This window comes from Marmota flaviventris, chromosome 3 (genome assembly GCF_047511675.1).
Source record: "Marmota flaviventris isolate mMarFla1 chromosome 3, mMarFla1.hap1, whole genome shotgun sequence".
In the NCBI taxonomy this organism is placed as follows: domain Eukaryota; kingdom Metazoa; phylum Chordata; class Mammalia; order Rodentia; family Sciuridae; genus Marmota; species Marmota flaviventris.
Genome location: NC_092500.1, coordinates 73600115 through 73744293, shown reverse-complemented (window position 1 = coordinate 73744293; position 144179 = coordinate 73600115). Strand labels below are relative to the sequence as shown.

The window sequence follows — 144179 nt, the reverse complement described above, 5'->3', positions numbered from 1 at the left end:
TAGAGTAACAGTGAGCCGGACACTAATATTATCATGACATAGAGGGGGAGTGGGTGATATAATGGATGTCTCACCCTATATCTGCACTGTATCAACTACAGGCTTTTTCCTCCTGTCAATAGGTTGGAAAATTGGGATTTTTGCATCTTATGTACTTTCCCTCTACTGGAAGTCTCAATTCTGGCAAATTGCAGCCTTTATGAAAACCCCTAGGCTCTCTTTATCTCCTGATAGTTTCAATGTCTTCCACAAAAGTCCAACTCAGGATATAGCCCAGTTCTACAGGAAACATCTTCAACGTCACAAGGGTCACCTGATTTATTGGCTCTGGAGCTGATGTGTCAGAGTGCCCATACTATTTTCTCACAGTACATATATTTCTCAACAAGGGCCTTTTCACTAATCTGAAATCAAGAGGAAAAACCTGCTGTGTTTGCATATCACTACCAATGCCATGGCAGGGTTTAAGCAAGACAATATTACTGAATCTTGCATTAGGAAGATCATTCTGATTACATTTTAGAGAATGGCTTGGAAAGGAATTTGTGGGTGTGGAAATAGGATCAAGACAATCTAAACTTATTTTGGTTTCCAGAACTTAAGTCATCTCCCTAACCTGAGGCACTGTAGTCAGTCCTTCTTAAAAAACTACCACGTTTCTTGCCTGGCTGACTTTTCCTATATATTTTGATAGATGTTACTTCCTCCAAGAAAGCATTCCCTCTGCCACCTTGAGTTGACTTCTCTGTACTGTTTAGCATCCTGTTTACCAATTATCAAAGAGCATCTTATATTTAATTGCTTATTTACCTGCATCCCAACAGTGGCACTACTGACATGTTGGACTAGATGATCCTTTGCTATGGAAGACTGACCTGAGACAGGAAGTTTAGTAGCACTTCTGGCCTTGGCCCACTAGGTGCTGGTAACACCCACCCTCTTCCCCAACCCACTCCCCAGTTGTGTTTGTGATAGTCAATTATGACTCTAAACACTGTTAAGTGTCCACTGGGGATCAAAACTGTCTCCAGATAAGACCCACTAATCTAAAATAATGTACAGGCTTTCCTCTATACCTATGGGTTCTACATCCATAGATTCAACCAACCATGGATTAAGAAGAGTTTAAAAAGAAAGTTGCATCTATATTGAACATGTAGATTTTTTTAAATGTAAATTTAGCATTTACATTGTATTAGGTATTATAAATATTGTATAGATGATTTAAAGAATATGGGAGAATGTGTGTAAATTATATGCAAATTCGCCATTTTATATAAGGATGTTGAGACGGATTTTTTGGGGAGGGAGTCACAGATCCGATGTGCCTCATATACCAAGTGACAACTATTCCATCATTTACCTAATCATTTCCCTATCATTGAGCACATAGGTAGTCCCAGTGTTGATTGTAAACCGACTTCATGAGCTTCTTCTGAAACAAAAAGACTTTCATTAGGATTTTTAAAATTGACCTATTGTGGCTTAATTTTAATCTTTCACCATTAATGAGAGTAGACATTAGAGAATTTTATTTAATGCTTTTATAAAGAAATTGGCAAGAGTTCAAACCCTTTTCCAAATTTACCAAAAAAACAAGGAAAGAAAAAAGCATTTCTCAGTTAAAATTAATTCAATAAATTTTAGCATCTATCATGTACAATTACAGTACTGACAGAGATACCACAGTGAAAACAGATAGTGCCTTCAGAATTTACATTCTAGATACACACCATCCAACATGGTAGCCACTGGCTACAAGTGACTATTGAACACTTTAAATAGGCAAGTTCAAATTGAAATGTACTATACATGAAAAATGCTCATGAAATATACATGAAAAATGCTATATGAAGTATAGTACGAGAAATGTGAAATATCTGACATTTTTATATTGATTACATGTCCAGATAATATTTGGGATATATTGCATTAAATAAAACATGTTATTGGAATTAATTTCAAGTATGTATATTTCTGCAGGAGAGCACTATTCTAAAACCTCTTTTAATCAGCTATATCAACCAGTTAATACACATAGAAACTAAAGAACAATAGGCCAGGCACAGTCAAATCTCGTGGTGAATTTTTGTTCATTTTCACAAATTACTTCCTTTAACTTAATATTCTTTACATATTCAAGATATTCCTTAAAAAATAAAAAGGGAAGAGAAACTTGAAGTAACAGAGATGTCAATCTCACAAAATACAAATATTTCTATTTATATGTACCAAATAATCTGTAGAAATAAATTTCACTTTTAATTAAAAAAATTTATCAGTTTAACACTTACTTGAATGCTTGAGGTATACAATTTTATTCCCAAATTAATGTTCCTTAAATCACATTTAACTGGAAAATGGGAAAACTACTACTTCCCCTATCAAGTTGAAACTGATTGCCTATATACTTTTGTACTTCACTAGTTTGTGTACTATCTCTCCTAAGGATACCACTCTGAAATAATATGTAACTCTAAAGAATGAGGTGGATCTAATGTAATGACAAGGAAATATCTCATATATCATGTGAAAAGAGGCAACGTATAGAAGAGTACATAAGGTAGGAGCCACTTTTAGAACCATGTGTATGTGTGACACAAAAGACCCGGAAGAGGGCTGGGGATGTAGCTCAGTAGTAGAATGAATGCTTTGCCTATTTAAGGCCCTGGTTTTAATCCCCAGCACCACCAAAAAAATAAAAACTGAGAGGATGCACACCAAATGTTTTTAGTTGTAGACGAACAGGAAGGTTTTTTGTTTCTTTACTTCATATACTTTTAAATTTATTATTTCAATGAGGACATTTCATAATTTACAAATTTAATTTAAAACATATTGCTAATATTAATAAACTCCTCATCACCAGCTTAAAGGGATTTTTAAATTATTATCAGAAGCCATCATCACCTTCAACAATCTTCCCAAACCTTTTATACTACGATTGTGACCCTCCCCCACGAAAAACTACGATATAATAAAATATGCAAAATTGAAAAAATGTTAGATAATAATATTACTGGCTTTTAAAAACGAAATTAGTCCCTGATACAAAAAGGGCACTCTTCTCTAGATGTGAAATTTGATCCCCTCCGAAATTACAGCAAATGCTTTAGTTAGTAAAATAAGGGATGGCCTGTTGCCCACCCAATAGCTATCGCCCAAACTCTCTGTCCTTCTACCCCAACAACTCCAGATCTCTGATGTTGCTCTCCTTCCGCAGAGTAGCCATTCTTCAAGAGGAACCCATTTTTAAGTCTAGTGGCAAATCTTCATGGTCTGAACCAATCAGAAGAACTTGATTCCCTTTGCAAAGCAATTGTTAGATAGGTATTGCTGTAACTACAAGGGAAAGTGAAACCTTCTTCATAAAAATGAATTTTATTTCAGCCTCTGGTTGTTATCTGCCACTTAGAATTTCTACTGTCACTTTGGAGCCAGGAGGGAAGACCAAGATCACAGGGTGAGAATGGCAATGGGGACAAGGAAGGCATCAAGGTCTTTGATAAATTAGGCAACTGAGGAACTGCTCTCCACCTGGACTCCTAGTGACCCAGCATCCCCACTTAAAGACCATACAATTGTTCTCTGTTTTGATGCTGGGCACTGACTACCTAAACGTTTTTTTTCTCTCCAATATTGGGGATTGAACCAGGGCCACGTACATGCCAGGGAGGCACTTTACCACTGAGCTACATCCTCAGCCCCCCTAAAATTGTTTTTGACTATTTATTAGAATAATTCAGACATCATTCAAAAAAATTAAACATTTTATTGAGTACATGTTTATTTAGTAACAGCAACAGTTTCTCAATAAAAAGATATGCCGAATTCCTTCAAAACTGAATAAAACAACTTTTCATTATTCTCAAGTTAGAACCAAATGTATAATTCTATACTCTCCTTTAATAACTCCCAAAATACACAAAATACTTGGAGGAAGATATTCACATTTCTCTCAAAACAAAGTAGGTTAAGGTAAAAAGCAGTTACAGGGCAATAATCTCTACATATTGCAGTATACCATGATGCCTTCCTGCCACTTTAGAACTGTTACTCAAAATATTAAGACATCTTCAACCTTTTTCAGTTTTTTATTTCAGGAACTGGTGCAGTTTCTGAATGTCTTCTTCTCAAATCTGTTATAGCACCCTCAAAAACCACTGGTCCAACTCTCAAATACTGGTGACAATGCATGTGGACACAAGTCAGTTCTGAATAATTTTGAGTGGATGGCATATTCTTTAAAAATACTACAAGCCCTGGATTATTTTTGCACAACAAAAGTAACATTCCAATATTCCCTGAAGAGATTTTATATGACTATTGAAAACAGCTACAGTCCATCATAGTCAAAATCAATTTATTTTTTAACAGAATATTCACTGTTGCATTCTCTTCACCAGTTTTTAAAAGGGGTTGCTATGATGTATTTTATGGGTGTATATGCTCACATATTCTAATTGTACATAAAACTAAATCTAATCAAAGGTTGCACATCAGTTCTTAAGTTTGATATTAAGATGTCTGAGCACAGACCCTCCAACTAGTGTTCACAGTATTAGAGAGATAAGAGAAAATCTTTGCAAAAGCTCTCTTTTGTTTGAAAACTAAGTTTATAGAAAATTCTAAAGAAATATTCCCCTAGACATTTGGAATTATTAGAGATGAGGTGATAAAACAATTTTTTCAAAGTCAGACACTGATTTGCAGATCAAATTGATTACAGATTTTAAACTGCCCAGGCTAATATGCTATTCTTTATGCTATCCTATTATTTTTCATAATCCTGTAATTGCTAGATTTTGAATAACATCCTATTCACTCATAGCTTTTTCTTTTAGATTCTTATGCCACCTTTTAGACTTGTCTTAAGTTTATATAACTTAGTTTTAAAAAATCTAGCTTTATGTTCAATGAATTAAGAAACAACAAACATCAGAATTGTTTAGCCATACTTTAATAAGCAAAAAAGGGTTGCTTTGGCAATGTATAAAAGGATAACTATTATAGTACAAATCATTAATCTACTTTTATTAAATATTAAAATGCAGTAAGGCAATGATTACATCAAGATACTTGAAATTGCATTTCATAAATGGATAACTGGCCCCACACCTGACATATTGCACCCCTACTTTTATTTCCTATTTACTCTAAGGAATCAAAAATGTTACTTTATAAAAACAGATCAGTGGTCTTTCTAGAAACATTATAACTATGGTATTTATTACTTAAATTATAAGTGTCTAAAAAAGAAGACAGCAACGACTAGGGATGCAGCTCAGTGTTACAGTGCTTGCCTAGCAGGCATAAGGACCTAGGTTCAATCCCCGGTACCAACGAAAAAAAAAAATTCCTCTTAAGGTTTTCCTCTTTAATTAGTGTTTCTACCATCTCCTGTTCTCTTGAATGCAGCCATAATAGTTCAACTGAAAACCTCTCTACTGAGGAATAAAACAATGTGATCTACTGTTGAAGCTACCATTCAAGATGAGGCAATGATTCCCAAACTCAGCTCCTGTCAGTATCATCTGGGAAAACTACTATGGTAGATTCCTGGCCCTCCAGACCTGATAAAGCAGTCCCTCCACCCCAGCCTCCCCTGGTGAATGTGGTTAGTCTTACATAATCCAAATTTAGTATTACAAAATCCAAAGGGCAAAGTCAAAATGGAAGATATTGTTTCCATAGGTCCCAGATCGTACACTGGGATCCAGTAAAAAAAGAAAAAAGGTTGAATCATTAGTACTGAAAAATCAGTGAGCATCTATCTGCAGGGTCAACAAACCGAGGCCCTGAGCCTCCTGCCATGTAACCAGCATCTTTCCTGACCTGCAGGACTAAGGCAGACAGTGACCTGGGGTGGGGGTGGGGGCACAACTCCAAAAGAAAAGGCTTCCACACCATTCCTCTCCATCTCTACTTCTCAATTTTCCCATTTCATTCCATGCTTCCTTTACTCTGCCTTTTGTCCTTCTCTTATTCCCTTCTCTTTCCTCTCCCTTTCTCACTTCCTCTCTTTTCCTTCTTTTCTGATTACTCATTTACATCTTTCTTCTCTACTTTCTCTTCCTGAAAAACTCTTCCTTACATAATATAAGCAAATTCTTATTGGAGATATATGCCAGAAAACATTTGGCCTGAGGATAGGACCACCAGGGCCAAACAGAACCTAGAGCTAACACTGGTGTGGTGTAACAGACCAGGCAGGATGTGTTCAAATCCATTCTTTCTTCGAAGTCTCACCTTCTCTTGTGAGGCTCGAAGGGCACACTACTGGCTCCACCTAAAAACCTAAGGCTTAGTGAAGTCTAAACAGCATACCTGAGGCCTCTGACCATGAAGAGAATCCAGATCTTGTTCTCAGCCTGGTCTTCCTGTCACTCTACACTGCCATCTGATTGAAAGCAATGCAGCAATGCGTAGGCAGTAATAACATTGCAGGCTCAAAATGTCCCCAAATCACTTGGTTACTGTATGCATGATGAACTCTTCTTCATGAGGAAAAAATAATTTTCTTAAAATATAAATCACAAAATATATTTCTAAAGGTTTCCCAAGTTCATTTAAGATGACTATTTTATACAAATGAAGTTCGACTACCTTTTAATCTTTCCACTTTGGTGATACTGTAGCCCAGAGATAATTCTGAGGTCAAAACTGTGTGTTTTTTAACACACAGCCTCAAAGAATATGTAGTATAATTTATGTCAACTGCATAGATATACTATGTTTTCTGAAAGACTTCTTATACTGAAAAACATATTATGTTCTCCAAGTTATCCATCTGTAATTTAACCTTATTAGATCTGAGCACTTCATTTCTTAAGAATTCTCAAGGAAAAAATTACCTTAAAGATAAAATTCAGAAAATTCACTTTAAAACTGTTATAGACGTTCTGTGATACCATTGACTTTAGGTTTAAAAAAAAAAGACAGTTTTCACCATAACCCAATTTATGGTAAAATCCTCAATTAGGTCAGGTCTGAATAGACCAGAGGAAGAACCTTCCAGCTGGTCCACAATGTAGGCCACAGGACAGTATAAATAAGCCACAATACAAAGGAGACCACAGCACACAATCCAGTTGGATTAAACCATGACCACACTCTACACACAGCCATCCTCACACTGGAGCCCATAGGGCTGAGAGAATCCATTCAATGAGAAAAATCAAATCTTAATGAACTTACTAATATAGACTCATATCTTGTCAATAACCCCATAGTTTTTTCTTATTTCAAAATCACAATTATAATTGATCTACTAGGCCAGGAATTGTGGCACTCTAACTTCAACCTTAAGGCTGGCAAATAATTTCCAGTGGTTCCCAGACTAGTCAACATCGAAATCACCTGAGGTGCCTGTTAAAAACAGAATAATCATGTAACTTGTCTTTGTACCCTGATTCTAACAAACCAACTAAACAATGCCATACTGGAGATATCAGGGAAATCTGCTTAAGGACTGGATATCAGATGAGGCCAGAGGACTTCTGCTACTTTTATTAGGTACAAGACTCTGGAGTTGCCAAAACATTCACAGTGATGTCTGGGATTTTAAGATACTTCAGCAGAGTGGGGGAAAAAAGAAATAAATTAAACAACTCAAATATTGCCCAGTATTAGATTGGAATGGTGAGTACCATTGAACTATGTGCTCCCTACTTTTTTGTAATTTTTAAATCTCTTCTATAATATTTTTTTTAACAGACATCATCCTAGAGAGTATATCAGTCTCTAAAGGGTAAAGCTCAGGATATCTAGTTTTAACAAGCTGCCCAAAGAGTCTTATATAGCTAAGCAATGGTCTCATTTGTAGACACTTAGAAAGGGTCTTATACACATCAGCCAAAATTTGCAATTTTAGGATTCTCATTTTCTTAGCAAGCTCAATTTCAACACAGTTCAGGTATTCCACCAAGGCATTCTGCCAAGGAAGTGGGCTCCTGCTCTCTCAACCCATCTGTTCTAAGAGTACTGGGCTGCTTATCCAGTTCTCTTATATTTTTATTTGTTTATTGGGGGGGGGGGTGAGAATCAATTAATAATCTGCCTTTTTAAACCTTCCTCTCTCAATCTGTACCTGACTGGACTACACAAGATAGCAGACAACAAAGTACTGACTACTTCTTTCTACAAAGTCCTGATCTACATAAAGGACACTGTGTAGGCCAAACAGCATGATTTTTCCTTCATGAGTTCCCTTCTCTATTTAAGCATTAAAATATAAAGAGAGAAAAAGAAGATAGCACATAGCGCTTGGTAAAATGAGATATGTGCCCAAGCATGGTATGTACTAACATTCAGAATCTATAATTAACTACATAGCAGTCAAGAACACCAAGAGTAATATTTTTCTCAACTTCAAGGCTTGCTTTGAAAAATTAACTGTCCTGGCCAGGTGTGATGGTGCAAACCTATAATCCAAGGAACTTGGGAGGCTGAGGCAGAAGGATCACAAAGTCAAAGCCAGCCTCAGCAATTTAGCAAGCCCCTGAGCAACTCAGCAAGATACTGTCTCAAAATAAACTAAAAAGGGCTGGGGTTGTAGCTCAATGGTGAAGTGCCTGTGGGTTCAATCCCTGATACAAAAAAAAAAGTGTGTGATGTTCAACAAGGCAAGATTAACCCAATAAAAATTATTTTTTCTGTAGTTAGATGTAACATTATTCTAATCCAAATCATCCACCAAGTTGTCTAATTTACTTAAGTAAGGCTCTATACATTTGCTTTTCAAAAATACCTTGCAAAGCCATTTTGAGGTAGAAGAAGTTTAAATGAACCACTTTTTCTACTCCATTGTAACTAAACTTACTGATCCAGGAAGTATATAGCTTACATATTTTGGCCCATTGCAGTTTCCACCATCAGATTAGCATTACTATTAAGGTTATCACTTTATTATCAACATAATTTTTTGCTTCCAGAATGCCCAGTAAAGCTGAAAATTTTCACTTAAAGTGATTTAAAAAAACAAAACAAAAAACTTCCCCAAATACCTTAGAACCCAGTTTTGGCAAGACAGTTTAATAATACATACAAAACAAAAACACTTTATTTCCCCCTTTCACGCACACACACCACACACACATGCACACACACACACACACACAGAATAATGCCTCAGAGTTTTCACTATTTTTCTTCTTTCTTATACAGCTCAATTTTTCGTGCAGCTTAGTTATAGTCTAAAAATAATTTTCAACACGATTGTCACAAAAATATTGTAGATCGGAGATGAAATGTATAAAGTACATAGATTGTCAATGGTTACATTGGTTACATCACATTTCTTGAGAAACAGAACCTTTTCTGTCCCTGTAAACAATTTTTTTTCTCACATGTTTAAAGTGAGGTTAGTGCTGACATAAAATTATTGCTATACTCACAGCTTGAGTGTCCACCCTGTGTATGAGGTACGTTTTCCATCCATACACCCCTACCATTCTTACTCACTTGAGAGTAGGAGCCAGCGGAACTGTGCAGGCTACACTATAATATTTTCATCAACACTGGAATGACAGCAAGTAATGTTATGAAACATCAGAGATCAAAAAGTCTATCATTGGAGCCCAAAATTTTAACTTATTCTTCATTACATGAGTACACTGCTCATTTAACTTCTTCAGGAAAAAAATTACTCTGGAAATGAGTAATTCCTTCCTAAACATTTCATTCAAGACTATTCCTTCACACTTATCTTCTGCCACTTTGTTGTTTGCATCCATTTAACTTAGCAGTCACCAAGAATCACCTTTCCTTTGGTGGTCTGTCATAACGATCTCGTATGCTTTTCATTAGTTGCTTGATGAATATTTTGTAAATTTTTCCACAGTATGTATGCACTGTCTTTTGCAGTTCCAGTTCTAAAGGTTTTAATAAGGAACGGATGTTGTTATCTTCAAAAGAACACTAGAGGGGGAAAAAAAGAAGAAAAAAAGCAATGATACATATAAAAACTTAATTATTTTCCAAACAACTTCGTCAATCAGTTTAATATTAATAACTTCCATTTAATATCTCACAGAAAGTATATGTTCAACAAATATTTCCAATGAATTATACTGAACTACTAGAGAAGACAGACAATGATGGCAAACCCCTGGGGGAATGAGGAAAAGCTTTTCAGAGAAGGGTAACAGAAACAGCATCCCAAGCCAAGGGAAGAACATGTCCAAAGGCAGAGAAGACCCAGAGATACTGATATAAGATGAGCAATGCTCTGAAGATACCTGGTAAAAACTATTTAAGCTGGACTCACTTAAAAAAGGCATCCCTTTTTAAAAGGATTTGGGAAGTATTTAGGAAGGAATACTCATTTCCAGAGTAATTTTTTTCCTGAAGAAGTTAAATGAGCAGTGTACTCATGTAATGAAAAATAAGTTAAAATTTTGGGCTCCCAGCATCCCACCCCATTCCACCTTCCAAAAATCTCTCTGGTAACAGTCTTGAGGCTAAATTAGAAAGGAAAGATGGGATGCATGAAAATGAGGAATGCAATATGATGACATAGTTTAGCATTTCCCAAAGAGCCCTATCTGCACAAAAAGATCCCCACAATAACTACATTTGAGAATTGCTAAATGTTATGCAGTTTTCATAGGGATTCATACTCTCACATAAAAAAGTCCAAAAAGTAAACAATAAATACATCATTAAAAAAAATCTATAAACAGGGTTGAAGTTGTAGCTCAGTGGCAAAGCACTTGGCTAGCATGTGTGAGGTACTGGGTTCGATCCTTAGCACCACATAAAAATAAATAAAGGCATTTGTCCACCTACAACTAAAAAAAAAAAATTAAATACATTAACATCCTGATGAATATATTTGGGAACAGTATGGTAGTAGTTAAGAGAAAATAATTTGTAATCATAGGATTTTCATTAGGTGTATTTTTTAACTCAGTATTTTCTATTAGGCATATTTTCAATTAGAAAAACGGATGGGTCTTGAAAATAAAACAGTTTACATTAAAATTTGAATACAGTGAAAAATGCAAACTCACAAAGTAAATTCAGAACCTGAAATCTGAGAGATCCACATGACCTAAGATTACACCTGAGTTTCACTAGTACATTGAGGGAGGGAGAAGAAACGAAAGCCCCAACCTAAGCACAGCGAGTCAGTCTGTGGGAAGCCATGGGATTCAGCAGTGAAGAGATGCCAAGAGATCCTACACCTCAGCACCGCTTGAGCAACAAGACTGTGAACATAAACTGCATGAGAGCATAACTTTTAGGTTGATTAATTTTAAAAATTAATCACATATACTGAAGATAAATATCTAAAATTGTTTTGAACATACACACACACAAAAAAAAAAAAGGAAGAGGAAAAGCTTAGCTAGGAACAATGTAATGAAAATAGTAACAGCACAAAAAGTGGTTGCTACATGCCAGATACCAATCTAAAAGTTTCATATGTATTAATAAATATAAACCTCATAACAACTTTACAAAATAGATAACAATATCCCCATTTCACAATAAAGCAACCAAGGCAAGGAGTAAGAATTTTCCTAGTTACAATCCTAGTAAGAGGTGAAGCCAGGATTCTGCCCCAGTAGCCCAACTCCAAGGTCCAAGCACTGAACCACAATACTGCAATGCTTTTCCAAATAAGCCAACAAAACAATGCTTTAAGTCTTCAAAACTATTATCAAAGGATGAACCTCAATGAACAATGGGAAACTGAGAAAAGTGCTGTGCTATATATAGATATGCCTAAATGTGTCTGGTGTTGAAGGCGACATTGTCCAGTGACATCCCAACATGTACAAAACACACACCTGAATGACTGTGTGACAGGCAAGTAATTATGGGAAAACCAAACTGTGATTTTTTTTTTAACTATTCTGTAACAGTAAAATGAAACATTTAAGAATTAGGGGAAGACTGCTGATTCCTAGGATTACATAGTACTTGAGATTTGGTTAAGTCGTTTTCATGGGATTTAAATCTGAATGTTTGGTTAAATATTTTTATTCCCTCACCAGTAGAAAAAAAAATTTCTGATAAATATTTTCTGAAATAAAATACAAAGTTGCATAAATTAGAACTCCTTCAGCCCACCGTGTGACACAGCAATTTGACCTTTAATGAAGGATATAAATTATCAAACTTGTATACAGCCTAAAGACACTGCATTCTATGTGTCCCAGTCCCAAGCCACATTTGTGTGCCTTACTTGGATGGCAGGCCCTTTCCACACTGCAAACTATGCCTGACTCATCCTTCCCTCTACTTCTGAACCTAGTACTCATCATCCTTGGGCTCAGGTCAAATGCCAGCTCCTCTGGAAGCCTCACCCCATGCAGTTAATCATTCCCTCCTTTCATTGGCATAGTACCCAAATTTCTAGAAGTACACAAATTTCTAGAAGATCATGAAGATAGATAGATAGATAGATGAAAAGCAGAAAATAAATCATGAGACAATGATGATCATGATTAAGCAATATGAGGCATTTTTACAGAATAAAACATTCATGAAAAGTATGGCAAACTGGCAGTTCAATCCAAAAACCTTGAGTGTCAACCCTATACAAGGAGGTACTGTGCAAAACTCCTTTTCAGACATAATTATGCTAATATAAGTGGTGTGTAAAGTAAATCAAAGTTAACACAGAAACACCAAGGAAATATAACTCTGAATGAAATACATGAAGCAGAAAATACCTCATAGAGTCATAAAATGTTTTGTTCCCATTTTGAATTTGTAATTTTTAAATAATTTTTATTCACTCAACAAACTAATATTTAACAAATATGTATGGACTACAAAAACTGATTTGCTGGCATACATAGCTATGCATTTGCATTTTAAACTTGGTTCATATCCTTTATAATTCATACTATTCACTGCATTCCAAGGCTATGACTAAGCTTCTGTCTGAAACTTGCATAAATACCCTTGTCTGTATGCAATTCTTTAAAAAATTACACTTCTTACTGAATTATAGATAAGGGAAGATAAGAGCGCCATAAAAGACTGATTAACTTCATTAAGTTGAAAAATGGATAAATACAAACTGTAGTTAACACAGACCCAAAGCAAATGCAAAAAATCATTCATTTACTATTCGAAATCATTTAAAAAATAAAATCTATTTTTTAAAAATCAAAAGTAATTAATCAACTTAAAACTATTACTCATATTTTTAAGGATAAATATTTATAAACCAAAGGAAAACACCCAAACAAAACTGAAGAGATTTAACTTACTAATAATAGATTGTTTTTAAATGCTCAAGACAAAAGAATTGTGTTTTTACAGGAATGAATTTCTTTTCTATTCTGTACAAAAATCTCAAACCCCTATTAATGTTTTTATTCATTTTTATTATCTTCTGACAATCTGTCATACAACATTATTAAAATACAACATTAGTTTCTGAAGGTATAGAAGGCCTGTTAAATTAAAGTGAAAATCAACACTACACTTCATAATTCTTTAGCAAGTATAGTCATATCATGATAAGTGATTATTTAGCAACTTTATCTGTCAAGTCTATAGGACAAGAAACTTAGCAAATAGTACCTGAAAATTGTGGCCTTCAATGCTGTTGGCACCTTGTCCACCACCAGGTTTGATTTCCAGCAGAAAGCTCTATTCCATTCCCCATCGTGGTGGACTACCATGCCAACATGGCACAGCACTCCTCGTCCATTTGCTGCCTATCCACTGACTACCTTCACTACCAGGCAAACTGCACAGCTCCATCCTGTCCTCCCCAGGACCCTTCCACAGCCTCTGAAGCTTGTTCTCAGTGCAGACTGGCCCACTCACCTGGCAAACTCATACTCATTCCTCAGGACCCAATTCAAATAACTCCTCTTCAATGAGGCCTCCCCAGGCCCTTCAGGACAAAACTGCTAAGCTTTCTTTTTCTAGTACAGTCTCTGTTACAATGGATCATAGTTAGTGTTTTTATTCTTATTGCTACCTGTGAGGCTATATGAGACAAGAGGTTTTCAGTCACAAGCAAATGAGAGCCTTGTAAATAGGGGTCATAATCTCTTCTAACGCTGACACTTAAACAAAACCAGCACTCTTATTATTTATTAATGTTTTGTCTTCACACCTAAGACTAAGTACAGTCTGGCAGAGCAGGCAGTACATCTGCATGAGAGCTCAGTGGTCACACATACTCCCTATCTAATAGTGAATGAGCTGACGTGGAGAGCTCCTTGTTGCAGCATAAATCCAAAGCTGTCTCAATCTGCCCAAGCCTTGTCTTTAGCATATTCACAGAGACCTGGTTCATTTTCATTCATTTTAAGTATTTTCTATTTTCCCCTGTGATTTCTTCTTTGATCCATTTGTATTTAAGAATGTGTTGTCTGGATCTGGGGATGTAGTGCCGCAGTCTGGCTGGGCACAAATCACGAGCCACTGAAGCAGGAACAAACTTTATTTTTAAAACGCAGAAAAACACTTCACACAGCTCCCGGGGAAATCCTCCCGAACACGCCAGGAGGCTTGTCCAGGAACCCCCAGCCGGAACTATATCTCCCGGAAATCCCTCCTCCTGCACTTCCCCAACCAATGGGAACTCTCGGGGAATCCCCGGAAATCCCCACGAGAACTCCAAAATAGTGCGAGAACTCAAAAGTTGCGGCAGAGGCGGACAGGCAGAGGCGCCTGTCAATCAATACTCAGCCGTGGCTCTCAGCAATGTAGCTCAGTGGTAAAGCACTTGCCTAGCACATACAAGGGACTCAATCCCTGGCACTACCAAATTAAAAAAAAAAAATTAATTTCACCTAGATATTTGTATTCATCTAAAAGTACACGTAGTATAATATTCTTCTCAATCCACTTTAATTACCCAAAAGGAGACCATAAAAACAAGAAAAACACACAGAAGAACAGATATCTGGGATAAGGGAAGAAGAAGGCATTATAGTTTTTTTTTCCCCAAGTCATTATAAAGCACGTGCTTAAAATAAACTTTATTACAAAAGCAACAAAAAAGATAAAGTAAACAAATAAACAAAGTATGAACATACTTCAGAATAAACAAAATATGTTAAAAATGTATAATATGAAAATTACAAAACATTCCTAAAAGATCAATGGAAAGACAGCCTGCTGTTCTTGGTTAAGATGTCTCAACAACACCGTCTCAGTCTGTTTTCTGTTCCTATAATAAAATATTTGAGATTGGGTTAATTTATAAAGAAAAGAGGTTTATTCCTCTCACTATTCTGGAAATCCAAGAAAATAGTGCAAACATCTGCTACACTTCTATTGAGGGTCTCAGGGAGGAAAGTGGAAGAGTAAACAGGCACATGCAGAAAGTCAGGGGAGCCAGGCTTGCTTTCTAACAACCAGCCCTCTCAAAAAATAACCTCATCTCAGCCAGGTGAGAACTGTAATTCCAGAGACACAGGAGTCTGAGACAGGAGCATTGCAAGTGTGATGCCAGCCTTGGCAATTTAGTAAGATGTCTCAATAATAATAACAATAATAGTGGCTGGGGATATAGCCCGTGATAGAGCACATCTGTGTTCAATGCCCAGTACGTCAAAAGAAAACTATCTCACACACAAGGGCACTGTTAATCCCTCACGAGAGTGAAGCACTTATGACTTCATTACTTTCAAAGGCCCTACTTCCTCTCAATACCATTACACTGAAAATTACATTTCAATAAGAGTTTTGACAGGGATGAACCACATCCAACACACAGCAACCAACAAATTCAATGTTCCCCGAGTAAATGTATAAAGCTAATATATTCCCAATAAAATTATCCTCAAGCTTTCTTATCAAGTGAAACAAGTTGATACTTGTGGGAAAATAAATATATAGTGGCTAGGAAAACACTGAAAAGGACAGGCTATGAAGAAAGGATAGCCCTACCAGATTTTAAAACATAATAATAACTAAAACAGTATGACACACAAATGGATAGACCAAAGCAACAAAACAGAAAATACAGAAACCACAAAGAGAATTGCAGTATATGATAAAGTCAGTATCTCAACTCTTTGCTTTGATAATAAATAAACTTTTTAAATAAATGGTATTGAGACAACAAGGAAGCCATTTGGAAAAGGATCAAATGGTATCCATTCCTCATCCAAAACAAAAGAGTAAAGGTAATAAATGAAATAGTGCATGGGAAATTCTCCTATAACTGGTTCTATCTCCCAAGTGTAGGTAGGAAAAGACTGATAAACTTGATTACATAAAAATTTTTAAACAAACTCTGAAGGGCATGAAATGTCATCAGCAAAGTCAAATTGGGAGAAAATATTCACAGTAATATATCACAGATAAAGGCTAACACCCACAATATACAAAGAACTTTTAACAATTAAAGGGAGGATCAAAACTCCCTTATGAAAATAGCTGTATAATTCTGTACATATGCTAAAAATCACTGAATTATACACTTGAAATAAGCGAACTCCATACTTTAATAAAATTATTTTTCAAAAACCTATAGAAGAATAGGTGAAAGACAAGAAAATTCATTCCCAAAAATATTAAAGTGGTTCTTAAATATATAAAAAGATATTCAACTTCACTTGTAATAAGACCAGTGCAAATTAAAACTCCACCAAGATTCAGTTTCTGAACTGACACATTTTTTAAATCTTGATAATACATTCTATTAATAAGGATGTGGGCATGAACTGTTGGCAGGAATGCCAACAATCCTTACAGAGGGGAAACAGGCAGTATCTTCACTATAATAATCTCACTCCAGGAATTTACCTTGAAGATTCACCTCCCAAATACACATACACACACAGCAAGGCCACTGCACACTGCTACATTATTTATAATCCAAAACACTAGCATCTACCAAATGTCCTAACAAAGAGATTGGTACAGATATTTCCAAAATATTTTAAGTAAGGGGAAAAATAAAACCCAAAGAACAAATGAATACATATACTACCCTTTATGTAAGAAAAGAAAAATTATGAAATTATAAAACAAAATTATAAAATTATAAAACAAGCATTCACACATCTTCCCTTCTTACAAATAGAAACCTAGGCACACAAGCCAGAAAACGACACAGGAAACTGTGGGGGAAGAGGGTTGGTGGGTAAGGGACAAGGAAAGAAGTGTTACATCTGAGTAAACCCTTACGTGGCTTTCACTTTTTGAAGTGTATTAATATTCCATATATCAAAAATATTGTATCAATAAGAGTAGAAAATAAAAGCTAAAACTAAAAACTTTCTGAAAAGAAAAAATGGACCCAAATTTCCTTCAAATAAATAAAATAATTACATTGAAAGGGAAGGACAAAGAACTACTTCAGGTAACTTCTGAACACAGTATTGAGTGTTTACCCTTGTTCAGGGGCAGGGGAGGAGGAAAAAGGGCTGGAAACAAATCCAGAACACTTCAGTAGTTTGGTTTTGCGGGGTGGGGAAGTGAAGGTAATGGCAGAATGAAACATTTCTGAAATCACTTTAAATATATTATGGGGTTAAGCAAATAAGGAAGTGTATTAATGTTAGAAGTAAGGATTCTAGGGGCTGGGTTTGTGGCTCAGCGGTACAGCGCTTACAAAGCATGTGTGAGGCCCTGGGTTCGATCCTCAGCACCACATAAAAATAAATTAATTAACTAAATAAAGATATTGTGACCATCTACAACTAAAAAAAAAGGAAGCCAGGATTCTAATGGTAGAGTTAAAAGGGTATAAAATATAGGGTAGAAGAAGGCAAGAAAGAGCTTGAAGGAACGGGCTAGAAGTGGAGAATCAATGAGAACACCTGACTACATGTCTGAGCTCACATCTCCTACTGTCACTGAAAGGGCTTCAAAGCAAAGACACTCTTGTAGCAATAAATAAGCCTAATATCCAGAGCCACAAAAGGGCACAAGAGCACCTTTGTTGGATGACTAATTTCAGAGATAGGGCAAGGAAAGTATTAGATAAACCTAGAGTATTTTGTTGAGACAGAAAATAAAAAGGTACTCAAAAAACTATTGGGACATGTCAAAATGGCACAATAAGTAGCCAAAAAATGCTCTCCAGGACAAAATCTGAAACAGCTTCAGCACCAACACAGAAGGGAAGAATATTATAAATCACTGGGGGAAGGGGAATAAGTACCAAAGATTCATACCAATTACATATAAATGAATAATAGGGCAAAAAGGGAGGGCTAGGCTCTTCCTTACAGAAGAAGGCTGAACCCAAATGATATGTGGAAGGAGTACTAGAACTGGACAATCATCAATATGCAATTGCCAGAGTAAAGACTGATCTCAGCAAGAACCAACAATGAATGCTAAATCTAGTAGGGAATCTAGGAGGGGGAAGTTGTGATAAGAAGCAGAACATCTGCATGATTTTTAAGACTGTCCCTACAAACTTCTTGCAAGAGGAAAAATTATTATATTGGAGAAATTAACAACATTTTGATAGAGTAATCAACATCAACAAGGGGCAGACAAAGGTGACTGCACCTGCAACACAATGTCACATGGTGCTTTGTTCAGGAGTGCACATCCTGAACCTAATCAGAGGGAGCGTCAGATAAGCAAAATAAAGAAAATTCTAATTTAAAAAAAGAGTGGTGGTAGTGGCAGTGAAAGGGCGCTATTCTCCAAAAAAGCCAATATCTTAAAGGACAGTGAGAAACTGTTCCTTGATCAACAGAGAGTACATATATAAAGACACATGAAATACCAGAATCAAATTTTCAGAGTTTAATATTGGTATTATGGTTAATAAAAGAACTTATTCTTAGTAAAACACACAGGTTTTTAGGGGTGAGAGGCTAACAGGCAAATGGTTCAGAAAAACACAATGTATAGGGGGAAAAAACAATGACAAAGCAAATAAGGCAAAAATGTTAATAAGTGATGAACCTAAATAAGGGATTTATGAAAATTCTTTGCATTTTTTTTTTGTCAACTCTCCATAGTAAGTTTGTATGTTTTTCCAAATGGGGAAGAAAAAAAACTTACATTTCTCAGTGCTTCATAAACAGCTCTAAATGCTGGCTGCTTATCATCATGGTAAACACCTCTGTTCCCGTGAAGAATAAAGATTCCTTCATCTTCTGCTTCTTGGCAATTGCTTCCATATATACAATGATCTGGTCGATAATTCCATTGACACGGAAAAACAAAAAGGCTTTCTAATATTTAAAACAAACAAACAAAAATGAAACAAATACTAATTCTACAGAATCAACATTTTGCAAAACATTTAGTTTAAAAATATAACCCTTACAAAATAAGACTTAAAATAGTATAAAATACAGTTGGCATTTAAATCTCTCCAACTAAATCATATTCAAGAAAAGTTTTACTCTGTCTCAAATATAAGTAACAACCAATAATAAGTCAATATCAATATTCTGTGATTTTTTTTTACAAATGCAAAGAACAAAAGAAATTTAAATGATTACCTGGATTATGAAAAAACATAATATTCAGTAGATCTTGATCACCCCACGTGATGTTTAATTTGTATTTTTTAAGCAATGGCATAAGTATATCTCCCCATTTTAGGTGTACAGTTGTCATATCATTCTGTTGATAAAACATTAAAGAGTCTCAGAATTCCAATTTTAAATGGCATCTTGATAGTTCCTGATTCTTCCTTTAGCAACCATTACATAGACACAAGGAGAAATGCAAACTCCTTCTGCTACAAAACCAAGTGATATTTATAACCCTAATTGTGAGAAGAGCTGTCCAGTAGGAGAGTGGAAGATAGCAAAAGATATCTGAAGTTACATGTAGGAGTAATAAGACTAATAAAATCCAGGAAAGAAAAAATAGTAATAGTTTAATTATAACTTAATCACTACTTTTTTTTTTTTCTTTTGTGATGCTGGTGATCAAACCCAGGACCTCATGCATGCTAGGCAAGTGTAATATCACTGAGCTACATCACCAGTCCTACATCTCAATTTTAAGAGGAGGACCATGAAAAGGTGAAAGTTTTCAACTTAATAAGAAAAAAATTTTAATGACTATAAATACTAATATACATGTACACTTGTTTCAAATACATTTTTTAAAAGGTCCACTGAATATACAACAAAGTTTATAGTGTCACTTCTCACAAAGGCATGAAACTTGAGAGAGAGAGCAGAGTAGGCACTTGTCCTTTGCATGCATTGAATTATTTGAATGTTTATAAGAATAATTTTGCTTTGTAAATTCTAAAACCAGAAAAATCTAGTTCTAATTTCAGCAAATCTATGACCAAAATGAATACTGCATTAAGACCAATGAGCTTCATTTTAAAATTGTGTATGCTTTTGGAAATAGATTCATTATCATTGTCGGCCTACCCATAAATATAAAATTTACAAGTGTCTATTCATATTATGCTCCAATAATGCTAGAAACTGGGAACTCATTAGTTTCCCAGGATTCATTAATCCACACCCTTTAGCAAGATGCTCATTGGTATTACTCTGCTCACATGGCTGTCTACATCAACACAAATACTCCATCACATACATCTTTCAAATACATAAAAATAGTTTGCCCTTTTCATACCAAATATTCTCTTTTCCAATAATTCATTTATGTTTTCATTTCTAAAACATTCATCTGACTGTTCTTTGCCAGTTACTAGCCACTGAGGTGCTATTCTATGCACTGTGCTAAATATTCTGAATACAAAGCTGTACAAGAGATGCACCTGCCCTCAGTAGGTAAAGAAGACAAAAACACTTTACAAAGTAATATGTAGCCAGACAGGAACAGGGTACAGTAAACGTACAAGGAATGTGTTCCTAAGGGCCTAGTTCACATTATTTGTTTTTTCTCTAATTTTTTTAAAAAATAATAATTCTAATTTTTTTAAAAAAGAGAGGAAAGAAATACTCCAGTAAGGATTCAAAACTACAAATATTATAACCCAAAATACAAAGTAATAGCTAATTAATGTGATATCATTATCTATCAAGTATTAAGAGATACAAAGAACAAAAAGAATTTTTACTATTTAAATTTTTGCAGGGGCAAGGGATACAGGGGATTGAACCCAGGAGCACTTTACCATTGAGCTATATCCTCTTAAAAAAAAATTTATTTTGAGATAGGGTCTCACTAAGTTGCTTAGTGCCTCGCTGAGTTGCTGAGTCTGGCCTTAAACTTATAATCCTCCTGCCTCAGCCTCCTGACTAAATTACACTTTTTAATATATGTAACTATCTGTGGGAGGTGAGAGAAATGTTGGTCAAAGGTGCAAACTTCCAGTTATAAGATAAGTAAATTCTGGAAATCTAAAGTACAGTATGGTGACTAGAGTTAATAATACTAACACAGATACCTGCAATTTAAGAAGAGAAAGTTTAAGTGTCCTTTCACTCCAGACACACAAATGGTAACTCTGAGTGGTAACAAATGCATTAATTTGACTGCGGTAGTCAGTACATTGTTTATACATATATTAAATCATCATGTTATACATCTTAAATATATAATATACAACTGGCTATTGAGTTATAAAACTAGTCATTGTTTCCTATTCTTATAGTTTATTACTGCTAATAACTTTTGTCAATTCAACATTTTTTAATAAAATGTTTTTGAAAAACCTTTAAAAAATAAAAATATGTTACAATATCAGGTTGGAACTAACCAGCCATGAAGAGTGAGAACTTGGTGATAACAAAGCAAATAAATACTCTAAAATAAAATCTTTATCCTAAAGGGGTAATCTTGTGCCTTTCCATGTGATAAGAATTATGGGATGACATCCACATATCTGTTTGTAACAATATGGGAAGTAATTGGAAATAATTCAGTTGTATGGCTAAAAATATAAAACTTTAGATGGGAAAATAAATTTAAAATCCATAAAATGTATGGAATCATCTCAGGAATCATAAATACAACAATATTTGAAAATGAAGCAAATCTGAACATGGTTTCACAGGCCAATAATAGGTCATCTGTAACATACAGCAGTAGGTCTGAAGTAAACTGGACCTACTGAACTAGTGTGCAATCAATTCTCTCACCTTTTTTTTTAAGTCATTAATGCACAGAAGAAAAGAAAGTTTGAAAGTTTAGAGATTATTTCAACTCCATTTCTACATTTCTAACTAGCTACAACATACCACAAACAAAAGGAAAAGTGAAATGGGAGAAACAATTGAGGTATTTAAGAACAGCATCTAATTAAGAAGCAAGAAAAAATAGTAATGGACTTAAAATTATATAGCTATATTTTAATTTTTTAAATCAAATAATATTATAATAAACTATCTCTAGTTCTTTGCAACACTAAATTTCTCAAAATTCTATAAATTTCAAATGCAGGTACTGAGCAGTACATTATTTCTTAGCAGATAATCTTACAGCACCATCTTCTGGTATAATATTACCAAGCATAGTCTAACAATCACAAAATCAAAATCATGTTATAATGCCAGTTTTACTTAGTAACACATCATGGACCATGAAATTTAAAAATTCAAAATACAGTAACAAACTGGATACCTAAAGATGTTTGTTCTGTGTTAAGAAAGAGCAGAAGTCACCTAGCACTAGTCTCGTTAATGCATTCAATTCTGGGAGAAAAAAACTGAGATGGAATCAAGATTTTCTAAAGGTTCAGAAACTGGAAGGCTAAGAGAATGAGGCTTACTAGAGTAATAGGATGTAAGGGCAATCGGTACTATCAAGACTTCCCAGACTGGCCGGGTACAGTGGCACAATCCCAGTGACTCAGAGAACTGAGACAGGAGGATCACACGTTTGAGGTCAGCCTGGGCAACTTAGAAAACCTCTGTCTCAAAATGAAAAATAAAAAGGACTGGGGATGTAGCTCAGTGGCAGAGTGCCCCTGGGTTCAATCCATAGTACTGGGTGAGGTGGAAAGAAGCTAGTTCTAAGACTGAAACGCTGACACGCGGTGGTGATTGCTACAAGCCATACAGCCGCCCATACCAAAGGAAAGAAGGAAAAACTCTAAATGAAGCAAAGATTTAAATCCAGCACGTACAAGGGATAAATAAATTCAACAATGTAAATTCTATCCACCAGAAATCAGAAAAATATGAGATAGGGCTGGGGTTATAGCTCAGTGGAAGAACACCTGCCTAGCATTCATGAGGCCCTGGGTTCAACAACGACAAATGAAAGAAGGAAAGGAGGGGTGGAAGGGAAGAAGGGAAGAGAGAAAACCATATAACAAATAAGCCCATATAGATAGCCATGTAAACATATACAGAGACTCACAAGACGTAATATCCCTTAATGTTTAATTTAGTCCTAATTAGTTAGAAAGGAATAAATGGTGGGTATTTGCTCAGAAGGTACTGTTTTTAGCTAACATTTAAAATCTGCTCCCTCAGACTGGGGAGGCAGCTCAATGGCAGGGCATCTGCAGAACATGGCCAGGCTCCCGATTCAACCCCAAGCACAGCAAAAAAGAAAACAAAGAAGAAAAGAAAACCTGCTTACTATGTGCCATGCTCTGTACTAAACATTTTTAATTAATTTCTTTTAAACTAACTCAGATAAGTCCATTTACTATCTCTGCTTTTCGCTGAGAGAACTGACGTTCAAAAGCTAACTAACTGGCCAGTGGTTAAGAAGTACCCTGGTGGCAAAGCTATACAGAAAGCCAATTTGACTTCAGAGTCCACAAACTACAATGACTTACAACTTACTGTACTCAAACTAACCTGCCTAAACTTTACTCAGAACATAGTGATGATTCAGAGTACATCATCAGTGAAATTAAATAATCTGACTCTTCTACTGATCCCACAATTTGATGAGAAACACACACGGATGTTTTTAACTTTCAATATAGCAGCATAATACAACATTTATATATGTCAGCCACCGTTTTCACTCATTTAATCCTCACAAAAAGCCCTAGGACACTGGTACTGTCATGCCACCATTCCACTTCACAGAGAGAAAACTTAAGCCTGGAGATATAATCAAAATGTAACCAAAATAACTGAATAACAAAAAAAGGTGCCAGGCCAACAGCTGTAGTCTACATCCTTAACCACGACCCTGTGTTGCCCTAAAAAACATCACACTTCAGGTTCCAGTGTCCTGCAGGGAGAGCCAGGGTGATGGCGCCCACTGTCTAGCACCCTGCCCCTGCTCTTCACCATCTAGTTCCACCCAGTCCATTAAAGAGCACACTGTGGCCACTTTTTTCTTCAATAATTCTATGTAAATAGAAAAATTCTGAATAGTCTGGATTTTAATAAAAGGAAACTAAACTATAAAGCAAATAATTTCAAAAGAAAACCAGAAAAATATCAGCCAAGCACCCGCCTCAGCGATTCACCTTGAAGTACTTCCTTCTCATCCGCGTCATGTTCATCAGCATTACTCCAGAGTTCACTCCGGTCTTCCCATAGTATGGATGCCTGGCAAAGCGATTGTACCATCCAATTCGAGGCTCCTCATGTTCTGGGGCCATTGCAGCAATTTGTGTGGAATTGAATTTCTTTAGTAAAGACCAAATATCATCAACTGGTCGTAAAAAAAGGATATCAGTGTCGACATACAGTAGCGAATCAACTTCTTTCAGGATTAACTGTAAGGAGAGATATTTGAAACATTAACTATGTATTGATTTAATTTAAAAACATAAGAGGATTTAATTATAGAAAATATACCAAAGAGATAAGCTAACTAACATTAATTTTTTAAGTAATTTTTCCTAAATCTGTCATTTTTGAAAACAACATAAAGAAGATACTATGCTAACTTTCATATCAACTTTCAAGAAGCTAAGCAAACAAACCAAAGCCAAAAATTCAAAATTAACAATTGGGAAGATAAAAGCATTATCCTCAAAAGATCAGAAAAGGCATGTTTTTCACAATGAAAAAAATAACATTAACATATGGTAGATTCTTATTTCAAATCTAAATTTCCAATCATGAAAAAGTAAACCAATACAAATTAAGATCTTCTGAATTTGTCCCCCTCAGCCTATGACATCAACCCCTACATCACTTGGTATCAACTAGTAAGAGTCATAAAACCAAACTGGAAGCCAGCCTTCCAGTTCCAGAGTCGATGGTCTTATTTCCATGCTTACTATCTCCTGATAAGTAAAAGAAAATGTGCACTTAGGAAGGGTGAAGAATTGTCTTAGAAGAAAAAAAAAATTGGCCATGCTGCACTTTTTGAGAGATACTGTGTCTCCTACATGTACCTTCCACAGAGATGTTCAAGGATAATTCCCCAAGCTGTATGTGCAGTCTGCAACCTAAAGTTAATACTGTCAATGTACATCACTGGCATCAGACCTGGCTCCATTAACATCTGACCTCTATTCCTTCTTAGAGAGAAAACCATTCAAAGCAACTGAATGAGTTACACTTATAAGAAACATTATTTTGACAAGAATTACTAAAAATTTATTTATTTTTGTGTGGAACGGGGATGGAATCTAGGACCTCACATATCCTAGGCACTCTACCACTAAGCTACATCCTAGACCCCAAAATTTTCATTTTTAACATCATTTTTATTATAGTTTTGACTTACTCTATATAAATTTTTTTCTAAATATCACATGCACATGTGTATTTGTTTAATTATATTTATATATTAACTCCTCATAAATAATCAGTGTAAAAGTAAGTTTTAAAACAACAACATTGTGGCAGAAAAAACTTACTGGCAAGAATAACCTCTGGGAAGCACATGGTTTAAAGAGTTTTTTCCACTCCGCTGCATTCTCACTTGGAAAGGTAATGGGGTATAAAGTGTAATTAAATGTTTGTAGAAATGACCAACTGTCAAGCTGAAAAATAAAAAATAATATTTTCTTTAAAAAGAAACCAGTTTAGATTTGTTTTACTTTCAATTTGCTCCATAATATCATAAACCAATAGTTTAAAACAAAAGAGCTAAAAATTAAGATCATGTACATCTTATGTTATACATTGAAAAGAAAGAACTCTTCCGTCATTGTCCTTGTTTTTATTCAAAGCCTAAAAGTCATAGTAATATGCCAGAAAGACTTCACCCTTCAGATCCAAGACACAATCAATTTATGAGGGTATGAACCAAAAATATTAGAAAGTTGAAAGAGCTTTGCAAGCTTTCATGTCCCTTAACTTTACATAAGTACATACTCTGAATCCCTAAACAAAATAAGGTCAGAAAAATTAGGTACTAATCTTATTAGCAAAATATGTATAATAAAAATGTTTACACTCAAAGTCAGACTAACATAAAACTAGTTTGTCCATTTATATATAGTTTCAATGTGCATGAGAATTCTTGACAAAAAAATATTCTGATAATTATACATCCAATGACAGTTCTTTAAAAATTATAAAAAGAAAAATATACCTAAAAATCTATAATGAACATACTCCTTGAACTGTTTCAAACTCAGGTAAGCACTTACTATTACTTTTGCTTTAACAGAATTGTTTTTGATTAGTTTTTTGGGTTTTATTTTGATTTGCTCTTGCCCAGGCTGGCCTCAAACTCCTAAGCTCAAAGGATCTTTCTGCCTCTGCCCCCTGAGTAGCTGGGACCACAGGCACATCCACCAGTCTATCAGGCCTGGCTTTCAAATTGTTGATTCAAAGTACCCAAAGAGCAGCCAGAGACAATGAGGAGGAGGGGATGGCACGGCAGGAGACTAACTAGTTTCTATAGCAGGTTGTTTTAGAAAACAATCCATATAAAGATGATCTTTCTGAGTTATAATTGTGTTTAAGGAATTTTAAAAATTAATATATTCCAACATAGTTTATGTTAATACCTGCATCAATACTCTGCTTTGGTGTCTCTGTTGATTATTTTAAAAGACCAACCTTTTTATTTTGCCTCCCAACTTAGAGACCCTTTCAATACAAATTTCAAAATAAAATCTTTTGCATAAAAATGCAAAAAGAAAATGCAAAATGCAAAAAGAAAACTTCTAACATTACAATATTTAGTTATTTTTTGATACGAAAAGCATGTCCCATCAAATAGTTGATATTCTTTCATCAAAAGCAAAACCAAACATTTTTAGGATTGCTTATTATAATCAAAGAAAATCTAAATTTCAAAACGTGGTATAGAGGCTACATCTAAAGTGAAAGAATTAATGATTTATTTTTAAAATTACCTTTTCAAGTGTTTCCACAATGAGTAGCAGTAACTTATACAACAAGATTTATTTTTATTTTTTAAAAACAATAAAACAATCCAAAGAGATCAAGATCACTAAAGTATGTAACAAAAATGTAGATGCCAGAAATATTTTCAAGTTAAGTAAATTTCTACACCTCTTGGAATCAAAGATTTAGACAGAAAAGTAAAAGACTTGAAATCACAAGTGGTATTTTTCCCTTGACATGCAAAATGAACTAAAAAAATAGACCAAGCATCAAAATCCAAATAAGGTTGAAAGTATAATTTAGTGGGTGTGGGGCTGGAGAATGAGAGAGAATTAATAGTCTTTAGCATATCACCATATCACAAATAAGTTCTCTTAAGAGAATATCATGCAAAGCGAAATAAGCCAATCCCCCAAAAAAACAAAGGCAAAATGTTTTCTCTGATAAATGGATGCTGATCCACAGTGTGTGTGGTTGGAGGGTGGGGTAGGGAAGAATGAAGGAACTCTGGATTGTGCAGAGGGGGAGTGAGGAGCTGTAGAAATGGGAAGGACAATAGAAAGAGACAGACATTATTACCCTATATACAGGTAGAGCCAGAGGAATGAGAAGTTGTGCTTCGTTTGTGTACAATGTGTCAAAATGCATTCTACTGTCATGTATCACTAATTAAAACAAATTTAAAAATGTTTTTTAAACACAAAAAATAAAAATGTTCTCCCTGTATCTGATCTCCAATCCTTTCTTTAAAAAATATTTTTTAGTTGTATATGGACACAATACCTTTATTTGATTTATTTATTTTTTTGTGGTGCTGAGAATTGAACCTAATAATGCTCTACCACTAAGCCACAAACCCAGACCCTGATCTCCAATTCTTGCACAGTAATTCTTGTTCTTGTTAAGGTTACAAAGCTGCCCTGATTAAAAAGTACATTATCTACCCTAATAGTTAGGCATGGCCATATTGACTAAATTCAGACAAAGAGAATACTGGATTGGCAGAAATGTCACAGCTCTGCCTAAAAGTATCCTTAAAGATAGGGAAGGGATTGCCCTTCTCCACTCATTCCTCTCTCCTCATTTAGAAAGACTACAGGTGTGACAGCTAGAACTTGAGTACACATCTTGGATCATGAGGTTGAAGCCTCATACTGAAAATGACTCAGCCAAAATCAGGAAAAAACAGAGCCCCTACTACAGAGGCTACTTTTATATGTGAGAGTAATAAACTTGTATCTCGTTAATCAAAATATCCTGGAACCGTAGTAGGTAAATTAAAATCTTCATGCGTGGCAAAGGACTTTAAGTTGCCTACTCCTGTTCACAGACAAACCTTCCTCTGGACTCCTAGGGGAGATAACTACAAGGAATACTCTCCAGTCTAGGAGGACAGAGTTACAGAAAAAATATTTTTGCACAATGAAGGAATAAAACAAAACTAGTATACTGTATATTAATATTCAACTCTATGACCTTGACTAAGGCTCAAATACTTACTCTGTCTTTAAAGCTATCATGTAGTTGGTCCTCAGCAAAAATATGGAACTGAAGAGGTTTGATGCTGAAAATGATAGCTGACTTCAGCATCGTCAGAGTTTCTTCCAGTCTTTCACCACAGGCAACTACAGCAAGATGCATTTTCTCAGGAGGCTCTATTTTCAGACTGTACCTAAGAAGAAAGAAAAACATATTTTCCAACAGTGTTAGCACATTTACAGGAATATGGTGTTTTTTAACCATGTTCAAAAACAGAAGTTCAAAACTTCTATTTAAAAAGGCAAAATAAATAAATAAATTACAATGCAGAATCAATCAATCATATATTTCTGTACTTTCTCTACCGATGTTGCTCACTAGGAATCACTGAACACAAAAAATTAATCCTTTCTCACTTCTCCCAAAAATACATGACAGCATCACTGTCACTGCCATGTAGGATATAAGTTAATTCATTACTCATTCTGGATACCTTAGGGCCTGAGGGCTTAATTCTCTCAAGGAGCCTGTGGAAGAAAAAAAAAAAAAAAACCTTAAAACATTCTTATTTCATCTAAACCCTTCCCACACCAACTTCCACTAAACAGCAGATCCCTGTGAAGCAAATCAGCCATAATTTCATCCATAAATATTTTGGTATTACATCTAGCCTTAAACCATGGCCAATAACAAGAAATTTCCTTTACATACTATTTTTAAATGTCACACATTCGGTCCCATTGACCAAATATTCAGCAAGACGCAAACATTTCTAAGAAGACCTAAAACATACCAGCACTAATGTGTCTTTGTGGAAGGAGAGATGTCCTGAGTACATCATGGCCAACATTGCCACAACCCCTTCCAACACAGAGTAGCACAGACTCCTGGTTTAAGGGGCCCAAAACCTCCTTGACTCTGCTGTGCCACTGCTCTCACTCCGCTGGTGTGGGTATGGCTGGGTCTTGCTTAGTGCCCTCCATCCATTCCCACCAACAGTGTTAAAAACAAGTGGGACCCCTTCCCTTCCTTTGTCTGTACCCTCTGTCCCTTCCCCTCTTTCTGTTGAGCCCACCAGTTCCTAACATGGAACCTGTATTTATGACAGGGGACATGAACCCAGTTCTCTCAAAGAAGTAGAAGCCAAAGAGAAAATTGAAGATAAGGAAATCAAAACACAATAATTGTACAGAACTCTGCCACCTCATCTTCCTTAGTAACTGCCTCCAACTCTGGTGGTAAAACATCATGATCTGAGAATCTTCATTACTATATCAGATTGCTTAACTGGCCATAACAAGATCTAACCCGCAAATCAAAAACTAAGAAAAGATTTTAGACATAAACTATAATGGTCCTATGTTGTGCACAAAATTCTCCACATATGGAAATAAGTCTAGTAAACCTTCCTCCAGAGGAAAAACTCCCCGCTAACTCAGTCCCAGGGACGACTCCTTCCAGGCCTTTTAGCAAGAGCTGTTTTGGTCACACTGCCAGCACTCTTTCTACCAATCTCTGCAGGGATACTGTCAACCACATTACATTTTTTTCTTTCTTTAGGTGTTCCTTTTCAGTAAAAGCAATCAATGATAGCACAGACTCCAACACTTACATTGACAAAACAAAACATATTTTTAAAATGTCTTTACCCACACCCCAAGAAGAGGAAACTCAATTGTAACTCGAAGAAATATAAAATAAACCATACACAGTGGCACACACATGCAATCCAGCGACTTTGGATGAGGCAAGAGAATTTCAAGTTGGAGGCCAGACTCAGCAACTTAGCAAGACCCTATCTCAAAATAAAAAATAAAAAGAGATGGGGAGTACTCAGAGGTAGGGCACCCCTGGGCTCAACCCCCAGGGGGTTGGAAAAAAGCAATCTAAGCTTCTACACTAAGGAAGCGATAACTAAAATTTATCTTAACAGTCATGGGAAGCAGCCATTCATTCTGGAAGAATGGTCTACCAACCATTCTACCAACAGAACGGTCAACTCTATTTAAGAATAGTCTAATTTTAACCATTGTATGAATTAATATCCTTATGGGTTTAAAGAAATGTTATCCAAAAAAATTTAAAAATCAAACCTATTTTTCTATTTAATTTGAAGAAATTCTTTGGATAACTCAAAGATAATACCAGGGGTTCCCATGGTTAAATGTGGCATAACCTGAGCACCAAAAGTGTTACAGTAATGAGCAACATATCAGATGTAAAAAATGAAGCCATGACTCCAAATAATATTAGATAAAGGAGCGAGGGGAGGGAACCTTCTGTTTTAAAGATGAATACTAGCTGGGTACGGTGGCACCTGCCTGTAATCCCAGTGGCTGGGAAGGCAGAGGCAGGAGGATCACAAGTTCAAAGCCAGCCTCAGCAACAGCAAGGTGTTAAGCAACTCAGTGAGACCCTGTCTCTAAAAGAAATACAAAATAGGGCTAGGCATATGGCTCAGTGGTCAAGTGCTCCTATGTTCAACCCAGTACAAAAAAATAAAAAAAGATAAACACCAAACGATAAAAGCAGAAAGAATGACATAATTATATAATCACTATCTTGCAATCATTTTTTTTTAAATACCTTCATTCTATTTATTCATTTGTATGTGGTGCTGAGGATTGAACCCAGGGTCTCACACGTGCTAGGCAAGCACTGTACCGCTGAGCTAAGCCACAAGCAACAAGGTATTTTCTCACTTATTACAAAGAGGATAAAGATACTGCTACAGTATAGAAACGGGAGAATATAACTGCAACCATGTGATCAGATCTAGCCAATAAATGTTAAGCTCATGACATCAGCTGTCTTCTGACAGTATGATCAAAGAAGACTATCTCCTATGCAGTAAACTGGTCCCCAATCCTAAATCTAACCATGAGGAGACAGGCAAATACAAATTAAGGGCCATTCTGCAAAACACAACAAAAATGTCATATCACAAAAGACACCATTACCACTACCACACCCCCCAAAAGGCCAGAGAATAGTTCTAGGATAAAGAATACCAAGTAGATCTAATAGCCGAGTGCAATGCATGATCCTTGACAGGGTACTAAATGGGAAGGAAAACCTATAAAGGCAATTAGCCGGGCGTGGTGGCGCATGCCTGTAATCCTAGCAGCTCGGGAGGCAGAGGCAGGAGGATCGTGAGTTCAAAGCCAGCCTCAGCAAAAGCAAAGCACTAGGCAACTCAGTGAGATCCTGTCTCTAAATAAAATACAAAATAGGGCTGGGCATGTGGCTCAGTGGTCAAGTGCCCCTGAGTTCAATCCCTGATACCCACCCCCCAAAAAAAAAGAGAAAAGAAAAAAGAAATATATGTTCTATCAGTATTAAATAATGTGAAGTGACAATGTTATTATGGTTATATTGGAAAATGCCCCTGTTCTTAGAAGATAAATGTTAACTACATGTATTTAGGGGTAGGCCATATGGCTACAGTTCCCTCAACTGGTCTAGCCAAAGAAAACGTCAAAATGTGACTAAGAAATGAACAACTAAGTAAGGATGCATGATGTATTCACTACACTATTCTTGAAACCTTGTGGACTTAAGACTTCTCAGAGCAAAAAGTAGGAGAGGGGGAGCACACAAAAAAGTTAGTACTTAAAGAATGTTTTGAATGACAAATTCTAATACAAATACTGTTAACAGATTTCAAACCCTTAGAAATTGCCTTCTAAGTTTATGAAAATTTCTACTAGCGGAATTATAACAACTTTTCTTCTCAATTTTTATTCAGGCAGCATGGATGGCTTCCAGTGTTTTCTTGTAGCCTATTAAGTTAGTATGCTCTCTATAAATAAATGATGTATAATATTTAGAATAGGAAATAGCATTAAAATGAAGTATATAAAGTCAAATAACAAAATAAAATTTCTAATAACAATCTCCCCAAACTAAAAAATACCTGCATGTATCTTTAAATACTTGTGATTGAACAAATGGAAAACCATATTTTCAACAGCAGAATGAATCGGACATAACTTTCCTATGTGTACATACGAATACATGACCATTGTAACTTCACATCATGAATAACCACAAGAATGGGAAGTTATACTTCATGTATGTATGATATGTCAAAATACATTCTACTATCATGTACAAAAAAGAGCAATTTTTTAAAAAAAAATTATAACATAGAAAAAAAGAAAAGAAAACTAGATTTTGAAACACTAACAATAATATCCTTAAGGTCTAACTTTTAAAAAAAAATTCCTATTAAAAAAAGACTTGTAAATTGAGCTGCTATAAACATTGATGTGGCTGCATCACTATAGTATGCTGATTTTAAGTCCTTTGGGTATAAACCAACAAGTGGGATAGCTGGGTCAAAAGATGGTTCCATTCCCAGTTTTCCGAGGAATCTCCATACTGCTTTCCATAGTGATTGCACCATTTGTAGTCCCACTGGCAATGTATGAGGGTACTTTTTTCACCACATCCTCACCAACTAGGAAAGAATAGCATTACCTTAGATTAGGATTAGGTAGAGGGAAGTGATGGGAGAGGAGGGGAAGGGATATGGGGGGAGGAAAGATAGTAGAATGAAACAGACATTATTACTGTATGCATACATATGTCATGTATAACTAATTAAAACAATTTTTTTTTTTTTTTTTTTAAAAAGGACTTCTGAGGCTGGGGTTCTGGCTCAATGATAGCTTGCCTAGCATGTGTGAGGCACGGGATCTGAGTCTCAGCACCACATATAAATAAATAAAGGTCCATCAACAACTAATATTAAAAAAAAAAAAAAGGATTATAGCTAGGGATATAGCTCAGGAACTGTGGCTAGGGATGGTAGCGTGCTTGCCTAAGCATGCATGAGGTCCTAGGTTCAATTCCCAGCACCACAAAAAGGGAGAAAAACGTTGGGTGGTGGTGGGGGGGTGGGGTTCTTTTGAATTATCATACAAGGTAAACTAAGGAGTTGAATATAAATCACTTTTGAAACAAAATACTTACCAAAATTCTTCGTGATTTTTATACATAAATCATGAAAAGAAAATCTTAAAATCTAACATGCAATATAAATAAGCATTAACTTCTAAAATAAAATCTTAAATAGTGGTTTAAAATATCCCACCTTTGACCACAGACTCCATGAATCCCAAAATCAATTCCCATAATACTCAAGAAAGATTAAATAGTGTAAAGAAAATATTTGTTATCAATGGCTAAAACAGAATGATATTGTTCTAAGAGTTCATTAAAAACTCAGTAATACAGACAATATATATAACAAAATATTTTTAAAAGCTAAACAAGTATGGAAATACCATCAAGCAATAATGAACTAAATCCAAATAATAAGCTAACACTTTATTCTAATAAGTGGCAAAATTATGACATCCAATAATGTAAAGGTTATGATGATGACCCCAGTACACACATAATGCTGGTGCTGACTTGTATCCATGAAATTTTTTATAACATACTTAGTGTGTTCTCATTCATTCTTTTTAACAAATTTTTTAACTCTTATGTTTTATATTTCCTAGTTAGATTTTTTACCTTTTCATTACAACAGACTCTTATCAGTTTCAATATATTAGTTTTTTTATGACTTGAACTTTTTTTAAAAAAATAGTTCTTTTAAAATATTTAATCTTGGTGGATGTTGTAGCACATACATGTAATCCCAGTGACTCAGAAGGCTTAGGCAAGAGGATCACAGGTTTGAGGTCAGCCTCAGCAACTTAGCAAAATCATAAACAACTTAGTGAGACCCTGTCTCAAAAAATTAAAAGGACTGGGAATGTAGCTCAGTGGTTACGCAACTCTGGGTTTAATTCCCAATACCATTTTTTTTAAATTTAAATTAAATTTTTAAAAAGCATGGGAATTGCTTAAGTAGAAAACACCCAGGACTACTAAGGAGGTTTACTATACAAACACTTGAACCAGTCTCAAAGTGTTGGGGAAACTGTCCCATAGCAACGATCCTCTTGATCATGGTATTCACTGGTCACCCAATACCTTTCTAGGCATAGGGTTTCAACACCACGTGCTATCACTCGGCCAAAGGCAGAAGTGGATAAAGATTCATAATTACAATAGATAAAGTGTAAGAGCTCAGGAGATGTGGAAAAGGGAAGTACAGTCAGCAGTGAAGGAAGATGACACAGTGTGGCACCAAGTGATGAGCAGGACAGCACAACAGCTAGGGAGCAGAAGGGCAGACGTAGCCAGAAGCAGTGGCATTAAAGCAGACACACAAGAAGAACCAATGAGTGCTTATGTATGGACAAAACCAGTCACAAACCATAATTTAAAACACAGAAAAGGAAGATCTGAGAAGCTAGGCCACGAATTCAAGTTTGAAAATGAGTCTCTGAGACATCCGAACCTGCAAAGTAAAAATTACCAACATGCAGCTAGAAATACTGGTCCCTGAGAGGAACTTGAAGTGGAGACATCAGTTGTCTATGTTCATGAATAGCTAGATAGGAAGTTTATTCTTTTTTCTTTCTTTCTTTTTTTTTTTTTTTTGGTTTCTAGAGAATGAACCCTGGGGTACTCTACCACTGAGCCACATCCCCAGTCCTTTTTATGTTTTATTTTGAGATAGGGTCTCACAAAGTTGCCTGAGCTAGTCTCAAACTTTTGATCCTCCTGCATCAGCCTCCTGAGTAGCAGGGATTACGTGCATGCACAACCATACCCAGTTTTGCTATTGTTGTTTGTTTTTTTTAAATAAAGAAAGCCAGTAGGTGGGTACTCTTATAAGATAAGTTTCCTGGCGATGGGCAAAATAAATTGGCAAAGGCTTGAAGTTTAGCAAAGATGGGAGGAAAGGAATGCTAATCAAAAGGTACAACGTTCCAGTCAGAGAGGATTAAAAAGTTTCAAGATTAATTGCACTGCAAAGTGACCACAGCTACTAGTAATTTATTATTTCAAAATTGCTAAAAGATTTTACATGTTCTCACTATAAAAATAATGATAAATGTGAGGTGACAGATGTTGATTAGCTTGATATAATCATTCCACACTCTATGCACAGATCAGAACATCACATTGTACCCTTTAAATGGAAATAATCATTGTTAGTTTAAATAAAAGCTTAATTTTTTTTAAAGAGAGAGAGAGAGAGAATTTCTTAATATTTATTTTTTAGTTTTTGGCAGACACAACATCTTTGTTTGTATGTGATGCTAAGGATCGAACCCGGGCCGCACGCAAGCCAGGACAGTGCGCTACCACTTGAGCCACATCCCCAGCCCAAAAGCTTAAAAATTTTAAATGCAACTCTTCCTACCTCAAAATCTTTACCTCCCCCATCCTTGAACCAGGCTAATTTTCTGTTCATCAACTGGTCTCCCACTATAGAAAACCTTCCCTGATGTCTTGTGACTCATCACAGCTATAAATTATCTCCCTCTAATGTAATTTCAGGCTCACTACTGTATACACTAGAATGAAATCTCCAAAAGGATGGACCCACATTAACCTTACTCAGGAGCAGTCATTAGTACCAACAACAGAGTCTGATAAACAGAATAAGTAGAATTGAAGTTTAAATTAATAATAAAAATACAATAGCCAGGCATGGTGGTGCATGCCTATAATTCCAGGGGTTTGGGAGGCTGAGATAGAAGGATCTCAAGCTCAAAGCCAGCCTTAGCAATGTAGTGAGGCCCTAAGCAACTGGTTGAGACCCTGTCTCTAAATAAAATACAAAAAAGGGCTGAGGATGTGGTTCAGTGGCTAAATGCCCTTAAGTTCAATCCCCAATACTACTACTACTACTACTACTACTACTACTACTACTAATAATAATAATAATAATAATAGATGACTCTCAAAAGAAATTTACTCTCTGGAAGGGCATTTTCACTAGCCCTACTACTATCTCAGGGAAATAGTCTGAAAGCTACTGCCTTATCCCATTCCTATTCCTATCAACACTTGTTTCTCTCATTGAAGATTAGAACAGGAATGGATCCAAGAGGTCAGCCAATCCAGTACCTTCTTTATACAAAAGTTAACAAAGCCAAATTCTGCAATAATTTCAAAGGGCAATAAACGATGTCATATTATTTACTCCTTCAGTAAATTTGTCTTTATCATCACATTCCCCTATATTCAATCTCTCTGCTAAAAATTAATATAATCCTTCCCAATCGTCCCATCCACCCATGTTTTTTCAATACACCAGCTTTAAATTAGGTAACTGCAATATATATGTGCATACCATGTGTATGTGTGTATATATATATCTAGACACACACACCGGTTTATCACCTGTTATCTAAGTTTAGATCATAAATTCTCCTAAAAATAATGGTTTACCTTAATAACATCTAAAAATATTTAGACTATTTCTATACAGAATGTACTAAAAGTTAGTGATAACCATAAATAAGAAAAAGGAATAGAAAATCCAATCAGAAATGAATTATTTACTTGTATAATATTAAGTTACAGGAAAAGAAACACTTTCATGTTCTATTACAGTGTGAGGTTTTAGTATTTACTATCTAATCTTACCTACACTGATCTATCAATTAAATATTAAGTGCCTACCTAAAAGCCGCTTCCCAAAAGCAGTTCATTCCACAAACATCAGAGGGCAGCATCCAATAGGGATTCCAGTAACACAGAGAGAAATCTTTACACCTAACAGAGCAAGACAGAAATAAGAGTCCTATGTGAGTATTTCAATTGGTAACTAACAAGGAATTTACTGAGTAACACGATAACTTACTGTTCTATTTTACAATAACAACAACAACAAAAAAAACCTGCAAATCTAAGTTGCTATGTGAACTTGAAGATTTATTTTTTTTCTAGAAAATTGATTTCTCCCTTATTTAGGGTCCTATTATTTATTTATTTATTTGGTACTGAGAATTTAAATCAGGGGTGCTTTACCACTAAGCTACATCGTTTTAATTTTTTTTCTTTTTTTTAATTTTGAGGCAGGCTCTTACTAAGTTGCTTAGGGCCTCACTAATTTGCTGAGGCTGGCCTCAAATTTGTAATCTTCCTGCCTCTGCCTCCTGAGTCATAGGTGTGTACCACTGTGCCTGGCAAGTTACCACTATTTTAAATAAAACTTTATAACCTTTAGTTTAGATTATACTACAAAATGGAAAACAGTTTCCTAATCAGGAACTCTCTTCATATATTAAAATTCTCCCCTCAGATGACACAGACAATATCTAATTTTTTCTTCATGGACTATGCATACAAACCTAGAACAAAATCCATTTCATCCAAAAAATTTTTGCTTATCATGAATTCAAATTAAAATGTCCCAAATTTCTGGTAGAAAGGGAAAAAACGATCTTTAAACACTTTTAAATGAACCCTCAACTCTAGCTACTTGCATGGTGTTTTAAACTAAAAAATAAGAAATCATGCTAATATTCACAGCTCAGTTTCATTTTTACATTATTTCGGTTTCACTATATCACACAGCTAAAATGGAGGATCAAGTATGGTCCTCCTTCGTAAGATTATAGGGTAGAGCTTTAAAAAAGCCCCATGTTACAAAAAGTATGTTCTTCACCATTATTTGTTTTCAAAACAATCATCTAAAATTCACTACAATAGAGGTCTGGGTACTGAGAATGTGTGTATGAAGTCAGGGTGAAACACTCAAGTAGGCTACTTCCAAACTCATTACCATGTAGCTTTGCTTTCTCTCACTATTCAATTATAAATTACTGTTCTTGTATCAAAAGGTCTATAAAATTTCAGGTTTGCCAATACCTTTAATCACTTTTCTCGAGAACTGTCAAGGGGTTCTCAGCCCTGAAGGTGTAATAAACACTCACAGAGCCCCACACAGACCAGTGAAATAAAAATCTCTGAAAACAGGGTCTGACAATGGTGGTTTTTAAAATGCCAAGAAATTCTGTATTTCATAAAGAACTACAAATTTGGAATTTTAAAATCAATAGAAAAAAGTTAAACTGTAATTTGTTTTCCTTTGAAAGACACCATTTTCTAGGAAACAAAAAGTCATATTTTTAAAAGGTTGATCAGTCAGGAAAACAAAATGTGAACATATCAGTAAAACTTACCACTTGATTAGAAAACCTGTTTGTGTGCCCTCCTGGGCATGGTCTTATATGTTTAAAACCTCACGTACCAGGGAGTCAAGCTCAGCAGCACCTTAACAACTAACACAGTTCTTTCACATTCAAGTGCTTTCACATCTATTTATGCATCAAACAAACCTGTTAAGTTAGATAATTATCTCCACCTTTCAGATACAGACATCATCATGTTGTTATTTCAACAAATGTACAATTTATTTACAATGAACAACATGCAACTTGGTTCTATGAAAAAAAAAAACAATTGTAACTAAACATTATTCCATCCTGTTTCCAAATCTACCTGAACCTAAGGTTACCTGTTAGAAATGGAGACACAGGATCCTACTCCTAGTTAACCAAGAATCTCCAGATGAATGGCCTGATAAGCTGAATTTTTAACTAATACCCCAGATAAGTCTTAAGGTCAGACCTGAATGAGCAACACTGTTCATCATGGGATATCTAGAGTCAAGTTGGAATTTTTAATCAAAAGTATTGATACTTGGGCCTGAGGCTGTGGCTCAGTGGTAGCGTACTTGCCTGGCATGTGTGAGGCACTGAGTTCGATTCTCAGCACTGTGTATAAATAAATAAAACAAAGGTCTATCAACAACTAAAAAAGAAAATTTTTTTTTTTTAAAGTATTTATACTGAGGGGGCTGAGGTTGTGGCTTGGTGGTAGAGTGCTCACCTAGCACACGTGAGGCCCTGGGTTCGATCCTCAGCACCACATAAAAGAATAAGTAAACAAAATAAAAGTATTGTATCCATCTACAACTAAAATATTAGGGGAAAAAAAGGTATTGATACTAGTTTACCTAGTATGCAAGAGGCCCCAGGTGTGATGCCTAGCATCACATCCTGGCTCCTCAAAGGTATTGATACAACTTTTATCATTCTGTTTATTTACTAGAACTTACATAGATCTTTAAAATTTAAAATTTGTGTATTTATAAATGCTTCGATCAATACATGTTCATTAAGCACAATTTTTAAAAATGTAAAAGCCTAATAAATCACCCACCACTGTTAACATTTTGACATCTTTGCTATCAATATTTTAAAAATTTCTGCCCACAAATATTTGTCTAGGAAAAGTTCTCAGGCATGTTGCCAACATGGAGAAGCTGCTGAAATTACTCAAGTTTCATTAGAATCAAGAAACATGCCTGTGAGCTGGAAAGCACACCCCAAACCTGTCATAAGGTTGCACCCACCAGGGAGCTTCTAACTCAGGGGATCCTTTGCAGTTTTACAATTAAACTACACTGTAAGGCAGAGTTTTTAAAAAGTTGATTCAAGAGCCTGGAATGTTAGAGCATGCCTGTCATCCCAGCTACTCCAGAGGCCAAGGGAGGAGGGTCACAAGTTCCAGGCCAGCCTGAGCAACTTAGCCAGACCCTTTCTCAAAATAAAATAAAAAGGCTGAAGATGGAGCTCACTGATAGAGCACCCCTGGGTTCAAACCCCAGTACATAAAAAACAAACAAAAAAATGATACAAAATGGAGAAGACATAAACTAGAGAATAAAATTCAATAAGACCAATGTGTTAGACAACTTAATGATGAGTTTAATTTCCTGAAGCTTTGAGCCACACCAAGACCCCTGGACGTTTGCTACCATCAAACTTTAGGAGCCAAGTATGGTGGATTAAGGGTGGTCACAAACTCGCTGACACTTAGATCAAGAGTTAGGTTCTATCTCCCCTCACCCACAACAGAGACTAACTGCACTAGCAAACAGAGACGGGACAGGACAGAGTGTCAATTCCTACGCCCTTGCCTAAAGAACATGGCAACATCCATTGCCTATTTCCTGGTACACACTTGTCTCCATGTTTTAAGAAGTCTAAGGCACGTGGAGAAGTCATTTGAGAGGATGGAGGTCAACAGCCCCAGCTGGGCTCTCAGCCAAAAGCCAGCAGCAACTGCCAGCCATGTGAAAGGGCCACTTGCTGCATCATTCTCATCTACCAACCTACTAGGTCCATCCCAATCAAACATAAGCATCACAGTCGTCCTCTCAACGCCAAGCTCCGCTTTCCTCCATACAATCACACAACAAATAAAAATCTACGGCATGACCACATACACAGGCAAAACAATGGAAACACAATCGTGAGTAAAATGGGCATGGGTCATTGCGTTCAGTAGAGAATAAGAGTCATCTTGGATGTTGCCTTGTGGGAGACCTAAGCCAATACCCAATTCTTCAACTCCAGGACTTGTACTTCCTATTACCTTCAGTTAAAAATAACATATCCTAGCCTTTGTCAACACCTGAAACTGCAATCCTAAACTCCAATATCTCATTTCAGACTAGTCTCTACTCTAATTCTCCATATTCCATTAGAGACTCACACTTCCACTCACATGCCTCCTAAGTATAAGCTCCTTCTTGTCCTTATTTCTGTCCCTACTCAGACTAGACCATATAGCTCATCTGTTCACTTTCCTATAGCTACAACTTCTACCTCACTCTTTAACCATACCTTTCCACTAAAATCCCAAATTGAAACCAATCCATTCATTCACTTTCTCAGGTGACTACCGAACAACTAATGAATGACTATGCTGATTAGTGGAACTATAAACTCACTGTCTCCTTGGATTGCCCCTCAGGTTACTATCAACTCCATATGCATTCCACTCTACTGGCCATCTTCTCAGAGGAGTCTGTAAAGACCTCCTTGCCCTTTTTTCTCCTTAATCAATATCCACATGTACAATCATTCATCCTCCACTCTTATCTATTATACAAACATGTTCATCACCACATGACCCGCCTGTCTCTAAAAGGGAGAAGTAAATACCTTTGCCTCATTCTTTGACTTTGACCTTTTTCCAGGGACTTGCTCTGGTCAATGTAATGTGAACAGACAAGATATCACAGCATTAGAGCAGAAGCTTCAAATCAGATTGTGAAATTCAACCCAGCAAATCACTCTTCCCCTGCCATTAAACTAGGAATACTCAATAGACTGCTTCCTCAGTCTGGGTCCTAGGATAAGATGATACATAATGCAGGGTCATAGCCATGAACATGTAAACAGCTACAATAAATAAATGTTGTTAGAAACTGATGAGATGTTTAGAGTTTTTACAAAGCAAAAAATAATAATATGTCATAATTCCCTTTTAAATTACACAACTCGGGCTGGGGTTGTGGCTCAGTGGTAGAGCACTTGCCTCACATGTATGAGGCACTGGGTTGGATTCTCAGCACCGCATATAAATAAATGAATAAACTAAAGGTCCATCAACAACTACAAAAAAATATTTTTTAAAAATTATACAACTCAGTGGTTTTATTATATTCACAGAGTTGTGTAGCCATGATCCATCAGTTCTACTCCTTCGGTGGATGCTCAAAAGAACTAAAAACATTTTACGTTCACAGAAAAATTACACATGAATGTTTAGAACACCATTATTCATAAGAGTCAAAAAGTACAAAACCACTCAAATGTCCATTAACTAATGAATAAACAAAAGGTGGTAGGTCCAGTCAATAAAATATTATTTGCCCATAAAAAGGAATGAATTGATACATGCTACAGTAGTTGAACCTTGAAAACACTAAGAGGGCTGGGGTTGTGGCTTAGTGCTAGAGCACTTGCCTAGCACACATGAAGCAATGGGTTCAATCCTCAGTACCACATAAAAATAAATAAAATAAAATAAAGGTATAAAAGAAAACACTTAGAGGCTAAACTCAAAAGGCCACATTTTGTGTGATTCAATTATGTGAAATGCCCCAGACAAACATATGAAGACAGAAAGCAGATTTGCAATTGCCTAGGGCTGAGGACTTGAGAAGTGGAATGAGGAGTTAACTGCTAATGAATACAGGGTTTCTTTGGGGGATGAGGATCAACTCCACACAGGAGACAAATTTGCACAGAAATAGTCAAGTTTTAGTAAAATTTCTTGACCATAATTACATAGCAGGAAAAAAAAAAAACAGAATGAAGAAAAAATTTTCTTTTCTTTAATGGAATATAAAAACATATGCACTTGTCAAGTATAGCGGTACAGGCCTGTAATCCCAGCTACTGGGGAAGATGAGGCAGGAGGATCACAAGCTCCAGGACAGCTTCAGCAAGTAGCAAAACCCTGTCTCAAAAAATAAAATAAGGATGCAGTGGTGCACACCTGTAATCCCAGTGACTCAGGAGGCTGAGGCAAAAAGATCACAAGTTCAAAGCCAACCTCAGTAACTGAGCAAGGCCTAAGTAACTTAGTGAGACACTGTCTCAAAACATAAAAAAGAGCTGGGATGTGGCTCAGTGGTTAAATGCCCCTGGGTTCAACCCCCAGTATCAAAAAATTAAAATTAAATTAAATAGGCTGGGGATGTAACTCAGTGATAAAACAAGGTAAATTTTCAACATAAGGGGAAAAAACAAGAAAATATGCAGTAAAATACCCAGGCTGCTCACCATTGAAGAAAAAAAAATCATAAAACACTAAGCTACTGGGGCTGGAGATATAGCTCAGTTGGTAGAGTGCTTGCCTAGCATGCACAGGCCCTCACTTCAATCCCCAGCACCAAAACAAACAAACAAACAAACACTGCTGACAAGAAGTGGAATCATTTGCTTAGTTTCTTAACTCCCAAATATCCATTCTCACACTCATGAAAAAATGGTTTTGAAGATTGAGACACAGTAGAAACTGAAAAAGAATTCACTATGTACCAGTAACTTGTTACAAGCAATAAAGTTAGGAAAAGCAACCAATCTGAACACAGTGGTTGTACTTGCAGGGTGGTGGTGGAGGTAGTAGTAGTAATAGTAGTAGTAGTAGTAGTAATAATAATAATAATAATAATAATGTTTTAAAATAGTAGAAAAGTAAAGGTAGTTATCCAGGTTTTGGTTATTAAGGCTTATAACTGCTCAAAATGGAATACTAGATGTTCAACATTCAAAGTGGTAACTCCACTAAATAATATTAATGGGAGCTGATTGGTGGTGCATGCCTATAAACCCAGGAGGCTGAGACAGAAGATTCACAAATTTGAGGCCAGCCTCAGTAACTTGGTGAGAAAGTGTCTCAAAATAAAAAATAAAAAGAGCTAGCAATGTAGCCACTGGCAGAGCACCCCTGGGTTCAATATCCAGTAAAACACACACACTCACACACACAGATATGAATGGATAAATAAAAGGTGATATAAACCCAGGAATGGTGGTGCACATCTGTAATTCCAAAAAGTCAGAAAGTTAAGGCAGGAGGATCATAAGCTCAAGGCCAGACTCAGCAACTTAGCAAGGCCCTTAACAACTTGGCAAGACCCTGTCTCAGAATAAAGAATAAAAAATAAAAAAAGGGTTGGGGATGCGGCTCAGTGGTTAAGCACCCCTGTATTCAATCCCCAATACCAAAAATAGATAGATAGATAGATAAAGTAAGTAAGGTATACGTACACAATGAAGTTTTACCCAGCCATAAAAAAAGAATGAAATTATATCACTTGCTGGAATAGCTGGTACTGGAAAACATCATGCTAAGTGAAGTAAGTCAGACTCAGAAAATCAAGTGTTGAATGTTTTCTCTCATCTGAGGAAGCTAGAGGAAAAAAAGGAATCTCATGAAAATAGAAGGGAGACCAGTAGAAGAGAGGAAAGAGATCCAGGGCAGAGGAAGGAGAGAAAGGGCAATGCTAGGGAATGAAAATTAAGCTATGTACATGTAAATGAATCCCATTTTATGTATAATTATAATGCATCAATTTAAAAAATAGATTAGAGGAAGAGGATCAAAGGGAAGAAAAGGAAAGGAGAGGTATTAAGGAATAAAATCCACCAAATTATGTTATATACACATATAAACATCACAAAGAACCCCATTTTATGTATAATTTAAATGTGCCAATTGAAAAACAGAGGGATACCTGTAGAACAGAGGAAGAGGACCAGGAGGAGTGAGGAAGAGACATACAGAAAATGAGACTAATCAAATTATGTGTGTATATGAATAAGTCACAATGAATCCCACTATGTATAATAATAATGCACCAATAAAAACCATAAAAATGCAAAAGTAAATAATCAGGGTCTTGAATCAGGATGTGGAGCTCAGTGGTAGAGTGATTACCTAGGATGCTCAAGGCTCTGGGTTCAAGGATCAGCCCACAAAATAATAAAAAAAGAGTCAAAATATCTTAGGAGTTTGCCTGACCTTAATGAAATCATGGGTAAAAATGTGACAATTCAGCTTTTCTATGTTGTTCCTCTGCCCACAGGACTGTTTTGCATGCAAATGTAGAGAAACATTCTTTACCATTTTATTTTATTTTTTTCCTGGTACTGAGGATTGAACCCTTTAGCACTGAGCTTTATTTCCAGCCCTTTTTGGTTTGTTTTTGTTGTCGTTTTGTTTTGAGACAGAGTCTCCCTAAATTGCTGAGGTTGGTCTCCAACTTGCAGTCACTGTCCCCAGCACTTTCACCAAATTTGTGTGAAGATTTATATACATTTAATTTTAAGTTATACTTAAACTTCATTTAAAACAAGAAGTAAAGTCCCACATGGTGGCGAATGCCTGTAATCCCAGCTACTTGGGAGGTTAAAGCAGGATGATCACAAATTCGAAGACAACCTTCAAAACTTAGAGGGGCCCAAAGCAACTTAGGGAGAACCCTGTCTCAAAATTTAAAATAAAGGGTCTGGGATTGTAGCTCAGTGGTAGAGCACTTACTTCGCATGTGTGAGGCCCTGGGTTTGATCCTCAGCACTACATAAAATTAATAATTAAAGGTATTGTTTCCATCTACAACTAAAAATATTTTTTAAAAAATTAAAATAAAAAGGGTTGAAGATGTGGCTCAAGGGTACAGTGCCCCTGGGTTCAATCCTTAGTACACACACACACACAAAAAAAAAAAAAAAAAGGAAGAGAGAAGTAATGCTACAAGAGGACCTATAAAGTACAGCATTTCACAGGCTTAGGTTGTGGCTCAATTCTCAGCACCACGTAAAAATAAAGGTATTGCATACATCTACAACTAAAAAAAAAAAAAAAAAATGTTAAAAAAAAGTACAGCATTTCAGCTGACTCAACTTTCACACATCAAACTTAGCTTTATTAAATATTTATTAAAACTAAGCCTCTTTCTAAATTTTTTTTTTTTTTTTTTTTTTTGGTACCAGGGATTGAACTCAGGGGCTCCCAACCACTGAGCTACATCCCCCAGCCCTACTTCCTATTTTATTTAGAGACAGAGTCTCACTGAGTTGCTCAGGGCCTTTGGTTTGCTGAGGCTGGCTTTGAACTTGTTATCCTCCTGCCTCAGCCTCTGGAGCCGCTGGGATTGTAGGCATGAGCCACCACGCCCAGCTTTTCTAAATTTCTAATCAAGTAATTTTGTTAAAATTAGCTGGACAAGCAGATTCATAAAAATCCGTCACAAATATTTGAGACAAAGTAATAAAAGTGAATGTTACTCTATCAAACTGAAATGCTAGTATTATACTTTGAAGTTTTTTTAATGTTTGATTAATGTTTTGCATCCTGCCTGGCACTGTATGTAGCACATGCCTCTAATTCCAGCGACTCCCAGAGACTTGTGAGGCTGAGACAAGAGAATCAAAAATTTGAGGCCAGGGTCCGGGGTTGTGGCTCCGTAGAAGAGCGCTTGCCTGGCACTGGGTTCGATTCTCAACCACATATAAACAAATAAATAAATAAAGGTCCACCAATAACTAATAAAAATATTTTTAAAAAAATTCGAGGCCGACGTGGGTAATTTAGCAAGACCCTGTTTTTTAAAAATACAAAGAGCTAGAGATGTGCGTCAGTGATAGAGCACCCGGGGTTCAATCGCAGTTCAAATTAAAAGAAAAAAAAAAAAGAAAAATTGCAGCCTTACAATTCTATCCACTATTTCATAATTTAAAGTCCTCATAATAAGGTAATAGTTCAGAAATAGTTTAGCTTCCCTCTATCATTTTTCATAAGCTGATTCAAATATTCAGCCATTAACCCGATTTTGGTAAACCTGGCTCTGGAAGTAGTTCTGCTTATGAATACGAAGTCCTGAATCCTATGAACTTCTCTGACTCATCAAATCATAGAGTAAAAATGTTGATAATCCATTTTTTTCAATGCTACTCCTCTGCCTAAACATCCCCCTTTCATCCCGGAAATGACCAACACCTCTCAGAAGATGTTCCACAAGAGCTTAAAAGTTGACCTACACTCCCTCCTCCTAATCCTACACCTTGCCATATAAAAGCTTTTACCTTCCGGTCACTGCCAGAGAAGTGTGGGTGCCCATCTATCAAGGAGTGCGAAACGCTCAGATTTTAAGTATTAATATGCTGCTAAAAAAAATCTATTTTCAATTTAAATCTCATGTCTCTGGCAGTGATTTGTGCAAATCTGCCAGAGTCGCTGCTTCACAAACATGGATTTTCAAGAGAGGTTTCTTCATTCCATCCCACAAGTATCTTGAGCCTGCTAAGTATCGCTTATTTTTAACTTTCTGTTAAGTTTAAGAATAAACCGAGTGTTTAAAAAAATTCATAACGTGCACACATGACATCTCCAGATTTAACTAATCGTCTCTATTAATGAAAACTCCATGCATTAACACACGAAAATTAGACAATCCTTTTGGAGGGGAGGAGGTACTGAGTAGGGCGCCAGTCTGTTTAAATATCTCAACTTCAACTCCATGGAAACAAGAGGGAATTCCCACTAGTAAAACAGCAAATAATAAGTGAAAGCACCATTTATTTTCAACAAATCTTTTTTAAAGTTGCAGATTAAATTCGATTTCTAATTTTTGTCTTATAAAGCACATAAAGACTGGGTCAAAAGGCAAACAGCGTGGGGTTCTCGGAGGTGGGAGCAGCGCCGGGCTCACCCCCGGCTGGAGGGGAAGGAGGGAAAAGAGTGAAGGGGGTGCGAGACCGCGGCAAAGAAGCGGGAGGCGGAGACCGACCCTCAAGCAGCTCGGGCCAGGCCGCGCCCGGAGCCCCCGAGCCCGCCGCCCAGTCGCGGCCCCAAGACCCGAGGTGACCCGTACCTGTCCGACCGGCCGGGACGCGCCGCGGGGCCCGCGCTGCCCGCCCCTCTCCCGACACCCCGTCCGCCGTCCGCGAGCCAGGAAGCCGCTGCGGCCTGCGGCTTCCAGCCACCGCCGCCCGCTCCTTCCTCCAGGGACACTGCGAGCTGGCTGAAGGCGTAGAGCAGCGAGCAGAAGCCGCAGGCCAGACACAGCACCACGACGCGCAGGTAGCGCCGCATCGCCCCGGTCCCAGTCCCGCGCCGCGGCCGCCTCCGTCGTCGCCGCCACCGCCGCCGCGCCCGCCCGGGCGAACTGGAGCGGAGGGAGCAGCAGCGCGCAGCCGCGGGTGCAACAAGTTCCTCCTCCACCACCGCCCCGAGCCCGCCCCCCTTTCTTTCTCCCCCTACCTCCCCGCCCACCACCTAAGAGAGCGCTGCCGCGGCGCCCCAGCCAGCCGACAGCCGCCCGGAAGCCGGGACGCCTCCTCCGCTGCCGCGCGCCCGGCCCTGCCCCGCCCCGCGGCCCCGGAGCGGCGCGACGCGCCAGCGCGATGAGTGCCGGAGACTGGCGCACGGGTGCCCGGGACGCGGGACGCGGCGGCGGGGTGTGGGCTGTCTCTGAGCCCCTGGCAGGGAGTGCGGAAGCTCTGAACAGCGCCGGAGAGAAGTGTAGAGAAAGTAACAGCGCTCTAGAGGCAGTTGACCTAAATTCAAATTCTGGTTCTAACACGGTAATTTGTAACGTTGAGCAACCTAAAATTCTCTGAGCATGTTTCTTCGCCTCTCAAATGGAGATACTGTCACCATCATAGGGTGATTGTAAAGATGGAATTGTTTAACTCGTTAAAAACATTTAGAAGTCTAATGTTTAGAGGGCGCTTAACTAAGCCCTTTCATGTGCTGTCCTCCTTAGCAGGTCATCCTTGGCCTCTAGGTTTCTATAGGGTCTGTAGAAGCCATTTCACTCAAGTACCTTTCTGCCTCCTAAAGTTCATAATGCGATATACCTATCTTGCCTCCAAACGGGCTGTAATTTTACCTGACATCCTTTTGGCTTTACTTACAACTCACCATTTGCATATCCAAAACAAAATTAGTGTTCTCCCCAAAAAGCTTCTCCTTCCTTTTGCGTTTCTTCTCTCTCTTCTTCAGCTGTTTCCACCCAGTTCATTCTTTGATTTGACCGTTTATAAGCATCTTTACGCGCCCAGCAATGTGTGAGTACCTTGAGGTATAATGAAGCCTAGTGGTTATGTGAGTGGGAAGGTGTATACTTCGGAAATGAATGAAACATTAGACACGTTGGGATACAGACTTATAAGGGTGTGAGCACACATCCAAAGGTGTAATCAGACCTGAAAACGTAGTCAAAAACAGACTTCTTCAAAGCAAAGTTAGCTCTGGAGTTTGGGGGGGAGAGGTGAGGCAAGTAATTCTAGACTAAGGGGTCAATGAAACATGCTCTTGTGTTTAGGGAACTGAAACCTATGATACCACCAGCTAAGTGAAAACAAGAGAATAAGATGAGTGATAAGACAGAGGCCCGATATTTGAGTGCCTTGCTTAGTTTACCAAGGAGTTTGAACTTAATCTACCAAACAATGGTGAATCACTGAAGAGTTTTAAAAGTAAAATAGTAACGTTTGCATTTTAGGGAGCAGATTCTGGATGCAGTGGAAGCTGGAACAAAGATTTAAGAGATTGGAGAAGGCAGCTCCAGGGCCAAAAAGGGAAGTTTAAATAGGCGTGGGCGCAAGTACACACACACATACACACACACACACACACACACACTCCAAGGAGAAAAATCATGCTGTTAAATTGTTCAGATTACATCTGGGGCACTGAAAAGTTTGACTATGAAATACAGGGTGGAGAAACTCAATACTACATAGAAGTAGCTATGAATTTCTACACCAAAAAGTTCTCATCCTGTGATTATGGGAAAGTCACTAAACAAATTTAAGATTCAGTTTCTTCCCCAATAAAGATTCAATTTCTTCCTTACCTGGCAAAAAATGAAAATTAGCATGCTACCACGATGTATAAAGAGAATAAAACGATACACTTGTTCATTCAATAAACATTTATTGAATATTTTCTTCATGCCAGACAAGGGGCTCAGATGCACAGTATTCAGAAATAAAGGAGTGTACTTCCCTCAGAGGGGAGACAGGTTGGTTAAAACAATAATAATAAATCTTTCCACTATACCTTACAATTCTTAGAGAAATGAAGATAAACTTAATGAAGTACAGAGAATAGTAATAAAAGCATTGATAAGAATGAAAAATTTATGGAGTTGAGGATATACCAAGAAATTAGAGTAAGAGTACTCAAAGAATGTTTAAAAGATGCAAACTGCAATTGTTCTCTATTCCAGTAAAGAAACTACCTTATAATCAAAAATTAAGAATAACTTTTGTACTCCCATGCACCCAGATTAAAATACTGAAATGGCACAAAGGAAGGCCAGGAAGTTTTAATTTCTGCAACAATTTGTGGAAAGAGCATATCCAAAAGAATAATCATTCATTTACTTCACATCAAAGTTCTGGACCGTATCATCCTTTAGGTTCCCTTTAATCCTGTAATTATAAAAGAAATTTTGAGGAAAGGGTACATAGGGCATTCTATCTAGAAATGATCTATCTATCTAGAAATGATCTATTACCCACATATTAGTTCATCTGGTTTTCTTGTAGTGTAAGGAGTGAGGTGCAGGCTGGTGTCCCAAATTCTGATCATTTCCAGAAGTCACAAATTGTATGTCTGTATTCATAAAATTAATTTTAAGTATTGTGTGTATGTATTCCTAAGTCTATTTTTCATCTTTAAAACCAGTCTGTTGCTGGACTCAGTGGTACACACCGGTAATCCCACTTACTCAAGAGGCTAAGGCAGGAGGATTGAAGGTTCAAGATCAGCCTTGGTAACTAAGATCTGTTTCAAAATAAAAAGGGCTAGGGATATAGCTCAGTGGTACAGTGCCCCTGAGTTCAATACTCAATTACCACCACCACCACCCCCCAAAAAAGAATTAAGATCATCTCTTAATTCTCTAATCACAGGCTGGCTAGATCTAAATTTTTTATCCTTGTCGATCTTCCTTCATCCTACCAAAAAGAGAAGATTTAAGTGAAGGAAATGGAATTTAATAGTAGCAATATTTGTTGTTCAAATTAGGAAACAGATCTCCATGGTCTAGAAAATTCTATAATTCAGGATTAAACCAAATCCCAAAAATCTTAAATTTAAAACATTAACCTTGAATTTTTTATAGCTATTATATATTAGATATATAATGGGCATTCAGTTAAGGGTGGGGGTTCTTTTTTTAAAATGTCTTCTCTAAATAACTAGACATTTGGGGTCCTGCTCAGCATTTTCTCATTTCTACCTTTGAATTGACTCTTAAAAATATAATAAAATAAAAAAGACATCCTATGGGAAAACCGTTGAATTCTGTACCGAGAGTAAAACTCAAAAGACTTTTTAATATAACTTCTGCTTTTGTAAATGTCTGCATCATCTAATTTAGTCCTATAACATACCCAGGAAAAGATGTTATTTTTTTAGGAAACAATCTCAAATTCAGAGAGGTTCCTTAACCACATGGTTAATAATGAAGATCCATAATTTGAAATTTTTGAAGATCCAAGATGCATGTTGTTTTTCCATTTTACTATGTCATTTCACGATGAAGAAATAATCGCTACATCAAATTATGCCAATTAGAAGTGGAAACAGAAAGAGGATGTTATACGAAAATCTCATTGACTAGTCTTAAAGACTAAAAGGAACTTTACAATCAGAAATATGTGTCACATTAGCTAGGAGAGGTGACTCATGCCTGTAATCCCGGAAACTCTGGAGGCTGAGGCAGAAGGATTAAAAGTTCAAAGTCAGCCTCAGCAACTTAGTGAGACCCTGTCTCAAAATAAAATAAAAAGGACTGGGGATGTTTCTCAGTGGTTAAGCACCCCTAGGTTCAATCCCCATTCCAAAAGAAAAGAAATATGCATCATGTTAGTTGCTGAGCACAAAGAATCAGAAACTCAGACTAAAATCAAAATTTACTCTCACCTGTAGTTGGCTTATATTTCTCCATTTTCCATAGTCCAACTCCTATAGACCTTGTTGGACTGGAGGAAAAGTTGGAAAATAATGCTGTTAGTTCAAACAAAAAGTATTTCATTTTAAAAGTTTATTCAGACCAGTAAACCTGGGGAAAGAGTGGTGTCAGGGGTTGGATGAAAGGGTAAAGGAATTCTCTTCATTCTCAAAACACTGAGCTGCAAGATTAGAGAGGTGACAGAAATCAAAGGAAAGGGGACACCTTATGCTCCTGACCTGAGAAAGTAGCTGGCTTTTTCAGCTTGGGAAAGGGGGTGGGAGGGAAGCCAGGTGGAAAAGGGAACAATGAATAACCTATGGACCTTTATTTCTTCCTGATTCAATCTTCAGGAATCTTCCATTTCCATTTATACAACAGATCATAATAATCCTCCTCTGCTGGGTTGAGGATTAAACCCAGGGCCTTGCACATGCTATGCAAATGCTCTACCTCTGAACTACATCCCAGCCCTATAATCTATTATTACTTTTCCCAAGATTTTTTTTTTTTAATTAAAATACCCAGTCGGGCACTGTGGTACACACCTGTGATCCCAACTACTAGGAATTACAAGCATCAAAAATTCAAGGCCATTTTGGGCAATTTAACAAGCCCCTGTCTCAAAAAATAAAAAGGAATGGGGATGTAGCTCAGTGGATAGAGCACTTGCCTAGTACACCTAAGGCCCAGTTCAATCCCCATACCACCAAAAGTAAAAAATAAACACCAAAGTGCAAATCCTACAAAACCTGTCACCAATCAAGGTTCATAATTACAATGTTAAGGACCAGTTAACCAAGTTTTTCTGACCAGATTCCTCAAAATTGAAGGCTCAAAATAATAAAGAATTGTGATTCATCCTTCCAAAAGTCCAGTGCTTAGCCAAAAACTGAATTCAGAATTCTTGTTATCACCTCATATTCTTTTCTATAAATTACATCACTAGGTGTTCCTGTTATATTTGGCTTATTTATAAATTTCTATATTTTAATAAAGTAAAAAAATGATTTTCTGCCTCTAATTAAAAGTGTTCCCTTAAACTTTCATCTTATTCGTGCTAAAAACTTAATAACTTTTTTATGTTCTATTAAAGACCAAAATTACCTTTCAAGTCTGAGGTTAAGTCATTCTGTTCTGTTCTTTTGGGAACTCAGCTGACTTCCTTTTTTGGCAGGGATGGGTGTTCCAGGGATTGAACTCAGGGGCACTCAACCACTGAGCCACATTCCGGGCCCTATTTTGTATTTTATTTAGAGATAGGATCTCACTGAGTTGCTGAGGCTGGCTTTGAACAGGATCCTCCCGTCTCAGCCTCCCAAGCGACTGGGATTACAGGCGTGCACCACCACACCCGGCTCTACTTCCTTTTTTAAAGGTACGTTCATCACAATTTTGTTTTGTCCTTTAAGACTTGTCATCTCCCAAGCTAGTTTCACAGTTTTCCAATTATTCACATTCTTACTTCAAAACTAAACACAGGACAATTTCACTGTTACTATTAATTACTATGAACTAAAAGAGGATAATGAAAACCTACATGAACCTAACGAAAGCCAGCCTCAGTAACTTTGTGAGACCCCAGCAATTTAATCAAGACCCTCTCAAAATAAAATTAAAAAAATAAATAAGTAAAGAAAGAAAGGGTTGAGAATGTAGCTCAGTGGCCCCTGGGAGTCAATCCTCAATACCAAAGGAAAAAACAAAAAATAATTAGTATTGTTTCCCATTCCTCAAGAATTCCAGTTGGGGAGGCATCTCTTTTCACTGGATCCTTATCCCTAAGATTCCCTTGGGGCTTATCATCATACCCTGAAACAAAGTAATTTTTAAAAATCACTACTACTCAGCCTTAAACAAGAGAGTTTAAATAGTTTATCAAAACAGAAGGAAAAAAAAGAATCTGGGAAAAAATAGAAGATCAAAAATAAGAAGTTACAGAGAGGCAGGCCCTGGGTCCTACATAAATTATTCAAATTAAGTCCAATTTTAATCTGAAATTTCTCACAACTACAGAAAAAACTGAAGACAATCAACTGGTGATCTGCATTGTCTGGAAGGAAAGAGCAAATTGGTTTCTTAGGTGAGGTAAGGTTTTTCCTGAAATGAGTCTGAATAAAATTCCTCATTTGGGGGGCTGGGGATATAGCTCAGTTGGTAGAGTGCTGGCCCCACATGCACAAGGCCCTCGGTTTGATCTCCAGCACCACACACAAAAAAATTAAAAAAAAAAAAATAGAATTCCTCATTTGGACAAAGCAATGTTTCTTGAACATCTTCACAAAAAGGAATTTAACTGTCTCAATAAAAAAGAGGAAAATGATGAGTTATCTCAAATTACATAGCTTAAAATCTTAAGCTTTTGAAAATTCCAGCTGGAGTAATAAAATAGTGACTCACTAAAACTAATGGCTATATCCAGTAACTATCAGCTGTAAACATCAAAGAAGTCCTAATATTTTCAATGTGGACTTGCAGTGGATACTTAGGCTTGGGTGAATTTTCTGGAAACAAAGAGGTGGCAAGCTCCTCTATTTCTGTATCTTATACATATTTTTATTGTTGCAGTAGTATCACTGTAATTAGATTTCTAAGATGAGTTCCACATCTGTCCTTTTGGTAACTAACCCCTAAGGACAATGCCTAGCACCGAAAATATACTCCTTAAATGTTCACTGAGTTAAATAATACTTATGTAAAGAAACCCTAAATCAGGAAAATACTTAAAGTATTACAACAGTAAATGACACCCTACTACTCCCACTAAAGGGAAACAAAAAGATTCAGAGTGTGAAACATCCCAGAGTGATGGCTCCAGAGTTCTGATTTTTCCACTGAAGTATGTGGTCCTTTCATAGTATTTTATATTATCCAGAACTGGTCCCAGAAATATCTGGACTGACTAAACACAAAGCCTAACTAATACATTAAAAACATACTTAACTGATCTGGGCTATTGGGGATGTCCATTTAAGAAGCTATGTAAGTCAGTGAAAACTTTTTTCTACGACAGCTTCTTGAAGAGAACTGGTTTTGATGAAAATCATTCTGAAGTATCACACACATTGCTGTAAACATTCTACAAAATACAACGGAAACATTGACATGAAGATGAATCTTCATGTCCTCAAATATTGATATGCTGTAAGTTATTTGTTCTCTCTCCCTTCTCAGTGATTCTCCTGTTACCTAAAGAGCATCCTTCTGCTCACTGCCACTGTTTCTGCTTTATTTTCCCCTTTCTCTTCCTTCCGTTTCTTCCACTCCTATCCTTTCGTGCCCTTGATATCAGTGAGGGTTATTCTTCATCACCTGTTCAGTAGTCAAAGAAGACATGATTTTCCTTCTGCTTTCAAAAATGATAAGTCACATCCTGTGTTCTATAACCTTCATTGTCTTTTGATTCTGCTCAAATATTTTTGTCACTGATGACTTTTCTGCACTTCTATTTTTCTGCATGAGTTGTTCCAGCCAACTGAAGGTAACTGGGAGTGAAATGGAAGTGGTGAGTGCTAAGAAATCAAGCCCTTATTTTACTGTTATCTTCTCTTTACACATTCTTCTCTTTTCAATTAATTTTCAAAGTACAGTACAGAAATGTCTATGAATGGCTTACTATATGGCCTAATTCCAACATGAGGTCCTTCAGAGACTCCAGAAAATAGATAATTGCAGATGAACAAAGTAAATTAAGGGCCCCAATGGAAACTTAAAACTTCTAGACCATTTACCATTAATGCATACGCCAAAACCACATTCTTTTAGGCAACAAAGATATGTATCTAAAAGAAAGTTAACATATATGCTATTGACTTATACTGAGGGTTGCCACCCCTCTTTTAAAGTTTTAACCTTGTATATTATTATCACTATAATTTTAGGAAAACATTTAATAAAAAATTAAACTTTTAAGTTATTAAGTCCACTATTTCTGTTACATAATACAAAAGGTTTTAAGATTATATATTCTTGTGTGCCTCAAAGTACACCTTCACTCTTTCTTACATGAAAGCAAGGTAAAAACACCAAAAATTTTTTGTTACTGCCTTTTGTTATTTGTTTTGTTGTGCTGGGATTAAACCTAGAGTCTTGCAAATCATAGATAAGTGCTCTGCTACTGAGCTACATTCCCACCCAGCTCCAAATTCTTTTTGTATAGAATTTGGTTAAAAAAAAACCCCACATTGTAAATTCATTAAACAGAGCTAAAAATAGATCCTAAAGCCCAGGCTCTGAAATCTTTTTGCATATTTTAACATTAGGTACAAGTGTTTAAGGAATCTGCATGTTTTCCTGGTGTGGAAATATAGCTGAGGTAGAGTGAAATGAAGGCAGGTATAGATGATTGTGATTAATGAAAGGAAAACAAAAGTTCAAACTAGGTATCTTAATTCATTTCTCCATAGTGTATACCATCAGGTTCTTTAATTATGGAAAGATGGTCTCTTTCTGGAAACAAACATCTGAGGTTACATTGAAAATTTAGTGTCACCTATAGAACACTATTCCCTTAGGTCATCCAAGAGGGCACAGGAAGAATTTTTGTTACAAAAAACATTTTTGTGTTTTTGTAATGGGATTTTACCTACAATGATAGTAAAGGCTCACACTTACTAAGCAACCAAAACATGTCAGGTAATTGTTAAGAATCATACATGGATTGACATTTGACCTCTTAACAAACCTGAGTTAAATATGATCATATATCCCCCTCTTTTATAGATGGGAGATGAGCTTCAGTAGTTTACTCAATAAAACTAACTTATGTTCTTCAACAGGGATTCAGATACCAAACATCAATTAGCACTCAAGCTCCATGCCACAGTGTCTTCACATTTATGTCCTACTCAGGTAAAATCCCATCTTCTGTCAAATTTTTCTTTCTTGCAGTTTACTTAAAATATATCCTGAAAGTATTTAATAAGATGCAGTGCTTTAAAAGCATAATTTTGACTTAAAAACTAGAATATTTGCCCTATGTTTTTAATTTTTACTATCCCCAAAATGAATACATAAAACATCTGAACTATAAAAAACAGGATAAGACAAAAAATCTTGTTTTAAAAGAACATAACCACTTAGTTGGTATTCCATTCAAAGTATCTTATAATAAAAGCACAAATTGTTTCATTTGACAACACTGAAGAATGAGGTATATGAATGTTTTAATCACAGACTTTTACTGTATGCAATTAGCTGTATTTCACAACTAGCATCTTACAAAAGACAGTACCATTGTGCCTGGATAAAGTACTGCAATTAAACAGAAAATTACATTACCACAAGAAACCACCAAATATCACAACTGTCAGGGTCTACATTTTTTTTCTTCATATGTTATCATGTTTTTAATGTGATATTTTGTACCGAAGTTATGTTTTTAAGTTGATTTACACATCAAAAGTCTCCTGTAAGTGGATGTATACTAAGCAAATGGTTAGAGAAAGCAGGAGACCCTAGGAGAATTTAAGTATATGTGGTTTCTAAGTTGGATTTCAAAATACAACATAAAACACTTTATTAGTTGTAAACAAAATGCAAAATCTGTAGTCATAAAAATATTTTATTGGTAATTGTACATAATAATGAGTGGGGCTGTAAATACTTTTTAAATTTCAGGATATTGATAAATGCATAAATTGGCAGTTGTATCTGAAAATAGGGTAATATGATTTTCATAAGAACTGTCATATTTAATAAGAAGCCAATTAAACTGATATAAGATTAGTTATTTCCCAGTTCTGTGCAACAGTTCCAATTTCTGTGTTAATTAGATTCATATATCTATAACCCTGAATAAGTTTGGGACAAGAAAACAGTGATAAAACTATCATTAAGTTAAAGCTTTTCCAAAATTGCAACTTTTAAAATATGGAAAGTTTCTTTTCTGTTTTTGCCCAATGAATTTTAATGTTTTATATAGTTATTTGAATTTTAATGTTTTATATTATACAGAAAATACCAGTGTTCAATGACAATATCACCAAACCTGAATTATAAAGCTAAATAATCAATGTTTTATTCTTTACTAGTCTGCTAGTAAACATTACAATAAATGAATGTTTTGAAAAATAAGCAAACAAACAAAAATGGATAAAACCAGAAGCATAATTCAGAAACAATAATTTAGTAAAAGGTGTCAAAAACATTGGCAAAGGTTCATAACAAATTCTTTATTTAATAACAACTTTCCTATTTAACCACACCAAGTACCAGCAGGTGTATTTAAGAGGATAACCATTAAGAAAATCCTGTTGCAGCAATAGTTGATTAAGTTGATCTTTGACTTGTATACATATAACTATTTGTTTCACAATTCTCAAATATTACATATTTAGGCAGCTTGCACTATGTTATAAAAAATTGAAACTTGTTACATGCCAATAGTAGAGAATTCAAGAATCATGTGTTAGAATTCACTAAACTAAAAGTGAAAATAGACTTACCAATAACACTGCATAATAATTCAACCACATTTTCATGGCACATAACCGCAGAGACCAAAATGTTAGGTCAGGAAATGTTTGGTAGGCATAGATTACGGTAAAATCTAACAAATTCTGACAAAATTTTAATTTTATGTAAAACTCAAATTATGGATTGTGCACAAATGTGTTTGTCATGAAAATGTGGTATTTCTTGGCATAATCTGTGTATCTGCATGGTAGGACAGAAGTGACTAAGATAAGAAATTGGAGAAAATAAATTTTAATGAGATTCTCCATTCAATGATGAGGCTTCTCCTCTGGGTGAAGATGACCTGGACATTCCCCTCTCTGTGTTATCAGAGCTAGAGCCACTCTGACTATGTTGATCTGCAGAAGCAGCACTAGATGCAGGCGGTGACTTTGTTTTCTCCTTAAAGTCTGTAATAATGACTGTTAGATCTCCAACGGTAACTTCCAAATGCTGAGCACTACTCCGATCCACATTTTTCAATCTTGGCCTAAACATAAAAAATGATGAATTTTTAAACTAGCTTGTCCCTCTACCAAATTTCTGAACACACACTAAATAGTAAACTAGGCAAACGTAACCAAATGAATACATCTATGTTTAAAGCGATTTATGTGAAACCAGCCACAAAAATATCACTAAATGCTTCAAATAATTAACATTAATTGAACCAATCATTCGTGAATCTTCAACATGACAAAAAATTACAAGCCTGGATTTAGTGGTCTCTTAATTATGCTTTAAATTTATACTATATTAAGATAGACGTTTTAAAATCAAGGAAAATAGCTGTATCACAGAGGAAATTGATGAAAGATAAGGCTGAGCTATATGCGGGGCTGTTATTCCACTGGTACCAGACCCATAACCATTTTGATTGGTCAAAGCCCATGCAAAGGAATTACCATTCTCCTGCTTTTCAAATAGTTCTTTTTATGAAGAAAAAAAAAGAACAGACAGAAATATCTATTAAAAGTCTTGTAAAATGAAAACCATCCTCATACTTAAGCTTATATTTGTGACCTCTGGGTTTGATTTCACTTTTTGTATATATCAATGTTAAAAAAGAATATAAATATAGATAATTTTATTACTTCAACAATGCCATAAAACACTCTTCAAATTTACCTGGTTTTCTTATGACTGTTCTTTTTGCTAGTTGTTTCCTTTTCACTTTTTTCTTTTTCTACTTTATCTTTTTTCTCTTTCTTTGACTGTGTAGGGGGCACAAACTGCTGAGTAACCTGCTGTGCAACCAACTGGGAGACAGGTCGAGGTTTCCTGTGTGCATGTTAAAAAGAAAGGTTTTGGCATTATAACTTAAGAATATATATATAGTTTTATGAAAGAGTATCCCATGTTATGAGAATTTCTAGTATAAAATCCTCATATGTAAAATAAAATTACTGTGCTGTTCAACAAAAATAGAAACAAACTATAATAATGGTTAAAATTCATAGTCTAAGATATATGGTCAAAATATTAAAATATAACTGTACACAAAGCAACATGAGACATCATTTAAATGTACATCATTAAATGTTCATAGGGAGGCATACATATAAATAAACATGAATTTTTAAAAAGTTAAACTTTAAGGTTTTCACTGAACTAATATTTTATTTTATTGGTACTAGGGATTGTACAAAGCAACCACTCTACCACTATATCACACCCTCAACCCCTGAAATAATATTTTAACTTATCCCTCCTCCTCAGAGAACGAAATATCTAACTATCCAAGACAATGACTATTTGTTCTTTCCTTTTAAAACCTTTAATTTGTTCACTTAATATTTTGAGTTCAAAATTTCTCATTTCTTATTACTCAAATCCTTAAAACTCCTATGACCTTGGTCACAATCTCATTATGCATTTTTTGACCTTAAAGATCTACTCAGTCTTTTGAGATTTAACTACTTACTCATTTAAACTTACTCATTTAACTACTTACTCATTAAAAAGAATATTGAGAAACTACTGCAGGACTTACACAGAAGTATTTTAAATGTCTCATGGATTCACCCTTTGGTGCAAGATAAGCTATCACCACATTGGCCCAGGATCACAGGTATAGAACTTGGGCCCCTGAGGCCCTTAAGAGAGAAAGAAAGGCAAGGAGTGGGAGAGAGCAGAGGGGGAAGAAGTATGGACAACAAATAAAATCATATTTCAACATTTAGTCTACGAAAAATAGTAACTTCATTGATTAGAAAATCCTTATCCTATTGCAGGTAGTATAGTTTTAAAAAAATTTTTTTGTTGTTGTTGTTCTTCTACAGCAAGACAAAACAAAATACTGAGAAAATACTGCAAAATCTAACATTCAAAGCTAAAAGGAAATAGGAAACAAGATGTAAAACAGATTTCAGGAGACCAATCATGAACTTTGTTTAGAACCTATACAATATGAAGTACTGGAAGGACATCCAGGACAGATGTCTAGTGCATAATTTAAAAAATAGGATTGACAGAAATCAGGGTTAGAGAGCTAGATCTAGAGATCTAAAGATCAAAATAAAAGTGTTATTGAATGTATGGTTAAGTAATGGTTGACTTGTAAGGAAATGAGCTTAAAAAAGAAAAGGATTAAGGTAGTGATGCTCAAATTCAAGGTATATCAAAATCTCCTAGAAGGCTTGTTCAATTTGCAGAGCCCTATAAGCAGAGTTTGATTCAACAGGCGTTGGGATGGAGCTAAAGGATTTGTATTTTTAACTAATTTCTAAGTTAAGCTGATGTCTCTGGTCCAGGGACCATATTAAAAAAAGTTTAAAGAATCTGTGCTATATTATATTTGGTGAATACTGAAGAGTAGTCTGAAAGCAGAGAGCAACAGAAAAATGAAGGGGGAAAGAAAAAAAAAGGACTGAATAAATAGGAAAATATTCAATAATGAAAAGCTAAGGAGCATGATTTACCCTTAAATGATAGAAAGTTTTAGACTTAAATTTTACAAAGTGTCATCAATCTGAAGATATTGTAGGGAAACTTCCAGGAAGCTTCCAGGTAAAAATTCAAAATAAAAATTTAAAGTAACACCTAAAATAAGGAAGCAACAAAGAAGTTAAGTCAGGCGGAAAAAGCAAATGTTGACTACTTAGATGTGCCTTCCTCACTTCTCAACCTACAAATATTCCTTAAGCAAAACATCACAAAATCCATGTTATCATCTAACATTATGTGGGTGAATACTATAGTCTGAATTTTTATGTCCCTTACCCCCAATTCTTATGTTAAAACCTAATCTTTAATGTGACAGAATCAGGAAGTGGGGAGGTAACTGTAATTAGGTCATAAGACCAGAGCCCTCCTGCATGGGATCACCACCCTTATGAAAGAGGCCCCAGAGAGCAGCTCTGTCCCATGCACCACGTGAAAACACCATCATATGAAACAGAAAGTGAGTCTATTGAACACTGAATCTGCCAATACCTTGCTTAATCTTGCTCCTTTCAGCTTCCAAAACTGAGAAGTATATTTTTGTTGTTCATAATCTACCCAGTCTTTGTTATTTTGTTATGGTAACCCAAAAAGACAAAGACAGTGGGATCAAGGGCAAAACAAAAAGAAATAATTCTTAAATGTTGATAGGTGGTAAATAGAAAATTAAGTAAGGAACAAATGGGGCGTAAGAAAGAATTTGTAATGTTAACTTTACCATTTCTTCTGGGCTATAAGCACCACAAGGAAAGGGAAGTATCTGCTTTATGCAACATTGTATAATTACTACCTACTTGATACAGTATTGAAAAAAATACTAAATATCCAACCCTTATTTGTTAATGAATGAATGGATGATAATGATCAGATCAGGGTATTGGCATATCTGTCACCTCAGAGGTATCTCATTCAGAAAAGGGGTACTGCCTCAAAGTTTACTTATTGGTCAGGATTAACCACTCACTCTACAGAAGAAAAAGAGCAATAAGAATTTAATTTCTTTTTTAGTTGTACTGGAATATGGCTAGAGAAAGAAAGCTTAAAGATATGGCAAGGTTGAAAAAAAGAGTTGTTTAAGCTAGTGCCTAATGAACAGTCACTTAAAATTGAGTCACTCTAAAATATACAATGCAACTCAGTAGTTACCATTTTGTCTCACAACTTATTGTGGATTTTTGAGTTTTCATAATATTATGAATGCCAACTTCACCTATTGCACTTTGTACTGTCATTCCTTCTATCTCAAAAATTAAAGCAAAATGAATTTATAAAAATTTCAGAGTAAATAAAACTGCAAACATTAAAATAAATTTATATTCTTTTGAACCTAGAATAGAAATTGAATTAAAGTTATTTATGTTATAATTAATAAACTGTACAAAGTTTATTTACACCTACTTTATTACTGCTGCCTTTAAGTAAAACTCAAATAGTTTTCTAACCTCAGTACCTAACATTAAGATTTTTCAGGAATTTAACTATATTATGCTGTAATTAGGTACAGAATATTTTATAACATAATCACTCCCTCCCCATCCCTCCTCCATCAATAGTTTCTAACTGGTACCCCTCTGTTGTGACAGTATTCCTCAACATCTCCCTCCCATTTTCACGTAAGCAGGGATAACCCTAATTTCCAGATTCAGAAATCTTACAATACATTGCCACCAGGTCTTTTTCACACATTTCTATGTTCAGAATCGTCCTAGAGTCATTTTTCCTTTTAAAAAATGTCTTATCAATCTGAAATTAAAAGTATATTAGCAAAACTAAAACATAAATATTAAAAAAAAAAGTCATGGAGCTGGGGATGTGGCTCAAGTGGTAGCGCACTCGCCTAGCATGCGTGAGGCACTGGGTTCGATTTTCAGCACTATGTAAAAATAAGATATTGTGTCCACCTAAAACTAAAAAATAAATATTTTTTAAAAAGTATATTAGTAAAACATAATTTACTTCATAAAACCATAAAGCTGAGTTAAATAATTTATGTTAAGTTCTTCTAAAGTATTTTAATTCTTCTAAAGTATTACACTCTTGGTGTAACTTATGAATAGAATACTCATTAAATGTACATTCTTGGGCTGGGGTTGTAACTCAGTGGTAGAATGCTTGCCTAGCATATGTGAGACACTGGGTTTGATTCTCAGCCCCATATAAAAACAAATAAATAAAATAAAGGTATTTTGTCTATCTACAACTAAAAAAAAAAAACAGTACATTCTTCTAGGTGGCAAAAACCAACATGGAAAGAACACATAGCGGAACTTGTCAGGGGAGAGACTAGAACAAAGAGACAAGCCAGAAGACTACCACATCAAACTAGAAATGACATAATAGCTATAAGGATCTACACTATGGTATAGTCAGAATGGAATGGAAACAGTGAACCTCATGACAGTTCAGAAGAATAATTTCTGTTATGTACCTGGATACAGAAGGCTAAAGAACACACACACACACACACACACACACACACACACACCTGCCATTAAAGTGAAGGAAATAAGGGAATCTGAGAGAGTAGTACAGCAAGCCAAGAACAGTTCTCTGAGACTCACCAACTTGTTAGATATGCTGAACTTTGAAATTTTGTAACATGAAAGAAAAGCTGGAAGCATGAGAATAGTGATGTGATAAGTAATCATGTAATCTCTGTACTAGTATTGTTTGTTGTTTATTTTATTAATTTTTAATCATCAACAAATTTTCTAGGGCTAGGGTTATAGTTCAGTGGTACAGTGCTTGTCTAGCATGTGTGAGGCACTGAGTTTAATCCCTAGCACCACATAAAAAATAAATAAAGCTCCATCAACAACTAAAAAAAATTAAAAAAAAAATTCTATAGTGGTCCTTTTTGACTTTAGAAAATGTTATTTTTTCTGTTCCTGAATAATATTTTTTGTTGTTCTTTTATCTTAGACTTACTTAAATGTGTATACAATTCCATTCTTTTATTCTTTAATGATGAGAATTAATGTATACTTAAAGATTAAAATTTACACCTCATTTCTAGGCCTGGCTCAGTTTTGGGAGAAAAGAAGCAAAAATTGTGTTTCCATGTGTGTGTGTAGTTTAAGTATTGAAATGTCTGCTGTTTTCTTAGGGCTGAATGAACTTTAAAAATGTTTCACTGAGGATAGTAGGAACATAAGTTTATGGTCTTTTTACAAATTCAGAGTAACATAATGTTCAGTGATAAGGAGTTGATGTACAATAAAAAGATCATCTATCTACATAGTAAATAAGTGCTATTTAGCCGTAGCTCAGCTGTATGCCATCATCATCCACTTACTAAACTATGTGAGGATTAAGCTGTAATTTGTGAAATATGGTATTTACAAATTTAAGCATCCTTATGCGTCTTTCATATATATCCCAGAAAGACTGCATAAAGTTTGTCATGTCTATTGACATCTATATGTGTGTGTGTCTGTGTGTGTGTGTGTGTGTGTGTTTTAAACAGTAACTGGGAGCTGGGGCTGTAGCTCAGTGGTAGAGTGCTTGCCTTGCACTTTGAGGCAGTGGGTTTGATCCTCAGTAAACAGATAAAAGATACTGTATCCATCTACAACTAAAAAATATTTTTTTAAAAAAGTAACATTTTTTTTCTTAAAAAAGACAGTACTGGGCTGGGGATGTGGCTCAAGCGGTAGCGCGCTCGCCTGGCATGCGTGCGGCCCGGGTTCGATCCTCAGCACCACATACAAACAAAGATGTTGTGTCCGCTGAAAACTAAAAAAATAAATATTAAAATTCTCTCTCTCTCTCTCTCTCTCTCTCTCTATTTTTTTAAAAGACAGTACTACTCATAGGTCAGAAAGAAGTAATCTGTTTAATGAAACTAAAATATATGGCAAATTGAAGTAATATACTAAATCTCAATGGGTAAAGAAGGCTGAATTAAACCCAAATCTGTTGTGAATCTGGTAATACATTGCTAACAAAAGCCCAAAATTCTAACCAAGGAAAGATTTCTTTTCTTCCACGTTTTTTAATTGGTGCATTGTAGTTGTACATAATGATAGGGTTTGTTGTTACATATTCATACTTGCACACAACATAATAATATAATTTGGCTGCTATCACTCCCCAACACTTCCCCCTCCCTCCACACTTCCCATCTCTTGAACCCTCTACTTCTCTCCTTTTGATTTTCATGAGATTCCTCTCCCACCACTTTTCTTCTCCTTTTCCTCTTTAGCTTCTGCATATGAGAGAAAACACAGGACCCTTGACTTTCTGAATATGACTTATTTTTTTAACATAAATCATCCCTACTTCCATCCATTTTCCTACAAATGGCATAATTTCAGTTTTCTTTATGACTGAATAACTCTATATTGTGTGTGTGTATGCATGTGTATATATCACACACCACATTTTCTTTATTCATCTATTGATGGACACCTAGACTGGTTCCATAGTTTGGCTATTGTGAATTGTGCTGCTATAAACATGGATATGCAAGTATCACTGTAGTATGATGACTTTAATTCCCATAATCAAGATAAGATTTTATAAGAAGCCACCTGTTTGACAAATGTATTGCACACTCACAGTACCAGGCACAGGTAAGGTGCTGAAGATTAACCATGGACAAGACAAAACATAATCCCTGCCCTCCTGAAATTTACTTAGCATATGGAATTTACTTATCACAAACATAAAAAAAATAATAAAATGAACCACACAAAAGAAAACCATTAAAAAAAAAAAAAACTGTGCTGTGATTAGAAAACCAGAGGACTTACAAAAAACAGCCATAAAAAAAACTTTTGCCCTTTAACCACACTATGGAACTTGGAAATCTAATATTTTATCATGTTATGAAATTTACAGAATAAAGGAACAATAAATCATGTCTTTAAATTTTTAATTTAATTTTAAGATTTTAAAATACAGTAAACCCAATTTGTAATATTATAATAACTTGGCTTAGGAGGTACACCACTGTACTTTAGTATCTGCATGAGATAGGTTATAGGACCTCATCACCCTTCATGGCTATCAAAATCCAAGTCCCTTACATAAAGTGACATGATATTTGCATATAACCTAAGTACATCCTCTTATATTTTTTTTGGCAGGGTGTGGGGGGAATTCCATGGACTGAACCCATAGTCTCATGGAAACACCTGAGCTATATCCTGATCATCTTTTTTATTTTATTTCAAGACAGGGTAGGGTCTCCCTAAATTGCCAAAGCTGGCCTCCAACTTGCAATTTCCTGCCTCAGCCTCTTAGCAGGCTTTGTAAGTACATACCACTATGCCCAGCAATATCCTCCTATATTCTTTATTTATTTTTACTGAGGATTGAATCCAAGGGCACTTTACCACCAAGCTATATTCCCAATCTAATTTTTAGATAGGATCTCACTAAATTGCCCTGGCTGGCCTCCAACTTGAGATCCTTCTGCCTCAGCCAGGGATTACAGGTGTCCACTACTAGCCCTGGCCTCTCATATACTCAAACATCTCTAGGTTGCTTATACCTAATAAAATGTAAATGTTATGTAAACAGTCGTTATATTGTAATGTTTAAAAAATAATAACATGAAAATAAAAAAATTGTACATAGTACAGAGGCAATTTTTTCCCCCTGACAATCAATCCATTTGGATTCATGGGTGCAGAAGGGGGATTACTTAAACCTGAAGTGACTAAAGGTTTTCTTTCTTTTTCAAATGATGTTAGGAATTGAATCCAGGGTCTCATGCATACCATCCACAGGTTCTACCACTGAACTACACCCCCAGCCCTAAAACTTTTTTGTGTTTGTTTTTTGAATTTTCTCAAATGTGAACTAACTCCTCATCAGCTGTTAAGTTTACTCCTAGGAACATATCTTGTAAATGTGGATTCCTGGTTTCTGGTTGATTGGTTGTTTTTGTTGTGTGGGGTTTTTTGTTTTTGTTGTTTTGGTACCAGGGATTGAACCCAAGTGCACTTAACTACTGAGCCACATCGCCATCCCTTTTTAGTGTTTTGTTTTGTTTTGTTTTTGAGACAGATTCTCAGCAGGTTTGCTTACAACCTCACTAAATTGCTGAGGCTGGCTTTGAACCTAAACCCTCTTGCCTTAGCCTCCTTAGCCATTGAGATTAAAGGCATGCACCACTGTACGACCCCTTCCTGATTTCAAATACATTTGAAATAGATTTTAACTTATCTTTACTTCCACTTCCTCTTCCTGCACTTCCATCAGCAAACATTCTACTTTGGAAAATCGTGACTGCTCATAATTTTGAAAAGAGGATAGCTGAAATTTTCTTTGCTCCAAAATCACCACTTTCATTTTTAGATGAGGTATAATATCTACTGTCAGTTCTTATGAACTGTCTCAAGTAAACTTTTGTGCCAAATATATAAAATGAAAAAATATCAGTTCTTAAAGAAAAACAGGATGGTCCAAGTTCTTATTTCAAAATATTACATGATAAAATACTTTCTATTCCTGCAACATGGCCTGTTCCCAGCATTGGAGCTACCCACACCTTTCCCTTCACACTCCTCAAGCAGCCTGCTGGGCAAATAAACGTATACACATATTTCTTTAAAACGAACAAACAAAAACCAAAAAGAACAGGGCCTGGGATGTAGCTTACTGATAAAAGTATTTCCCTAGTGTGCATGAGGCCTTGGGTTCAAACCCCAGCTTCCCCAAAACAAAACTTTCTGTTGAATTACTATTTATGAGAAAATATATTATTTATATATATATATATAAATATATTATTTATATATATTTATATATATATATAAATATATATTCCTCAGAAGTATTTCTTCATTTATCAGCTCTTGAGTTTGAGAAAAGCTGACCTACATTGTCATTTGAAGACTCATAATCTGAGATTTCCCTTATATGGTTAATTTTGACATTATAATCTTGGGTGTTAACCTCAATCTCTTTGTATTCATCTCCTAATTTATTTAATAACTGTGAAATAGCTTATTTTGTTGATTTTCTTCTCTTTGTCATTATAAACTGTTAATGAAAAAAATGTGAATTCTCAAATGTGTTCATAGAAAATTAAAGGATAATAGAAACAAAGACTACCAAAACAGTATCTCTAGACTTCTTTGCTATTTTCTTAAAAGATGATAACAATAGCTATGAGCTATTTCACAACTGCATCAACCTTTTATTCTACCATTTTTCTGTTTTTGTACTAGTTTGGTCTTTTTAAAAAAATATAGTTGGGAATAACTGATAGGTAAAGATGAAAGAAATAATTTCTAGGATGATGAAATAGCAAACTAATCCATGACAGAGAAAAAAATAAAATTACTAAAATCCTATTTACTATACATATTAGCCACTAAAAGTCCCAAAAGATCCACATAGTAATTATAAAAAAATAAGCAAATTTTCTTTTCATCCTTTGAAGACTTCAAGGAAAGAATAAAACATAAAAACCAATCCTTATAAACAGAACTTCTCAAAATGAACTCAAGAGCTAAAACTGGGCCCGGTTTAACAACAACAACAAAAAAAATCATTTGTGCATCTATAAACTAGAAACAATACACATTCTCTAAAACTATTCTTTAAATGCCACCATATTAGAATAACTATTTTTGGTTCTCTATTTTGTTTTCTTTTTTGCAGTACTGGGAAATAAACCCAGAGCCCTGCACACTGAGCTACATTCCCAGTCCTTTTTATTTGGAGGCAGGCAATAAAAAGTAAGCAATAATTTAGTTTTATCCAAAATAGTCTAATATTTTAGAGTAGGTAAATGTGTTACTTACATACTTAATTTTTAAAATAAAATCAACTGATTTCTTATAATTCTGACAACCAATAAGCAAAAGAGCCAGGACTAGGTATATTATTCCTGTCCATTTCTAGTTACAAAAATCTCATATCTGGCTATGCACGGTGGCACAAACCTGTAAACCTAGCCCATGTGGGAGGCTGAGGTAGGAAGATCACAAGTTCAAGACCAACCCTGGCAACTTAGAAGACTCTATCTCAAAATAAAACTTTTTTTTAAAAAAGGGGCTATGGATGTAGCTCACTGGTAGAGTACTTGCCTAGAATGCCCAGGGCCCTGGGTTCAATCCCCTGTACCAGAAAAATGAACATAAATCTCATATTTGATGGAAATCCAGTCATTTTCTATATACTAGTATCAAATCAGTTCTGCTCAACAATAGGAACAGTCCTCACAGCATTGCAAATGTTCATTATGCTGATTCCCAGGTCCCATTCCAGTCTGAAGGAACCTGACTCTCAGGCATAGAACCCAAAAACCTGTATTTATCAGCAAATTCTATGATTCTTTTAAATAAACAAATGTTTTAAAACAAGCATTCAGGCTCCTTAACAAACCAGCCTCTAACTGTATTGTCAACGTTAATGTTCTCTGTGGTTTTTGCTACTCCAAGGCACGATGCTCTTTCTGTGTTTTAGCTGTATAGTGCTGAGGAAGTCCTTATAAATATAGTAGTCCTTCCTGATACTTGGGGAATATGTTCCAATACCCCAGGGGATGCCTAATACTGTAGACAGTACTAAACCTTGTATATCTATGATAAAGTCTAACTTATAAATCAGGCACAGTGAGAGATTAACAATAAAACAGAATAATTAGAATAATGTACAATAGAATAACCAGAACAGATTACAATAAAATTTATGTGACTATAGTCTCCCCCTCTTTTCCAAAATATCTTATGAGATTGAAATAATTTCAGACCATTGTTGACCATGGGTAACCTAAACTACAGAAAGTAGAATCATGAATAAGGTTGGGACTACTATAGTTAAAACAACTATATCTTTTTATTTCACTTTGACTCTTAGGAAGCATTTCAATTAAAGTAAATTAGAAGTCTGGGGGAAAAAATAGAGACAATTTTCTTAAAAGTTGTAAGTTGCTATAAGTTTGGTATAAAGTTATCAATACCACTTATAGTCTTTGTCATAATAAATAACAACAGGCATACAAAATTATGAATTATCATGATTTGGAATATTTTAAATTCATCTATTATAATATATATGGCCACTAAACCATGACGACAGCAGGAACCATCAACAGATGGACTAAACCCTTCTCAAATGTGCTTTGACTAAGGCATGTGTATGCTACAGGGGTGAATTAATTTATATGCCACATGATTTTGTGAGCCATGTGGGTTCCAATTTAAAAAAAAAAATCTAGCACAGTGCTAAGATATTCTTAACTAATGACATAGTTCAGAGACTGAAAAACAGAACCCAGAAATAGCAGAAATATTATTCTGAGGTTTGCACAGTAATAAACTAATCAGGCATATACCCAAGAGAAATTAAAACATATGTTCACCTAAACACTTACACACAAAGGTTCACAGCAATATTATCCGTAATTGCTAATAAGTGGAAGTAATCAAATGTCCATTAACTTGTGAATAGATAAATCAATTATGGCATATATTCATAAAATAGAATATTATTTAGTCACTAAAAGGAATGGAGAATTAGCAGATGCTACAACACGAATAAATCTTGAAAATATGTTAATTGAAATAAGCCAGTCACAAAAGACCAGATATTGTATGATTCCATTTATATGAAATGTCCAAAACAGGTAAATCCAAGAAATAGTGAGTAGGATCTGTAGTAGCCCAGGACTAATGGGTTGGGGAATAGAAGGGATCTGCTGGTGGATACGGAGTTTCTTTTTGGGCCAACAAAAATATTCTAAAATTAGATTGTGGTGATCTAAAATTAGATTGTAGATGTACAACTGTATGAACCAACTAAAAACCAATGAATGGCATACTTCAAATGGATTTTACAGTATGTGAATTGTATCTCAATAAGCTGTTTTTAAAACTGCATTTGGAGCCCCTTAAACTAAAGAGAGACAGGGCTTTAGTGCCAACCAGCCTACAAAGGGTTAACAAGCATCGTTGGATGCACAATAGCCAAGTTAATCAATCAAATGTCTTGGATTTCTTGCTTCCCTTCCCCTCAGACACCATCCTAACTTGGCCTCAGTGTCTTCCTTTCCTAGACTTTCTGAAGTACATCTTTAGATGGCTAGTATGCTCTATTTGTTTCATTTTTATGTGGTGCTAGGGATCAAACCCAGTGCCTCACACATGCTAGGCAAATGTTCTGCCACTGAGCTGCAGCCCCAACCTGAGGTGTATCTTTTTTGATAGATCAGATTCTGAGATTTTTGTGATAGAAAATCAAAAGAAAATGAAGTTAAAAGAAAAGCTGAAAGAAGTTTTGCTTTGTTGTAGGGTTGGAGAGGATTTGAAGAGTGTGAGAGCAAAACTATGGTATGAGGGCAGATGTGGAAGACAATTATTAAAAATATTTTACCCATGGGCTGGAAGTGTAGCTCGGTGGTAGACTGCTTGCCTAGCAAGCATTAGTCCCCCTTAATTTGATCCCAAGTACCAGACAAACAAAAACTTATTTTGCCAGGGTTGTCTTTTTTCAACAAGCTTGAAAAAGTATTTGCTACTTTCCTTTTTTTTTTTTTAATTTTAAGTGAATTAATCTGCAAAATATATTAATTAGCTTAAGTGGGCTTCCCGCTATAAATGTTAAAATTTGGTACACAGAACACATTTATATAACATGCTATTTTGATTTATTTTTATTTGTTTGTACTGGAGATTGAACCCAGGGGGTTGCTGTACCACTGGGCTACAACCCTAGCCTTTCTTAAAGTTTATTTTGAGACAGGGTCTAAGTTGCTGAGGCTTTCTCTAACTAGTGATTCTCTTGCCTCAGTCTCCTGAGTTGCTAGAATGACAGGCATGTGCCATCATACCTGGCTGTTGTGTTTTTAATTTTTTTAGTTGTAGATGGATACAATACTTTTATTTATTTTTTTAATGTGGTACTGAGGATGAAACCCAGTGCCTTACACATGCTAGGCAAGTGCTCTACCACTGAGCTACACCCCCTACCCCCCCTTTTTTTTTAATGGTAAAAATATTTAGAAAAGAAATGTGCATTTGCAGGACCCTTGTACAATCTCTGCAGAATCACAGTCTTGCATACTCCTGTACTTTGTATTTGTCTTTTATGGTTGTTTTCTCTTTCCCTACCATCTGGGATCTAATCTCTAAAGATTATATATTACCTACTTTTGTACCCCAGCACCTAATACAGCACATCTTACATGAATTAGATGCTCAAGAAACATCTCTTGATATTGATGATCATAATAAACATCAGTTAAATATAATGTGTAAATACAGCTGTTAATAATGTGAACACTTACTTAAGTGCCAACTTTCAGAGATCCATTCTTGAAAAAACTGTTTATTCCACCTTGTTTTTAAGTCACTACTTCTTCATGAAAATGGAATGATTTAAGGAACATCTTTAATTTTTCATAAAAATTGATTACTAAAAAGCCATAAGTCATTTCTCCACCTACAAATATCGAAATTATTTCTGTTAATATTAACACTATTGACTTTCATAAAAAAATCAAACAAATATATAGTAGCAATATTTAAACTATTATTTTTGCAGCAGAATTATGCTAACAAAATTTTATAAGAATTCTCGATATATAAAACTTATAAAAAAAAAAAAACCTTACACATGAAGTTGAGGTATCGATCTCTGAGTCCCCACTTACTTGGTACCTATCCTACATCTCTCAGTAATCTCAGGGGTGATTTTGTGGAATACAATTCGAAAACTGCTGATCCAAGGTAACCACACTGTAGCAATTAAACTTATCCCTCAGGTTCAATACAGTTCTCCTTCTTGTCAATTGCCTAAGTGTACTGACAGAATGCAAGGAAGAATCTCTTTTGCTATTTCAAGAACCTATGCTGGAATACTCACAAGAGTTTTTATTCCAATTTATATTGTAATTTTTAACTCCTATTTATATTGTAATTTTTAACTCCAAACACTTTTATAGAAGACCAGAACACAATTTTCCATAAATTCCTGGGAAATTACGTGGTAGTAAAGAAGACTCCATTCTTTGGCACTGGAATAGTCCTTGGTGAGCACACACAAAACAGATTACTTATATCAGGTTTTTAAAAATATATATTTATTTTTTAGTTGGACACAATATCTTTATTTTACATTTACATGGTGCTGAGGCTCGAACCCAGGGCCTCACGCATGCTAGGCGAATACTCTACCACTGAGCCACAACCCCAGCCCCTTAGATCGGTTTTATAAAAGCTAAGTTAGTGTTAAGCAATTAACTCTGAAAACTCTCTAACATCCTTAAACAGCATTACTTAACTTGAATAAAGAAAGACAATCTTCAGAACTATAAATAGGACACTCTCAATTTTCCTTTCTCTTAGCCAAATAAACATCAAGTCCTTTCAAAGTTTCTTTCCTATTTTGGAACAGTTCCTCCTTATCATTGCCACTAATACCACCCTATCCTAACCTCAAAGCAGCCTCTATACTGCCTACCTTAATCTTTACCTATTCTCCCCTTCAATCCAAGATTATTTTTCCTTGCCTCAGTATATTTAAAAATGTTTATTAAACACTCATTATATTCTATTCACTGTTATAAGTATTAGGGACAGAAAGTAGACAAAATTTACTATTATTGTGTTCCATTTTACCAAGGGTAAACTTAATGTTTCACAGATAAAAGAGAAGCTATGCAACTAAAATACTTCATCCTATCTATATTCCTAAGTAAACCATCCCTCTCTGCCCACTGGATACCTTGTCCAGGACAACTACATCAGCAGCATAGATGAAAAATAATTATGTGAGTGAAAGAAGCCGGACAAAAAAGAAAGCATATTGTATGAATCTAAGTAAAATCACAGAACATGCAAACTAATGTATATGACAAAGGAGATCAGTGGTTGTCTAGTGATGGGGATGAAAGTCAAGGTAAGCAAGGGACAGGGGTAGGAACTGAAAAGCAGCATAAAGAAACTTCTGGGGATGAAAAATAATTTCATTATCTTGATTGTTGTGATGGTTTCATAGGTGTCTTTACATGTCAAAACGTATCAAAAATGCATGCTTTAATTGTGCAGTTATTTGTTATGTCAATTATACATAAATTAAAATGGTCTAAAAACATGTTTAACCTAACTGCTAATCAAATTAAAACAGGAAATACTGGGTCTCACTTGAATAATCTGAAGGGATATGGAACCAGGCTCAAATTTTATTATAGTTCCCAAACTGATTCTAATGTGCATCCAAGGTTGGGAAACTGAACTATACACTGATACTCCAAAATTTTTGTCACCAATCCTAATATCTTGTACTTGTGTCACAAGTCCAGTTGGATGTCAGGAGCACCTCAAAATAATATGTACCTGGTTAAAAAATTATACTCATAGTTGCTCCCTTTGTACACCTTTCATTCTTTGACATCTTCCTATCTTAGTAAACAGCACTTTTTTCCAGTTGTTCAGACCAAACTCTTAGAAGTAGTATTCATCCCCTTCTCTCTCAGACCCACATGTAACTCACCAGCAAATCCTTTCCACCCTTCCTTCAAAATATATCCAGAAACTAATAATCTATTACCACTTCCACTGATAATCACCCTTATTATTCTTCAAAACTAATGTTCTTCTATTGTTCTACAACAGACTATTCTACAAAGCAGCCACTGTAATCCTTCCAAATGTAAATCAGACTAAATCGTTCTTCTGTTTAAAATATCCAATAGTGTATTATCCAGGTTTATCCAGAGAAACAGAACCAACAAAGTATATATCATTATAAGAAACTTTATTAGATGGACTCATACAATTGAGAAGCTTCAAAGTCCTACAATGGCTGCATATAAGCTGGAGAAACAGGGAAATCAGTAACTACTCAGTTCAAGAAGTTAAAAGCCACCAAACAAGAAAGATAACAATGATTCAGCCCCTATCAAAGTCTGAGAGAGCTCCCTGTGCAAGTTCTAATTCAAAGGCTAAAGAACTTGGTCTAATTTCCATGGGAGACAGCAAGAGAAAAACACATCCTCTCAGAGACAGAAAACAACTGAGAGCTAGCTTCTCCTTTTTTTTTTTTTTTTTTTACTCCATGTGGATGATGCTGCCCACATGCAGAGCAGAGCTTCCCTACTGGGTTATGCCAATCTTCTCGGCAAATAGCAGACAAACCCAGAAGTCTGCTTTACCATTCTCTCTTTACTATTCTCTAGGCAACCCTTAATGCAGTCAACTTGATAACCAAGATTAACCATCACAAATGCACTCTTCCTCTCCACCAAACCACCACCCCCATTCCTTGTACTCTGGCAACCAGAGTACACAACAATAAGAAAATCCAAAATTCTTACTCTAGTCCATGAGTCCCTAACATGACTTAAACTCTGTCCCCACCTGATCTATACTTTCCCCTCTGGAACTCTGTTCCAGTGTCTTTACTCTGGCTGCCATAATAAAATACCATAGACTGGATGGATAAACTAAAAGAAATTTATTTCCTCACAGTTCTGGAGGCTGGGAAGTCCAAGATCAAAATCCAGAGGGTTTAGTTTTTGATGAGAGTGGCTTGCAGAACACCTGTTTTCACATGGCCTTTCCTCAGTGCACGCATGGGAGAAAGACTTGTCTCTTTTCTTCTTTTTTGTAAGCCTACAATTCTATGGGAGTGGGATCTCACTCTTCACACATTTACCATTGCCTCTTAAAAGCCCTATCTTCTAAGCTGGGCACAATGGTGCCTGCCCATAACCCCAGTGACTCAAAGGCAGAGGCAGGAGCATATCAAGTTCAAGGCTAGACTTAGCAAATTTGTAAGACCCTGGCTCAAAATTAAAAACTAGGACTGAGGATATGGCTCCATGGTAAAGTGTCCCTGGATTCAATTCCCAGTACCAAAGGCAGGGGGCTATCGCCAAACATAGTTACATTGCACACTGGGCGCTAGGGTTTCAACATGTGAAGTCTGGAGATACAACTTAATCCACAGAGTCCAGCTTCACTGGCTATCTATCTCTTCCAAGAGTGCTTCACCCGCTGTCCCTTGGGCCTACTCATTCCCTCATTTCTTCCAGATCTCTATTCAAATGCCAATTGCCAGAGAAGCTCCCTAACCTGACATAAAACAGTAGAAGAATAGCCTGGTGTAGGTATTTTTCAAAGCTCTTCAGTTGCTCCTATTGTGCAGTCAATGGTCTACCAAATAAGATCAAATGGTACCTGAACTGTCAATTTTCTCCATATCAGACCCCAAGATCTGGATCTGTCAGGTGAAGCAAAGCACTTCATTTGGCTTTGTGCTATCTTAACATTCAGATTCCTTTTTATCTATTTTATAATCCTCAATCCCCTCTTTGAAAATGTATTGCATATGTGGAAAAATACACACACACAACTTTTAGAAAAGTTAAGAGCACCCAAATTTTATGATGAAATATAGCTTACTCCCATTATTCCCTCCCACTGGGGATCAAACCCAGGGCCTCAATGGGTTACATCCCCAGCCTATCATACCCCTGCTTTTAAACTACTTATACTTTTTTATCTCCCACAAGTACTATGCACATACTGGACAGTGAATGAAGAAATGCTGAATGAAGAACTCTTGCTCACAGAATTACCTGCCTTTTCAATTCAATTAACTATTTATCCTCTGTTGCTTTGTGAACTCCCCTATTGACTGGGTCAGATAGCAAAGAACTGAATGAACCCTACCACCAAGAGATCAATGAGGAAATGAGTTCCTCAGTCCATTTGCCAACGAAGAACTGAGGCCTGACAACAGTCACCTGAATAAGCCTGTAAGAAATTCCCCCTCCCTGGGTCCCTGAGATAACTGCAGTCCCAGTCACAACACTGATTGCAGCCTATGAGAAACCTGAATCGAGGACCTAGTTAAGCTAGCTAAGACCTAGCTAATCAGAGGATCTAGACTCCTGATCCACAGAAACCAAGACAATAAATGGCTGTTGTTTTAAGCAGCTAAGTTTTGGGATAATTTGTTATGCAGCAGTAGATAACTCATACATGCACTGAGGATGGCTTCTTTTATACACCTAGTTCTGGTCAACTGGATCTTTATATGTTACACAGAAGTTATAGGACTCACATAATTTACATTGTACTATAACAAATCATCCATCAGATTAGAGTACTTGTAGTGTAGGACAAGTTATGTTTTGGTTGAAGTTATTAAAGTAAATATCTGATTTGCCCATTACTGTATTACTTCTAATACAGCTGTTCCAGTATGTGTTTTACTCCTTTATAATGTCCACCTTTTTTTCTGTGCTCATTCCTGTACAGAGTTTACTTTGTACTATCACTCCTTAGTACTTGCACTATTCCTTTTCCTCTACTACTTTGCATGGTTAAGTAAGATATTAGTTCTCATAGTTATCAGCAGGCAGTAGCACTGCTCCTTTCATTCTAACTCTCCACTGTTTTCTATCAGACAGACCTGTTTCTTCTTGTATAATAATCAGATCTAGGGGCTGGGAATGTAGCTCAGTAGTAAAGCACTCACCTAGCAAACACAAGGTCCTGGGTTCAATCCCCATCACCTCAAATAAATAAATAAATAAATAAGATCTATAGCTCTTTAATAACTGCTCCTGGAAGAGCTTAGTGCAACACTCTCAAAGCATGATCTGTACACCACTCACTAGTGGGCTCTGTCAGTGTACCAAGTGTTCCACAGGCAACCTGGTATAATAACAAATTTTAAAAGTAATTATGATTTTTCATGGAGCTTTGCTATTGTACAATGTGTAATCTAAAGTCATAAAAATTATTTTAAATCATAAAAGGTGGAGTGACAATCCTCAGTACTAAAAAATAAAAGGAGTGAAAAGAATTCCACAAATGCAGAAAGTAAAACAATGATGTAAAATTCTGAAGAGAGCATCAATGCAATCTGGAATGTTAATGAGTACAACTGGTATCAATGAATCTGCAAGATAATGTTTATGCACAAGTTAACTGGTAAAGTATAAATGGGAGGATATTGATAAGTATCTGAAATGGGAAGTATATTGATACCATCTTTCAGCCTCAATCCCAAATAGTGACATGAAGCATCAAAGCTTCTGAATAACTTTTAAAAATAAGCATCTCTCTGAAAAAACAAGTTTTAAAAAACAAGAGCAAAACAGTTTTTTCTGTATAGAAATGATGATTTCTGTCATCAAAAACAAATGAAAATTACAAAGACATCATTGAAAGAGAAGTTTTTATAAAAAAAAATCACAAAGTTAGTAACACATTTGATGAGAAAGCAGAAGACACAAAATTCTTTTAATATGATGTGGCTGGGCATTATATATTGTCAGTATCATAAAATGTGGAGAAGTTAAAACTATTGCATGTGCACACTAGCAGATCATTTGTTTTAAATGCCACAAATGTGGAAAAATGGCCAACAGCTCATTAGATAGGCAATCTATTTAAAAGGAAAATCAATAACTTTTTGTTGGATTTATCACTGACATAAGGTATTTCCAGTAGAGTAAAACTATAACAGACCAAATTTAATATCAACTGGATTAAGTGGGCTAGTATCAATATTAATAAAATACTATCTATGGAGATAAAAAGTTATTGGCAATCAAAAATACACCTCCAAGTTTTGACTCAATGGAGTAAGAAAGATCACAGTGGGTTTTTTTTTCCCTACACAAAGAAACTATTACTGAATATTCAATTTCCCACCTTAGTATAAACTAGTTTTTGCAGGAAAATGTATTCATGTGTCAGGACATTGATAACATCTGAAATGATTGCTTCTACAATTTCTAGAGCCTTGCTCAAGTGGTATTCATATCTGAACAATATTTGGAATCTTGAACAGCATCAATATGGGCATAATACAATAATTTTACATTTTTCTTTCTTTTTAAGTGCTGGGGATCTAACTCAGGGCCTCATGCATGCTAGGAAAGTGCTCTACCACTCAGCTACACTTCCAGCCCTTAACTTTTTTAAAGCAGTAAATTATTAGGGTTGATTACCACTTAGTGACTTTCCTGCCAAGAATAAGTAAGAAGCTGATTAACACAACATTTGCCACTGCCTCAAACTTCCAGTACTTTAATGGGACAAAGTTCATCAAAAGTCCAAGAGTATAAGAAACAGCCTTCAGTAAGAAATTATCCTACATTTCCAGGGCAAGTCCAATCTGAATATACAGAATTATCTAGCAAGCCAGTACTTGCTACCAACTCAGCAATCTATAATCTTAAATTAGCATATAAGGTAGTAGAATTTAAGACAAAAAATAAATATATTAATGGAGAACCTGATAAAGTTCAAACTCATGAGTCCTATACAGAACCCAGTAAACAATATTCTTTTCACAGATATGGTTTATTATGAATAATAACTTCTTTATTTTTATTACTGTTGATGTGATAATTTTTTAAATTTATCTAGTTTCTGTTACAAGGATACTAAATGATTGAGATATAATGGCATATTATTTAAGAGTCTGATTCCAAAGTAAGAATCACTAGATTCTAATCATACTCTAATATTCCCTTAAAATCTCATTTCTTGGGCTGGGGGTGTAGCCCAATGGTAGAGCATTTGCCTAGCAGTCTCAAGACTCAGGGTTCAATCCCCATTACTGCAAAAACAAAACCCAAAAGAGTCTCATTTATAAGACAGTCATTATGAGGAGTAAAAACTACACACTGTATAAATGCCTCAATACATTTTCTTATGCATACCTGTTACTAAATATCAATAAATAAGAAACAATTATTTGTTTTTATTTCTTAAGGTTATCAATTGAGTGTATGAAAATATGAAGGTAAATATGTGTAGATGTTACTAAAACCTGACTTAAGAATGCATCTTGTAAGAGTTTAGTAAGTCAAATTTTGTCATTTGCAAACAAAATGGCAATGCTACACTAACGTCACAATCTGAGAAAAAATAAAAGCTATTTGTTTTCTCCATCTTACTTGTGCTTCCCAATTTCAGAGTAAGGGTTAGACAAATGCTATTTGTATTTGTCACCTGATTACCAGGATACTATAGAAATGAGAGTGAGTCTTCTGATACTAGATCATAAAAGTCACGTTAATGTTGCTCATTCTTGGGTCACTAACTCTGTAGGAAGCCAGCTGCTGTCACAAGGACACTTGAGCAGCCCTCTGGAGAAGTACACATGGCAAGGAACTAATAAGGCCTCCTGTCAACAACAGCCAGAGTGAACATACCATTTTGGAAGCAGATGTTCCAGTTGAGTCAAACCTTCAAATGACTGTAGCTTTAGCTGACATCTTAATAATAACCTCAGAAGAAATCCAGAGCCAGAACTACCCAGCTAAGCTGGATACATTAAGGGGCCTGGAACCTGGATTCAATGCTGAAGGACTCGGGGAGTTATCATAAGTTTAATCCATATAGGGATTTTAAGAAATATTTTATTTTTACATATATTTCTAATATTCTATAATGAAAAGTTTTAAAAATTCAGTCCATTTTCAATACTCATGGCTTATAATGCAAGGACATTGGGCACAGATGTGAACAACAACTGTTAGGTGCCTGAGAACACAATGATACCACAATAGCAGAAATGTTCGATTTGGGTATTTGGCCTTGTGTATGCATCTGTGAGTTCACATGTGTGTGTGTACACATACACAGACACAGATGTGACTTACAATAGATTACATCCAGACAGACCTGTCATTAAGTTAAAAAAAAATTAAGTCAAACCATCATAAAATGGAAACTACCTGTATAAACGTATCTATATGTAACGTAATGTTTAAATATGATATTAGATATATTATTATAAAATATATATGTTTTGCAGCAGTTTTAAAATCTTTAGAGATCCTTATGTTTCTTAGGTTAATATTAATATATGATGGCCTTTCATAAGTACCAACTGATGGTGTACGCTACTGATAGGGAAGATAAATACATGCCAAGTATGAGATGGAAATTACCCTACTGTAGAACATTTAAATAATTCATATAAAATAATCAATCTCAAGACTTAAATAATAGTAATGTATGTACTACTACAGTTTTTGCTTTCTAAATAATAAAAGTAGCTACCTTTAATTTTGGTATGTATTACTACAGTTTTTGCTTTCTAAATAATAAAAGCAGCTACCTTTAATTTTGAGAGGGTTAAATTTAAACCTTTCTTGTTTTAAAGATATGAAGTCTTTCTATGTTGACTAGGCTAACTCCAAATTGTGAGGATTCAAGTGACCCTCCTGCCTCAGCCTCCTGTGTAGCTGGGATTATAGGCATGCATCACCATAGCTGGCTTGATTATACTATATATTTAATTTTTCACAGTTAAGAATCATAAGAAATCAACAAATAGGTATCTTTTGGCTAAGAAAAGATTTAATTCAGCCTTCTCTGAAATTCCAGATCAATAGTTATATACTAAGTTTATAACAAAGTAGTATACTTCTTAGAATAAAAACAATATTCTAAATGAAAATAAACATTTATGTTTGCTATAACAGGTGTAGCTCTAATTAGTTACACTATACCACAAACTAATAAGTCACCAACTTGGGTTGTACAGAAGTGAACTAAATTAATTTAGGGGGCTAGGGTTGTGGCTCAGTGGCAGAGTGCTTGCCTAGCACCTGTGAGGCACTGGTTCAATCTTTAGCACCACATAAAAATAAATAAAGGTATTGTGCCCATCCACAACTAAAAAAAAAACTTCTTTAAAAAAATTTTTTTGAATGAATGAGTCATAATGAAACATTTCAAAATAACTGAAAAGGAGGAGTTAGGGCTTAAATATCAGATATAAACAAAATGCATTAAAATTAGTTTATCTAAAGTCAAAGTAGAGAAAAAGAATAGAAAGGAGATTTTGTTGATGAACAGAGTCCTAATAGAGGAATGACACATGACATTATCTGTTAGAGTTCAACATCTCTCTCCAAAGATAGTAAGGAACTGTTCCAGGATTAGGTTCCCTAAATGATATAAAAGAGAAATTTAGGACAAACTTCATAATCTTACACAGGATACCTGTTAATATTTACTATGTACTAATACATGGAAGTTGTAACCAGAAATTTTACTAGACAAGGCCACAAATAAATATAATATGCTAAATAAGAATGCTACTCAGTTAATACAGACCAACATTGTCTACAATGTTAACTCAAATTTTTTGAAATAATATTTGCTTTCTATTGAAGCTTTGTTAACATAATATTAACTAAATTATTTCAGTTATCAACTGTATCAGCTCACTAATACACAGTTTCAGTGCAAATAAAGAATAGTACCATATTAACATTCAAAGTTAAATGTAAATAAACTAAGCATGTAAGATCTGAGCACTTTATTGTAGATTAATTATGCATACATGCAATGTGTTTTCTTTTTTCGTTGTCTTTTTTGTTTGTTTCTCTTTAGGGATTGACCCACGTGCACTCTACCACTGAGCTACATCCCTAGTTCTCTTTACTTTTTATTTAGAGACAGGGTCTCTCTAAGTTGCCCAGGCTGGCCTCGAACTTGTGATCCTCCTGCCTCAGGACTCCCCCTACACCACACCCTACTGCCAAGTTGCGTGATTGCAGGCTTGTGTCACCACACTTGGCCATACAATGTGTTTTCTAATGTCAATTAAAAATTTAAGTAGCACCAGGCATGGTAGCACACACCTATAATACCAGCTACTTGAGAACCTGATGCAGGAGGATCTCAAGTTCGAGGCCAGCCTGAGAAACTTAATGAAACTCTGTCTCAAAAAATAAAAAGGGCTGGATATATGTAGCTCACTGGTAGAATGCCCCTGGATCCAATCCCTAGTACCATTATGATGGTAACAACAACAACAACAAAAAGTTATTATTGTTATTATTAAACATAGCAAGACTTCAATTATGAGTAATGAAAAAAGAAGTATTGATAAAATGGATTCCCATAAGCCAAAGTATAAACTGTTAAAAACCAAACCTTTATTTTTTGTTCCTAGAAGGTGTTACAGGCTTTACTGCATTAGTAAACACTATAATACACAAGAGCTACTAATTTTGAAGGGTGTCTTTGTGTACAAAGGATCATACTAAGCTCTTTAGCTTCACATTTCATGTGAGCTCTTTAGCTCACATTAATTTTAAATTCCATTTTATGTGATGAAGAAACTAAGGCCAAAATGTTCAAGAAACTTGCCATGATCATGTTCCAAGTCTTGTTCAACCCCAGATCTGACAAATTCTAAAGTCCATCCTACATGTCACAATGCTGTGCTGTCCTGATGACTAAGAACCATCATTTGGAACCTCTCTCTAGAGTCACATTAAGATGTTTGGGGCCATCTGGCCTTATCTAAAATGGCAGTTCCAGAAGGCTGTGTCACTCTACCCGTGATTCTTTTGCCTCCTAGCCTGCCGTCTGATACTACTTTTCTGTATGTTTGCTTTTCGCAACCTTCATCATCCCATTCACAACACCAAACCCAAATTGCTTTTAACTTAATATCTATCATAACAGAAAAGAACTTTAAAGTTGCCAAGAAAAAGATCTTATCAAACTGGCGATTGTGTTTATAAAACAGTTCTTTCACACTAATATTACAGACTATGGCACAGAAAACAAAATTACTAAAAAGAACAGAGTTGTAATTTTTAGAGTTGCATGGTACACTTCAGAACCTAGCAGGGGAAAGATGGATGGAGAGGAAGAGGTGATTACAGAACTCTGAGGATTGCAAATAAAGGGTACTATCACATTAATATTCAAAATTAAATGTAAATGAACCAAGCATGTAAGATCTGTGCACTTTATTGTAGATTAACTGTGCAATTACACGCAAAGTGTTTTCTTTCTTCATCGTCTTTTTTTCCTTTTTTTCTCCTAGCACTAGGGATTGATCAGGGGCACTCTACTACTGAGCTACATCCCCAGCCCTTTTTTTTTTTTTTTTAAATACAATGCCGTTATTTTATGTATTTATATTTTTTTAATATTCATTTTTATTTTTTTTTAGTTTTCAGCGGACACAACATCTTTTGTTTTGTATGTGGTGCTGAGGATCAAACCCAGGCCGCACGCATGCCAGGCGAGCGCGCTACGGCTTGAGCCACATCCCCAGCCCACATCCACAGCCCTCTTAATTTTTTATTTTGAGACAGAGTCTCACTAGGTTGCCCAAGTTGACCTTGAATTTGTGATCCTTCTGCCTTAGACCCCTGACTCCACCCTGGGATTACAGTAGTGCACCATTGCATCCTGCTTCATAATCCTAAATTCATTTTGTGCTTTTTACTTTGATTCAAAAGAAAAATGTGAGTCTTCTTACTTCCTTGATTAATCAAAGAATAAGCTCTGCCGCAGTCTGGCTGGGCACAAAATCACGAGCCACCACACACCTTGTAGATTCAAACAGCAACTCTTTATTCTCGAACTGTCACCGGCACTTTACACACACGTTCTGGGCAAAATCCACACACTCCACCGGGCTCTGAATCCCAAATACTCTCTGAATCCCAGGAGAACTCAAGAAACTCAAGGAGCGGGTGTGCCTGAGGCAGCAGGATACGCCCTATTCCCAGCAGGGTACACCTTAAACCTGGAACCGCCCTAAACCCAAAGAGAGGGGTACTCCCTAATCCCAGCAGGATACACCCTAAACCTGGATCCGCCCTGGTCCTTGAGCAAGGTCACCTTACATGCAATGTCACTGCAAATGACCTGGGTCATGCCATGCGTCATACCTACTTGGCAATGGCTCTCAGCAAAGCTCTGTTTTATTCAACCACTTTTTCTCTTTTCTAACTCATTACTTGCTATCTTCATTAATTCTTGCTATCTTTATTAATTGCTTTTTTTACCTTATGTTTATTTTGTTGTTCTTTTATTAAATTCTTTAGCTGAATATTTAACTTATTTTCATTGTTTTACTAATGAAATAATTAGGAAAATTTCATTCATGACCTACATTATTTATATATTTTATGTATTTAATTTTTATTGTAATTACTTTCTAACAAGACTGCAACTGTCAGTTTATAATATCTTCAGAACTTTGATGTAAGCTTTTTTTTTTTTTTTTTTTTTTTTGAGACAGGGTCTCTCTGAGTTAATTAGGCCTTCACTAAGTTGCTGAGGTTGGCTTTGAGTTATATGAGTTTCTTTTTTTTTTTAAGGAGAATATTTTCACCTCAAGAAACTGAGGTTTTTGTTTTAAGGTTTGGAAAGACTTTATGGTTTACTTTCCAGCTCTTGCTTTTGCTATTAATGTAAAATTTCTTTGTAGAATATGTGGTAAATAATATACCTACTTATAAAGATTTTTTTTTCAAGCAGAGAATGGTAACATGCACCTGTAATCCCAGGTACTCAGGAGTCTGAGGCAGGAGTATTGCAAATTTAAGACATGCCTAGGCAATTAGTAAGACCGTGTCTCAAAATTAAAGAAAAAAAAGGGAGGGGGGGGTACTATAGATCAGTGGTAGAGTGCTTCCCTAACATGTGCAAGGCCTTCTCCATCCCACCCCAACAGCATGACAGATTCTAAAAGGAATAGGAGCTGCAGTGGATAAGGTGAAGGAAGATTCTATGTGACATATTGTAGAAACTGAAAATAAGGCTGGAGAATATTGAATGAGGGGCAATAACTAACTGAGAGGTAGGTGGGCCAGAGGTAAAACTTTATGGGTCATGTTAAAGAACCTGGATTTTAATCTAGATACAACAGGTACCCTGAAATACTTTTAAAGAGGAAAGTGACTTCCATTATATTTCTATTTTTAAAATGTTGTGTAGAGAATAAACTGAAGGATGACACATATAAAACGGGGAATGGGAGAGTAATACACTATTAGAGTAGTTCAGATGAGAAATGATGGTTGCTTGGAGTAGGTGACAAATAATAAATGGGCTGAAGCCAATAGATCCAATGATTTTAATCAAAGTGTTACTATTCAGTCTAGCTCTTCTAAAACTCAATTGTTAAGTTATGAAGTTTACTTGTAGTTCTAAAGTTATTTTTACATACAGTACAATTTTTATATAATAAAGACATCTGTTCATTTCCATAAATTTATTTATTCAGTAAATATTTACTAAGTATATAATTATTGACAAATAATGATCTGGGAATGGGTATATAGCAAAAAACAAACAAACAAAAAACCCTAGCCCTATAAAGCTCACAAGTTATGAAACAAAACAAAGCTAAGCCTTCTTATATATCGGATTATGTCCTACAATAATATTCTAAATCAGTAATATAAAAAATTTTTGGTGTTATGTAGTCATTAATTCACTTAATAAATATTTACTAAATGTCATCTATGTTCCAGGCCCCATGCTACAGGTATAGAGAAATATCCCTTTATGGAAGCATACGTGTTAGTAAAATAAATAAATAAAGGTAAATGCACACACATATTAGGTAGTAGCAGAAGAAAAATAAGGAAGGAAATGAGAATCAAGTGTTACACAGAAATGTTATTTTTCTATAAGGAAACAAACAAAGACCTTCTGAAAAGATTACACTTTAGCAGAATCTTGAATGAAGTGAGGTAATAATTCATGCAGGAACCTGGATGTGAAACAGTGCAGGGAAGCAAGACCAATCTAAAAGCCCTGAGGCAAGAGGCCTGCATATTCAAGCTACACTAAGATGACAAACTGAACTGCAGTGAGAGAAAAAAATGGTAAAAATAGTTTAAAGAAGGAGTCAAGAATGAATTTTATAAGGATTTCCTATCAGACAATGGAAATAATTTGGAATTTTATTCCAGTTAGGATGGGAAATTAACTAGAATGGAAAGGTTTTGAACAGAAGAATAATATGATCTGATGAACATAAAGGGATGCTGTACTTTGTCAAATGCTTTTTCTGCGTTTATTGAGATGATCATATGGTTCTTATTTTTAAGTCTATTGATGTGGTGAATAACATTTATTGATTTCTGTATATTGAACCATCCTTGCATCCCAGGGATGAATCCTACTTGATCATGGTGCACAATTTTTTTGATGTGCCTTTGTATCCGATTCGCCAGAATTTTATTGAGGATTTTTGCATCTAGGTTCATCAGAGATATTGGTCTGTAGTTTTCTTTCTTTGAGGTGTCTTTGTCTGGTTTCGGAATCAGGGTGATGTTGGCCTCATAGAATGAATTTGGCAGAGCTCCTTCTTTTTCTATTTCCTGAAATAACTTGAAAAGTATTGGTATTAATTCTTCCTTAAAGGTTTTGTAAAACTCCGCTGTATACCCATCCGGTCCTGGGCTTTTCTTGGTTGGAAGTCTTTTGATTGCTTCTTCTATTTCATCTATTGTTATTGGTCTGTTTAAGTTGTGAGTATCCTCCTGACTCAGTCTGGGCAAATCATATGACTTAAGGAATTTATCGATGTCTTCACTATCTTCTATTTTATTGGAATAAAGGTTTTCAAAATAATTTCTAATTGTCTTCTGTATTTCTGTAGCGTCTGTTGTGATATTGCCTTTTTCATCCTGTATGTTAGTAATCTGAGTTCTCTCTCTTCTTCTCTTCGTTAGCATGGCTAAGGGTCTGTCGATCTTATTTATTTTTTCAAAGAACCAACTTTTAGTTTTGTTAATTTATTCAATGGTTTCTTTTGTTTCAATTTCGTTGATTTCCGCTCTGATTTTAATTATTTCTTGCCTTCTGCTACATTTGCTGTTGTTTTGCTCTTCCTTTTCTAGGGCTTTGAGATGAAGTGTGAGCTCATTTATTTGTTGGTTTTTCCTTTTTTTGAGGAATGACCTCCAAGCGATGAATTTCCCTCTTAAAACTGCTTTCATAAAATGACAAAATCATAGAATTTGCAGGGAAATGGATGGCACTAGAGCAGATTATGCTTAGTGAAGCTAGCCAATCCCTAAAAAACAAATACCAAATGTCTTCTTTGATATAATGAGAGCAACTAAGAACAGAGCAGGGAGGAAGAGCAGGAAGAAAAGATTAACATTAGATACATGAGGTGGGATGGAAAGGGAGAGAAAAGGGAAATTGCATGGTAATGGAAGGAGACCCTCATTGTTATACAAAATTACATATAAGAGGTTGTGAGGGGAATGGGAAAATAAACAAGGAGAGAAATGAATTACAGTGGATGGGGTAGAGAGAGAAGTTGGGAGGGGAGGGAGGGGGGATAGTAGAGGATAGGAAAGGTAGCAGAATACAACAGTTACTAATAGGGCATTATGTAAAAATGTGGATGTGTAACTGATGTGATTCTGCAATCTGTATTTGGGGTAAAATTGGGAGTTCATAACCAACTTGAATCTAATGTATGAAATATGATATGTCAATAGCTTTATAATGTTTTGAACAACCAATAAAAAAAATAAAAAATAAAAAATAAATTAAACAAAAAAAAATAATAAAATAAAGTCACTAAAATTAAGCGCAAGTAATAAAGATATAAAGAAAATGGAAAAATATAGAATTATCATTGTTGTATGCCAGTATGTGATACTTATTAAATTATCTATATATAACAACAAAAAAAAATATGATCTGATGAAAGTTAAAAATTACCTGGCACTGGGCTATGGTTATGGCTGGTACATGTGAGGCACTGGGTTCGATCCTCAGCACCACGTAAAAATAAATAAACAAAGATATTCTGTCCATGTAAAACAACAAAAAAAAATGTTAAAAAAAATTACCTGGCACCTATTTTGAGATAAGATAATCCAGAGAGATGAGGGTAACAGCAGAAACTATCACCAATTTATTGCAATAATCAGGAAAGAGATGATAGTAGTTTATATTAGGATGATAAAGTAGAGGGTTGATGAAGTATATTTTTAGATGTACAGCATACAGGATTTGCAGATGAATGAGAAATACAAGGTTAAATAAGAGGATCAAGAAAGGAAAACTTAAAGGTGGGAGTTCATAACCCACTTGAATCAAAGTGTGGAATATGATATGTCAAGAAATTTGTAATGTTTTGAACAACCCACAATAAAAAATTAAAAAAAAAAAAAAGAAAGGAAAACTGGGAGAGGAATCTATGTTCCATTTTACATGTTAGATTTAACACCTAGAAGACATACAAGTGGAGTTGCCTAAATAACTGCCTAGTAGTTCCCATATGAAAAAAATGGGGTTCATTTCTTGAACATATCTCATTGAAAACACTTTTTTTCAGTCACACATTAAATATGCACACAAGACAGGCACAGTGGCACACGCCTGTAATCACAGTGGCTTGGGAGGCTGAAACAATAGGATCCCAAGTTCAAAGCCAGGCTCAGCAATGGCAAGATACTAAGTAACTCAGTGAGAGCCCCTGACTCTAAATAAAATACAAAATAGGGCTGGCGATGTGGCTCAGTGGGCGAGTGCCCCTGAATTCAATCCCCAGTACCAAAAGAAAAAGAAAATAGAAACACATATACACTGAGTAACGAGATCTTCAAAATAACAATATTAGTTAAAATAATATGACAGATAATTTTAACACAAGACACATAGTTTCAATCTTCAATTTAGTGTGAAAAAATAGAAAAATTCACAAGTGATTAAAATACATGCACTAAATTCTATTATGTGAGAAGTCTAAATTAGATTAAGAAATTTAGGTAAATATAAAAACTTGACTAGATGTTAAGAGTGTTCAAGAAATGAGGAAGAATAATCAGTAAAGTAATAGAGATTCAACTCATGAATGAATATAATCAAATAAATTATTTTAGCTAGCTCTCTACTATTAAATAAATCAAATTTTAACACCTTAAAATGAAATCGTGGCTTTAAATACAACTTTAATTTAAAGAAACATTCATAAAACAATGCCGAATGCTAAAATGAAAAATTTCCAAAAAGTATTTCTAAACTTGAAAAAAGTAAATAGGACACTGAAATAGGCCAAAAAAATCTGTTAGGGATATATCCCAAAAGCTGAAACTTAAAAGAATGAATATGAGTTGGAAGGGTGAAATGAATATTCCATACAATAGAAACCACATAAACAAATACTCAGAATTAGGAATTATTAAAAGACTTAGAGAAATGAATCATCCATTCAAAAATATTTACTATGTACTCATTTTATTAAAGGATTTGGGAATCAAAAATGAAGACAATGTCATCTGTCTTTAAAATGTCTACAAAACAGTGTGAAGGGGCTAGGGCTGTGGCTCAATGGCAGCACACTTGCCTGGCAAGTGTGAGGCACTGGATTCAATTCTCAGCACTGCACACAAATAAATAAAGATCTATCAACAACTAAAAAATACATTTAAAAAAAAAAAAAAAAAAAACAGTGTGTGGGGCTGGGATTGTGGCTCAGCAGTAGAGCGTCCGCCTAGCACATGGGTTCAATCCTCAGCACCACATAAAAATAAATAAATAAAATAAAGGTACTATGTTCAACTACAACCAAAAAATAAATATTTAAAAAAAAAAACAGTGTGAAGTATGGATTATCAAAGAAGTCATGATGTGTTAAAGAGAGTTAAATCCAGACAGCTACAGAAATATACAGGATAGTTACCTAGACAGATCCCCTAGAGAAGGCTTTCTGAAAGACGTTGACAACTAAACTGAGACATGAAATTAATAGGAATTAACTAAACTGGGAGGAAGGAATAGGTCAGGGTTGGGGTTGAGAGACAGAAAATGGGAGAAAAGGTAAAACAGAGATTAAAGCATGTGCAAAGGCCAGAAAGAACAGACCATGGGGGGTGGGGAAATGGGGTGGGTAATTTGGCAGGGTATATCTTTTTAGGAGTGCATGGCAAGAGTGAAGACTAAAAAAATAAATAGAAACCACACAACGAAAGGATATGTAATACACTTTAAAGAGTGTGGGCTTTATCCTAAGAATGTCTCCTAGGCTGTACGAAAAGTCTCATAACACAAAAAAATAAATTTAGGGGTTATTAATGATGGTGGAATGTGATGATCATTATTATCCAAAGTACAGGTATGAAGACACAAATTGGTGTGAATATACTGTGTATACAACCAAGAGATATGAAAAATTGTGCTTTAAATGTTTAAAAGAATTGTATCACACACACACACACACACACAACTTTTAAAAAAGGAAGTTTAAAGTAGCAAGGAACCAGATTATCTAGAACAAGGGTTGTAAGAAGAACTATCTTCAGAGACTAGATTAGTAATAAACATTAAGTTAAGGGAAGCAAGCATAAGAAAAAAACAGGAAATTATGAGAAAGGTAGAAACCAAGCCATAACTAAGTTTGGGCAAATTATTGCAGCGAACAAATGTAACTTAGTGTGCTAATCTTAAGAAGATGGAAATCTCTTGATGTTTTTGTAGGTCTCAAGAGAAATCTCTTTATGTTTTTATTTGTCTTTATTTTTGTCTTTGTTTTTCAGTACTGCGATTGAACCCAGGACCTCACGCACTCTACCACTGAGTCACATCCCAGGTATTCTTGATTTTTTCAATAATGGCAAATACATTTCTTCAAAACATGGCACAAGTCAACAATGATTGAGAGGACCAAACAAACAAGACTATAAGCCAAACTGGTACCACCAGATCTTGTAGAACCTCTGACAGAGTGGGAAAGGAGAAGATTTAAACAGAGATGGATGCTCCTGAAGATTTAAACAGGGATGACAAGTAACCAAAGCCTGACAAGTCACAGTGACCATTTTGTTCACTTCTGAGAAAGTAACTCACATTTAACTGATCTCAGCAAATGTTTAGTAATGAAGTAAAAACTGGAATTTTCTGAAAATTAGTGTCATGACAGTAGATAAGAAAACTAATTTGCTCTTCTACAGGTTTTTAGTTTTGCTCACTCTCAGCTGCTAGCAAGCACATGCTGTCCAGCAATCTGTCTATGCTACCTAGTGTCCTTTCTTTGGCCATATAACTAGCTGCAACTCACCAATGACCACTATAAGCAACTATCAGCTGTCATTTGGCTAGGGCAATGAAATTAAATAAAATGAATGCTCACAGTGAACAGGCAAAGAAAATTCTTTGATTGACTTCAACTCCAAGCCAGAAACTCTTAATTCCATACCCTACATTTTAAGGTTATTACTAATGCTAAAATTGCTATCTTATTGGGGATTACCAACAGACAAATGCTGCACTGACTGTGGTTGGCAATGCTTGACAACAATATTGGATATGCCTGGACAGCAGGATTCAGAAGGAATAATAGGGTAATATCTGAGATTCTGCTAGAATGGAGGTGGAGTGACAAGGAGGCAGGCTGAAAGACTGGAAACTCAGAACAGGTATAGAAATTAAGCAATAATTAAGATAACAAAACAGGTGGCCCAACAAACTTCAAAATCTAAACATTTATATATCCAGAGTGCAACTAATCTCACAGGAGTAGCCAAGTGTGGTAGCATATTCCTGTACTCCCAATTACAGGGGAGACTGAGGAAGGAGAATCACTTGAGAGCCTAAAAGTTTGAGGCCAACCTAGATAAAATAGGGAGACCCCACCACAAAAAAAAAAAAAGAGAGAGAGAGAGAAAAATCTCACACAGTCTATAGAAATTCTTCACTTAAGAGACAGGGATAAACAGTATTAGAGGTTAAAAATTAATTTACTGAGAATAATACTCTTAAATGCCCTTTACCTTAAGAAAGATGAAACCAATAAGCTATCAAAATGTTAAGGCATATGTGTTATACCATAGGGCTCTATTTCACAATATACTAACTTTCAAATAATATTTACCAGGGACAAAAGTAGAGAAAAATGAGTTGCTCTGAAAAGCATTTAGTAACTAGGGAAAGAAAACCCTATCCCTATAAAGCAAGTGTTGAATCTCATTTTTTAAAAAAGAAATCATCATGAAAGGAATCCTTCTGATTTGGAGGAATGACTTTAAACCAAGAGAGATTTGTTATCCTGCTCCATTAGTGAATAATAATATACAATAATCCTACATTCTCTAGCTAATGGAGGTTTGAGTCAAGATATTCTGATAAAAAGTAGAAGCCAATATTCCAAAAGCTTATAAACTTCACATAAAGAAATTAAGTAGACTAGATATCACAGACCACCTGATAGCACTTAAATGTGCTATCAAGTACAGAAACAGCACAATTTCAGATTACCAATGATCAACAGTAGAGCTGGTATCCATGAACAGGTGAAGCAATAAAAAAAAAAAAAGATATATAAAGCATCTTAAATGAGAAGTTAATAGGCAAAAATAAAACCACATTTCTTTTTCAGACACTCTTAAATCTGTGTTGTATAATACAGAAACCAAGTGGGTACCGAACACTTAAAACATGCCTGATCAATATCAGATGTGCTTTAGATGTAAAATACATCCCAGATTCAAAGATTCAGTATGAAATAAATATTGTAATATCTCACTAATAACTGAAAGAACATTTTAGATACTTTGAGCTAAACAAATATAATACTAAAGATAATTTCACCTGAAATCAGTATGAAGGTTCCTCAAAGAGTAGGCATGGAATCACCATATGACCCAGCTATACCACTCCTTGGTACTTGCCCTAAAGAATTAAAGTCATCTCTACAATGATACATACATATCCTATTTTCAGCAGTACAATTCACCACAGCCAAACTATGGAACCAGTCTAGGTATCCATGAACAGATGAATGGATAAAGAAAATGTGGTGTTTTATTCAGTCATGAAGAAAAAAGAAATTGTTGTTTGCAGGAAAATGGATGGAACTACAGACCAAATGTTAACTGAAATTGTTAGACTTAGCTAGTGAAGGTTCCTATGTTTTCTCTCATATGCAAAAGCTAGAGAAGAAAAAGGAAAAGAGAGATGGGGGCAGAACTCAGAAAATCAAAGGGCCATCAGCAGAGAAAAGGGACCAAGGGGTGGGAGCCAGGAAAACAGGGGCAAAGTGCTAGGAAGTGATATTGGCAAATTATATTGCATGTACAAATATGTAAAACAAATTACATCATTATGTACAACTATGTATGAATAAAAAAATGCAGGGAAATAAGGTAATTTCACCTTTCCACTTTACCTTTTTAAATTACATACATGGCTCCCCCACCAAAGTTTTTTGCAGTACTGGGGATTGAACTCAGGGCCTCACACATGCTAGGCAAGCAAGCACTGTACTACTGAGCTACAACTCTAGTTGCAGTTTGCATTATATTTGTATTGGACAGTGCCACTCTAACTTAGCCATGACTAATGTAAAGTCTTAAATGCATATGGCTATTTTAATACTTTTACTGAATTTAATATTGTTTGTTTCTTTAGTTAATATTAAGTTCCTCTTGAGTACATCTTGGATAAGTTGATTTTAAGGTGAAAACATCTTATCAGGCTGTCAAAAAAGAGAACAATCAAAATTTCTGGACAGAGACTTAAGCCAGCAGCGTTGTTCCAACCAAAAGGTAACCACACTCCCTTCATATCATCTCTGGTAAAAGGGTTACACAGTAACAAAAAAGCACCATATACACATGAACAGGAGTTGACCAACTTCACATCCATCCAGCATAATAACATGCTTTATTTTAGGTTCTTCTCCATTATAATTCAATTTTTTACAAGCACTGTTCACTATAATTTGTACAAATTTGTCCCTTCTTGACAACGTTCAGATACTTAAAATTGCCTTTTGGGGAGGATCTCACATACGCTAATTCCAACCCAATTTACCATCAAAGAAAATACAACTCTCTCCCTAAGATGAAATGAAATAACAGCACCACTATTTATGAGATACCATGACAGATTTTAAAAGGATTTCTATTACTACAAACAAACTAGTATCATCTGGAAACAGTCCATGGTCCATCTGGAAACTTGAAAGAATGTGGTTTTAGGATATTAAGAATTTCAGAAATAAAATACAGAACATAAGCAGTTTTATAAGACAACACTGACTAAAAGAGAATACAATAACACTGAGAACAAAAATTGTACTATCATGAGATTTTAAGAGTACTAGTTTTAAAAAATGTACTGGACTTAGTAAAATGAAATTAAAATGAACGTTTGATATTCAAAATTTCCTACAGATTAAAATATTACTCAAGTCAGAGTTCTTTCCCACAAAACAATTCAAGTTTTCATATAGTGTTCTCATTCAAATTACCTTAGTCTTGGAAACCAGTGGAAGCAAATGGAACCCACAGAAGATACACCAAATAGTTTAAGGAAAATGTTGGTTAAGGTGCTAGTTAATTTGAGAGTAAAGTATAAAAGCTAAAAGTAAATAAAGTATGAAAGTTATTCATTCAAGCATCCAGAAGTCCACTAACCACAAGGAATTACACTAAATTTTAGAGATAAAATGATGAACAAGCTATACACTACAGAGATTATTCTTTGGTAGTTTTGTAAAAGAACAGGAAGTGCCATCAATATTATTAATATCATTATATTATTGTTATTTAAATTATATATTATATATTTTGTACATATTATATTTTATATAATCATTTAATTTTATAATATTTAATGTAATTAAATATTATTAAAATTATATTGCCATCAATATTTCAGTGGCTGTTTCTCATGCCTCAAGTCAAGGTATTTCCTCTTATATTTGTATTTGGAGGGAAAAGGCAGTGATAAGAGATACAGGGAAGAAGAAGGAAAGAGATATGCACATAACAACTGAATTAAATCATTTTCCTTCTCTCTTTCCCTGTAACTCTCTGAACTCCTTAAAGAGAGGATGAAACCTATTCATCTCCCTTTCCCTAGCACCTACCATTTATCTGCTGCTCATTCTCAGAACCAGGCTAGTCTATAAGCTATTGTGTCAGAGCCATTGCTTTTTTATTATTTTTTTTTCAACTACAGACTAACATCGAAAATAAGGGGCTGGGACTGGGGCTCAGTGGTGGAGTGCTTGCCTAGCACGTGTGAGGCACTAGGTTCTATCCTCAGCACCACACACTCAAAATAAATAAAATAAAGTTATTATTTTTAAAAAAAATAAGAAGAATAAAACATAAGGGCCGGGGTTGTAGCACAGTGGTAGAGCACTTACCTAGCACATGTGAGGCACTAGATTCGATCCTCAGCACCACATAAAAATAAAGTTATTGTGTCCATAATACAACTAAAAACATATTTTTTTTAAAAAGCTATAACACATATTCTTTAAGGAAAAACACAGAGCCCACAATTTTATTTCAACTACTATCACCAGATTCCCCTCACCTCCAAAACCCATCCAGAAGCAACCAATATCATGAGTGTGTTGTAAATGACATCACACGGTGCAATTTAACTTTTCCTTACATTTTTAAGACGGCCCCTCCATATTCACACACACAAAAAGGTAACATGGCGCGGTGAACTCTAAAATCAGGCAACTGAAGTTCAGATCTGAACTCTCACTTGTGGACGGCCTCTGGGTTCAATCACCAGTACCATACAGAAAAAAAATTGGAGGGGTGAAACCTTCAAGAGGGGGCCAAGAGGAAGTAATTAGGTCACCAAGGCTATCACCTCAGAAGGAATTAATGCTAGTCTCACAGCGTGAGTGTGTTCTCTCAAGAACAAGTTATTTAAGAAAAAAAAGAGATCCTTCTTCATTCTCTGGCTGCTAATCATAAAATCGTATCCGCACATGCCCTGCCATTGTGATGTCATCCACCATGAGACCACAAGTAGAGCAGATGGGTACACTAAGTCATAGAAATTCAACCTCCAAAACTATGAGCTAAATAAAGCTCTTATCTTTATAAAGTACATAGCTTCAGGTATTTTATTACAGCAACAGAGAAGACTAGTACAGTTATTTATCTTTACATGCTTTAGTAGTTCCATATTTAAAAAGGAAATGATAATAGCACCTATTTCTCAGTTTTCATGTGGATTAAAAATATTGATGTACATAAAGTACTTAAAACAACAGTGGCATAGAAAGTGTAATTTGTTTATTAAAATAATCATTAATGATAATGATCTAAAAAGGTCTAGGCAATTCTTCACGACACAATTATTCTATATATTATTTTTAAATGTCCTTCTACTGAGAAACATTTACATTTTGTCTTCCAAATGAATACTCATATACAAATTTCCTAGAGAAAATATGCAAGTTTCAGTAGACTAATACCTTAACTAGCTGTTAATTGCAGGACACTGGGGTATACACATTTTCAACTACACAAAACCCCATTCTGAGCTTTGCAATTCTATACATGAAAACAAACAGTTCATGTTTTCAACTACATTTCCTTATAAATGAGAGTATGCATCTTTTCAGTTCATTAGCCATTCCAATTTCCAGTTACCTTTGCTACAAAGTGCATTTATATCATTGCTCATTTTATTTCTATCTCTGTCATGTTCTTTCAATTTTTAGACCTGGATGAAAATCCACTGGCTGTTATAGATATTGTACACAGCTGCTCCTAGTCGTGCCAATTATCTTTTAGTTCTTCTTTTTTGAAAGAGTAAAATTGTTTATCCTTGATGGCTCATTCCTCTTGACTTGTTAAAAACTTCCATATTCTAAAATTGCATCTTTCTCTACACTTTTCTCTTTTCAAAAAATAATTTTTCAGCCAGGCACAGTGGCACAAACATGTAAACCCAACTACTTGGGAGTCAGAGGCAGGGAATCACAAGTTCAAAGTCAGCCTCAGCAACTTAGTGAGACCCTGACTCAAAATAAGAAATAAAAAGGGCTGGGAGTGTAGCTCAGTGGTAGAGCAGCCCTGGGTTCAACCCTCTCTCTCACACACACACACACACACACAATAAAATTTAAAAAAATAGGGTATCACATTGATTAGTTCAACTGGAATTTATTTTTGCATACAATTTGATATGGTGCTGAAAGTCAGCCCAGGGCCTCACCCACGCTAGGCAAGCACTCTACCATTGAGCCACATCCTCAGCCCTTGCATGTGACTTGAAGGAGAGATGTAGTTTTCTCTCCATATATAAAATCAATTCAACATCTACTTTTTCTTTTCATACTAATAAATGCTACTTCTGGCATTCACCAGAGACTCACTGCTGAACTTTCTGTTGTGTTACATTTATCTATCTTTTCCTGTATAAATACTATATTATTTCAAATCCCACAGTTTTTTTAAAAATTAGGATATAACTTACATATAGTAAAATACAAAAACACTAAACATACAGCTTGATTTTTAAGCACAAATAGCACTATGTGTTTCACCCCAAACCAAGTACTAACATTTCTCACACTCCAGAAGGCTCTCTCATGACCCTTTCTAATCAGTACCATGTTTCCAAGATAACCATGCTTCCTCTCTTTTCAACATAGATTAGTCTTGTTTTTTAACTTCTTGCAAATAAATCACCAATATGTAATATTTTATCTCAATTCTTCCACACAAAATTAAGTTTAGAAGAAAATTATGTTGATGTAGTAGTATTCTTTTTTATTGCTATGCAGTATGTAACAGCCCATTCTAAATACCATAATTTTACAATCAGTCTTAATATCAAACACAAGTTACTTCTCATTCTTTTTCTTCTTCCAGAACTACCTTATTTATTTATTTATTCATGAGGGTCTGAATCCAGGGGCACTTTACCACTGAGCTACATCCTCAACTCTTTTTATGTTTTATTTTGAGACAGGGTTGTTAAATTGCTGAGGCTGACCTCAAACTTGTAATCCTCCTGCCTCAGCCTCCCAAGTAGCTGGGATTACAGTCCTGCACCACATTGCCTGGCTCTGCACTATTCTTATGCCCTTACTTTTGCACATGAAGGCCATTTTCCACAAATAATCCCATCAGGATTATTATTTAAAACTACATATAATAGAAGTAACTTTGGTAATATTTTCTATTAAATAAATTTTAAACAAACTTCCCATCCACAAACAGCATATTTTGCCTTTTATTCGAACCAGATTTTATGTCCTTCAATAAAATTTGGGGTATTTCATATAATTCCCTATAAAGAATATCTTTTTTATTTTCTAAATGGCTGCTGCCAATATGAATGTTAACCCTGTATACAGGAACACTGAATTATCTTATTATTACAGTGTGTTCCTTTCTCTTACATTTTCTAGGGAAATGTTCTAATTTCTCTTCCTTTCCAATCTTTTTTTGGGTTTTATTGTTTGTATTTTTTTATTTTTGCTCATCTTACTGACACACTGACAGAGATATATTTGTCTTCCTCTTGACATTATCAAGAATGTGTATAAGGTTTCACTATAGAGCACGATGGTTACTGTTTGAGAAAGTTTAAAAGGCAAACTTTACTGGAAGAAAAAAGTTCACTTGTCTTTTAGGGTTTAAGAAGGTGATCTATTGCTGGGTGCAGTGGCATACAAGTGCAATCTCAGCAATTCTGGAGACTTAGGCAGGAAGACTACAAGTTCGAGACTAGCCTCCACAATTTAGTGAGATCCTCAGCAATTTATCGAAGGTTTGTCTCAAGATTTAAAAAATAAAAAGGGGTTGGGGATGTAACCCAGTGATAAAGTGCCCCTGGGCTCAATCTCCAGTGTCAAAAATACATAAATAATTTATCTATTTTTTAACATGAATGGATACACAGTTTCTATCATATACTTTTATGAAATCCATCTAGATTTTTCCCAGTGTTACAAATTATATAAACACAATTTTAAATACTGAACCATCCTTATGTTCTTAACTCATTTAAAATTTTCATATCTGTGTCCATAAATAAGATTGACTGCAAAATATTTTCCCTTGTATATTCTTTCCAGTCTAGGTTTCAAGGTTAAATTTTTCTTATTAACAGTTGGGCTGAGTGATCCATACTGGGGTAGGGAGGGGGAGAATGGGTGGAATAGACAAACTGTAGATAGGGCAGAGGGGTGGGAGGGAAAGGGAGTGAGCAGGGGGTTGCAATGATGGTGGAATGTGATGGACATCATTATCCAAAGTACATGTATGAAGACATGAATTGGTGTGAATATACTTTATATACAACCAGAGATATAAAACATTGTGCTCTGTATGTGTAATATGAATTGCAATGCATTCTGCTGTCATTGTTTTAAAAGTCAATAAAATAAATAAAGTCAAGTTGGGGCTGGGCACAATGGAACATGCCTATAATCCCAGCAGCTCAGGAGGCTGAGACAGGGGGATCATAAGTTCAAAGTTGGCCTCAGGAACAGCAAGGCACTAAGCAACTCAGTGAGACCCTGTTTCTAAATAAAATACAAAATAGAGCTTGGGATGTGGCTCAGTGGTTGAGTGCCCCTGAGTTCAATCCCTGGTACCCAAAACAAACAAACAAAAAAGAGTCAAGGTAGGGCTGGGGTTGTGGCTCAGTGCTAGAGCACATGTTAGGCACTGGGTTTGATCTTCAGCACCACATAAAAATGAATAAATAAAATAAAGGTATTGTGGGGGGGGGGGAGACTCAAGGTGGCACACACCTGTAATCCCAGCAGCTCAGCAGAATGATGCAGGAGGATCTCAAATGCAAAACTTCCAGCAACTCAGTAAGGCCCTAAGTAACTTAACAAGACTCTGTATCAAAAAATAAAAACAGCTGGGCGTGTGGCGCAGTAGTTAAGGACCTCTGAGTTCAATTTCTGGTACCGAAAAAAAAGTCAAGGTTGCTTTCCCTCTTTTAGTTCTCTAGTCAATTTGTATAGAATTGGGGTGTGTTCCCCAAAGCATATCTGTAATCATGATTACAAATATGACTACTAATACTATTTCTTTGGATTCTACTTCACACAAACTAGGATGTCAATAGTCAAAAAGATAGATAATAGCCAGGCACAGTGGCACACACCTTAGTTCCAGCTGCTTAGGAGGCTGAGGCAGGAGGACTGCAAGTTAAAAGCCAACCTCATCAACTCAGTGAAGTCCTAAGCAACTTAGCAACACTTTGTCTCAAGGGGGAAAAAAAAAAAAAACAGAAAAAGTGCTGGGGATGTGATTCAGTGGCTAAGTGCCCCTGGGTTCAATGCTTGGTACTTAAAAAATAAAAAGTTTTGGTGAAGGTATGGAAAAACCAGAACCCTTATACATTATTGGTAGGAAAGTAAAATGATGTAGTTACTCTGGAAAACAATCTGACAATTCCACAAAAGGTTAAAGAGTTGCCATAGGAGCCAGCAAATCCACTCCTAGGTATATACTCAAAGGGAATTAAAACATATATCTTCACAAAAACTTGTACCTAGAAGTTGAGGATATGGCTCAATGATAGAGTGCTTCTCTGTGTTTGATCCCTAGCATCATCCAAAAACAAACAAACAAACTTATACTATATTCCTAATAGGACTATTCACAATAGCCAAAAGTGAAAAACAATCCAAATGGATAAACAAAATATAATATTATCTGTACACAATATAATAATATTATTTGTCTTTAAAAGAGAATGAAATGCACTAATATGTGCTGCAAAATGGATGAATCTTATATACATTATGCTAGGTGAAAGAAACCAATCACAAAAGGCCCAAGATTGTATGATTCAACTTTAAGAACCGTCCAGATAAGATGAATTTATAGAAGACAGAAAGTAGATTAGTAGATGCTTAAGGATAGAAGGTTTAGGGAAATGAAGAATTTCTAAAACTGAATGGTAACCATGGCACAAGTCTGTAAAAAAGAAAGAAGGAAAGAAAGTCAGCCAGTCAGAAATGTGGTGCTTGCCGGTAATCTCACAAGTTCAATGCCAGCCTGGGCAACTTAGTGAGACCCTGTCTCAAGATTAAAAAAAAAAAAGTAAAAAACAGAACCCACTGAATTGTACTTTCTTTTTTATTTTTTGTAGTACTGAGGATGGAATCCCAGGTTGTTTTGGCAGTGAGCTATATCCCAGGATTTTTTGTTTGTTTGTTTTATGATCATCCTGTCTCAGGCTCCTGAATTGCTGGGATTACAGGCATATGCTATCATACCTGGCTGACTGGGAAAATTGTAAGGTGTATGAATTGTATTTATTTATTTACTTACTTAGTGGCATGAAGATCAAACCTAGAACCTTCCATGTGCCAGGCAAGCACTATAGCACTGAGTTATACCCCCAGCCCTATTATTAAAAACAAACAAACAAACAAAAAACTATTCTTAACTTGAGGAGGTTTACTACAACTTCAATTGCCTAAATGGTGCCAGGCACAGTGGTGCATGCCTGTAATCCCAGCAACTCAGAAGACAGAGGCAGGACGATCGCTAGTTCAAAGCCAGCCTCAGCAATTTAGGGAGGCCCTAAAGCAACTTAGCAAGACCCTGCCTCAAAATAAATAAAATGAAAAAAGGCTGGGGATGTGGCTCAATGGTTAAGGACTGTTGGGTTCAATCCCAGTACCAAAAAAAAAAAAAAAAAAAAAATTTATCCTCATTTTAAAATTTATATGCATATAAATTTAATGGTGATTTCTTATTTTTAAAATCATTATTATATTTGTAATAATACTTTTTAAATTTTACTACTTATTATTATAGCTTTTCTTGATGAACAGTTCCAGAATCAACTGAAAAGAACCAGATCTGATTTGCTTTAATCATAATACTGCTTTTATGTCTAATAATTTTCTACTTCACCAAATTCTATTTTTAGTTCCTTTCTTCCTTCCTTCTTTGGTTTTACTGTGCTCTTTTTTAGTGTTTTTGTTTTCTTTTTTTTCAGTTGAATATTTTCAAAATAGTTTCAATCTTTTAATATAATCAAAGCAATATATTTTTCTAACATCCCTCAAATTTTGATACAATGCTTTTGTTGTAACTCTATTCTAATTATTTTATAATTAATTTCCTTTTGTTGTTGTTATTGTTATTTTAGGAGACAATGTCTAGCTCTAGCAATCCTCCTGTCTTAGCCTCCCAAGTAACTAAGACTGCATGAGTGTTCCAACATGCCCAGCTCTACATTTTTTAATTCTTGAAAATTCTTAATCATTTTTTTCTTTAATATTGCTTCTCCACTATTGTATTCTCTCTTCTAAATCTCCACTTAGACATATGTTGGAGCTTCTCAACCTGTCCTCTAACATATCTTAGTTTTTCTTTCTTGTTTTTCATCTCTTATATCCTGTGCTGTTCTGGAAGAATTCTAACTTCCATTTTCAAACTACTAACTTCCCCCTTTAGCTGTGTCTATTTGCTCATTTATGGAGTTATTTTAAAATCATATTCTTTATTTTCAAGATTTCAATTCTTTACATATCAACTTATAATTACTATTTTTTAAATAATTGTTCTTATTTAAATATAATTCAATATGACCTCAATTTAAAAAGGTAATAATATTTTCTAGTACTGAGGATTGAATCTAGGGGCCTTTCATCACTGAACTCCATATCCAATCCTCTTTACTTTTCATTTTAAACAGGTTGCCCTTAAACTTGGCCCTCCTACCTTAGTCCCCTGTATAGCTGAGATTACAGGCATGTGCCAAGCAGTCTGGCTAAAATAGACATATTTTAAGTTAAGAAACTTTTAGGCAAAAGTTTCCATTTAAAATTTATCCATTTTGAAGCTCATTTTTAATGACAAAAGGGAAAAAAAAACTTCTTATAGTTCTCTTGGCTGTTATTCTGCCAAATGTCATCCCACTGTGCCTACTTGGAGCAAGGCATGGAAAGAATAGGTTCTATTATTTCCATTTAGAATTAGAGGAGCTGAAGCACAATAAAGTTCTCTTTAAGGTACTTTCTCCTCAATTTTTTTTTAATATCAAAGTCACAGAAATGTTCACAGTAAAATGAATACCTTATACCTTTCACCAGGGTTCAAATTTGTTAATATTTACCACATTGGCTTTATCTTTCCTTTTATCTCTAAATATACATATACACACCAAATCCAAATATTCATATACCTTTTTTTCTGAACCCATTAAGATACACCACATTCAAATATTTTAGTATTTATCTTCAAAGAATAAGGACACTGTCAGTACAACCATTATGTTATTACAACACCATACAAACTATGAGCTTTAATAGAATATTACACAGATTTGCAATAGCAGATTCAAAGCTAGTATTTAAGTCATTTGACTAAATGTTTTTTATCTAGGCTTGCCTAATGATTGGACCTGAACTGATTCTCTGGTGATTATTTCCATGAGACAATCCACCAAAGAACATTTTCTTCTCTCCATGACCTTCAAAATAAATTTCATTTACTCCTTCACTTGACAGGTATTCTTAAAAAACAAATATTTCTGCAAATCAAGCAATAATCTTCTAGGATATTAAACCTCAAATATCAAGTAATCTGAATTTCCAGATTGTTTTCACTATTTTATTTTATTCAATTTATTTATTTAGGTATAGGAATTGAACCCAGGGCACTTTACCACTAAGCTTACATTACATCCGCAGCCCTCTTTATGTTTTGAGATAGGCCCTCACTAATTTTGCTGAAGTTGTCACTAAACTGCCCAGGCTGGCCTTCATGTTGTGATCTCCCTGCCTCAGTCTCCTAAGAAGCTGGGATTACAGATGAGTACCACCACACCCACCTTCTAGGCTGTCTTCTTACACTGTGTAGCAGCTTAAAGTGAAGCCAGTATAATTAACACTCTCAAAACTAGACACTCCTTTTTATATGCCACAGAAATCCAACCAATGAGAATTTCACTATACAAGCTTTTCAAGGGAAAAATGTTTTTCAAAAAATATAGTATACATAGTATTGACAAGGGAAAAGAATGTTTCATACATGAAAAACTAAGTATATTCATCAATCTACACGGAAAACTAATTGTTCAATGAGTATTATTTCATCTTAATCACTGATGTTAGGAAATGAAGAAAATTAAAAACTATAAAACCCTTTCAAGGAACACACAAAATAGTAATATAACCTAACGTTAATAGTTAAGAGATAAACTGTGTCATACAGATAAGTATAACCAAAGACATGTTTAAGATCAAGTTACAATCAAATACTAACAAGATTATTTACAATACTAACAAGATCATTTACTATATGCTGCTAGGAACTGTACTAGGAACATTCCATAGATTAACTTAATGCCACAGAAACCCTTCTTTTTCACTGGGAAAACACAGCTAGCGAGAAAGAATTGATATAGGAGTAAGGGCATGCCTTAACTTTAAAAGTACAGAAAAGAAGAATGGGGAGAAGGTCATTTCAAGAAAATGGGAAAGAACCAATCAAAGCATAAATATGACAACTATCCCAAGTAATATCAAAACATGAGTTTCAAGTTGAAGAAATGGCTAAGTAGAATGGAATTGAATTATGAGAGGCCTCAGTTACTATAAATGAAAGTTTATAAAACAGCTGGAGCAGGACACCCTACACGCTTCATGTGCTAAAAATGCTTTTAGAAGAATTATTTGATACTACTACTAAATGAGAAAGAAACCAAAAGAAAAGAATTAGCTAATGCTAACATTTATATACCAACTCAAAAAACTGTCACCTGAAGAATCACAGAACTCAAACTGAACCAATTCTACTACACTTCAAATCAATAAGCACTTTTGTCAGGAACAAGGAAGTGGTAGATATATTTGAAAAACAATTTATATCTTCAATGAAGTTTAAAGGTATACTGAAAATTATGTCATTAAAACTGCTAGTCAGCCAGATGTGGAAGCACATGCCTGTAATCTCAGCTACTTGAGAGGCTCAGGGAGAAGGATCTTAAATTCAAGGCCAGTCTCAGCAACTTAGTGAGAACCTGTCTCAAAATGAAATTTTTAAAAGAACTGAGTGTATAACTCAGAGGTAGAATCCCATTGGGTTCAATTCCCTAGTACCACCAAAAATAAAAAACCACCACCAACAACAAAACCCTGCTAGTTAGTAGTTAGACTTGGGATGCAGTTCAGTAGCAGAATGTGTGCTCAGCATGCACAAAACCTGGGTTCAATATGCAACACTGAAAAGAGAAGACATGCCCATCAATTAATATAAAACTACTTTTACTGTTCAGTACTACTGTACAAAAATAATTTGACTAAATTTGGTATGTGCATTAAATTTATAATACCAGTATTTACTTTAATAAAAGTAACATGAAAAATAAATAAATTTATACAAGAATTTAATAGGGGCTGGGGATGTAGCTCAGTGTTAGAGTATTTGCCTAGCATGCACAAGGCCCTGGGTTTGATACCCAGCACTGAAAAAAGAAAGAATATCTCTACACTGCTTTAGAACTACACTATTCACCAAAGCTAATGAACATACATTTTTTAGAAACAATTACTATGTAAATAATACCCATCATACTTTTTATTCATATGTCCATTAATAGTTCAGAATATACTCCATACAATAGTTTTCACAATCCACATCAGACATAAAAAAAAAAAAAAAACTATCTCAAACAAGTTCCTTTCTATTAAACAAATTCCTCCTAAAGAGAAGAAATTTGAGAAGAAAAATTTCTCAAGTTTGTAAAAACTAGATTACTTACCAGTAACTTGAGTTATCCTATTGGGTCTTTTCCCTCACAGATCCACCTCTCCTGCCCTTCTGTCCAGCATGAGAATCTTCCTGATGGGCATCCACTGGAACTGAGGGGGCATGCAGTACAGATGTATATGTAAGAAAGTTGGGGGTAGGGGATTTGGAAGATGCTAGATACATGCGTCAGTGCACTTGCTTACCTTCCTGAAATTGGAAATTTCAACGGTTCCTTGGTCCTCGAAGCATTCACAATAACTTCAAAGAATGTGGATCTGTGGAGATTACCCAATAGGAGAACTCCAGTTACTGGTAAGTGATCCAGGTTTTTCTTCTCTATCAGAATAAGAAGATTATTTAATTTTATTTGAGATAATTAATACATATAGAACTACAGGAGAAAAAGATAAAAATTCATTGGGTTATTATATATGAACACACAAAAGTAAACATAGAAACAATTTGCAAACCAGAGCATCAACAGAAACTTCTAGCATTATCAGAAACACAAAGCAAAGATTTGCAGTTTCATTTTTGAATGTTCACTGTAAAGACAGTTATGTTTTAACATACAAAAATATTAGCTATCAAACTATTCCATTTCACTGAAATGCCACCATTATTTTTTAATATTAACATAAGAATAACCCTCTTCCTCCTCCTCCTCCTGATCAAAATCTACCATTTTTTAGCTCTTGTCATTAACATTTACTTAATTGTTATATAGAAGCTACCAAAATGAACTAACAATCTTTTTAGACTACAGATTAAAAGTATTAGTACAATTCCCATTTATCACTAAGTTTTTAACCATCTGTCACCTATCAAGAAACCAACTATTAAAGCATATAAAGTTATTTATCAGTACGTCAGCTGATGATAAATAACCATTGAGCCACATCTCTGGCCCTTGTTTTTTCTTTATTTTGAGACAGGGTCTTACTAAGTTTGTAGGACCTCACTAAGTTGCTGAGGCTGGCCTTGAACTTGAGATCCTCCTGCCTCAGCCTCCCAAACTGCTGGAATTACAAGCATGTGCCACCGCACTCAAGAAAAATATCCTAAAGGAAAAAAAAAACCTTCCTCAACAGAATTTTATTTTCTCTTCAAACTTACATGAAGATATGCTATTGCCTTTAACTCAGTGTATATTAATCACATTATTTTAAAGATGTCATTGCCACAGTAGGTACTAGATGCAGATACATGTTTTAATAATCCTTTATCATTATCCAGCTAGACAGTTATCCCCTATCTTTGAGAAACTTGTAGTTTCATGATTCTTCTTTCTATGAAAACAAATTAAAGAAAATGTCTAGCTTTTCCTTTAAGAGTAATGGAACAAAATAGGAGCTGGGTTGTGGCTCAGTAGTAGAGTGCTTGCTTAGCATGTGTGAGGCACTGGGTTAGATTCTCAGCACCACATACAAATAAATAAATAAAATAAAGGCCTATCAACATCTAAAAAAATTTTAAAAAGAGTAAGGGGATAAAATGGTCTATAAAGTCATCATTCTTCAAAACATAATTCTAAGGAAATTTTTACATTTTAATCTTGTTATGAGGTAATATTTGTTCTTTAAAATGGTTGACACACACTTGTCAAGATTATTGTTACATTCCTATTTAATTTAAGATACAAACATCTCTGGGTAAAAGTGTATTCATATTTCTATAAATCTGGGTTGAAGAGTATTATAATAAAAACCATTAGTTTTTAAATGATTCATTCATTCCAAAAGGGGTACTACACTGCTATGCTTTGGATGTGGTCTGAGTATATATGAACTAAGGGTTCATGTGCTGGAAGGTTGGTCCTTAGTATGGAGCTGTTGAAAAGTAATGGGACATTTAAGGGATGGAGCCAAGTGGAAAGGTATTAGGTCATGGGGGAGGTGCCCTCTGAGGGGATTAACTGCAAGAGCAAGTTGTTATAAAAAGAGCAAAAACAATCAACAACGTGAAGATAGAACCTACAAAATGGGAGAAAATCTTTACCACATGCACCTCAGATGGAGCACTTATCTCCAGAACATATAAAGAACTCAAAAAACTTAACACCAAAAAAAAACCCAAATAACCCAATCAATAAATGGGCTAAAGAACTAAACAGACACTTCACAGAATAAATACAATCGATCAACAAACATGAAAAGATGTTCATTATCTCTAGCAATTAGAGAAAGGCAAATCAGAACTATCTGAGATTTCATCTCATTCTAGTCAGAATGGTGATTATCAAGAATACAAGCAATAATAAGTGTTGGCAAGGATGTGTGGGAAAAGGTACACTCAAACACTGCTGATAGGACTGCAAACTGGTACAGCCACTATGGAAAGCAGTATGGAGATTACTCAGAAACCTTGGAATGGAACCACCATTTGACCCAGCTATCGCACTCTTCAGTTTATACCCAAAGACTTTAAACTCAGCATACCACAGTGACAAAGCCACATCACTGTTTACAGCAGCTCAATTCACGAGAGCTAAACTACTGAGCCAATTTCGGTGTCTTTCAACAGATGAATGGATAAAGAAAATGTGGTATATATACACAATGGAATATTACTCAGCCTTAAAGAAGAATGAAATTATGGCATTTGCAGGTAAATTGATGGAGCTGGAGAATATCATACTAAGCAAAATAAGTCAATCCCAAAAAACCTAAGACCAAATGTTTTCTCTGATAAGTGGATACTCATCCATAATGGGGGGGGGGGGGTAGGGAAGAATGATGGAACTTTGGATTGTGCAGAAGGGAGTGAGGGGAGGGGCTGTGGGGATGGGAAAGATGGTAGAATGAGAGGGACATTACTACCCTATATACATGTATGATTACATTACCAGTGTAACTCTGCACCATGTACAGCCAGATGAAGAAGTTGTGCTCCATTTGTGTACAATGTGTCAAAATACATTCTGTAGTCATATATAATTAATTAGAACAAATTAAAAATAAATAAGTTAATGAATGAAATTAAAAAGAAAAAAGAGCAAGATTGACCCCTCCTTACTCTCTGTTTTCCTATATCACCATGTGATCTCTTTTGCACTTGTTCTTGCCATTATGATACAATTTACCATGAGGCCCCACCAGAGGTCAAACAGACGGAGCCACCCAATCATAGATGTTTGACCTACAAACTATGAGTTAATTAAACTCTTTTCTTTATAAATTACCAAGCTCCAAACATTTCACTATAACAACAGAAACAGACTAATCCATACAAAGACCTCCATTTCCAATTATAAATATAAAAAAGAGTCATCTAGTTAATTTTTCTATTAGATTCTTCCTTAACTTCTAATCACTGAAGAGTAAGTATGTGGCACAAAGATCTTACATGTTTGTTTATATTTATAGAATAGACACAGATAACCAAAAGGGTCACTTAGAAACTGGCACTGAAAAGTACATCTTGTGGTTGTCTTCATTCCACAAAACCAGCTAAAATGAATTTTACTGGAATAGCTTAGAAAAAAATTCCAGAGATTAAGATGCTGTATTCAAATCTATCCTGTGTGAATTCTAATAATGCTAACCAACAAGAAAGCATTCCTTTAGAATAAGACAGAAACCAAACTGCTATCATTTCCAAAAGTAGATAAAAAGTGACTTCCTTTTGGGAGGGGGTGCATTATTGTCTCAGATACTTTGCTTTAGGGCAAACAAGCTGCCAATGTTCAGAGAAGCCCTATTAAAAAGCCCATGTGACAAGAAACTGATGTCTCTGACCAACAGCCAAACCTGTCAACAGTCACGTAAGACAGAAACATGTGTTCTAAGGTTTGCTAAAATCCACTTAAGTGAGCTTGAAATTGGATCTGCCCTCAAGTGAGCCGTGAGTTAACTGCAACTCTGGTTGACACCTGAACTGCAGCCTCGTGAGAGAAAAGATAGGAAAAACAATATAATATTAAAATTAATCTGTCCAGATTTTGAAGCCCTGCATTAGTTTTCAAATCAATTCCTAATAATCATCTCTAAAATATGAGTAAAATATTTTCTCTGTAAGACTGATTTTATAAAACAATAGCTCTCTTCTGTAATAATAAATTTCACTAGTCTCAAGTCAATAATAGTTACTATAACTTAAAGAGTAGCTCTAAATGCCTCATTTTCTTTCCTTTAAAAGTTATTCATTTTTCATTTCCAAATGAATTTTAAAAACTTTAAAACAGCAATTCCTCTATTATACTTCACTTGGCTCTTGTTAATAATAACTTTAAAATAATTAATTGCAGTATAACTTTAAAAGTGCACACAAGGTTCGAGGTGGTAGCTCAGTGATAGAGCAGTTATCTAACATGCTAGGCAGTCCCTGAGTTTGATCCCCAGCATGCATGTATGTATGTATGTGTGCATGTATGTACATACCTATCTATCTTCTCCCTTTCTCTTACTCTCTCTCTCACACAAAGTACATATATGTGCTGCACTTTTCAAAAATCTTCAATGGATGTTCATTAATCACCTTTTACATGGAACCATACACTAAAGCATCAATAGCATCAATAATAGTAAAGTACAAACCCATTGTATCTAAATTAATTTCAAAATATTAATGCTCCATTATCTCCCACCTAACTAGAGGAACAGTCTAACTCACCTTTCTATTTCCACTGTTGCATCCTTCCAGTCCATTCTCTTTATTCAATGGCTTCTTGTTACATTTCCAACAAAATCTAAAGGTATTATCATTTATGACTAAATTGTGATCTGTAGTCTACCTACTTCACTGGCTTTGTTTGATGTCACCCACCCCTGCCTTACCACATGTTAGTCTTTGCTCCATATAAAACAAATTATTTCTTTAAAAAAAAAAAAGGGTTTTAATGCCGTTAACCAGTACTCTTTTCATGAACACTTTCTCTTACCTTCAGCTTTTATGACACCCCCTCAGAGTAATCTACCTACTTCAAATAATTCCCATTATTATCAAAATCTGCAATTATTTTGCTTGTATTCTGTATTCGGACTTAAATTCCAACAGGGCAGGGATATCTTGTTCTCCTTTCTAACTCCATTACCCAGCCCATCATCTGCCCCATAATCTCCACTTTAATGGATAGTTAAATTATTTTCAAAATTCACAAACCCCTCAGTGATATTCAGTTCTAGAGTCTTAGCTACTTCCCTCTTATACTGCCTATGCTGTAAATAGCTTTTTACTTAGCACTCATAAAACCTGAACCTTTAAGCATCATAAATTATATCAAAATTCAGTGTCCTGCAGAGACAGCTATTGCCTTATAGATCAAAAATGGTTTTATAAAATGTACCATGATGTGCTTAGTTAGTTAATCAATAAAGAGTTCTATGATTCACCCCTCCTAAAAAGAGAAGATAAGTTTCTTCATACATGATCCTTCACAAGTAACTATGCAATTTTCCAAGATTTTAAAAGTTACTATATATTTGCTTACCAATTTAAAAAATAAATTTTGCAGCACCAGGAATTAAACCCAGAGCCTCTTGCATGCTAGGCAAGCACTTTATCACTGAGCTATACCCTTGGCCCTTAAAATATTCTTACCAAGATAAACCCAATATTTTAAGTATCTTTTTCATCAATTACATTCTGTAGCTACAATCAAGAGCCAACTTTCAAAGTACACCCTGAAAGATAAATATTACTATATAATTAATTACAGCACTCTTCCTTGGGCAATAGTTAGTTACTAACATAATTTTACTTACCTTTACCTACCAATATTAAAAAGCTTTATTTAACTTACAAATAGAATTCAGAAAAAAATTTGGATAAACACTATGCAGGATTATTATCTTGTTAGAACTTAAAATGTAGATCCAAATGTCCACCTATTAAATATAACATGAAACTTGACAGAAAAATTAAGATTCTCTCTGATCAAAGTAAAGGACATTTACATGGCTAAATAATCCCCCTTTCTTTTAAAAACATCCTCTTTCCTCTGTTTCTATAATATTATACTCTCCTGTACTTCCATTCCCTAATTATTTTTTCCATCCATTTCTTTATTCTTTGTGGGACATTCATCTTTTATCACCCCCCCACCAAAATAGTGATATTTCTCAAATATTCATCCCAAGTCTTTCTTCTCATGCTGTGCAGCCCACTGTATTCCTGATCTATTTTACCCACTCCCTTGGCTTTAACTCAAATATGTATGTTGATGACTACCAAATAAGTATTTATAGCCCTGTCCTCTTTCCCAATCTTTACCCCCACATATCTAACCAACTCAGAGATCTTCCCTCTCAAAATTCCTCCAGGCACCAAAAAATTAAACAAATCTAAATGTGAACTGTTTCCTTCTCCCAGGCCTATCTCAATAAGAAGTACCATGATTCAAGCTCCTACTTAATTTGGCCAAAATCCTGTACTCATCCTGATTCTTCCCTGCTATACAACCCAACTTCCTACATTTTATAACCATATCCAATCAACCATCAAATCCTATAAATTTTCTCCTAGACACATCTAATACATTCATTTCCCTCTCCTCACTGGCATTACCCTTGCTCAGGACACTCCTGTCTCCTGACTAGCTTGCTGCAATTGCTTACTACTACTAGTACTAAATGACAAGTAAATGGTTTCTCTGCTTGTAATTAAGCTTCAACAAACAAGGAAGAATGACATAAGATAGAATTAAATGCTAGTGGCGGTAGTTCCAATCATGCATTGCACTGATAGTAAAAGAAAACATTTTAAAAACTGCTGAAGGGCTGAGGTTGTGGCTCATTGACAGAGTGAATTCCTTGCATGTGTGAAGCATTGGGTTCCATTCTCAGCACCACATATAGATAAATAAATAAAATAAAGGTCCATCAACAACTAAAAAATTTTTTTAAAAACTGCCCAAAAAGTTGAACATGCAAGTAATACAGGCTGATGTAAGTTATTTTAACCAAATATGAAATGCACAATTAAATATACTCCTTCCAACTCACAGGATTATGAAAGAACTTAATTCTGATAAATGTTCCTTAGGAAAAAACAGAAGTGAAAACAGTTTAAAACAACAGCAGAATCAAATAAATAACAAAGGTCTTTGCAATTCAGTTAAGCATTATCAGTACCTATGACATTGATAGGTACTGTGACACAGGCACTGAGAACTTTTACAATCATCATGATTAACTAAGACTTACACTATATTTACTGTATCATTTATCACCTTTAATCATTGCCAAAAAGCCATATGGGTGTAAATGAAATTTGATTCTTGGACTAGTGCGTACTAGCCTCAGAAAGAACAATTCAGGGAGGAAAAAGAAACAAGACTAATATATTTTCAGTACACTGTGTAAATACAATCATCATTTGTTATAAAATGCTTTAAGATTAATTTAAAAGGCATTTATTCTGGCTTAGGGACAGAGCTCTTTCTGAGATGGATAATGCCTAAGCAATCATAAAGACCTAGAAAGAATTTGTGAAAGGGGAATAAAGGACAGACGAATCAGCATAATACAGAAGATGCAGCAGTCTGGAAAAGACCATTACCATGTTCTGACAATCCCTACCTTAAAAACAGACATTTACTTTTTTAACTACAGCAAATAAAACAAAAAATTTAAAAAATAAATAAAATTGACAGATCCTTAGTCATGCTAACAAAGAGAAGGAGAGAAAATTCAAATCACTTACATGATGAAAAAGGAAATATCACAACAGACACTACAGAAATAGAGAAGATAATTAGAAATTATTTTGAAAACTTGTACTCTAATAAAATAAAAAATATTGAAGGCATCAACAAATTTCTAGAGTCATATAATTTGCCCAAATTGAATCAGGATGATATACCAATTTCAAGTGATGAAATAGAAGACGCTATCAAACGTCTACCAACCAAGAAAAGCTCAGGACTGGAAGGATACACAGCCAAGTTCTAAAAGACCTTTAAAGAAGAACTAATATCAATACTCTTCAATTTATTTCAGGAAATAGAAAAAGAGGCAGCACTTCCAAATTCATTCTATGAGGCCAATATCACTCTAATTCCAAAACCAGGCAAACACACATCCAAAAAAGAAAACTTCAGACCAATATCTCTAATGAACACAGATGCAAAAATTCTCAATAAAATTCTGGCAAATCGAATACAAAAATATCAAAAAGATCGCACACCACAATCGAGTGGGATTCATCCCAAGGATGCAAGGTTGGTTCAATATATAGAAATCAACAAATGTAATTCATCACATCAATAGACTTAAAGATAAGAATCATATGATCATCTCAATAGATGCAAAAAACGCATTTGACAAAATACAGCACCCCTTCATGTTCAAAACACTAGAAAAAATAGAGATAAAAGTAACATATCTTAACATCATAAAGGCTATCTATGCTAAGCCCCAGGCCAATATCATTCTAAATGGAGAAAAATTGAAGGCATTCCCTCTAAAAACAGGAGCAAGATAGGGATGCCCTCCTTCACCACTTCTATTAACATCGGATTTGAAACAGTGGCCAGAGCAATTAGACAAAAGAAATTAAAGGGATAAACATAGGAAAAGAAGAACTCAAATTGGCACTATTAGCTGATGATATGATTCTATACCTAGAAGACCCTAAAAGTTCCACCAGAAAACTTCTAGAACTAGTAAATGAATTCAGCAAAGTAACAGGATATAAAATCAACACCCATAAATCAAAGGCATTTCTGTATATCAGTGACAAATCCTCAGAAAGGGAAAAGAGGAAAACTACCTCATTTACAATAGCCTCAAAAAAATAAAATAAAATACTTGGGAATCAACTTAACAAACGAGGTGATAAATTGTGGTGTAAAGGTGTATTAAGAATTGTAATGCAAAAAAAAATTTTTTTTAAATCTGAAAGAAAAAAATAAAGGCTTGCACCACTGCAAAGAAAAAAAAAAAGAGGTGAAAGACCTCTACAATGAAAACTACAGAACCCTAAAGAAAGAAGTCAAAGAAGATGGGAAGATCTACCTTGCTCTTGGATAGACAGAATTAATATTATCAAAATGTCCCTATTTCCAAAAGCTCTATACAAATTTAATGCAATTCTGATCAAAATTCCAATGATATTCCTCATAGAAACAGGAAAAGCAAATATGAAATTCATCTGGAAAAATAAGAGACCCAGAATAGTTAAAGCAATCCTTAGCAGAAAGAGTGAAGCAGGTGGCATCATTATACCAGACTTTAAACTACACTACAGAGCAATAGTAACAAAAACAGCATGGTATTGGCACCAAAACAGACAGGTAGACCAATGGTACAGAATACAGGACACAGAGACTAACCCACAAAACTTCAGTTATCTTATATTAGTCAAAGGTGCCAAGAACATGCATTGGAGAAAAGATAGCCTCTTCAACAAATGGTGCTGGGAAAACTGGAAATCCATATGCAACAAAACTTTCACCATGCACAAAACTCGACTAAAAATGGATCAAGGACTTAGGAATAAAACCAGAGACCCTGCGTACTTAGGAATACAACCAGAGACCCTGCGTCTAATAGAAGAAAAAGTAGGCCCTAATCTCTATCATGTGGGATTAGGCCCCAACTTTCTTAATAAGACTCCTATAGCACAAGAATTAAAATTGAGAATCAATAAATGGGATGGACTCAAACTAAAAAGTTTCTTCTCAGCTAAAGAAACAATCTGTGAGGTGAATAGAGAGCCTACATCTTGGGAGGAAATCTTTACCCCTTACACATCAGATAGAGCACTAATCACTAGAGTATATAAAGAACTCAAAAAACTAGATACTATAAAAATAAATAACCCAATCAATAAATGGGCCAAGGATCTTAACAGACACTTCTCAGAAGATGATATACAATCAATAAACAAATATATAAAAAAAAGTTCATCATCACTACCAATTAAGAGAAATGCAAATCAAAACCACTCTAAGATTTCATCTCACTCCAGTAAGAATGGCAGCTATTATGCATACAAACAACAATAAGCATTGGTGAGGATGTGGGGGAAAAGTTACACTCATACACTGCTGGTGAGACTGCAAATTGGTGCAGCCAATATGGGAGATTTCTTGGAAAATTAGAAATGGAACCACTATTTGACCCAGCTGTCCTTCTCAGTCTGCCGCAGTCTGGCTGGGCAAATAACCGGGAGGTGACAAGCAACCTGTGAAGATTGAAACAGCGGGAGCAGCTTTATTATGGGACAGCAGAGGTATATATACCCAATTAATTATACACAGCTTAACTTAATTAACATCATCTAGATACAGCAGTCAGTCATTAAGGAATCCTCATCATCTTAATGGCTCGCTGGTGTTACTTCACAAACCACTCCTCCTGGCAAAGTGCCAGGCGCCATCTTGACTTGGTTGTGGTCCTCAACATCGGTCTATACCCAAAAGACTTAAAAACAGCATACTACAGGGACACAGCCACATCAATGTTTATAGCAGCAAAATTCACAATAGCTAAACTGTGGAACCAATCTAAATGCCCTTCAATCGATGAATGGATTAAAAAAAAAAAAATGTGGCATATATACACAATGGAATATTACTCAGCAATAAAAGAGAATAAAATCATGGCATTTGCAGGTAAATGGATGGAGTTAGAGAAGATAATGTTAAGTGAAGTCAGCCAATCCCTAAAAACTAAATGCCGAATGATTTTTTTTTGATGTTTTTTTTTTTGTTTTTTTATAAGGAGGCTGATTCATAGTGGGATATGGAGAGGGAGCATGGGAGAAATAGACGAACTCTAGATAGCGCAGAGGGGTTGGAGGGGAAGGGACGGGACATAGAGTAATTAATGATGGTGGAATGTGATGATCATTATTATCCAAAGTACAGGTATGAAGACACTAATTGGTGTGAATCTAGTTTGTATACAACCAGAGATATGTCCCCTATATGTGTAATAAGAATTGCAATACATTCCACTATCATAAATAAATAAATAGACATAGACACGGTGCTTTCACCTGCTGAATTCTTAAGTCTACTCATTACACTGCTACCCACTCCTACTGTACTTCCTACATATTAAAACTTACTAATATGGCCCAAGAGTTTATGTGACAGTCCATATCAGGACACTAGGCAACACACACAAACACAAGCAGGCATGTGGGGCGCGCGCACGCGCGCGCGCACACACACACACACACACACACACACAGGGGGGCGGGGTGATAAGCAGGGTGTATATAAAGGAGGATGAAGATAAAAATATCCTTGAAGCAATTTGTGGAAAATTCTATTTTTAGTAAAAACCACTTATTCTTATGCTTTGGTTTTTAAGTTACCCACTAGAACCCAAATGTTTTACAATCTGGACTGTTATATACCCCTACATGGACATCTAATATATTTGATTGCTTTAGCTAACAGTTTTTTGAGGATTTACTATATACCACACACTGTGCTGATAATAAGTACACTGTTCCTCATAATAACTATAAGGCGTAATCATAACCTTCATTTTCACAAGTTAAAAAACAGTTGATGTTCAAAAAGTTGTGTGACTTTTACAAGATTACATAGCTAGTAAATGGTGAAACCAATATTTAAACCCACAGAATAGAGTTCCAGAGTCCACACTCTTAACTACAATGATGCATAACTGTAGAGAACTCCTAAAATTTGAAATTGTTTGCTTTTGCTCTTTTGTTTTACATTTTCATAATGAATACACATAAAAATTAAAAACGAGAGCTGGGTTGTAGTTCAGTAGTAGAGTGCTTACCTCACATGTGTGAAGCACTGGATTCAATTTTCAGCATGCCATATAAATAAATGAATAAAATCAAGGTCCATCAACAACTAAAAAAATATTTTAAAAAATTAAAAACAAATATGTACAAGTAAAATAGGTACTTTCCTGCACTGAAAACTTGAATGTATAATAAAACCCTGCATTAAATTAAGTGAAAGATGGTAAGATTAAATTATAGTGCAAATTTCCAAAGAACATCACAGAAAAATGCTATGTAAAGTTGATAGAAAACCAGCGAGCAGAGCATGGTGGCTCATGCCCGTAATCCCTGCTACTTGATTTCAAGTTCAAGGCCAGCCTGGGCACTTTAATGAGACTCTTATCTCAAAAACAATAAATGTCAAATGGCTGGGGATATGGCTCAGTGGTAAAGTGTCCCAGGTTTAATCCCCAGCACTGCAAAAATAAAAATAATAATAATGAAGAAAAAGACATCAAAATGAAGTCTGTTAACATTTAAACTCAAAATATCAATTAACATAGGGAAAACAGTTATTTTGTTCCTCACTTATCATACTGCTCACAGATTTGAACAATGTAGTTCTTATTCTAAGCAGTGGGTTTAATTTTAGAAGTTATCAAAACGTACAACACTAGATCAAGTTTTAGGAAAATTGTAAAAAAAAAAATCCTTAAGGAGATACTTGCTAGACAAACTTACTTCCTACCACAGCAAGATAATAAAAGTGACTGGCTAATCAGATATGTGAACCTCACATTAACCAGCTATTGAACAAGTCACAATCTTTCTGGCCTGTGTTTTTTACTATAAATAGGACATTAGGTAGAGCCATGAGTCCCCCCCCACCAAAAAAAAAAAAACCCAGAGAAGATCCCACCCAGAAGATTGCTAAAACATTACCACTAGAATCTTCCAGGGTAGCTGAAAATCCCAATAAGAAGGATTTGCAAACAATAGTGATCTCAACCCATTTTGAACGTTTAATACCAATATTCTTACCACAAACCCCTCAGTCTACCCTCTGAAGACTGTTTTAATTTTTTTGGTGGTGGGAAGGGTTACTAGGAATTGAACCTACAGGCACTTTAATTTAGAGTCAGGGTCTCCCTAAATTGCGTAGGGTCTTACTAAATTGTTAAGGCTGGCCTTGAACTTACAGATCCTCCTGCCTCAGCCTCCCAAATCACTGGGATTACAGGTGTGTGTTACTGCTTCTGGATGTTCATCCTTTTTCATGTGTAAAGTAAGTAGTCTATCTCAGGAAATGACCACTCTGGAGAATCTTGGAAAGCTCCTTTGCTTGAGAATTCTCTAATGATAATTCTATAACTTTCTAGAATAAACAAAATTACCAAATGGATACAGAATCTTTTAAAGTAAATCGTTACTAATCACAGCTCACATAACAAAGTTTAAGTAGTAATCATGAAAGCTGATAAATGAAGCAGTGTAGGTATTCAACAAATATTTGATTTAATAAATAAAGTCACAATTACATAATATTTTATATACTTGCAATACCACTAAAATTATAAGCTGTAAAGAATTATTTACTAATACGTTTTTTAAAGGGATAATTACTTAAGGGAAATACATGGTTTTGAAAATCCCACTTAAATCCTTGAATGAAAACTTGATACACCACAGAATGTTTCTACCAAATATAATGGCCCATATCTGACCTTGAAGCAAAGATGAATAAGCAAAGAAACATTTCACCTAGTAGGATAATTTTATAAACCTCTTTACCAGGGAGGAAAGGGTGAAAAGATCAACCAGTAGTTGTGACAACCTGGGTTTCAATCTAGGGTCTAATATATTTCTGTGACTAGATGACCAGCTTCCTCACTAGCTGCATAGGGAGGTTGATAAGCAAATGAAGGCTAAATAGGAACCCACCCTGAACACAGTGAAGCATTACACAAGTAAATTCCTACTCCCCCCCAAAACTACAATAACTGAAAATTAACATAACAATAATTGTTCAAATATATTCCTTAATGGCAAAGGTCACCATTTACTGCCACTGATAAAAAGGCCTTACAATTATGTTTAAAGAAAAGGAAAACAAAACCAAACTCCTGAATAGCATATTGAAGGTGACTGATAACATAACCAACAAGAAAGAGGCATTAAACTTAACAAGGTAATCCTATTATAAAATTGTTTCTCAAAGATGGTTTGTGAGGGCTGGGGTTGTGGCACAGCAGTACAGCGCTCGCCTCCCACGTGTGAGACCCTGGGTTAGATCCTCAGAATTACATAGAAATGAATGAATGGGATAAAGGTATTGTGTCCAACTACAACTAAAAAACAAATTTTTTTTTAAAAAAAGGATGGTTTGTGAGATTATTTTTAAAGTGTTTAGTATGTAAATTTAGTATAGGCAAAGCACTGGTGTAATGCTTTATTGTGTTCAAAATGCACTCCTATATATCCTTTTATTGGCCTCAAGCCACTCTATATAGCTGATGATGAAGAGGAATTAGACTCTAGATTAAACCCAGGTTCTCTGAATACTAATTTATTTCTGGATCCTTTTCTCTTCAACAAAGAGATTTATTAAGATTAGCCTACTTGGGTAAAGTTTCTTTGCTTATTCCTCTTTCCTTCAAGGTTAGATATATGGGCAATACACTTGGCAGAAAATTTTGATCTACTGAAATCTTACTTCAATTATATGACAACTATCATCTTAAAAAATAACAGTTTCTTTGAAATATACACACATTTGTATACAAAAAAGAAAGTTTTAACCAGCAATGAAATAGCAGCCCTTTCAAAGACTATCATTTGGCTGAAATTTCATAGGGGAGAAAGGTAATCAACCAAACTGCATATTGGCCATGATGCTAAGAAAGATCTGGCTAAACTGCCCAGGCTGGCTTGGAACTTTTGATCCTCCTGCCACAGTCTCTAGAGTTGCTAGGATTACAGGCATGTGTTAATTCCATCAGTCAAAAAAACTGATTTCATACTTAATCTGAGAATGGGTCTTCTTCAAAAACTAGGACTATGTTTGAAAATTTATTTTAAACTCTTTCTGTATATCATTTGCAAATACCATTTATCGTCCGTGTAGAGGCCTAAAACAGAGTCATCCATAGTTCTATCATCTTAGCATCGTTCATGATCTATGATATATGCCCAATAAGCTTGTGCAGAATTTTACGATTTTGTCATTACCACTTCCAATAATGCACTCATATGTATGGAAGGGCAAATAGTGACTTATATATCCTACATCAGAATTCCCACTTTTTCAAAGGTTGTATTTTTAAAAACCCAATAACCTGTTTTTTCCTAATATCTATATACACCTGCTTCAACAAACCTCTATTGAACACTTATTATTTCCAAGGCATTCTGCCAAGCACCTTCAAAAAAGTAACAAAAAACTCCAATTTCACATAAGAAACTCAAAGAGCAGCAAGGAAATGGATGAATACATGTAACTGAACGATAATGTGGGGCTGGGTATGTGGCTCAGAGGTAATGCCAATGTAAGGCCCTGGGTTCAGTTTGAAGTACTTCATAAAGAAAGTACAAGTTTATAGATAAAACATTACTACCTCAATCATAAAATTTAGTTTCATTTTAATTATAATTAAATTCAATTAGTTCCAATTTTATTTTAAATTCAGTACAGTCCAAACAAACATAAAATCCAAATGCTATTTTTCAACTAATCTCAAATACCACAATTTTACGTACAGAATATTTTAGTTTTTGATAGGCTCTCAAGGAAAATTATCTTAAATTTAAAGTCATTCACAAGAGAACTTACAATTTAGTCAACAATTATATTTCATAACAAGACCTATGTGGTTTCAAATGAGATCATAAGAATAACAACAACTTTCCAAAGCTGCACCTTTAAAGTACTAAGGAATTCATATACAACATTATCATTGAAACAATGCTAAAACAATTAATATAAACCTACAACTTGTGAACAAAATAGCCTGTATTTTTCAAACACAATCTTTGAAAATTATTGGAAAACCGATATCAGCATCAAAAAAGAAAATCAAAACTAAAGGAACATTAATTGAAAAAGTTTATATACCTATAATGATCCAGGTACTTTACTAGTTTGGGGTATACCAAAATGAATCAGAGTCTCTGCCCTGTAGAGTAGATAAAAATCTAGACAATTATACTACAACATATAGATCCTCTAGGAATAATTACATATACATACATACATACGTACATAGAAACAACATGAATGCTAACTGGAGTTAGGGAGAGGGTAATTCCAGAAGGTTTCTTTAGGAGTATCATCTGATAAATATACTTCAATGCTGATATAGCAAAGGACTGATTAGGATAAGCAGCAGGAAATGACACCAAAAAGGCAATTTGGGGATAGATTATTACAGCCTTGAACGTCATGCTTAGAAGTTCATCATTATTCAGCAGCCACAGCAGACCACTTTTTTTTAATATGTAGGGACCAACATTACCAGATAGTCTTCAAAAAAAAAAATATTAGTAGCATTCCAGAGATCAATTTGTTCAGTTAAAAAAATAATATATGACTTCTGAACTACAGCTACAAAAACTCAAAAAAGAATAGATTTGAGATGGAGAAATAGATGTATATAAGGAATGACAAGAAGTTAGAATCAAAGCTGAGACAATGATAGTTTCAGCTTAGGTTCCAGAAAGAAGTTTATGCCACATACAGGATAAGGAATATAGAGAAGTAAAACATGGTTAGGCAGAAATTGATTTAAAAAACTTAAAAGGAAAATTCAGAAGAAGTGTTCCAATTTAAAAACAAAGATAGCAATATCAAACACCATAGAGTTGACTTTGAAAGAAGACTGAGATTCAGCCAATGAGTTTAACAATTAGGAAGAACACCAGTTATCAGAGAAACTTCATTTAGTAAAAAATAAAGGAAAGAAAAAGAATGCCTGGTGAAGTCAATTTTTTCTGTATAAAAAGCTAAGCTAATAAAATTCTAAACCATCACTTCATACACACTCAAGTTCTCTTTAGATTTTATCTATCATTATTATACTGGAAACAAAAACAGGGGTTAAGGGCATATAAGCTCAATGGTAGAGTACTTGTCTAGCATGCACCAAGCCCTAGGTTCCAATCAAAAAAAAAATTAAACAATAAAACATCACATTAATTAAATGATACTTTCTTGAAAAAATCTGTATTTTCCAAAAATAATTTTGGGTGAAACTGGCACTGTTTTTTTTTTTTTTTTTTTTTTTTTTTTTTTTTGGTGGTGCTGGGGATTGAACCCAGGGCCTTTATACAGGAGAGGCAAGCACTCTACCAACTGAGCTATATCCCCAGCCTCTGACACTGTATATTTTTGCTAGTCTCTTACATCAGGATTAATACATGACATCTGGATTGTCGTTTCTATTTCTGCATTCACTTTTTTTGCAATATGTCATTTTGGTTCAAGAATATGAAGAAAATCTGGACTCCCACAGATACGTAGTCAAAAAAAGGAAGAAGGTATTTAAGTAGCCTTTTCTTAAATAATTGTAAATATTCTTCTTTGATACTAAAGACAGTTTTTTTTCCCCCAAAGGTTTAGTTGCAATTTGAAATCCAAAACTACACAACAAAGTTTTCATAGTATTCCCCTAAAACCCTTTGCTATTTTGTATTTTGAAGGAATTATCTATGCATGGTTTTGAATTCTCACATATTGATTTTTAGGAAATATGGGTTCAGAGTTATGCAGCCCTTCCTAATGTTGACATATTTCACGATAAAATATCAGAAATTACATTCATTGATATTACCACTAATCAGAAAAAGTCATTAAAGTATTCAAAAGAAAAAAACAAAACAACTTAAAAAATGAAAAAATAGAGCAGGACCCAGTGGCACACATCTATAATACTAGCAACTTGGGAGACTGAGGCAGGAGGATCCCAAGTTCAAGAACAGCCTGGGCAACTTAAAAAATTTTTAAAGGCTTGGAATGTGGCTCAGAGGCAGAGGACTTGCCTAGCACGTGGGAGGCCCTGAGTTTAATCCCCAATACAGCAAAAACAGTAAATACATACAAAAATACACAGAAAGGACTCAGAGGCTCTAAAACTCACTGTTGAAGTTAAAAGCTTTCAAAAATTCTAGTTTACATTTGTCATTTTTTTATTGACAACAAATAGTATAAATTGTTCCCTTTAAGTAAAAAACTTACTGTATCCATTTTTAAGACACTAACTGCTAAATATCCAATTTTGAAAGTATACTTTTTTTCTTTTTCATGGTGCTGGGATTAAACCCAGGGTCTAGTACATGCCAGGCAAGTGCTCTACCAACTGAGCTATATATCCTAGCCTAAATATCCAATTTTGAATAACCAGTTTGTCAGATGGCCTTTCAAAAAAAATGATGTTCTATGAAAAAAAGCAACTTCTCAAGTGCTTTCCCTTTGCAGTCAACCCCTGCACTTTGGGATGCCACAGAAGTGTTTCACATGCACTTTTCATTTCATCAGAATATTTTAAAGACAAAGACTTAATAAAACTACTAACTCTTCGTTTCATAAATGATATTCTTAAGGGAAACTGGCATTATTTTTACTACACTGGCATGGTGGTAAAGATTAGAATGAATGTGGCAATTTAGTGCCACTGCCCTGATTCATGCTAAAATGCTGTTTTCACCTACCACTGCTTTTGCACCATCACTACATGTGTGGACACAGTGAAAAAGGAAAATTATGGCCCCATGTTCTTATGAAAACAGTTTGAAATGCATAAATTAACTAAAAGGGCTTAAGGGACCCCTACAGTTCCTCATTCCACACTTCAAAAACAACTACCACAGACTTTACAAACACTAATCACTTTCACAATTTCCTATAAATAATGAACCTGTGAGTATTCTAACCCAAGATAAAGGGAGGAGAGAAAACAAACAAGAAACCTCCCCCCACACACACACCGCAAGTAAGGAATCTCTGAAAAACAAATCAGTGGTTGCTGGAAAGGTTCCTCAGATGGGTAAGAAAGCTCAGATGGGTAAAAAAAAGATCGAGAATCAGAATCAGGTATTTCTTTAAAAAAAAAAAAAGGCAGGCTTATTTAGATGGCCCTCTTTTTTTTTTTTTTTTAAATCCTATTCTCACACCAAGGATTTAGGAGAATTAGTAACAAACCTCAAATTAAAAGACAGAAAACAAGTATGACAAGAAAACAGTGATAATGAAAAGATTTTCATCAGATAATAGTTTCTTTAGGGATTCTTTGAAATGTGAGCTTCACAGTTTATTTTCATTTTACAGAAGGTAAAGTAATTCTTTTCATTAATAATCAAATCCTTACCATAACACTGTGTTAAGTTGTAAACAACACTTTGTAATGAAGTTGGGGCACTAACCATTGAGCCAAACCCCTATCCCTTTTTTATATTTTGTTTAGAGACAGGGTCTCACTGAGTTGCTTAAGGCCTTGCTAAATTGCTGTGGCTGGCCTTGAACTAGCAATCCTCCTGCCTCAACCTCCAGAGCTGCTGGGAGCCACCTTACCCAGCTCAAAGTGCTTCTCATTTGACAAGAAAACCGTTAAATTTTACAAAAGCAAAAAACAAAACAAAAAAAAAACATATTTTGTTCGTCATTGTATGTCCAATACCTAGCTCAACTCTTGTATAAGATGCTCAATAAATATTTGCTATTGTAGTAGTTCTGAGATATGAGCTTAAGTTACCAGATTTCTAGTACAAGACCTAGTGCTTTCTAAGTCATCTTTTCCGCGGCTTTCTAAAATAACACTTTTGAGAAACCTAATGGAACTATCACAGCATACCCTGAGAAAATATAACACTACCTGTTATACTTAAAAACCTGCTATAGACTAGGTTTTATTTTATAGGTTTGCATTTAGATCACAGTGCAGAACCAAAACAAACAATTCTATCATTTTAACTTCTAAATATATGTTCTGTGAAGTAAGCAATAATTTTCCATTCCTAAATGCAGACACAATAAGATACCAGTTTTAATTGTTATATATCCATTTCTACCTTCACACAGACTACACTAAATATTTCATTTTCTCTGATGATTCATAATGGCTCTTAATTTTCTACTTTCTTATGTTTATATTTGGAACACTTATTGCCTTAAAAAGAACTTCAGATTCTGAAGACTGAGCAGCACCTTTGATGATAATCTGTTGCTATAGCTTTTTCTTTTTAATATACCCTATCAGTTTGACATTTATTACTGTTTCTCACAAAAGGACAATGTAGAAAATTTCAGGACACTTAGGTTCTAGATTTAAAAGAGATTAATCAAATTTAAATAAAGGCCACCAAATACAAAATTGAAATTCAATCACAGAAATGGCATCAACTTAAAAGAATATAATTGCGAATACAATTGAGGAATTGAAACTATGTCAAATCATATTTTATTCTGACAGACATGCTACGAATGTAACCTCATTCTACAGCTTGACATGACCTCCCTAGGATATAGGCAAAGGAAATGGTCTTCTGTTGGAATGTGAAGCATTTGAACTAGGTATTCTTTAAAGAAAAATATATATATTTTATGTCAGTAAAGACTTTAAAGAGAGACCATGGACTCGATCTTTTCTGAAGGTTTAAAAAGAAAAAAAAAATGTTTCAAATGTCTAGGATGACTTAGACTTGGCCTCATATTTGGCAACTGAGAATTAGTTCAGAGGTCAGTCTGACCCAAAGGATTCAAATCCTGGCTGTTTGTCACATAAACAAGTCTTCAGCAAACTGCATCCTTCTGCTGTACAGCTATCCAGGCCCAGCTCTGGCTCTCCACAACCTTATCCTTGAAATCACCTCATAGCTAATGATCATGTCAGCTATGGAGAATTACTTCTTTTCAACTACTGAAACTTTCGCTTCTCAATAGTGTTCGGCAGTCCTTTACTCCTGTCTTCCTAACATTACTGGGGAGGGAAGTATTTTGCAGTGTAATCAATATCTGCCTTATTAACAATGCCCTGTTCCATTGTTCTACCCAAACATGGATTCCACTCTTAATTTCAGAAACAACAGTAGGAAAGTAACAGATAACAGAGAAATGAGAGCTCTTAGGTTTAACTCAGGGCCAAAGTCAAAAGAAAAGAGACAATTCAGAGAGGAAGGAAGAAGCTTAGAGGGTGTCACGGTGCAGAACACTTACTTTTAGGAACAGAGTGTCCCTTAGACTTCTGGTGGGTTGCCCAGAGCCTCTTCAGTTTCAATCCAAATGACAATGCTTCTCTGAGTGCTCCTCAAGTAATGTTTCCACCACTAAAAATGGGATCTACAAGAGCTCAGATGTACTGGTAAAAAAATGTCAGGGGCTCCCATGTGGGCCTCAAGCCTCTTTAAAAGTAGGCTCACTTCTCTGTCCTGGGCCAACTCCCCTGTGCACTATAATCCTTCTTCTTCCAGGTGCCAGGTATTCAGCCTGTTTCTTCTCTTCTGAGCTGCCACCACCTACTCTATTTCTCAGGGTTCCTCTAACCCCAAGACTGGCTGTGGAGTAGGACAACAGCTTCCCCCCTTCCTTGCTGTCCCTGCAAATAAACATATAGGCTCTTCTAGTTTCAGTATTTTTCTAATTGCTACAAGAAAATAGAGAGGGAACAACAAAAAGCAACAATATAGTACCAGAGATTAAGATTTAAAGTTCCTGCCGCCAAAAAAGAAATTTCCTAAATGGTGCTTCTTGAGAATTTTTTAAAATACAAAGTACTATAAAGATATATGAGTATACACTTAACCAAATCCAACCTCATATGACATAATGATGCTCTTCTTTTCAAAATACTTAAAACACGGGTCCAAAAATAGCAAGTAGGTAATTTTTTTTTCTTTTAGAATGTTCTCTCATTTTCCTTTGAATTTAGCAAATGTTTAAAAGTTTGCTTTTTAATAGTTATCCTGAAAAATGTTCAAAATATTTTATCCAATTCAAATGAAAATTCATCTACAAAAGTCTAAGATTTACAAAAAGACAACCATGTCAAAAGCAGGTCGTTTCACACAGAAAATCTTAAAATTTGAAACTTCTGGTCCTATGTTTTAAAAATTTAATAAAGTGTTTAAACCATCAGGATATCTTATTTTTAGAAATCTAACTTTTACTGAATATTTATAATGTCAAAATTACAAAGACTCTCTATTTTAAAAGTAACAGTAAACTTAATGCGCTTACTGTGAGAATTTAAGATTCTAATAGACTTTGAAATATCAAAATAAGTACCTTATCTAAACGTTACGCTATAAATCACAGGATTACAATGAATTAATTCAAAGGCCACCTTCCTCTAAAGGCCAAGAACTCTTTTAACTAAGTGCTGGCATATCAAGAACGCCTGACTTTGAATTTCCTGGATGACTTTCTTTATCCACTTAATTCATTTAAGTGGCTTTTTAAAAGACAGAGTTATAATACTATAAGCTTACAAACCATAAACTAAGACTGAAAATAGGCGGATATCATTTTATCTTGTTTTTTTAACAGGCTGCTATTTAATCAAACTAAAGATATTTGGATACTTCGCGTAAAAATGTGTTCCTGTGACTGGGTTTACCTCCAAATACTTACTTAGAAAATATGAGAGAAGTGGAATAGCACACCAAACAAAACCTTGGTCTGACTCTTCCACACGTACACGTTTTTAAAAAGCGGTTTAATCTATTATGTATTCTACAATAAGATACTTTTTTATGAGGATCAAAATTAAATTACATCCTTTGCTCCTAAAGAGGATTTCAGTCTTCTTGATCCCCGCACACTAACACAACAATGCAGTCAACATTTTTATGCCCGTAGTGGGGAGGAGACATTATACCCAGCGATACGAATTAAATCGCAGGAACTAATGCCTCCCTAAATAATTTATTTTCTCTTGGCAGCAAAAAAGGAAAAAAACGTTACAGCCTCTTCAATTACCCCTCGCCGCAAACCATCGCGTGGGTCGCGATCGATGTGACCCGACTCCTATCGCGGCCACCACCTCGGTCTCGCCCGCTGCCGACGGGTCTGCGAGTGTCACGGGAGGGGCCCGCAGCAGCAGGGGCGTCCGGTGCGCCGCGACCCCGGCAGCCGGCGGCCCGCGGGGCAGGCCCGGGACTCACCGGGTGGAGGTGCCCTTCCGCACATCGCACATCATGCACTTGAAGGCCTCGGCGCTGTTCCGGAAGGTGCAGACGCTACAGTCCCAGTAACCCTCATCCGAGGACGGCTTCGGCTGCCGCTTCGGCCTGCAGGACACAACCCGGACACGACGCAGCGCGGGGTCATCAGCAGGCCGCGCCCGGCGCCCGAGACCCGGCCGCCCCCGCCCCCCGCCCCAATTCTGCGACCCCCGCCCCGCAGGTCCCCGGCGCGCAGCGCTCCGTCTCGGAGGGGGAGGGAACCAGGAAAGGGGAGGGCTGGAGCCCCGCCGCACTCGCCGCGGCCGCCACCGCTCTGACACCGGGGGCTGCCGCTAGGGCCGCTGCCGCCGCCATCGCGGCTCCATTGTGGGGCGGCCGACGCCGGCCCCTCACGCGGCAGTGCTAGCGCAGCAGCGGCGCCGCCCCCGTTCTCGCCCCGGTGCCCGTGCGGCGAGCGAAGTGGCCGCCTGGAGCCCCGCGCGAAGGCCCCGCCGCCTGCAAGTCCGGGCCCCGGGGCCCACGCGCTGTTACCTGGTGGGGCTCTTCTTGTCTCCCATCGCTCGGCTACTAACGCACTCCCAGAGTCGCCGCTGCGGCCGCTCTGTTTGTCAATACGGAGGATAATAAGCCGGGCGGAAGCGGGCGGGGGAAGAGAAGGGGGGCGGGGAAGGCCGCACCGCCGAGCTCCGGAGCCGCCGGATCCCACGCAGCCTCCAGCTGTCGGGGAAACTCCTGCCCGGCTCACGTGACCCGCGCCGGCCAACCAACGGCCGCGCCGGAGACTTCAAACGCGGCCAGCGCGGCCCAGCACCAGAGGCGAGTTAGCGGGCGAGTGGGCGGACCGTGCGGGGGTGGCCGCTGCGGCCTCGGGCGCCGCAGCGCTTGCTGCCCAGTTCCCGGCTTCCCCTCGCACCCACGCTGGCCGGGTTGCGGCGTGCTCCAGCGCCCTTGTGCGGGCGAAGCGTCTGTCCCGAGAGTGATTGGGGATGCTCTGTCATCCAGCGCGAAGCTTGGTAGGAGGAGAGGCTGGCGTTTGGAGGCCATCCCAGCTCGGGACAGGAGTGCCCGCGCAGGATCTCCAGGTAGAAACGCTTCCCTGACTTCAGCCGCCTTTGGCTACTCAGGACCTGACTCAAGGACACCTGAAGGAAGGCAAAACCCACATTGAGCGCCATTGCCAAATGCTTTCAAAAGCTGTCCGCTTTTATGCCCACGAGTGTTGCATCAAGTAGGGATTGTCATCTTTAATTTAGAAGAAACAAAACCGAAGCTCAAGAGAGATTAGGTGACTTTCCCTAGGTTACGTAATTAGAAAATGACAAAGCCAAGCGCTTAACCCTGTTTTAATCCCAAAAGCGTTTTCTTCTTTTTTTTTTTTTTTTTTTTTTTTTTTTTGGCCTCACTGGTCTTTTAAAAGAAAATGAGTGTTCATAATCCTTTAAAATGAGTTTACATATGCCCTGAACGCTGTGTGTTGACAACGGAAAGAATACCTTCCTCCTGGCTCCCATTACCTCAACATGCTGGAGGCCTTCATTTTGTACTAGACTCATAACGACCATCTAACTGGCCTCAGAAGCTCCAGTTCAGACTCCCCAATGCATTCACTAATCCACAACCAGATTAAAACTAAAATGCAGTTAACATTATGCCACCACTATAATCAAGAACTAAGGGCTCCCAAACTCCTCAGCCTGGTACTCAAAACCCTTACATGCATTTTACTTACCTTGCTATCAGACAAGCTGCCTTCTGACAAAAGACTAGATGAATCTCATCTACCTCCTTCCTGCATATGGCTTACTTCTGCATAAAACATATCCTTCTTCTGTCTGTTCCATTGCCATCAATCTCTCTGTTTTTACATCAAGTTCACATTCCTATTAAGTAATAATTGGTAGCTAAATTGAAAAGGAAATAGTACAACCAGAAGTCCCGTGTTCTTAGCCTTGTTTCTTCCGTTCCCTGATAGATCTTGGAAAGTTTGCTTAATTTCTGTAATTTTTGACTTTTTCATCTATTGGGGGTGGTTGTGTGCTTACTGATAAAATAACATTTTTGGAGCACTGTGTGTCACTTTGTATATCTTACATAAATGCACATTTTAAAGGGCTTAGAGTCCTACTGAATGTTATCAAGTAGTCTAACCCTTCATTTTAAAGACAAAGAACTTAGGGCTAGGGTTAAGTGACTTTTCTTGAATGCCATAACAAAGCACTGTAGACTGGGTGGTTTAAATAACAGAAATTTATTTTCTCACAGTTCTAGAGGCTACAATCAAGGTATCAGCAGGGTTGTTTTCTTCTGAAGCCTCTCTCCCTGGCTGGGAGAGGCCCTCTGTCTTCATATGCTCTCCCTTATGTGCATGTCTGTGTCCTGATCTCTTCTTATGAAGACAACAGTCATTGGATTAGGATCACCTTAATGACCTCATTTTAATTGAATTACTTCTTTAAAGACCCTGTCTCCAAATATAGTTATATTCTGAGGTACTGAGGGCAAGGATTCAATATATGAATTTGGAGAAATTATATTACAGTCCAGCCTATAATATCAATATAAAAAAGTTCAAATATCAACAAATATTTTTTTAAATTAACATATCTAGCACATTCCTGTGACATTCATAATGCTCATCTGAAACCCTTAGAGCTAGATGTATTTGGTAAGTAAGACATTTGGGGATTTTCAAAAGGTAGTACAAATGCTACATCATTATCTAACACTTTGAGTGGGTTCTGAGTTAGTGCCCAATAATTGACACATTAAATATTTCAGAGAAAATGTAAATATTCACACTAAATGGGAAAATTAAAGCCCATAAGTTTCCTCACATTATTTCTACTTAGGATTTGCTGCTAAATGATTATGGGTCAGGTAAAATATAAAAATGCTTTCAATTTTCAGTGCTTTTTGAATTAAAGGATTGTGGATCTATAAGAATTTAAGGAAGAATTAAGATTTAAAAGATTAAGGTTTAAAATGTCCAAAAAATGTTCATGGTAAATAAATCCTAACGATTCAACCAGAAGTCATATAAAGCTTCTTCATGGAAATAGTCATTGCAGTTATTTTAAGAAACATTGAAAATAACCTGCATGCTCATTAGAAGGGGAATAATTACACAGTACAAGAATTATGATCTAACAAAAATTTGTATTTTAAGCAGACATTAAAAACAATATTGGTAGTCCTCAGACCTACACACACAAATGAAGAATTTGTAATAAAGACAGTGCTTCTTTTGTGAAATGCAGAATGTGCATTTGAATATACAAGATAGACTAAAGTATATAAAAAGCCTAAGAAAAAACTCACAAGAAAACACACTAAGATACTATGGTAGTTTGTCAGTCTCTTGATTTTTTTTCACTACACTAAGACTCCTTTATTCTGAAGTTTGCTCCCAGCCCTTGTACCTTCTTTACTCTTAACTCCCTCTCTCCCTATAGTCTACTCCTTTCTAATAGGTCTCTATTTCACCCCAGGATCTGGCCTTAATTAACAACATCACAGACCAGGTTTGCATTCCTCCTGCTTTTCCTCTTTATTACAAACCAACCCAGCCCTAGCTTCAAGGTAGTTTCTTATTGACATAATTGGCTCTTATCTGCCTTGCTTAAATCCAGAAAGTAGTGTGAAGTGGACATAATATTCATCACTGAAAAGTTACCTTGAACAGAGAGTTGGGAGACTTTGTTTCAAGACTTTAGCCAAGTGCAGTGGTGTATACCTGTAATCTCAGCAGCTCGGGAGTCTGAGGCAGAAGCATTTCAAGTTCAAAGCCAGCCTCAGCAACAGTGAGGCACTAAGCAACTCAATGAGACCCTGACTTTAAATTTAAAAAATACAAAAAAGGGCTGGGGATGTGGCTCAGTGGTAGAGTGCTTCTGAGTTCTATCCCTGGTTACCCACCCCACCCCCCCCCAAAAGACTTTACCCCACACCTATAGAGAAGGAGCACTGGCCCACTGGTGGTGATATCTCAGATAGTGTCATATAAAGCCTGTATTGCAAGTATGGGGAAAACTGCAAACTGCAAAAGAAAGCAGCTTCTGCCAAAGAGAGAATTGCTGTGCTGTGGGGATGCTCCAAGGAATAGGAAAAGGACTGAAAGCCAAAAAGAAGCAGATAGCAAAGAAGCATAGACCCTTTTTTCTCCAACTTTACTGTCTACTTCTGACACCTGCTACTGGCAGAGTCAGAAGGAACAAATTCATAAAGCAGAGCACCAGCCTTTACCATACCAAGTGGACTGTAGAGTAGAGGCTGGGCTTGGGGCAGAGATGACTTTCTGTGACTGCTCAGCATCCCCACAAACTTTTCTACATGTATTTGCACTTCTATAGAACATGAACTCTCTACCTTTCCCCGTATATGCAACCATCCTATGGATAAAGGCATTTTCACCTACTCACCAAAGTAAGGAGACACTACATCCCAATAGTCATTCTACCCATCTCTGGAAGCAACCACATCATCCATCTCTACACTATTTTAATTATTTTTTAAATTCAGCTACAGTATTATCTTGTTTTCTCTTACCTAAGGACTAAATTTTCAAAGTAACCTCTAACAGAACTTATATTAAGTAATAAGAGGAAGAAGAAAAGAGTTCATATTTACAAATACTTGTACATGCACATACATAAAAAGTGATGAAGAAAATGTATGTAGCTGCTGCAATCCTCCTTTCTGTAACTTATCATGGGACTATAGTTGATATGTAAAACTTTTCCCCACCAGCTATTCCATGTTTTCTTTTCATTTAGTCAAGCACTTAGCTAGACTGAGTTCTTTACCTGATGAGATGACCCAGACCTTCATTCCTGAAGAGTTTGAATGCTCAGTGGTCCTGACTTGCTTTAGTTGATAAAGTTCTCTTTAATTTTTACTACTCGTCATTGAAGTACTAGGAGGTGCTTTCAGGAACCCTTTGGGCAAAAGACATAATCGTTTTTACCCTCGCAGGATATCAGCAAGCCAATTTTACCTTTTTTATTTTTGTATTAGAGATTAAACCTAGGGGTAGTTAATCAATGAACCACATTCCCAACCCTTTTTAATTTTTTTTTTTTTAAACAGGGCCTCTCTAAGTGCTTAGGGCCTAACTAAATTGCTGAGGCTATCTTTGAACCTGATGTCCTTCTGCATCAGCCTCCTAAGTCACTGAGATTACAGGTGTGAGCCACCTCTAATTTCATCTTGGTTGTCAGGTTCAACCACCTCATCCAATAAAGCAACTCCCTTATTTACCTGTTGGTTCAGTAGTATAAGGAGCACTAAATATCCAAGTAACTGTTTTATTTTCCAAAATTGTTGGGCATGGTGGTGCATGGCTATAAACCCAGCAATTTAGGAGGCTAAGGAAGAAGGATGGTATGTTCAAGGGTTGCCTCAGCAAATTAGCAAAACCGTATTTCAAATTTTAAAAAAGTAAAAAGGACTGGGGATGTAAACTCAGTAGTAAAGTGCTCCTGAGTTCAATTCCCAGTACAGAGTTGAGGGGGACCAGCTTCCAATTCAATAGAATCTTGTTGTTGAAAACTCATGGAAGCATCTCATCCTTGAGAATCAAAATCTCAGTAGAGTTCAATGTTGAAGGTATGGAAAGCAAAAATTTTATAAGTAGGTATAATAGTGAGAAGAGTCACTCCCTCCCTTTTCCATCTCTTGATTCCTGTATTTAATCTGCCCATGGGAAAGACGGCACCACATATTGGCCTTTGATTGAAAACATACACTACATCTTGTAAAACAGCATCACACTTTGTTTCAGGATGTTTTCTCCAAATCAACTGTATCCTCAGTAAACCATTCCACTGTTCTTTTAGGCCAGGTAATTCTGGTAGATGGAGTATATGGTATGACTTGTAAGTTTTCTGGGCATGAGGCCATTGCTTCCTTCCTTCCTTCCTTCCTCCTTCCTTCCTTCCTTCCTTCCTTCCTTCCTTCCTTTCTTTTATTATAGCTATTGGTGTTTTTTTAATTTGTCAATGGACCTTTATTTATTTATATGCAGTGCTGAGTATCTCACCCAGTGCCTCACACATACTAAGCAAGCAATCTACCACTGAGCCACAACCACAGCACGCTACATTTCTTTTGATGTGAAATTAATTCATTAATCAGAAACAATGTTGGGCAGAATAAGATGAAAATGAATAAAGGCATTTTATGAGTCCATGAGTGGTAGTGCCAGCAGAAGCATTATAGGCAGGGAAGGAAAATCCATATCCAGAATCTGTATTCGTTCTAATGAAATTCCTTCCAAGATAGAAATATTTCAATGTAATCAACCAATCACAAGATGGCTGGCTTGTATCCTTCAAGGAAGGGCACTAAATAGGAGGCTCAGTGTTCAGTGTTAGAGAGAAGATGGTATTAGGTAGCCCATGCAAAGCCTCTTATTGTCGGGTAACCAGCACCTCACCAGGGTAGGTTTCTGCTCAGGAGGTGTGAGCTGTCTGGGAAGTAAAAAGTCTGAAATAATTAGAAGTAAAGACAGAGGCAGAAATTAGATAAAAAAGGGGAGCACCTGATAGGTTTTCCAGTCCTGACAGGATCTGGAACTGAACAACTGAAAAAGGGCCCCAGATTCTTTATTTAAGGGGAACTACATCAAAGTCAGGGGTAAGGTTTCAGCAGGAGGAGTCTTGGTACTTGCTTCTCGGTGTTGCAGGGGGCTTGCAGTAAACAGGTTGATTGGCATTTTGGCAAGCCACACCCATCTCTAAGAGGCTGTGTGACTGCAGTAGGTCGCCTCATCTCTAGTGCTGTATTGAAATTGTGATGGAGTTAGGTAGGAAGCCACATGAACCAGGCATTCTCAAACCAGCAGGGTTGCTGTTAGGAGTTTCTGATACTAGGCTTTCCTGCCTAATGGCTTCAGCATCATTTTAGCTCGGTCACAGTTTGTGGATGTCTTCCCACAGCCTCTATTCTGAATAACGCAACCACTTAGTGCCTGAATCCATTGAGAAAGGACCAGAGAGAGTAGGAGAGTGATTGACTGACATTAAGAAAGTGAATCATGCCAGGTGTAGTGGCTCATGCCTTTAATTTCAGCAACTGGGGAGGCAGGAGAATTGAAAGTTCTAGGCCAGCCTCAGCAATTAAGTAAGACCCTATCTCAAAATAAAAATAAATGTATAAAAAGGGCAGGAAATGTAGCTCAGTGGTATAGTGTCCCTGGGTTCAGTTGCTGGGGGTGAGGGGAGAGTATTAATAACTGAATGATTTCTTTTCAAATGATGTCCTTTTGTAAGTAGTTGCATAGGACACAAACACATTCACACTCTGTTGCCCATTCTGAAAGATCCATTCACATACCTCTTTTGAACACCTGCTATCAATTTTTTAATCTTGTCCTTTCTGGTTGCCTGGCTATCTAGCTCAAATGTTAGCAACACCCAAGAATCAGTGCAGATGCATACTTCTGACCATGTTTCAGTCCAGACAAAGTAGACAAATTGCTCTGAATTATGCTCCTTGGGAGAATTTTCCTCTAATATTTTCCTTCTCATTGGAACCACCTCTGACTGGTGGCAGCATATCGTGCAGAACCATTTGTAAACCAGGTCTGGGATTTCCCCATGCTCAATCAATCAGTTGTAAAACTCCTTATAAAACAATAGATATGGACTGAAGAAGAGGAAGGGTCACTCCTTATGGATCCTTCATGCAATTATTTGCCTTCCATTTCTTCTTATGTCTGAGATCTTATCTATTTTTTCCATGGAAGATTGCTTCCATGACATGCAAACTTATGGATTGGTTCAGATAATTCCCAATTCAGAAAGCAAAGCTCAGTTATTATCGTCACTTGAATTGATATCCCCAGGTCAGGCATTCAGTCTCTACACTGGGCAAATAAGAAGATGTGAGCTTGTCTTAAAAGAATAGTCAGTCATCTGGGGCTGGGATGTGGCTCAGTGGTGGCTCAGTAGTAGAGCACTTGCCTACCTATGCCTTAGGCCTGCATTCGATCTTCAACAACAACTGAAGAGAGCCCTCTGTAGAAAAGACATAGATTTGCTCCAAAGCCCTAAAGTCTACACTATTAATTTATTTGGTGCAAGAATATCTGCTTATGTAATAAAGTGAATTTATGTGCATCCTTATTTGAATATTAAGTATCACCATTCTCACTAGTAACTTTTATGTTCGTGTTGGAAATCTTTTGTTAAAACTATGTTCTTTTATCTTCTGAGCTTGATCAAAAGTCTATTTTTGTATGTTATTCTTATTACTTTATGTGAATTTTTTGTATTTTACTCTTCTTGCCTTTTCAATTGATCTTTTCCATATTTTTGATGGTTTTTCTATATAACACACCATTTTCTCCTTAGGTTTCCTATTCTTTCTCACTCTCTGCATTTTCTTATTAATTACAGTTTATTTCTATTACCTTGTATTAGTGCCATTTAAAGTGTTTAGCACATGCCCTGGGGATCAGATTTTCATCTTTATCCTTATATAGCCTATAGGATCCCAATGGAAAAAGAAAAAACCTTAGTATATGTGAATATGTAATATAGTATAGTTAGATTAGTTGCTGAGAAGTCCAAAATTATAAGCTCAATATCCCTAAAAATCAAAAAGGGTCTTAAAATGAAAAATTATTGGTTTTCTATAATTACACTGTATCACCAACTCTGAGTGTCCTGGTAAATTTACATGTTTAGATATTTTAGAGTTTAGGGAGAGCAACTCTGTGTACAAATCCCACAGCCAAGAAAGCTAATGGTGGTGTGTTTCTTATTAAAAAAAAACAGCACTTTAATAAACTCTAGTTATAAAGATTTTATCCCTAATGATATATTAAGTGATTTTATAAGCTTCCAGCACAAAATTTAAGTATTGTAGCTACCCTTAGAACCCCTAGTAAGGTCAAATATATTTTAAATATTCTTATATGAATATGCTTGACTCAAAAATGTCTACTGTAACACATATGAAAAATTTGTAAGCATCTAAAATCTCTCTGCCAATAAATAGCACAAACACAGCTGCAATATCAAATTTCTCAGTAGGGAAAATATTTCCTTGAGATATAATCTTGGAGAGTGATATTTAAGGAGAAATTTCAATCTGTTGTCAGAAAAATCTTCATAAGAAAAAGATGGAACTAATATCAGTTTTTGCAGTAATATAAATAAAACTCCAGTGATTCTTATAAGAATTTCTTACAACAAACACACTGCCATTCAAATAATACATTTCATTACTATATTGTATTCTAGAAACAAACATATTTTTATCATGCAAGTAAAAAAAATTCACACTTTTTTTTTTGTACCAGGAATTGAACCCAGGAGCACTTAACCACTAAGCCACATCTCCATCCTTTTTTTAAATTTTGAGACAGGGTCCTGCTAAGTTACTTAGGGCTTTGCTAAGTTGCTGAGCCTGGCTTTCAATTTGTGATCTTCCTGCCTCAGGCTTCTGAGCCATTGGGATTTTAGGCATATACCACTGTGTCCAGCTCAAGTAAAATTTTGCATGTTATATATCACTTAACATTTCTCAGATTAAATAAATAAACACATAAATAGATAAATAAGTTTAATATAAATAAAATTTTGAGCAAGATCCAGTGGTTAAGGGCATTGTCTATAACTAGATTGCCTGGATAAAAATTCTGACTTTAGTAGTAGGTGCAGGGGCACATGCTTCTGCGATTTGCGTGGCTGAGGCATGAATATTGCAAGTTTGAGGTCAGCCTCTGCAATTTAAGGAAATGCTGTCTCACAATAAAAAGTAAAAATGGCTGGGGATGGGCTAGGGTTGTGGCTCAGTGGCTCACCTACCATGCATGAAGCGCTGGGTTTGATCCTCAACACCACATAAATGTGAAATAAAGATATTGTGTCCACCTATAACTAAAAAATAAATATTAAAAAAGGAAAGGGCTGGGGATGTAACTTCAGTGGTAGAGAGCTCCTCCATGCAATACCAAGAATGGGGGAGGAATTCTGACTCTATAAGTTACTAGCTTTGTAACCTTGTGCAATTACTTAATGTATGCCTCAGCTTTCACATCTATAAAATGGGGTTCATAACAGTACATATTTATAGGATTGTTACGAGTGTTAAACCAACTAGTATATATAAAGTAATCAGAAACGATGCCCAGCACTCATAAATAATATCTAAGTGCCAGGGGTTTTTCTGAGGTAGCTCAGAAGAATGACTAGAGCCAGATAGAGTTCTTAATCTCCATTCCACAATTTACTATCTAAATAATACAGGACAAGTTACTTAACCTTCTTGTACCTCAGTTTTCCTACATAGAAAATGGGCATGATAATAGTATGTGCCTCTTGGAATTATTATGGGTTTGTATACATGAAATATTTGGTGTATACACAGTAAGTTCTACACAAACATTTGCTTTTGCCAGCAGTCCTTCCTTGCTCACCTGAGTGCCTATTCGGTTTGAAAAAAATCATTGTTTGTTTGTTCCCCTGAGTCATGAAAGCCCAAAGTTTAGTGGAATTATTAGATAGCCCATTCCCCTCAACCCACTGAATGCAGCATGGGGTAGCCAACTGCCAGAATTCTTCTACCTAAGGTCTCCTATTCCCCCTTCCAAGCAACTAAAACAAACAACTATATTCCACGCCTGGTGGCATATGGCTATAATCTTGATGACTTGGAAGGCTGAGGCAAGAGGATCAGAAGTTTGAAGACAGCCTAGGCAACTTAGTGAGACCCTATTTAAATTTAAAAAAATTATTTAAAGGGTTTGGGATGGGCTGGGGTTGTGGCTCAGTGGTAGAGTGCTCACCTAGCACATGTGACGCCCTGGGTTCGATCCTCAGCACCACATAAAAATAAATAAATAAAGGTATTGTGTCCATCTACAACTAAAAAATAAATATTAAAAAAAAGGGGATAGGAAAGGTAGCAGAATACAACAGTTACTAATATGGCATTATGTAAAAATGTGGATGTGTAACCGATGTGATTCTGCAATCTGTATTTGGGGTAAAAATGGGAGTTCATAACCCACTTGAATCTAATGTATGAAATATGATATGTCAAGAGCTTTGTAATGTTTTGAACAAACAATTAAAAAAGGGTTTGGGATGTAGTTCAGTGGTAGAGTGACCCTGAGTTCAATCCCCAGTATTGCAAAGACAAAAGCAAACGAGAAAGAAAAGATGATGAAGCGGAAAAAGAAGAGGGAGAGGAAGAAGAAACAGCTGAAGAAGATTGTTCTCAAAAATCTTTCATGTCCCGTCCAGTTATACAATCCTAAAATTCTAGCATTCTATCTACATAATACATGTGTGTCCTGAGAAACAGAGTCAGATGGAATCTTAGTTTTCTATTTGAATCAAGACCTTTGTTAGTACCAGCTGATTAAACTGTAATTCTCAACAAATCCTTTAATTTCTTATTATGGGGAAGAAAATGACCAAAAATAAATTGTGATCTTTATGAATACATGTATTTCTTTTTTATTCATTTTATTTGTTCTTTTTCTATATACACAATAATAGAGTATATTTTGACATATTTTACATACATGGAGTTTAACTTCCATCCTTGAGCTTGTACATGATGTGGAGTTATACTGGTCATGTATTCATATATAAACATAGGAAAGTTATGTTCACTTCATTCTACTGTCTGAATATATGTATTTCTATGACTAAATTGATGTAAAACTCCTGAATTACTTTGAAATAACAAAATTTTATAGGCTTGAAAGCGTCTAAACTCTTTACAAATCCAAGCTCACATTTTAAGTTTAAACGAGGAAATACATATGTATCTAAAAGTTATTTGTAGAGTTATTATATTTTACAAATGCAAGATGTGATTATTTATATAATCAATCCAGTCTTATTTTAATAGAAGAGCTTTATAATAATAATTTGTGGAGATGGGAATCTCTGGTAAGCATGTAGAAGTCCTTGATTACAAACTGACATCAAAGCATTTCTAGCTGATAAGATGTTCAAGTTAGATTTCATGTATATGAAGTCATGCCAGTTGCTAGGAGGATAAGCAGCTTTACTTTGATGGTTTTGAGTTTCCACATTTGCTTTTGGCTCCTCTGCCAGAGTCACATACTCTCTAACCCCCAATAAATTTCCATGATATTTTTAATAGCAAGGCATTTTTTCACTGCATCTTTACTATTATCAAATAGAAGAATGACTAATCTATTGGCAAACTTCATTCATCAATTATTATGGCTCCTAGTATATCATGTAGTGGTAAATCTAAAGTACTATGACTTGGGTTTAACTTTGTAGCAATATAGGGATCAACTTGCAATACATATTTATTTTTAGTTTTTGGTACTAGGGATTGAATCCAGAGTCACTTAAACACTGAAACACATCCCCAGCCCCCCCCCCCCTTTTTTTTTTTTTTTGAGACAAGGTCTCTCTAAGTTGCTTAGGGCCTTACTAAGTTGCTGAGGTTGACTTTGAACTTGTAGATCCTTCTGCTTTAGTCTCCCAAGCCGCTGGGATTACAGGCATGCACCACCATGCCTAGCTACAATGCATATTTGAAAGACACTTTTTGGTGAAAAACAACATTATCATGCCTGGCATACTAGTATACAAAAGCGCATCTCTTCATCTCCTCTGAAACATCTGTTTTGATAAATTTCTCCATCATATATTTATTGTTTTACAAGTCATCCTAATAAGTCTCCAAGATTATTATTAATCCAGCTGTCATTATCACAAATGGGATTTTAAAAAATTATATACCAATTCAACATAATAAAATTCACTCTTCTATGGGTTTTTTGTTGTTGTTTTGTGTGTGTGTGTATGTGTGTGTGTGTTTTGTGTGTGTGTGCGGTGCTGGAGATTAAACCCAGGGCTTTGTGCATATGAGGCAAGCACTATACCAACTGAGCTAATCCCCAGCTCTCTTCTATGATTTTTTAAAAAAAATTTTGTAGTCGTAGATGGACAGATTGCCTTTATTTTATTTGTTTATTTTTATGTGATGCTAAGGATTGAATGCAGTGCCTCACCCATGCTAGGCAAGCACTATGCCACTGAGCTACAGCCCCAGCCCTCTTCTATAAATTTTGACTAATGCACACAGTCATGTAATCACCACCACAGTCAAAATATAGAACAGTTCCACTACCCAAAAACCTTTGCTCATGCTGCTACTTTGTGCTCAAGTCTTCCCCTAGCTTTAACCATTGGCAGCTACTGATCTGTTCTCCACTCTTAAGAGTTAGTTGCCTTTTCCAGAATGTCATACAAATGGAATCATAGAGAATGTAGCCTTTTCCTCTTTGTGATTATTTTTTAACTTATAATAATGAACTTGTGATTCTTCAATGTTGTTTCTTCTATCAGTAGTTTGTTCCCCTTTGTTGCTGAGTCATATTCCACCATGTGTATGCACCCTACTGATTATCCACTCCCCAGTATAAGGACATCTTTGTTGTTTCCAGGAGTTGGTGATTATGGATAAAGCATTTGTATGTAGGGCTTTGGGTGAATTGCTCTTGTGTAAATACTTTAGTGTGGGATTGCTGGGTCACATAGTATTTTATGTTTAGGTTTATAAGAAACTGTCAAACTTTTTTACAAACTAGCTATACCATTTTGCATTCTTACCAGCTATGTATGAGAGTTCCAAATGTTCCAAATAGTCACTGACATTTAGTACTGTTAGTCTTTTTTTGTTTTGTTTTATACAAAACATTCTTATGGATATGTAGTAGTATCTTATTGTGATATCTAATTTGTGGTTTTCTTTCTCCTCCCTCCCTCCCTCTCTCCCTCTTTCCCTTCCTCCCTCCCTTCCTTCCTTCCTTCTATTGAATTATTTTACAACATTTACCACAATCATTTTAAACATCCCCAATCCATTTTATTTTTTATTTTGAGACAGTATCGTCTCACTAACTCACTGAAACTGACCTCAAACTTGTGATCCTTCTGCTTCAGGCTTCTGAGTCTCTGGGATTACAGGTTTGCACCACCATGCTCAGCTAATTTGTATTTTCTTTATGGTAAACTGCGTTGAGCATTTTTCCAAGAGCTTATTAGCCATCTGTGTATCTTCTTTGGTTTGATATCTATTCAAAACTTTTTCTTACCTAAAAAAATTAGGTTGTCTTTTTATCACTGAGGTTATTAAAAATGGAGATAAGATATGCATAATATTTAACTTTTTACCCATTTGTAAGTATATAATTCAGTGGCATTAAATACATTTCTAATGTTGTATAACTATCCGTATCAACTTTTTAATCATCCCCATCAATAATCTGTACTTGTTAAATAATAACCCCTTCTCCCCAATCTCTGATAACCTCTATTCTACTTTGTATCTCCAGTAATTTTCCTGTTCTAGGCAACTCATAAGTGAAGTCATACAATACTTTTATGTTTGGCTTTTACGTTTGGCTCATTTCATTGAACACAATGTTTTCAAAATTCATCCATGTTGTAGCTTATATCAAAATTGCATTCCTTTTTATGGCTGAATAATATCCCACTGGGATTTAATTATTGATCTTAAGAGCTCTATTATGTTATATTTACAAGTCCCTTATAAGATACATAATTGTAAATTTTTTCTCCAGATGGTTGCTTGTCTTTTTATTTTCCTTGAGGTCTTTCAAAGAAGAATTCATTTAGGGCTGGTAGTATAACTCAGTGGCAGCTTGAGACCCTGCCTGGGTTTGATCCCCAGTTTTGTAGGATTTAAAAAACGGGGGGAAGGACTGGGGTTGTGGCTCAGTAATAGAGTGCTCTCCTTGCATGTGTGGGACCCTGGGTTCGATCCTCAGCACCACATAAAAATAAATAAGTGAAACAAAGGTATTGTGTCCAACTACAACTAAAAAATTAATATTAAAAAAGGGGACAGACTAAATTTTAATTTTCATTAAGTCCAGTGAATCCGTCTCCTTTTTAGGACTGTGGTTTGATGCCACATTTAAGAACTCTGTTTAACCCTATGTCATAAAGGTTTT

The 144179-nt window shown here is 35.7% G+C and overlaps 2 protein-coding genes across 11 annotated transcripts in view; both read right to left on the bottom strand.

The window, feature by feature from the left end:
• The window catches only part of Gxylt1 (glucoside xylosyltransferase 1), a 67073-nt gene extending 19175 nt beyond the window's left edge, over positions 1–47898 (bottom strand). The window contains exons 1-8 of one of the 4 annotated variants that reach the window (XM_071609965.1): positions 47650–47898; positions 37089–37181; positions 28569–28740; positions 25625–25750; positions 24278–24529; positions 19404–19527; positions 18958–19130; positions 9761–9918 (exon numbers count right to left, since the gene is read on the bottom strand). In XM_071609965.1, the coding sequence (XP_071466066.1) occupies positions 9761–9918; positions 18958–19130; positions 19404–19527; positions 24278–24529; positions 25625–25750; positions 28569–28740; positions 37089–37181; positions 47650–47870 (1319 nt within the window). In that variant the 5' untranslated portion in view covers positions 47871–47898. Of the gene's footprint in view, positions 1–3752; positions 9919–15074; positions 15152–18957; positions 19131–19403; positions 19528–24277; positions 24530–25624; positions 25751–28568; positions 28741–37088; positions 37182–47649 lie in introns of those variants that run through there. The other 3 variants (XM_027934214.2, XM_071609967.1, XM_071609966.1) reach the window with 3 other exon arrangements.
• An 8994-nt stretch (positions 47899–56892) lies between these two features.
• On the bottom strand, positions 56893–129913 carry Yaf2 (YY1 associated factor 2). 7 transcript variants are annotated; one of them, XR_011707095.1, is made up of 6 exons: positions 129731–129913; positions 129179–129304; positions 127233–127611; positions 106579–106650; positions 106386–106485; positions 59400–59481 (listed from the first exon to the last, which is right to left on the bottom strand). XR_011707095.1 is itself a non-coding variant. In XM_027934240.2 (5 exons), the coding sequence occupies exons 1-5, from the start codon at positions 129754–129756 to the stop codon at positions 58453–58455; spliced, it is 615 nt and encodes a 204-aa protein (XP_027790041.1). In that variant the 5' UTR covers positions 129757–129904; the 3' UTR covers positions 56893–58452. The 7 variants fall into 7 exon arrangements, 3 of the variants coding, with proteins under 3 accessions (XP_027790041.1, XP_071466069.1, XP_027790040.1); XR_011707096.1 differs by lacking the exon at positions 59400–59481 and adding an exon at positions 105760–105845; XM_027934240.2 differs by lacking the exons at positions 106386–106485; positions 127233–127611 and adding an exon at positions 56893–58690 and having other exon boundaries at positions 59329–59481; positions 129731–129904.
• Positions 129914–144179: the final 14266 nt, after the last annotated feature.

Bases quoted from the DNA above. Each gene is read 5' to 3' on its own strand.
- Yaf2 (XM_027934240.2), bottom strand. From the start codon at position 129,756: ATGGGAGACAAGAAGAGCCCCACCAG. The intron at 129,305-129,730 runs GTAACAGCGCGT...TGTGTCCTGCAG, and splicing joins GACAAGAAGAGCCCCACCAG to GCCGAAGCGGCAGCCGAAGC. The intron at 106,651-129,178 runs GTGAGTCCCGGG...TAATCTCCACAG, and splicing joins CGGAAGGGCACCTCCACCCG to ATCCACATTCTTTGAAGTTA.